Source organism: Protopterus annectens, chromosome 14.part0 (genome assembly GCF_019279795.1).
Source record: "Protopterus annectens isolate FY-2018-M chromosome 14.part0, PAN1.0, whole genome shotgun sequence".
NCBI classification, from domain to species: Eukaryota; Metazoa; Chordata; order Ceratodontiformes; family Protopteridae; genus Protopterus; species Protopterus annectens.
In genome coordinates this window covers 107,197,010-107,341,188 of record NC_056748.1, presented here as the reverse complement: position 1 = coordinate 107,341,188, position 144,179 = coordinate 107,197,010, and positions in this window count along the sequence as shown.

Sequence of the window (144,179 nt, the reverse complement as noted above, 5' to 3'; positions counted from 1 at the left end):
AGATACTGAATAGACAAAGTGCTTTATATATATATTAAATTTTAAAAACAGTAATCTGTAAAATAATCAAAAAAATTCAAGATACTTATATTTTGAGCTCAGTTGCGGTCAACAACTTCTCCAGTCTGCACTGTGTGTAAAGACAGAAACCCTATCAAAGTTAGGGCTTAAAAAACAGAACAGCTTCTTTTTTTTTACAAGAACACAAAAGAACCAGCCCCCACTAGCCAAAAGATAATTACACAGAGGAAATGTTTCAGTTTACACAATAGTCTACAGACAGCAAGCACTAGAGAGACAAATGAAAGTTTTTAAACAGATAAGGATTTGTGAAGATACTGAATAGACAAAGTGCTTTATATATATTAAATTTTAAAAACAGTAATCTGTAAAAATAATCAAAAAAATCAAGATACTTATATTTTGAGCTCAGTTGCGGTCAACAACTTCTCCAGTCTGCACTGTGTGTAGGTCATGTGAAGGGTGTGTTGAACTGTGCATTCTACCATATCAAGAAGGTTTATGTGCTGGGTCACACCACAGGTGATCTGTGATGTTGTCACAGCACATTGATTCTGTGTCAGAGACCTGGAGGAAGGTAAGACAGTCCTTACTGCCTATTGTGATCTGGCCTAGGGTTTTGACACCATCACACATGCAGGTATCATTGAGGAAAAAACCCAAGCCGGGGATTAAACCTTACATCAAGTGATAGGTAAACAACTGGCTCACTGACAGAACACATCATGTGACAGTTGGTGAATCAGCCTGTACCAGCAGAACTGCTACCATTGGCAAACCAAAGCAAGAAGGAAGGAAACCAAATCTAGGATGAATATAATTCCATTTAATAATCCATTCGTTCTGGTACCTCGGCAATTCGCCTTCAGTGGAACAATTTTTAAATGTACTACATCCTATATATAGTAACATCAATTAACTAATCAACACCAATTAACTATAATTGCATCTTCTTAAGGCACAAATACATTAAATATTTATTGCAATATAAAACAAGAAATTTTATCAAATTAATTGTTTAATCAAAACTAGCGAAAATCCAGAAAAGGTTACAGGAGCCTTTGAGCCAGAAGAATCCACAAAAGAATGACTTGAACGCAATTTTATTGACAATCCAAGTTTAATCAAAACTGATAAACTGTAAGCTGAAAAAACTGTAATAAACTTTATATATATGAAATGCTATTATATTAAAATACTATCCACATCTAAAGTGCTATTATATTTATTTATATGTTTATGTTAAATGTTTTTATATTAAATATTTAAAGTGCAAATTTTGCAAACTAGCTAAATAAATTAATGTAACTTTTAATTAATAAAAAACACAGACAAAAACAGACAAAAGCAGACAAAGGCAAGCAAAAACAAACAAAATAAACAAAAAAATATCAACCCATTCCACCATCTAAATTCATCTCTCTGGGGTGTAAAGTATGATAATTAAAGATTAACCTATTTAATTCATTTTTAAAATTTCCTCTAGATGAGTGGGGTCTAGCCAAAACACTGATGTTAAATCCATCAATTTCACCCTCATGTACTGTAACGAAATGGGAAGCTACAGGACTGTACATATTCTTCCTCCTAATGTCCCCTAAATGTTCCAGAATATGAACCTTAGCTCTTCTGGTTGTTTGTCCTATATACCACAAGGGTTACACACAGTTGCATCCCAAAATATAAACTATCCCTGAGGATGTACAATTGAATCTTTCAAAGGCTACATATTTTCTACCATTAATCTTCTTCCCATGCAGATTACTAACCTTATCACAAATAGAACATTGTCCACATCTAAACATTCCTACATTCCCATCACGTGAATGTACCAGCTTCCTATTCAAAAGCTCTTTTAAATTCTTATACCTACTATAAGAAAAGGTGATCCACCTTGGAAATAAATGTCCGATAGAAATGTCATCACAAATTACATGCCATAGCTGTTTTATAATATTTTCTATAGTCTTTGAAAATTCTGAATATTTAGAGACAAAGAAAATTTGCTCTTCTCCATTGGCATTACCTGAGCGTTCCCTGTTGCCAACTCCTACAGATTTCTTTCCTCTTCAGGTTAAGGGGACAGCTATGGGAGCAACTTTTGCTCCCAGTTATGCCATAATCTATATGGGTGAGTTTGAGAAAGATTTCATGTTTCAAACTACTTTTTTCATTAATAACATTGTGTTTTATAAATGTTATATTGATGGTTTGATTTTTGTTTGGAAAGGTGAAGTTTCCTCATTCAAAATATTCATGGATGATTTGAATAATAATTTGCATGGATTAAAGTTTACTTTTGAAATTTCAAAACGCAACATACCATTTTGGATGTTGAATTTTATGTAGGAAGGGATAATTTGGTTCAACATAAGGCCTTTAAGAAACCAACAGCGGTTAATAATTGTCTGCATGCAGGCAGTATGCATCCCCTTCATTTGATAAAGGCATTACCTGGAAGTGAGTTCAGGAGAATTCGTAGAAACACTTCTGACCCGACTTTATGGGATGAAATGTTGGGTGAAGTGTTTGAGAGACTGCTGCTTAGAGGTTATGATGAAAATTTACTTTGTAATATTTACAACAGTTTAATACAAAGAAAGAAATCTGTAGGAGTTGGCAACAGGAATCTTGGCAAATTTGCTTTTCTGTCTTCAGGGCAGATTTGAGCCTGGTGTCAACCCATTTTGCACATGTATAAATGATGGACTGACATCCATCTATAATAGGTCAGAATGGAGGATACAATAATCTTTTGTGGATCTTCAGTGTTCCAAACAAGACTGGTGTGATAGGGGCTGGCGTACTTGAATAATGAAAGGTATCTAAAGAAATTCTCACTTCAATAAATAAATAATTGAGAATTGCCCATATTTTATGATGGGACTGATTAAGTTGATTGAGATACTTATTCATAATTCACACTATTAAGTAACTTGTACATTTTGTTTAAGTATGCATGTCCATCAATAAATGCAATGCCCCTGCCCTTGTCCGGTTGCATAATCCTGACTTTCTGCATGTTCAAAAAAGAAATAAATTCCATTTCAGGCATGTCAGAATGAGCTGTAACATTGAATTTGTTATTACTATTAAATAATACCATAAAATGAATCTCGCAAACCTTCTCAAATAATACAAGTATATTGTGAATGGGTGGGTTAAAAATACTAGCCACCCTTTCATTATTATTCAACACAGAATTGTTACCAAACAACACAGATAGATTCAATTTCCACCCATAGAGTTTCAAATCACATAATAATTGAGGTAAATTAGACCTTAATGGTGGAACAAATTTCATACCCTGTGCTAGAAAATCCACAAATGACTGACCAATATTTATAGAACTAAAATTAAAAATGTTAAAGTCACCCTGAGAGCATTTAAGCACAGTTAATGGAGTCATACCAAATCCAGCTATCTCTTCCGCCGGTTATTCTTCCTGCATTGTTTTTCAGATAGTTGGTAGACGACATTTGAAAAGAATTAGGGTTATTGCAGTTATGGGCTCCTTGTGGTGCTCTATTATTATTGATATTGTTATTGAGCACTTCTCCTTGTCCATTTTGTTGATTATTTCATATCTGTTCACTCCTGCAAATGTTGTTCTCATTCACATTTGAAGCATCATCAGGGTACAACTTGTCAGCGTTGATTGCTTCCATGGAAACTTCTCTTAAGGCAGAGTGTGAAAGACTGTTATTGTTAACTGGTGGGTCAGGATATGCCACATGTTGTTCATAGTCACATTTATCATGTTGAAGTTTACGTTTTTTATTTTCCATAATTTTATTCAGAAGAGAATTTATACTAGAAAATATTCTCCAGTAATCTAATTCATACCTACTAAAGTCTGAATCCGATTTGATAGTGTTCTAAAGATTCTAAGTTAGATTTCATGTTAACCATTTGATTGTTGTAATTGGCAATGAGTAATTCCAAAAACATCTAAACCTTGTTTATTGAAAAAATCAATAAGTTGCAAGTGAAACTGAGATCCCTTTTCTAAGCCGACCAGATATTTCCATTGGAGAAGACCTTTAGGGACCAGTTTATGTTTGATACATTCTTTAAAATATAAAGTTTCCACTTGCAACTTTTTGTACTTTAAAAGTTTGTTGTCAAACTTTTTCAGATTAGATACGATCGTTCACTGCTCTTCGTGAAAAACACCACTATTTTCACAATGCAGCCCACCGAACTGCATCAGAGTACAAATGAAGCTGGTCAAGTTAGGTAAATCCAGGTGAATATCAGTGGCCAAACGCTGCTGTATGTCACCATTGGATAAAACAGCATGTAAATAACCATTGCTTTGACCTGCTTGTAAGGTGGAGTTGGATGTAGTTAAATTATGTACAGTACTTTCAGCAGCTCTAGAGTTAACAGCTGCCTGAATTGCAGGGGAAGAAGTTTGACTGGAAAGTTGTTGTGCTAAGGCATCCACACGGTTGGAGAGGCTTTCTATGAGTAATGTCAACGCTCCCACGGCATTCGCCTCTGATGAAGTAGGACCTTTACCATGTTGAGAATCCAAAAATAAAGACTGGGAAAGGGAGTAATTACCATTTGCCATCCAAACAAGCGAACTGGAACCAAACAAAAAAACTGTAGCATCCACAAAAGGCAAACCAAGGGTAAAAAAAACTTAATTTATTATCAAATAAGTTAGCGCTTTCATACAAATAGATAGATTGTACTTCCTCAGACAAAAAAGTCCAGTTTACAGATGGTATTTAAACAATTTTGGCACATTAGAACCAATGCATACCGTTCACCCGGTTTAAATACCATGTATTCCATCAAATGTCTCCTTAAATTAAAAGCTCTAGATAGATAAAATTTCAGGTTAGGCGATAAAGGGGAATTATTTGCTTAATATTCTTATTAGTATTTTTCTAGGATATTTAGTTTCATTGTATCTAATTGTGAATTGTGTCTGCAGGGTAATTTTAGTGCTTTTTAGCATCACATTTTAAATAACATGAACCAAATATACATTTTTAATTTCATATTAATCAATGTTGCTTTAAGAAAGTGGTGGGCTTTCTGGTGAATTAATGGAATAATTAATTGATTGTATGAGTTTAAATACTATCTGTAAACTGGGCTTTTTTGTCTGAGGAAGTACATTCTATCTATTTGTACGAAAGCGCTAACTTATTTGATAATAAACTGAGTTTTTTACCTTTGGTTTGCCTTTTGTTGATTCTACAGTTTTTTTGTTTGGTTCTCATTACAGCACTAATAGAGTATCATGATCTTTTTAACATGTACCTCACCAGACACATGTAGCAGCTGGAGAGACCACAGGGCAATATAACACAGGGCATATGCACAATGCCATGATATATGTGGCTATATTAAAAGCCATGTCACTGTAAACTTTATTGTATAAGATTAAATGACTTCTGTCTGGCCCCAGGACAGTCTCTTGAACCTACCCTGGTGTGGGAGTACTGCATATCCAAAATGTAATATAGCTGATATCATCAACAGTGTCTGTTGAGGACAAGATAACAGTGTCCCACATGCAGGTTTAAAATGCTCTTTATAATGTTAAGCTACAACTCACACACCTCACTTGATTGGAGTGAAAATAGACCCCCTACCTATCAAAACACACAGACTAGAGGCTACAGTACTTAACACAAGTACCACAGCTCAAGTCTGACTTGGAGTGTATAACACAACACATTATAGCTGATGACGTCAGCAGTGTCTGGTAAGAAGGATATGGTAATAGTGTAAAAGGCTGGCTGTAATGTCAAGGAACAGCTCACACACGTGACAAGTTGATTACAGTGGAAATAGAACCCCTCCCTATCTAAGTACACAAACTACAGAACACAATAATTTACACATGCAGCACGGCACAAGTCTTATGTACATCAGACTGCAAGTGAACTTATAGTAGATGACTTCAGCAGGCTGGTTGAGAGACCTGCAAGAAATGAATGTGTAGGCATGTGCAAGTATCAAAAATACTGGCAAATCCATGCATTGGAGAAGTAACTGTGGGATACAAACCTCTGCTCTTCAGTCCACATACACACACACACACACACACACACACACACACACACACACACACACACACTCTCTCTCTCACTCTCTCACTCTCACTCACACAATCACAATACCAATTTTCAAGTCGACAACAGAACAAATTACAATTAAGTGCAACATGTTCCTTGGAAGACAGGCCATTGGACACTTTTGTTGATGTTTATTGTGCATTTCTGGATGAACTTAGTCCTGATTCTGTGAATTCTCACAATGATTCAGGTGCACTCCTTTGTAAGCATTTTTGCATGGATGGCTTTCTCATTTATAATTTTACTGACTTGGATATTTTTTTTGATCATGTATCTCTGCTAAAAAAAGGTTTTACCTATGTACCGATATGATGTGTGGAGGTTACTTTTGCAACTAAAACTTTACACCAGACTTTTGAATTTGAAGGTATTTTTTTCTAACAATGTCAGCCCCACTGTTGATAATTTTTTGAGTTTTAAATGGAGCAGTACTTTTATTCCAGCTGGAAACCCCACTATCATTCTATTTGAACATTTATGTGAAACCCAGATCAGGAGATGTATTTATACTGACAAACATATTATGAAAAATGTATCTAGTGCTGAGAAATTTTGCATAAAACAACTTACTGAAACAAATGTGTATAGAATGATGAAAGCTGATAAAGGTTGGGGGGGGGGTCGTAATCATGAAGGATTATACATGTAAAATGGAGGAATTGTTGAATGACAGTGATACTTATGAAAGAGTTTCGAAATTTGATGTGTACAGTGCCTGTGCTAAAATAGTTTGGCAACTTTATGAGCATTTGTGTGAAGGATTATTTCTGAAGATGAGTACAAATTTCTTATGGTGGATACCTCTGTTATTTCTTGTATTTCTGGTATCCCCAAAATTCATAAAACTTAAATTCACCCCCATTTAGACCTATTGTTGCAGCTTGGGAGTCAAAAACTGAACCTATGACTTTGTTTATTGATATCTTGTGTAAAAAAAAACTTTAGTAGAAAAGACCCCATATATACTAGGAGATTCCTGCACTGTTTAGAAACTTAAATTTAAACTGCAATGAAGAATATTTATTTGTAACTGTTGATGTCATCAATCTTTTTTCTGTTATACCCCCATGACACAGGTTTCGAGTTTTTTGGCAACAGTTTGAGTTTAGTGAGTTGCACAATGTCCAAAGGGTACTTATAGTTGATTTGATGGAAACAGTGTCATTGAATAATGTCATTCTGTTTGATGAAGAGTTTTACAAGCAGATTAAGGGTGTAGCAATGGGTGCCAGATGCGCCCCAATATATGCAAACCTAGTGTTAGCAGAATGGGAGAGGCGATATGTGTTTAATCCTGAGTATGTGTATAAAATGATTATTTATTTACAATACCTGTATCATATACTAATTATATGGTTAGGCACAAAAGAGGAATCACTAGAATTTATTAATTATCTGGGGGATACCACTGGATTTTTAAAGTTCACTAGTCATACTAGTACAGATAGAATCAAGTTTTTGGACATCCTCTTGTATAAAGAAGATGAGGAAATATGTTCAAACATTTTTGTAAAAAAAAACTACAGCGATTCCTTTCTTCATTTTGAGAGATGTCACCCCCATACCCTTAAAAAATGTTGTGAAAGGACAAATGGTCCAGTTATCAAGGCTAGTCAGTCAGGATGAACCATTCAAAAAAGAAATGTCCAATTTAGTTGACATGTTTAGAAATAGGGATTGTCCAATGGATGTATTGATAAGTACACAAAAAAGAGATCCTTAAGAAAAGGAAGACTGTATTTCAGCCCATTCTCTTGGATGACACAAGAGATGGGATCAATTCTGTTGACCAAGGGGTTACTGAACACAACACATTTACAACGAGGGCAGTAATGATATCACAATATAATTATTTAGCACCCAGAATTAAGAGGATTATACAAACAACATGGACACAGTATTTACCGGTGCTCTGAGAGATACACTGGGCCCTTCACCCACTTTTCAATATAGTAGAGGGGTGAATTTGAAAGAATTGTTGGAAGGAGGCCCAGGGCCTCCCAACCACAATATTTCTTTGATGAGTAAATGTGGTATGTGCAGCACGTGTAAGTATATTAATGATGGTCCATATGTGTATATCAACAACCATAACAGATCTCTTAAATGTCCTGGATACTGCAACTGCATTACAGACATGGTCATTATTTAGCTACCTGCCCTAGCTGCCTGGCATTTTATGTGGCCAAAACTATACGCAAACTTAGGAAGCATATTTTAAAGCAAAACAGGGACACTAAAAATAATAAAAGGTCCAGTACCTTGTATGCCCACAGTGAGGTGTGTGTGAACTTTAAAAGGTTTTTATTCTTTGTGGTTGACAGGTTACCAAAGTCTGATGCTGGTGGCGATTTTAAAACTATGCTAGAAATGAAGGAATGTTCATAGCAACTTTGATTGGATGCACCTAAACTACCAAGCATCAATGACTGCATCTCTATTTCTAGTATCTTAAAATACAAATCACAGTTGGTATGGCGTTTTTATATTGCAGGTCATACATTTTCACTGTCAGTTTGTATCACATACTTTTTTAGTTTAGTTTTTAGCATCACTGAGCAGTAGTGAGCCTCTGTATGACTTATATGAATTATATGCATATTCTTCAATTTTATGTGTGCATTTTTAACAAGTTTTGTGAAGTTTTAAACTTTGTTTCAGTTTTAATTGTATATCAATTTTATACTATTTGCATTGTATATTTAAGCTGCATGTTCACTTTAAAGATGATGATATACCTAATTGATTGATTAATTAGGTAATTATTTGTTTTTATAAAAGTGCAGCTGTATAGGGTTAATTTTAATCTGAAGAAGCCCTATAGAATGAGGGGTGAAAGCACTGAGTCTGTTTGATGTTCTACAATAAACTTTGTGCTCTGGACAGTGTCGTGGATTTACCTTTACCTGCATAGGCACATAGCTTCATATGAGGCTACTAGTCTAATATCACTAGGGTATTTAGCCTAGCTATGTAAAAACACATGTACCCTAATTGAGCATAGTTGAATAGTAATTTTTAGCAGAGTGTGTGTGTGGCACCTGTCCATAAGGGACATAGATGCCAGCTCAGAGGCAACCACACAATCATTGAACCAGTAGTTAAGGTTGTGATTGAACAGGGCCATTGAGTAGTACTGCTTTGCATGCAGTGGGAGCCTATTATAGCTTCTGGGGTGGCACCTATGTCCCTCATAGAAAGCCCAGTTATTGCTGTTCACAAAATTACCCTGCTAGCAATGACCATCTAAATACGCTTAATAAGGGTACTTGTGTTTGTACAAAGCTAGGTTTCTGTTGCCTCATTTATAGTGATAACCATGTACTCCTAAAATGTACCAAAACAATATATGAGAGATGCAACTATACCATGAATCTAGAATAAATGCTCTGTCTCTCTCAGGTAACAATGAACCAGCTAATAAAACAAATTGTCAGCACACACACTTCACCTCCTCAACAAACCAAGTGCATAACATATAAACCCAAATACACAGAGCTTACCAAAGGAGCAGAGACCTCACAAATGCAAACCTTCTGCACTCATGACAGTCCCAATGGAACCCAATGCACACAAAAACAAATGTATCAGTGTCTCACCCATTAAGCCCTTAAGATAAAACACCTCAAAACCAATGTCTTGGTCATAGGCAAATCCATAATGAGACACACAGATGTTTCCCTCACCAGGTTGTACTAGGAGAAAGTTACTGTTAGCTGCCTGTCAGGTGCCAGGATCTGCAAAGTCACGCATGCAATCAAGTCTCTCAACAACCACAGTTAGAGCTCTGTCATATCCATGTTGGAGTAAATGACTTGAGACGTACCCCACTGGACTATATGAAGAGAGATACGATTGATCTCTCAAATTTTCTGTCCTAGACAGGTATGTCTGTAGCCCTAAGCAGCATTTTACTTTCACCTAGGATGATGTCTCAATGCAAACAAAAGAATTATCAACTTCAACAATTGTCTTAGCTACTGGTGTCACTCCAGGTGGATCCAATAGCTGTCACACTGGGATGATATGGTCAACAGACTATGTTGCTTTGCCAGGGATGCTCTTCATCTGTCACCTCTTGCCTTTTGGTTACAGGCCAAGGTACTTGCCTCCTCATAGTGACATTTTTAGGCAATGTCATAAGAACAAACTTCTTGACATAAAAATATCCTCAAAATACAAACACAAGGTTATGCTGCTTAATGTTAGGAGTCTAAATCAGAATCTACACTCAATTGAGACACTTCTTACTTGGGAGGATCTCAGTGCTTGTGCAGTCACAGAGACATGGTTTAGGGCCATAGAGAGTACTCTGGCCATGAAAGGCTATAATGCCTTCCACATGTTCAGGCCATGAAATGAATGTGAAAGAACCAAAACAGGAGGTGTATCCATCTTCATAATAGACAAGTAGACTTCAAGATTGGTTAAAGAGTGTGACTCCCCAGAGTTACAAGTCCAACTAACTGTAGGAGAAGCCCCCCTCCCCATCATTGTTAGCTGCAGGTCCGCCATCATGAACCAGGAAAACCCCACAGTGCCTTCCTGGACCTTTTTGGGTCACTCATACTACAGACAAACACCCTAGGCATGGGTAACTTTAACTTTTCTTCCATCAATTGGAATACATATATGAGCTCACTCATGCCAAAAAGTTCCTGCACTTTATAAGCATGAATTCTTGAAATATTCTGAACCCCACAAGGAACTCAAATCTCCTTGACCTAGTACACATCAACATGGGAGATTCCTGCACCAAACCATGTGTGATACCCTCCCTGGTAAGGTCTGGTCATAAATCAGTCACATTCAATGTAACAATAATACTGGACTACTCTCAGGATCATAAAAGTGGAAACAAATCTCTGCAAAGCAAACTGTAGCCTCCCAAGAAATGACATATATATAGTCTAAATCCTATTGCCACCACTGACAGTATATACTTCTATATGGAGGTGTACATAAATGCCCTGCACAAACACCTTTATAAGCATATAGACTTAGCTGTACCTGAACAGATCAAAACTTGTTTATGAAAAAAGCCACTATTGTGGTCATCTAGCATAAATAGATTAAACAACAAGAGAAAGAAAATAATGTCCAGGAATAAGAGGGAATAGTCTCAGCAGAAGAACACCCTCCATATCTTGAACAAGCAAATTATACATATTGTAGAGTCCTCTAAAGCTAAATATGAAGCTAAATTAGCATCCATAGCTAAGGATAATCTCAAGGCATTGTTTAGCTATGTCTGTTATGTAAAAGGGAAGGCCCCAGTTTGCACCAAATTCAGAGTGGATGGTACCACTCATACTGAACCTGAGGACATTGCCAACCTGATAGCAGACAGGCTTGGCAACAATTTCACACCCCTGTCTCCGCCAACCATACCACACAGCATACCTGTCAACAGTTAGCTGTCTATTATTCCCAAATAACCAGTCATAACCACACTCGTCAATGTCAAAAACACGGACTCTATGAGACAGAATAATATCCCAGGCTGCTTACTAAGCAGTCTAAAGCAAGAGTTAGCAGAACCACTGGATACTCTCTTCAGCCACAGTCTAATTACTGGTTTTGTCCCGGAAGAGGAGAAAACAGCAACCTTAATACGCTTGCAGAGAGGGGATTCCTCAACAGACCCAAGGAACTATACACCCATAAGCTTCACCAACCTTGTCTGTAAGGTCATGGAGAGAATAATCTTGGACCTTATCAACTAGGATATTGGTGACCTTCAAACTCTTCACCCGACCCACTTTGGCTTCATCAAGGGCAGATTAGATTGTGCCTGTTAACTCTAGTGGAATTCTTCGACAGTGTCATCAAAGCCCAGGATGAAGGCAAATCAGTACATACCACCTATCTTGACTTGCTCAAGGGCTATGATGCAATTCCCCGCTTCTGAGGCATCATTGCAGAAGTCACCCACCTGTGGATTTACAAATATGTCATTAGATGGGTAGCCAACTAGCTCACCAACAGAACGCATACAGTCATGGGGGGGGGGGGAATTTCACCTCTACCAGCATAATTTTTACCAGCAGTGTTATCTGTGCTCGGCCTCCTATTGTTTGGAATGTATTCCTCAGAAAACCAGGTGAAAAAAAGATGGCTTGTGGCTCGACAAGTTCACTAATGGCTGCAAACTGGGTGCAATCATTGGATTTCCAAATAACTGAATCAAATTATTTGCCAAAGAACCAGACTGAGTACTTCCTAAAAACTTTAATATGAAGCGCTTTTCGTCTTGCCTTTTAGCAAACTTCTTCAGATAACAGGTACTTTCAATACTACAAGTTATATACACATTAAATTAGTCACATGATCAATTTAAAAGCAATAAAGCACACACTTTTTCACTGCAACCCTCCCATAACATTCCATCTGGCATTTAACCCCTCAGCTCCCATTATACAAACTTTTTTACTCACTACATACAATGTAAAAAATTGTTATAATTTATATATGCATACTTATACTAGTTAATAACAAACTTACTTTCACACTTAATATACTTCATAATAAAATTATTTAAAAATTAGCACAAGTTAAACTTCATCTATTTAATCTTCTCAACTTTAGAATACAGAAAATGGAACACATTTCGGTCAGACCGGAGTAATGATATGCATCAGTACGGAACTGCCACGACAGTTCCGATCTTTCTAACAACAATGTTTCTGGGCCACCCCTTCCATCTGTTATGATGCAATCTATTGCTCGAAATTTAAAATGATGATGTGGGTATTATTTTATATGCCTTGCTAAGGCGTTCCCCAATTTTAATTTACTAATAGCATATTGATGTCCGTAGACTCGTTCTCTCAGTCTTCTCTCCGTTTTGCCTATATAGAAGGATGGGCAACTTTGGCACAGAGCTGCATACACCACTAGCTTAGATTGGCAATCTAGCTTGTGTTGTCTTATAACGTTGCCCCCGATAGTAAAATTCTGCTCTATATCTATATATTTACAAAAATTACACATAAGGTATTTAAACATTCCTGTCCTATGTGTAAGGAGATTCGGTTTCCTCTCCAAGATACTTTTCAGGTTGAGACCCCGCTTGAAGGTAATATGAAGGCGCTCTTGTAGTTTTTGTCTCACCATACAGACATTTTGAACTATATCTCAGTTTTTAATCAGAATAGTATCAATTTCTTGGGCATTCATGCTATACATCGTGACTAGATTGTGTGTACCATGGAATGACCTTGCTGAATTATTCATAGATTCAGTCAAATCACTATTCGGTGGAACTAATATTTCTCTCTGTGATAGAATGGGTTGATAGAAACCTGTCATTCTTTTATGTTGTACCTCCCATATCACTTCTGATACTAAATTCTGGGGGTATCCTCTTTTAGTAAACATGTCATGTAAATTTTTACATTCATAATCAGTCAATCTCTAAAGATGTCATGCGTGCTGCCCTTACAAATTGACCCTTGATTACTGACTTTTTCTGGTGAAAGGGTGACAGCAATCTGAAATGTAGTAATGAGTTAGAGTAAGTTTCTTTTCTAAAGATCTCAGCTATAAAGCATTTATTAATACTGTCTTTACTCAAATACACCTCTAAATAGGCAATCCTGTTGGCATCAAAATTGTAAGTAAGCATCAGAAACTGGGTAGTACAGTTAAAGTAAGTCACTAACTCTTCTGCTATAAATACATCACCTTTGAATAGAATACAAATGTCATCCAAAAATCTAGTATAATGACATATGTTTTCTTTTATTCCAGTTATTTTAAAGATATATCCCTGCTCCCAATAAGCCATATCTAGATTGGCGAAGCTGGCCCCACATGGGGAGCCCATAGCCACGCCAATTTTTTGCAGGAAATATCTCTTGTTAAAGGCAATGTAGTTATTGGACAAAATTAAGTCCAATAACTCTTCTACAAGATTCACCTCAGTTCTTGGGGCCCCTCTATTCTGTAGTAAACAACTTACCCACTCAATCCCCTCTAGATGAGGGATAGAAGAGTACAAATCTTTGACGTCTACTGTCATAAAATTAAGATCGGTCTTATATGTCAAGTTGTTAATGACCTTCAGAAAGGACCACAAGTCTTTACAAATATGTTTTTAGATCACTACATACTTTTTTAAAAATTGGTCAACAACCTTAACAGAAGCATATATAATGCTGTTCCTTGCATCAACGAGCGGCCTCATCGGTGGATCAAAAACACATTTATGTATTTTAGGTTGGCCAAACAAAATGGGAATCTTAGGGCAAGCATGGTTAAAAAAAATAAACAACTCTATATCAATAACCAAGATGTGCACAAGACCAGGAAATAACCAAACCAAAAACCAGGAAGTAAAGCAGCCAACAAATAATCGATAAAGCAAAATAATTTAATCCAGTTGAATAAGCCTTAAACTCTATATCAATGTTTGCTTTGATAAATAAATCATTAAGCAATATTTTAATTCTAGAATACACTATGTTCAGTTCATTTCTTGAAATGTCCACATATGTATTACTATCTAAGACCATATTCATTCTTCTGATATAGTCCACAGTGTTCAAAATCACAAGGCCTCCCCCTTTATCAGGTTGCATGATTCTCACATTTGCTTGTTTTAGGAACTCAAGTGCTTGTCTTTCACTGTTTGTTATGTTAGAGTTAAATCCATTATCCTTTTTTTGTAAATGACAGGCAGTTTCATATATCTAACTCACAAACTTGTTCAAACAACAATAGTGTCAGATGTAGTGGATGGTAATATTTACTAGCTACTCTAAAAGTATGCATTGGAAGTTCAATTTGTCCCAACAGCACTTGTAAATTTAACTTCCTTACAAACAACATTACATCCAACAGAGTATTGACTAAATCTGCTCTATATGCAGGCACAAATGTGTGTCCCTTTGCCAATAAATCAACAAGTTCAATGCTAATGTCTAATTCAGAAAAATGATAGACTTTAAAGTCATTTGTTGAACTCAAACTTATTTTACAGTCACTACTTGCAGAATGGTTGATAGCTTTTACCTGCCCTTCCTGTTCTTTTTTGGTCCCTGGTTGTTCCTCTGATATTTTGTCTTCTGAGGATTGTGATTGAAAGACCTGTTTTGAAAATGTTCTACCCTCACTGTGCCAGCTTGTTCTGTATAATCCATTCCCCTGTCTCTATTAGATGCCAGCCGTTCACTTCTCCGTATTTGTTGGGCAGCATTCTCCTCCATGTTGTCTGCACTCTGAGGGGGTGGGTCTTGGGCGCCGATTTCATCTGCCCTATCCAATCACACTTGACGTTTGAGATCCAGGAGGTTTCAGATAGGTGGAACCTGCGGCATAGGCTAAACAATCTCTTTTTAGCTTTTTAGTTTAGTTTCTTTAAGTTTATTGATGGACTGTTTACAAGTTTATATATTATAATCAAAATGATAGCACTGCAAATCATTGTTCATAATAATATAACTTTCCAAAGCACTGGCTTCACGTATAATATCTACTTGAAGCTGATAGTTCTTACACATCACTTCTAATAACTACAAGCCTTGTTTATTAAATAAAGCAGTTAGTTCTTTATGGAAAGCTGAGCCTTCCACCAAACCTGTTGGATAATGGTAAGTCCTTTAGGCACTATCTCTTCACTAATACACTGTCAGGAGTATGAAACTTCCAATTGTAGTTTCTTACATTTCACCATCATACTGTCCAGCTGTTGTATGGGATTTGATAAGCTTAAAGATCCTCCAGCCGGTTGCTCCCGCATTCCTGATGTATTAAGTATTGGTCCATCAGAGACACCCCTCATTCCAATGTAGTGTGTAAAAAAGTTGGGAGCTGAGGGGTTAAATGCCAGATAGAATGTTATGGGAGGGTTGTAGTGAAAAAGTGTGTGCTTTATTGCTTTTAAATTGATCATGTGACTAATTTAATATGTATATAACTTGTAGTATTGAAAGTATCTGTTATCTAAAGAAGTTTTGCTGAAAGGCAAGATGAAAAGTGCTTCATATTACAGTTTTTAGGAAGTACTCGGTCTGGTTCTTTGGCAAGTAATTTAATTCATTTGTTTATTTCATCAGTTTGTCTTCTTGTCTGGATTCCCAAATAATGTCAACATACTACAAAATGTGCTTACATTCATAAATTATTGTTGCCAAAGCCACAGACTTAAAGTTAACCCAAAGTAATGCACTATTATCCCTTTTGCAAACAAGAAGTCCATGCAATTTATACTATGAATAATATCTCCCTACGTTCTAATCCTATGGTGATAGATTTGAGAATGCAGCTTATGTTACGTATTGTGTTCTGTAGTCTGTGTACTTAGATATGTAGGAGACCTAGTCTCACTGCAGTCAACTGTGTGTGCATGTGTGCTCTTGCTTGACATTACAGAGAAAATTTTAATGCAGCATGTGGGATACTGTTATTACTATATTCTGAACAGACACTGCTGATGTCATCATCTGTATTAGATGTCTGGATATGCAGTAATCCCACCAGGCAGACATCACCTCATCCTATACCAGACAGGTGACAGTGACATGGCTTTTAATCTATCCACATACATAATGCCATGGTTTGTAAGGCCTGTGTTATTTCCCTGAGAAAGCCCTGTGATCTCTCCAGCTGCTGCATGTGTCTGTAGAGGTACATGCAAAAGATAGAATTATACTGTATTGCTGTTCTGATGAGGTTTGACTACAGTGCTGTCATACAATCCTAAAATCTGAATATGATGGTGTGACTTATGATGTGCACCATACACTTGTCCTGGAAGATCATTAAAGAGATAAGTTAGAAGGTAATGATATACATTACAGTTTCTGACATCAACAATCCTACAAGAGCATTCACTATAACACTGAGAATTGTTGATGTTATCAACAGTCTAACTTTCAAAGGCCAATATAAGTCAAAGGTACAATGGCAAGTTCAACAACACAAATGCAGATATACTAAGCACTAAGTTAGCTGTGCACCCTGAGCACCAAGCACATATTTTGTATCTCTGAATCCAAAATATAGAAAACAGGGATATGGCACAGTTGTAATCACTTGCACAGGGTGTTGTAGGGGCGCAGGAAGCCTAGGTTGACACAATAGGTCAGTGAGTGTGTGTGTGAGCAAGGAGATGGTAGACATTGGAATAAAACAATAAATGGCCAGAAAAACAAACTGAGCAACTGCTGTGTGTCTATAGGGGTTCTCCAGGTAAAATTCATGTGTGAGTATCTGCATGAACACAGTCAAGCTCTGTGCAAGCTCTGTATCTTGTCTGTTGGACGGGTGTGAGCCATGCATGGTAAAGGTGGCAGTTCATTGTTGTCATCCCTGACCATAAGAACAGGCTCTGCCAGGATTTGCACTGGCATGTCCACACCCAAGGTCAGAAGTAGTGCTGTTACCTGATCATGGCTGATGTCTTCTGGGTGAGATCCTTATACAATGACACCTAGGGACCATAACCCCATGGCTAGCCACATCTGGGTTGGACAGCAGACTCAGTGATGGAGCAGTGGAACTACTGCTACAATGGGACTGAGATTGGTCACTGCCATGTTGACTGACAACAGAAGATGTGGCTGAGCTATGCCCATGAGGATGTCATTCCCCTCCTAGCAGACATCCCATCACAGACACTGCTTGTTCCATGACAGACACCCCCTGGTCCATCAGAGATGTCCCTCATTCCAATGTTTCATTCATCTGATCCAATGAATTGGTGACACAGTGGAGTCATTCACACATGTCAGACTGTGCCGCATCCAAACAACCCTGAGTATTTGTCTGGAGCACCTATGGAAACATGCCTATGCCTCCATGATAGCACTAAGCATACATTGAGTGGCACTGGAGGTGACACCTGCACCAAGTGGGGATGGACAGCAAGCCCCCTTTGAGCACCCTCTCAATCCAACTGTGTGGTACCTCACTCACACTTTGGTTAAAGACAGACTCAGCAAGCACTGAAGCTGCAGTGGCCACACTTCCCTAATCAATGTCCTCGCCCTCCACCTGTCCAATATCTCTGGGCTCTGTGGACTGGGGAGATGTAGGCCTACTAGCTGTGTCTGATAGAAATTCAGGGATGGCTGTATGTCAACCTCTGTTTCAGATTCAACCTCTGCACCCCCTGACTGTGCCACAGTCATCATCAAAGTCTGCAGGCCTACTGACATCAGTTGCCACAGGGCCCACACTAACACTCAACTGGTCACATCACATTTGTACATGCGACAGACATCCTGTTCTTCTTGAACTTGTGTGTGTGTGTGTGTGTGTGTGTGTGTGTGTGTGTGTGTGTGTGTGTGTGTGTGTGTGTGTGTGTGTGTGTGTGTAAAATGTCCCAGTTTTACTCAATCTCAAACCCTGTACCTAAGGTACAAGGAACAAGAGCCTAAATTCTTTACCCATGCGCCACTTGTGATTCAAGTTGTTGAGTCCATAGCTCTCAACTGTCAAGATTTTCACAGAATGTCTGGAATGTTTGGCTCATACTTTTGGTCTGTTCCTCTTAAAACCTGTGTTTTGGCAAATCAGTGAGAACTGAATTCACTAAATAATGATAGACATTTAAGTTTCAGTCTTCCTATCTTTAAGAATACGCATGGTAACACAAAACATTTTATTTTAGCAACTTCTTAAGATTATACAAGCAATGTTTAAAATGTATTGCTGGCTTGGGGCCCTCCCCCCCCAATAAATTTTGGCTTTTTCCATTGTGCTGCAAAATTAAGAGATATAGTTGAGTGTCAAATGGATTTTACAGGGAGCCGAGAGCTTTTGGGGAAAAAAGTTTAGTTCTGCTTATGCAAACTCTACTTGCATTGTTAGTAGTGCAACAGGTAGTATACTTGTTTTTCATGCAGAAGGTTGTGGGTTCTACTCCTACAGTATATAGATGGACTGCTGATACAGTACTGTTGTACTTTAAAGGGGTGGATGCTGCGGGTCTATATTAGATCTTCAAACGCTTAGGTTGTTGAACTCCAAAACATCGACACCTAAATGTCGAAGTCTAATAAATGCGACAGGCCAATTCACTTGGCCGTCATCCGGGATTTGCTCTTTTCCACGATATAGAGCAATCTCAGAGGTGGTATATTTAGTTAGGGGGTTGTGGGGGGGGCACAGACCCCCACATCGGTGCATGTGGGGGTGGTCAAGCCCCCACTTAATTAGGGTTTTAGAGTTTTGTTTTTGTTGGCCATGGAAATTGTTTCATAATTGACCTGCTGCATTTATTAGACTTCAACTTTAAGATGTCGACGTTTTGGAGTTCGACAACCTAACTGTTCAAAGATCTAATATAGACCTGATGCTGCAGTCTGAAGAATGTCTTCCTTTGTAGGAGATACCTAGTTACTAGAAACCTATCAGTTTGCCATCCATTCCCTATTGCAATATCTTTACATTTCTAAAATAACATAGGCAATTTATTCTTCAAGGGCAGCAGGCACTTTATTTGTAGATGAAACAAGGAAATATAAAGTCGTTTGCTAGCAACAGCCTCTTTAGTTACAGATCTCTTTAATGTAGGATTATTTAGATGACTTTTACTAGTACCGAGATTGTGCATATTTGCTGATATTGGTGGATTTTAATGACAGAAGTTTGAGTAGACTTTTATGATGGAAATGTTCTGAATTGGACAGTTTTATCATTGTTGGTTCATGCATTTTGGGAAAATGTTTAAAACACCCTCTGACAGGTGTGCTGTATTATACAAGAAGTCCAATCAGGAAGGTGAGTCAAAGAACACATGTATGTTTGCGTGTTCCTAAGTATGTATGCAAGGAGCCTATGATTTGAAAACAGCCCAAAGGTAAACTTTATCCACCACTGGCCAGATGCATTTTCTTTGAATGTGGGTTTCAATGCTGTTTCAATGAATGTGAGTTTCAAGGGCAGAGGAGTTTTAATGCTAAGTCTGTTTTCATTGTGAGACTGTATTGCTTTGTTTAGCAGATGTATATCAGTGTTTGTGCTATAAAATTTTAAAATAAAACATTTAAATGAAATCCAAATAATCATTATAGAAGTAAAGCATAAAGCAGTATGCCCATTACAGTGTTTATAGTAAATGGGAAGAAACAGACAAGTAATGGGACACTGGAATGGCTGCAGGGGGGACGGCTGTGTATGGGGGGGCTCCATTTGACCATGATTTTGTGAGGGAAGGGTGGGTGGCAAACTCAAAGACAGCCCCTGGTGGCACAAACTCTAGATGCAACACTGCATGAACGAGGAATATATTAATACCTGCACTACTATAGTGCAATATATGTTAACAAACTAACAGTGCTGCCACCATTACAGACTGTGCATTAATACATACAATAGGCCTGAGACCAAACACACAAACCACAATTTTTTTATATTATTCAGCACTACTGACATAAAAATATTTGGCATACCATCTGCAAAAGTGTACTGTACTCCAGATAGTCCAGGAAGAAGTTAAGCATCATCATGATTAACAGTATCACAGGGGGTAATACATTTACCTCTGTATATGTGCATTAACTGTACTTTGAACAAGAATGTGGCTGACAATTCCAAAGTAAGCCAAAATAAAAATTATATATACCAAGGACCAAACATACCCGAGACAAAATAAAAAGTTTAATAAAAGGTAAGTGTTTTTGTCCTCAAAAACAAGCACTTCAACAGACAAAAATACATTCTAAAATGCAGCAAATAAATAATACAATCAACACCTAAATAGTTATACAATCAGTACGGTAGTTTACAATCTGTTAATAAAGGTTTTAAAGGTATATTACCATTCAGGCCATGAAACCTGTGTGCCTGCAAAACAATATATTATATAACCAATATGCTCCAGAAGACATTCCCTCTAAGACCTTAAGGTCTTCCCCACATAAAAACAACAACATTCATTACATAAAGCAAGATAAGCAAGATTACAAGTAGAGCAATCAGCATAAAATCTAAGATTAAAGATAAAGCCATTAGATGGATGAATAAATGTTTTACACTCCGAGATAAAAGGACATGCTGTACATCTATGACAAGCAAAAGTCCCCTTTCTTTCAGAGACCTGCAAAGGTTTCTTAGTATAGCCAAAACACAATTGTCTCTTAAGAGACAAGCTATTCTTAAAGCAAAACCTAGGTACAGTGCCAACAATTTCATTAATCTTATCATCAGATATAAGGATGGGCCAGTTTCTACGTATGATATCACATATATTACTAATATCACTGGTATAAGTTAGCACAGGTCTAATATTGTTATCCTTCACTACACTCTTCTTAAGATGCACATTAGATGGACCATTGGAAAAATAACGTCTAACACAATCATTTCTAGCTTCTATTATAGCATGATCTATAGAAATAAAGTCATGTTTAGAGTATCCTCAATCAAGTAACTTCTTCCTTATGCCATCAAAGGCTCAATGAAACTAAACATCATCAGTATTAAGCCTCAACATTCTATATGTTTGGCCCTTAACAATATTTCTAAATATGTATCCAGGGTGCATCCTGGTATGATACAGAAGTGTGTTCCTTCTGTGTGGCTTCCTGTATGCACATGTATCTAGCATACCCCTGTCACCTTTAAATAAATGGACATCTAAAAAATCAGTAGCATCCATGTCCATATGTTTAGTAAACCCAAGATAGCTGGTAGTACTCTCAAGGTATAAAATAAACTGATCTAACTCATGTGTGGGACCATCCCATAACAGCAATATTTCATCCACAAATCTCTTAAAATACTTTAAATAATGTGAATAAGCAGGTTCACTTAGAACAAACTCTTCCTCCTAACTACCCATAACAAGGTTGGCGTAGCTATTTACGCACAAGTTGCCCATAGCTACACTAACCTTCTGTAAATAAATACAATCATTGAACATAATGCATTATTCTCCAATACAAGGTCCAACAATGAACAAATCAAAAAATCATGTCACTAGAATAGCTACTGTGCTTATGCAAAAACAACCTCACTGCTTCCACACCTTCCATATTAGGAATCACAGTTAACAGAGTATTAAAATCGAGAGTTACAAGAACATATTTAGATACATCATGATTAGAATTAAACGCAAACAAACCCTCAAGGAAACACTGGGTGTCCCTCAGGATGGAAGGAACATCATTCACTACCACTCTAACTTTATGCTCAATGAAAATGGATGGAGGCTCTGTCAGCCAACCATTTCCAGAAACAAATGGCCAAAGTGGAGGATTCAGAGCATCTTTATGCACCTTTGGTAAGCCATGAATCATAGGTAGCAAGGGATGCTCAACAGTAAAATATTCATATAACTCTAAGTCAATCAATCTAGTCATCATAAAATTATATAGTTTATCTTTAACATGTTGAACCAACCTCTATGTACTGATAAGGGTGTAATGTTCAAATAAATTTCACTATCAGACAACATTTCAAACATGTTTTTATCATACTTACATTTATCAAAAACAACGATGGCTCCACCCTTATTGGTGGGACAAACTTGTATATTTTCATTATTCTTAAGACGGTTCAAAGCTTCCACTTTTTCTCTAGTCATGTTAACAAAAAAGTTAGAGCCATCACCAGCTCTCATATCAAACAAGTCATGTTCACATTTATTCAAGAATAGCTCAACTGATGCAGTCAAAGACGGACAAAAAGTACTAGGTTATTATTAGAAAAAACTGTCCGAAGCATAACCTTTCTAGCAAAAAGTCTCAGCTGTAAGATAACATCACTGACCTGCACTCAACATGCTGGTATAAATGTGAGGCCATGATTAAGAACATTAAGCTGTGCCTCAGTAAGCTCAAAGAGAGGAAAATTAAAAATCAACATATCATTAACTGTTTCCACATGGGTCTCTTCACAGTCACTGCCTCTGTTGATAGTTCTCTCGTCCTCTGATTGCTTTATATTTCTGTAGCCCCGGAAAAGGGATCCATTGTTGTGAAGCATCAGGCATATCTTTATTTCTCACTCCTAACTGTTCATTCAAATCACGTACATAAGCATGCTCAATACTGGATGGCATTGACACACTGATCTCATCGGTCATCAAAGGAGCATGGCAACCATCAACCGCATGTTGAATATTTATGTCAGGATCCACACAAGCTGTATTACCATTGACAGAATTAACATTATGTTCACCAACATTATCTGGTATAGAATCCTTAGTTGTGTGCCATACAAAAATATGTCCCTTACTAAAGTCAGTAAAGTCAAAATTAAGTTTCTTGCTCTTCTGTTTTAATTTGTTCTCATAGACAGCAACAATAGAGAAAACCTCCTTCAAATGTATTAAATAAACGTCAGCACTAGTTTTCAAATGTATATCCTTAAGGAAGTTATCAACTTCATGACAAAGTTCATTCTCCAATGGTTTAAATGAATCTCTGAGCAAATGCGTATAATTAAAGCTTAATTCTAGATTAAGCTCCTACCACTTACATAGTAGTTCTGGATATGTAGTACTATGTGTTGGCATCTTCAATATACAAAGCCCTCTGGGAACCACCATAAAATGTAGGCAGGCTTCTAGGTGAAGTTGTTGCCATTGATAACGTTTCAAGCTATACAGTTTATTCTCAATATACTTTAGCTTAGAGTTAAAAAACTCAGTCTACCACAGTCACGTCATGTTGAGAAAAGTTCTTACCCATCTTCAGAGAAAAAAGAGGATTCTCCTTAACATATATCAAGTAATGCAGTCAGCCAGTAGAAATATTCAAGTCTGAGCCAGCAGCTACATAATCAAGCTTTAGATCCAATTCTTCAGCCATGTCCACCCAAAATTAGTCAAAAACAAAATCCAGAATAAACAGAAACTGACAAAATGGGCAGTAAAGGTCTGGTAATATGGAGAAACAAAAAACTGTAGAGATGTGAAATACTAACAACAGGCAGGATGCAGAAACAAGAAGAGTGACAAGGGCAACATATCCTTGTTTGTGCCACAGCAGTATACCTTTGCTCCCCCCAGAAGAACAGTCTATTCTTGCTTGTGCCATAAAACTAACTCATCCTTACCACCCAGAAAAGAACAGGCAAATGTCCCATTGTGCTAACACCTCTTTGAAATGCTAAAAGTGCTATCAAAGAACCTACCCCAACACATTTGTACATATTTATCAAACAACATTCCATTTTCATGTATTGTCAATCATATGTGCCTCTGAAATGGCTTGACAAACATGGCATCAGTGCACTTCTAATTAATGCATACAGATAAAAGTGTAAAAACCTTTGCTTCACAGCATTCTTAAATACATTCCAGCATATGCAGTATGTAGGTGACAAAATGGGAACATACCTGCTGAAGTTCAATACTCTATACAGATATATCCTAAAGGAAAACAAATAGCAGTCCTCCGAACATATACTACTCTCCTCACAACTCTCCTCACCATTAGTGTGGCTAGTTACTGTGTTTCATTGATGCAAATTACAACATAAGCAGCTGAATTGCATGATAATCAACCAATCCAACCTACATAATGTGGAAATTGTAGAGCACTACAGGGTAGACAGGGGCACACTACAGGAATGCTGTGATCTCTGCCACCTTCAACTCACAGCCAGAGCCAACAGAGTGGAACCCATCCCAGTGCAAACTAAGGTATGTGCAGCCCTTAGAATATTAGCTGCAGGTACCTTTCAGAGACCAACATGGGACATGCTGGGGGTGTCAGTCATCAGCATCCTGGATCCCCCACCAATTCCAGGATGCTATGGTCAAACATTTTCTCCATAGTTCTGAGGAGCGGGCCAGCAATATGCAACAGTTCTACCAGGTAGTGCACTACCCTGCAGTACTGGGTGCCACAGATTGCACTCATGCAGAAATGAAGGCACCACCTGGGAAACGGTGTCGGCTCTACATTAACAAAAAGGGCTACCACTCTATCAACTGCCAAGTCATGTGTAATGCCAAGGGAATTCCTCATGAGCATGTGTTCTGGCAACCCTGGCAGTTACCACAACGATATCTCACAGGTCATCTACTGGGGGATGTAGGCTATGCACTGGGACCATGGCTGATGACACCCATCAGAAATTCACACACACCTATGGATGAATGCCATAATGAGGTACAGGGTCAGACCAGAAATTTCATAGAGCATGTGTTCTGTTGTGGCTAAGAGATAACACACAGCACACTCACCACCTAGGGGCCTAAAACCTTCCTCCCTCTCAAATACATATAGTACCATTGATGCCAGACATATGACATATCCTTGTATTTCATCACTTGTTACAGTAAGCAAGTATAAGGTGGGAGATTTGTACAAACATTACTGTAATATGTCACAGCAGAGGCATATTTGATTTATATGTGGCAATTAGTAAGCAGTAGGCCTAAGGCATCAAAGTTTCATACAGTCATACCTCTCAAAATTATTGATAATCACTGAACAGAAGAGGGTCCACTGTGCGCGTTTTTTATTGGCTTGTATAGCAGTATATGAGCCAATCAAAAAGCAGAGCTCTGTTCAATGTGGAACAGCTTGATGTTCTGCATTGAACAAAAGAGCGTCTGCTGTGCGCGTTTTTGATTGGCTCGTATACTTGTATACGAGCCAATCTAAAAGCAGAGCTCTCTTCAATGCGGAACTGCTTGATGTTCCCCACTGAACAGAAGAGGGTCCACTGTGCGAGATTTTGATTGGCTCATATACCAGCATATGGGCCAATCAAAAATCCCCAAACACGGACTTTTTTTTTTTGCTCTTCAACCTAAGAGGGGAGCAAAAAAATATAGCCCTACAAGAATAAACACTTTTTTTTTTTTTTTTTGCTCTTCAGCCCTAACAGGATGAAATAATATGTGCTGGTAGCAGCACATATTTTTTCGTCCTCTTTTGCATGCAAACAAATATGGTAACCCTAGTTTAGCACCATACATTTATAACAGAAAATCAGTGAAGATAGAAATTAGAAAGTAACAACACACATTGCAGTTTCCGACTTCACAACCCTCACAAGATCATACAACAGGCAGCATGCAAAACAAGGAAAGTAACAACCCCAACATATCCTTGTTTGTGGCAAAACAGAAACTCACCTTTGCCCCCCCACAAAAGAACAGTCCATTCTTGTTTGTGCCATAAGAGTAACTCACCTTTGCTGTCCCCTAAAGAATAGTCTATGCTTGTATGTGCCATAACAGTAACTCCTCTTTGTCCCCCCATTCAGAACAGTCTTAAACTTGTATATGCCATAACAGTAACCCTTTGCTACCCCCTTCAAAGTGCAGTCTGTGCTTATTTGTGCCATCCAACCTGCAGTTCCATTGTTGGCAAATGCATATCATATTATTGTCAGTTAATATCCTCACACATTTTAAGCCCAGTGATATAGTGTGGCTTACAGACTGCATGTCTCAGAGAAATGGTCAGAAAACTGATGGATGACCAGGAAACACAGAAAGGTAAGACAGACCCTGTATAGTTGCAAGTAATAATCATAACAGGTTGTGTAATCACTAAGTCCAAATATAATAAACAGGTTTATACATGAGCATTAGGCTAACTGCCCATGTGGGCCATTTTAAGGCTAACTAATTAACCCATAAGAGAATCAAACTCTGCACTTTGGATCTGTTAGGCAAATATCTTAACTATTACACCAACTTCCCTCAGGGAGTTTATGGATCGATATCAGTATACATTATGTTGCAGTTGGTTGTGTGATGAATGGCTTCAGTTCTTTGCTGCAAAGCTATTTGTGTGACAGAGAGGGATAAGGCACCCATCCGGTTTTCTGAAGGTGCATTGGAGTGAGAGTTGAAACTCAGACCTATGTAGACACATTTCATGCGTACTAACATTTTCTACTGTATTTGTCATAAATTGCTTTTCCTCCTTTCAACTATTTTTCCCTTGCTTTTCTTTTATACTTAATACTAAAAACCTGACAGACAAAACACAATTTGCAAACAAATGAAAGAGGAGGTTGGATGTTAATGAAACAGAACCAGTGAATTGTGCACTGCTTACTTGCATTTCCAACCTTGACAAACCTACATGTAATACTTTGTACATGTACCCTGACACACCCACCTGATGATGTCAGGACTCAAAGTTGCCATCCCATAAACACAAACACCAAGGGAGTGCCTGCACAATGTGAACATCCTTACATGGATCCAGCCTTTTGGGATGCAGTAATTCTATGAGTTCAGTCCTCATCTGCATCTTCACTATCCTGACAGCCCTGAATCTACACTGTTAGCAATTGTGTAGCTAGGGAAACTGAATGGGAGCCGAATGTTGAACACAGAAGGGAGGGTATTACATTTAAAAAGTGTTCCCCTTTGTCCACTATTTTAAGCTTATCGAAATACCTTGATCGCCTCTTAACTGTACAGATTTTTGCAGAATGTCTAGTTTTTACCTCATATTTTTGGTCTGTTCCTGATAAAAATTTTTTTTTTTGCTAAATCACTGCAATGACCTAAAGATTAAAGTCGCTAAATAATGGCATGCCATTTGAGTTTCAGACTTTGCAACCTTTAGAAAATGCATGCTAACACGAAATCTGTTATTCTAGCAATTTTCTGTGTTAATAAGAGTAATATTTAAAATGTGTCCTTATTTCATCCATATTTCTTGGGCTAAAAGGCTGAGAGGTAAGTGTAAGAGGTCGAGAGTTAACTGCTGCTGCCTGCAAACCTGTTGTTCTTTCAATTTTCTAAGTTTTGTAAGAGCAACATTTAAAAATTGTCCCAATTTTTGTGCTTTTTTCCCACCATATTTATGGCTTTGTCCAGATGTATTGTGCTAAGAGGTTAAGTGGTATAGTCTGCATTACTGCACTGTTCATTTGGGGGCGGGGCAGCAAAGCTGCATTTTCATATCAGTTGTTCTATTAATTTTAAGTCTGTAAGATCAAGATTTAAAAAAGTATCCCTATTTCGGCACTTTCCCCCCATTATTTATCAGTTTGTCCAGATGTCTTTCCTTAAGAGGTTGATAGGTATGGTCTGCATTATTGTACTGTTCATTTGGGGACGAGGCAGCAAAGCTCTGTTACTTTATCAGCTTTCTATGTTAATAAGAGCAATATTTAAAATCTGTCCCTATTTTGGACCTTTGTCCCCTGATTATTGATGGCTATGTCCAGATTTCTTGCTGTAACAGGTTGAGAGATATGCCGTGTAAACTCTTTTCCGTGGCTGTATTTAAAAAGTTTTCTAATACAGATGGCACAGCAGCATGGAGTCTATATGGTTAATTTCTCCCTTGTTGAATCACTATGTGGGGTCTCCTGGGTTGATTAGCACACTATTTAGCTGTTTGTGCAGCTGATTGGCATACCACAGTGTTTAACTCCTTTGTGCAGGAGTGAGCAGTTCTTATATGGTGCTTACTGAATTCAAATCTTCCCGTGGCATGGAGTCTACACAGTTGCTTCTGACCTTGTTGAATTGTTCCACAGTGCTTCCCGGTTTCATTAGCATCTTATCTGGCTATTTATGTAGCTGATTAGTATACCACTTTGCTTAACTATTTTACATAAGGGTGTGCACCTCTACACAGTGCTTACTGAATTGAAATCTTCCAGTAGCCGTGTTCACATTGTGCCGCAATGTGAACATGATGAAAACCACAGTTTAGGCTTTACTGAATTATGTCCTAAATCTCTACCCAATTTAAAATCACATTTAACATCATCTGGAAGGTTCTGAGAATAAAGCCATGCAAACCTCCTTAAAACAATACAAGTGGCCATAGCCCTGGAAGAACTATTAACAGAGTAATATATACACTGCAAACAATGAGTAGTGACCTTTTGCAAAAGAAGAACTTAAGTTATTTAAAGCACATTTTTTCACAGAAAGAATAAACTGCAGATAAAACATTCCTCACACTTTCACATTTTGCCAGAACAAACTTTAACATATGAGAACCTTACAATTCAAAATTCTGAAAATCAAAGTGGCAGAAGTATACATTTTCCCATACCTATCAGTAATTTTCCCATCCATATCAGAAAGATTAGGACTGGACTTAAAGTGCTTAGCAGCAATGGGATGGATCAGTTTTGGGAATAGTGTATAAAAATGTAAAAGACAATCTGTCTTTTTAGGGGCAGTTGGCTGACTAACATGAAAATTGCAGGCAGTAATACACACACTTCCTCTAAAGCTGACAGAACAGGAAGAATGGGTGTAGGTTTTTTAATACTTTTGTAACAACTCATAGTATTTCTGAGGGACTGAGAGACCTCAGTGTTCTCACACTGAAAACACTGGCATTTACAAGCAGTAATCCTCACAGTAAGATGTTATCCTGTTCGATTCTCAGCTAAAGCGTCTTCTGTGTGGAGACATGAGTGAATGGGTGTACCTACGTTGAAGGTTGTACGGCAGGGCTGGCAACTCGGTATGTAAAAATCTACTGCCAATCATTAGCAGACCGGAGTTCCACTGTGGCGACCCCTAACCGGGAAAAGCCGAAAGATGCAACAAGTCTCAGAGAAAAAGAACCCCCCACAGAGAAAATCAAAAATTGAGGTCTCCTCTGAGTCTGAATCAGAAATCTGAGGAAAAAAAATCCATCCTTCCATCTTCTGTTCAGATAAAGGATATTGAATCTCCTCAGGAAAAAAAGGAATCCTTATTTCTTTTACCAGAAACAACTTTACAAGAAAATCAGTAGCCTGAATTATATGCTGAGGTAGACCCAGTGAACTACTCCTGTCTAAAGAAAGAATAGCTATATGCTTAGTTTTCTGTTTCTTTTTGACTGGAAAAAAGTATTATTGTCAGAAGCTGATTACCCAGGGAAGGACACAGCATGGAAGGACACAGCATTCTGGTACAACAGAGGAAACCTTCCTGGTTCCCTCTTCCAGGACCGACAAGAGTGGCTCTCCCTTGCCCACTGAGGGGACTCCAACAGCCATAGTGGATGTGGCTAACCTCTGGTCCATAGAGTAAAAAATGAGTGGTCTGAGATACAACAAATGGCTGCAGCAGAGTCACCCACTTGCAGCTGAGGCAAATCACTAACCTGCTGTGCTGCAGTGGCAAAAATTGTTTGCTTAACTTTTTCCTCATGTGGCTGGAAGAAGGACTAACCAGGGGACTGGTAGTCTCTACTATAGTCAGGATGAAAATGGTACCTTTTTTTTTTAACAGAATAAACACAGTAAAATGTACTTTCACTGTGCCAGCCCATCATGGAAAACTAAACATGATTTTTTCATAGAAATATGTTTTCAGTTGATTTTTTCTGTCAGTTCAAAAGTAATATTAATTAAGTGCTCTGTTTAAAAGGTACAGCACAGTCTTCAGACAGTCCATTAAAACTCAACACTCCTTGATTTAAATAATTTTCCTGAGGAGGAAAATAATGAAATATCATTAAATTTAAGAAAATGGACTTTTGTTTACCAAATGAAAGCACACTTCACAACCCTCACAAGATCATACAACAGGCAGCATGCAAAACAAGGAAAGTAACAACCCCAACATATCCTTGTTTGTGGCAAAACAGAAACTCACCTTTGCCCCCCCACAAAAGAACAGTCCATTCTTGTTTGTGCCATAAGAGTAACTCACCTTTGCTGTCCCCTAAAGAATAGTCTATGCTTGTATGTGCCATAACAGTAACTCCTCTTTGTCCCCCCATTCAGAACAGTCTTAAACTTGTATATGCCATAACAGTAACCCTTTGCTACCCCCTTCAAAGTGCAGTCTGTGCTTATTTGTGCCATCCAACCTGCAGTTCCATTGTTGGCAAATGCATATCATATTATTGTCAGTTAATATCCTCACACATTTTAAGCCCAGTGATATAGTGTGGCTTACAGACTGCATGTCTCAGAGAAATGGTCAGAAAACTGATGGATGACCAGGAAACACAGAAAGGTAAGACAGACCCTGTATAGTTGCAAGTAATAATCATAACAGGTTGTGTAATCACTAAGTCCAAATATAATAAACAGGTTTATACATGAGCATTAGGCTAACTGCCCATGTGGGCCATTTTAAGGCTAACTAATTAACCCATAAGAGAATCCAACTCTGCACTTTGGGTCTATTAGGCAAATATCTTAACTATTACACCAACTTCCCTCAGTGAGTTTATGGACTGATATCAGTATACATTATGTTGCAGTTGGTTGTGTGATGAATGGCTTCAGTTCTTTGCTGCAAAGCTATTTGTGTGACAGAGAGGGATAAGGCACCCATCCGGTTTTCTGAAGGTGCATTGGAGTGAGAGTTGAAACTCAGACCTATGTAGACACATTTCATGCGTACTAACATTTTCTACTGTATTTGTCATAAATTGCTTTTCCTCCTTTCAACTATTTTTCCCTTGCTTTTCTTTTATACTTAATACTATAAACCTGACAGACAAAACACAATTTGCAAACAAATGAAGAGGAGGTTGGATGTTAATGAAACAGAACCAGTGAATTGTGCACTGCTTACTTCCATTTCCAACCTTGACAAACCTACATGTAATACTTTGTACGTTTAACCTGACACACCCACCTGATGATGTCAGGACTCAAAGTTGCCATCCCATAAACACAAACACTAAGGGAGTGCCTGCACAATGTGAACATCCTTACATGGATCCAACCTTTTGGGATGCAGTAATTCTATGAGTTCAGTCCTCATCTGCATCTTCACTATCCTGACAGCCCTGAATCTACACCGTTAGCAATCTTGTAGCTTGGGAAACTGAATGGGAGCCAAATGTTGAACACAGAAGGGAGGGTATTACATTTAAAAAGTGTTCCCCTTTGTCCCCTATTTTAAGCTTATCGAGATACCTTGATCGCCTCTTAACTGTACAGATTTTTGCAGAATGTCTAGTTTTTACCTCATATTTTTGGTCTGTTCCTAATAAAAATGTTTTTTTGCTAAATCACTGCAATGACCTAAAGATTAAAGTCGCTAAATAATGACATGCCATTTGAGTTTCAGACTTTGCAACCTTTAGAAAATGCATGCTAACACGAAATCTGTTATTCTAGCAACTTTCTGTGTTAATAAGAGTAATATTTAAAATGTGTCCTTATTTCATCCATATTTCTTGGGCTAAAAGGCTGAGAGGTAAGTGTAAGAGGTCGAGAGGTACGCAAAGTGGTTAACTGCTGCTGCCTGCAAACCTGTTGTTCTTTCAATTTTCTAAGTTTTCTAAGAGCAACATTTAAAAATTGTCCCGATTCTTGGGCCTTTTTCCCACCATATTTATGGCTTTGTCCAGATGTATTGAGCTAAAAGGTTAAGTGGTATAGTCTGCATTACTGCACTGTTCATTTGGGGGCGGGGCAGCAAAGCTGCATTTTCATATCTGTTGTTCTACTAAGTTTAAGTCTGTAAGATCAAGATTTAAAAAAAGTGTCCCTATTTCGGCACTTTCCCCCCATTATTTATCAGTTTGTCCAGATGTCTTTCCTTAAGAGGTTGATAGGTATGGTCTGCATTCTTGTACTGTTCATTTGGGGATGAGGCAGCAAAGCTCTGTTACTTTATCAGCTTTCTGTGTTAATAAGAGCAATATTTAAAATCTGTCCCTATTTTGGACCTTTGTCCCCCGATTATTGATGGCTATGTCCAGATTTCTTGCTGTAACAGGTTGAGAGATACGCCGTGTAATCTCTTTTCCGTGGCTGTATTTGAAAAGTTTTCTAATACAGATGGCACAGCAGCATGGAGTCTATATGGTTAATTTCTCCCTTGTTGAATCACTATGTGGGGTCTCCTGGGTTGATTAGCATGCTATTTAGCTGTTTGTGTAGCTGATCGGCATACCACAGTGTTTAACTCCTTTATGCAGGAGTGTGCAGTTCTTATATGGTGCTTACTGAATTCAAATCTTCCCGTGGCATGGAGTCTACACAGTTGCTTCTGACCTTGTTGAATTGCTCCACAGTGCTTCCTGGTTTCATTAGCATCATATCTGGCTATTTATGTAGCTGATTAGTATGCCACTTTGCTTAACTATTTTACATAAGGGTGTGCACCTCTACACAGTGCTTACTGAATTCAAATCTTCCAGTAGCTGTGTTCACATTGTACCGCAATGTGAACATGATGAAAACCACAGTTTAGGCTTTACTGAATTATTTCCTAAATCTCTACCCAATTTAAAATCACATTTAACATCATCTGGAAGGTTCTCAGAATAAAGCCATGCAAACCTCCTTAAAACAATACAAGTGGCCATAGCCCTGGAAGAACTATTAACAGAGTAATATATACACTGCAAACAATGAGTAGTGGCCTTTTGCAAAAGAAGAACTTAAGTTATTTAAAGTACATTTTTTCACGGAAAGAATAAACTGCAGATAAAACATTCCTCACACTTTCACATTTTGCCAGAACAAACTTTAACATATGAGAACCTTACAATTCAAAATTCTGAAAATCAAAGTGGCAGAAGTATACATTTTCCCATACCTATCAGTAATTTTCCCATCCATATCAGAAAGATTAGAACTGAACTTAACTAAGTGCTTAGCAGCAATGGGATGGATCAGTTTTGGGAATAATGTATAAAAATGTAAAAGACGATCTGTCTTTTTAGGGGAAGTTGGCTGACTAACATGAAAATTGCAGGCAGTAATACACACACTTCTTCTAAAGCTGACAGAACAGGAAGAATGGGTGTAGGTTTTTTAATACTTTTGTAACAACTCATAGTATTTCTGAGGGACTGAGAGACCTCAGTGTTCTCACACTAAAAACACTGGCATTTCCAAGCAGTAGTCCTCACAGTAAGACGTTATCCTGTTCGATTCTCAGCTAAAGCGTCTTCTGTTTGGAGACATGAGTGAATGGACGTAGCTTCATTGAAGGTTGTACGTCAGGGCTGGCAACTTGGTACATAAAAATCTACTGCCAATCATTAGCAGACCGGAGTTCCACTGTGGCGACCCCTAACCGGGAAAAGCCGAAAGATGCAACAAGTCTCAGAGAAAAAGAACCCCCCACAGAGAAAATCAAAAATTGAGGTCTCCTCTGAGTCTGAATCAGAAATCTGAGGAAAAAAAATCCATCCTTCCATCTTCTGTTCAGATAAAGGATATTGAATCTCCTCAGGAAAAAAAGGAATCCTTATTTCTTTTACCAGAAACAACTTTACAAGAAAATCAGTAGCCTGAATTATATGCTGAGGTAGACCCAGTGAACTACTCCTGTCTAAAGAAAGAATAGCTATATGCTTAGTTTTCTGTTTCTTTTTGACTGGAAAAAAAGGGCCAGCTGTGGTATTATTGTCAGAAGCTGATTACCCAGGGAAGGACACAGCATGGAAGGACACAGCATTCTGGTACAACAGAGGAAACCTTCCCTGTTCCCTCTTCCAGGACCAACAAGAGTGGCTCTCCCTTGCCCACTGAGGGGACTCCAACAGCCATAGTGGATGTGGCTAACCTCTGGTCCGTAGAGTAAAAAATGTGTGGTCTGAGATACACCAAATGGCTGCAGCAGAGTCACCCACTTGCAGCTGAGGCAAATCACTAACCTGCTGTGCTGCAGTGGCAAAAATTGTTTGCTTAACTTTTTCTTCATGTGGCTAGAAGACGGACTAACCAGGGGACCGGTAGTCTCTACTATAGTCAAGATGAAAATGGTACCTCTTTTTTTTTTTAACATAAAAAAACACAGTAAAATGTACTTTCACTGTGCCAGCCCATCATGGAAAACTAAACATGATTTTTTCATAGAAAATATGTTTTCAGTTGATTTTTTCTGTCGGTTCAAAAGTAGTATTAATTAAGTGTTCTGTTCAAAAGGTACAACACAGTCTTGAGACAGTCCATTAAAACTCAACACTCCTTGATTTAAGTAATTTTCCTGAGGGGGAAAACAATGAAATATCATTAAATTTAAGAAAATGGACTTTTGATTACCAAATGAAAGCACACTTTGACTGCCAATACCCTTAGAAGAGTGTAGTCTTCGGTGGCAGTAAAGCTCAAAAGAACTTTGCTGCCAAACTTGTCTTTTAGTCAGTTCAGTTCATGCTGCTTGATAATTTGGGCATGTGGGATGTGCCCTGAGACTTTGGAGCTGCCTGGCTATTATATTCTTGGCAGATATAAGCCACAAAGCTAAGGCTACTTCAGTGACCAGTATGATGAACATCTACTTTCATTATTACAGAAATACTTTATGCTATTTCTGAGACAGAGAATATATTTGAACTTTTGTGACCTTGAGTTACATGTCTCAGATAATACAATCTGTATCTGAATTCAGAGAGATTCTCTGCCTGTGATAATTGGCCAATACACATTTGTCAGTTAGTATGTGCTGAGAATCTTTGATTCAGAGATAAGTTAATATTTCAAAGCAGAACACCTTAATAGCAGCTAATTAGCATGTCGCTTATTCAAACACTACTCTAACAGACCTGACCACACTTGTATTCTCTCAATTGACTGATACATTGTGGTAGCAAAAATACACACACACACACACACACACACACATATACACACACACCTTCATTCATGCCTCATTAGAGTCATGTACACACATGTCTACAGAAATACACACAGAGATACTTTCAAAGAAGGACAGCTCTACCATAGCTCACTGCAGTCACAGTTCAAAGCATGACCATTCCACAGAGGTGAATAGGTCCAAATTTTTGCTTCTTATTTTTGGTCTTTTCCTGATAAAAATGTGTGGTTTTCTGGCAAATCACTGAGGATTGAAGTCACTAAATAATGACATACATTAGAGTTTGACTGCATATCCTTCAGAAACTGTATGCTAATACAAACCCTGCTATTCTATCAACCTTTTAAGTTTAAAAGAGCAATATTTAAAATCTGTTCCCATTTTTGGGCCTTTGTCCCCTCAATTATTTTAGGCTTTGTCAAGATTTCTTGTGCTAAGAAGTTGAGAGGTATGGCTGTGTGTAATTACTTTATATATGTGGTTTCTGAACTTATACTTGAATTTTATGTTTTCATACTTAAATAAATGGGACACTGTGCATATTTTACTTATTTTGTATATCACTTTATTTTCCTTTCATTCTAAATATTCATTGTGGGCTGTTTTTGACTGGTTAAGGTAATTCAGAGTTGTGGATATGTTTGCATGTTATGCATAGTGTGTTAACTTTTAATGTACTTTTTAGTGAGTACAGTAAATATGAAGATTTGCAGTGAATACTTACAGCTTTGATAAGCTGCCAACATTGCAGATACATTTATGATAATGCAGTAAGATTGTAAACAAACTTTTAATGACAAACCATACACATATACAAAAAATATCTGCATGGCGTAACACACATGAATGTTTTGCACTCTTTGTTGAGAAACAGGAGTCTAAAATGACATTCAATGGGCACATGGCAGAAAGACAAAAAAAATATCTCTACTGTGAGTTTTACCCTCACATAAAGACTCACAAATAGCACAATTTCAATAAATAATTACAAGACATGCCAATTAGTTTACATGATTTGACTGCCTGCAACCCTATAACTAGCTCTGCTTCTAACCCTACACATTACATGACTAAAAACCCTTTCCCTAACAGTACCACTACATTGGACTAAAAGACACAGAACACAAAACATCAAACAGTCGCAACACTATTCCCGTACCTAACCTTAGCTATAACCCTAACCTGTGAGCACTCACACATCCACGCTCACTATTTGCTATAATGCAATCTTGCATATTTTTACAACCACGACCTTTTCAGTCAAACATCCATTTTTCCAGCACACTCCTACATGCCTACACTGTATAAAATTAGTTCAACCAAATGTGATTCACAACAGATGTGCAATCACTCATTTGTGATACCTCATTTTTACACCATCACAAACCTTTTAGCTAAATGAGTTCTTAATTATATTTCCGTTTCATTGCATTGAAAAACCACATCATGTAATGGCAAAATTTCAGTCCTGAAATGCTGAAACCCAAATGACCAAAGATAACATTAAAAGAAAATTGTCCAGATTCAATCAACTCCATGTAGGTCCCACGCAGAGCCTACACAGAGTGTTTTTGTGTATATGATACTGCTCATTGTGCGTCATCGTGCCAAAAATACTAATGATGTGCAGCGCACATAAGCAAGGTTTCATGGTTTGCACCTGTGTTATTGGCAGTGAAACCTGTAGTCTGAATGTGAATTGTACCACCCAGAATTTTAGTACAGGAAATCTGGACAAACACTAAATTAATGGGTGGACAAAGGACCACAAATATAAAGATTTATTATATTGTAGTACTTATGACCAAGGCATTTATTTTTGAAGTGTTTTGCCTTGGGGACTTATTGGCTGACACACTGTTGTGTGTATTATATGTGTAGTGGATTCTTTTGGGTCTGTAGAGTGTGAAGTAGGTTTGCACTTGGGAGGTATCTGATCTTTAGGGAGGCTTCTAGTGAGTACCACCTCATATGTGGGTTTATGTGTTGAGCTTGTTATGTGCAAGAGGTGAAGTGTGTACTGACAACATGTCTGATATCTGGTTTGTTATGTGAGAGAACTGATTCCATATTCATATTATAGATACATCTCTCACATGTTGTATTAGTTTATTTTAGAAGTAACTGGTTGTTAGTATACATGAGGCAATTTCTACATTGCCTCAGGATGCCCAAGTCAATCAGACTACTTAGACAAGTGGTGGAAAACTGTCCACCCATTGTGGAAGGACTATACTGTAGTAACTAGTGGAAAGTGGGCTAGATTAACCAGGTTTTGCTGTAAGACTAACAAAACATGTGTATTCAGTTGAGGGCTAGGAGTAGAAACATGTGTCAGTGCTTCACAGTGCACAACTGAGTAGCTCGCAGGGCAGCAGTGCAAACTCTGAGCAGCTCTGGTAACCTCAGTGCAAACCCAGCCAAACACAGTGCTGAAATACAAGTGAAGTTAAATGGTTTTAAAAAAGTAAACAAAAGGAAAGGCTAAGGCTTAATCTTATTCCAGAAATCCTCAACTCACAATGGATTCTTGGCTGCACACTTCTGCCAAAAGGGTACGAAGGGGAGGGCCTTCTTTATGTAAGATGGCTGGTTTTAGTGCTCAAATGATATAAAACAGTGTAGAATTAGAAATTCTGAATCTAGCCTATGCTGTAAAATGCAGACATACTAGAAATTCAAAGTGTAGAAAATTGCAATCACAACAGCAAAAATAACTGTTTAAATAAAGCAGCAATTCAGTAGAATACTCCAACAAGAGTCGTAGACAACAATCTTTCCTAGTGTGAAGTAAGTGGTCTGGAACCAAAGTGCTTAAACCAGAACTAAGACACTTTCAGAATAACAGACACAATAAGCCTTCAACCAGCAGTTCCCAGCTTAGAAGGGTATAGGCTATCGTCTCCTGCCACATGAGTCAAGATCACAAACCTTCCTAGTGTAAAATAATTGGTATGGAGGCTACATGGTTATACCAGAGCAAAACACTTAGGACAACAGGCACAATAAGAATTTAACCAGCAATTCCCAGCTTAGAAGGGCAGAGGCTGCTGTCTCCTCCCACAAGAGTGTAGACTACAAATCTTCTTAATATAAGACAACTGGCCTGAAGCCCAAGTGCTTAAACCAAAAGTAAGAGGCTTAAAATAGTTACAATTTAATGCAATAACAGACAGATGACAGTGACATGTATTTTAATCTACCCACATAAATCATGTCATGGTTAATAGGCCCTGTGTTATCTTGATGAGAAAACACTGTGGTCTGTCCATCCAGCTGCTGCATGTGTCTGGTGAGGTTCATGCAGAAGAGAGCATTATACTGTATTACTGTTGTAATGAGTTTGACAACAGTGCTGTCATACAATCCTGAGATCTGAATGTGATGGCATATCTTATGATGTGTACCATGTGTATGTACTGGAAAACATTAAAGAGAAAAGTTAGAAAGTAATGAGACACTTTGCAGTTCCTGACTTCATAACCCTTACAAGGGAACACACTAGAAAATAGTAACATGATGATGCTATCCACTGTATAACTTGCCAAGGCAAATATAAGTGACAGGTACAATTATCAGTTCAAAACACGAATCCAGATATACCAGGCACTAATGTAGCTATGCACTGCATACATCAGACATAAAGTTTTCATATCCCTGAATCCAAAAGAGAAAAAAAACAGGATATGGCACAGTTATCACCTGCACAAGGTGTGTGTGTGTGTGTGTGTGTGTGTGTGTGTGTGTGTGTGTGTGTGTGTGTGTGTGTGTGTGTGTGTGTGTGTGTGTGTGTGGAGGGGGGGGCAGGATGCCTAGGCTGACGCACAAGATCAGCAATTGTGTGTGAGTGATAAAGGGAAGCATGCAGGCTGAACCATGTAACTATTGTGTGTGTGTCTATAGGTATCCTTTATAGGAAAGGGGTGTGTGAAAGTCTGCAGGAACACAGACAAGCTCAGTGCTAGCTTTTCATCTTGATATGCAAGACAAGTGTGAGCTATGCATGGTAGAGGTGGCAGATCATCTTTGTTACTCCTGACCATGAGAATTGGCTCTGCCAGAAGTCACACTGGCATGTCTATGCTCAAATTCAGATGCAGTGCTGCTATGTGAACATGACTGATGTCTCCTGAACATGCTCCCTTTGCGGGAATGCCACAGATCATGACCCTATGGCCTTCCATGTCTGGGTGTGGACAGCACACTGACTGATGAACCAGTGAATATACTGCCAGTACGAGAGTGTGATTGGGCATGGCTGCATTGGCTATCAGCAGATGCTATGGCAGGCTTACAACCATGAGGTTGTTGTTCCCCTCCCAGCAGACACTTCATCACAGCCACTGCTCATTCTATGATAGACACCCCTCATTCTAGTGTGTCATTCATTCAATCTAGTGAATCGGCAACATGGTGGAGACAGTCATGCATGTCAGTATGTGCCACATCCATAACACAGAGCTTTTGTCTGGATTGCCTTTCTGAATGTGCCTGTGCCTCCATGATGGCACTAAACATACATTTAGTGACATAGAAAGAGACAGGAGGCACAGCAGGCCCCCTCCAATCAACTCTTTCAACCTTTATGCATCGTACCTCACCAACACTTTGGTTACGACCAGACTCAACAGACACTGAAGCTGCAGTAGCCACACTTCCCTGCTCAATATCCTTGCCCTCCACCTGTCCAATATTTGTGGGCTCAGTTGACTGTGTAGACATAGGCCTACTGACTGTTTCCAAGGAAAAAGAAGGGGGTAGCTGGATGTCAACCTCTGCACCCCCAGCTGTGCCTCAGTTTCACCACCATCATCATCAGTGTCTGATGAGACACTGCCATCAGGTGGCACAATGTCCACACACTCACTGTTGTGATCACCTGTGATAAAAATTGAGAAACAAAGGAATACATTAATACCTGCAGGAACAGTGCTGCTACTATTACAGACAGAAAAGCAATACACAGAATAGGCCTAAAATTACACATTATGATATTTCTCTAGGTTGATCTGCAGTACTGAAATAAATGTATTTGTCTTACCATCTGCAGGAGGTATACGCCGCTGGATCCCTGACAGTCCTGAAATAAATTAAGCAAGACTTAAGGGCAACATCATCACATTTAACAGTAAGACAGAGGGTACTACATGTACTCTTCAATATCTGCATTAAGTGTACGTTCAAAAAGAATGTGGTAACAACTCCAAACTGAGCTTATCACTTTATCAATCTTCAACCCTCCCAAGAAAAGAAATGTGACACAGAAGTAACTTTTATTTAAATTGTTTTACTATATAACAGCATACAAATGGTCATATAACAAAGCCTACCTGGAAGCTCCTACTGGGACTCAGAAAGAGTGGAGCATACATCAATGACATGTTGTGGTCCACTCTGCTGTGAGTTGTCCTGTTGGATGATATTAGTACTAACCTATGAATATTTACCAGGAGTTCTTCATTGGGAGTGAGATGTGGTTCTGCAGCAGACCCACTCCTAGTTACCCTCTGATCTTGGGCAACAGCAGCTGCACTCCTCCGTGCAGAGGTAATCATGTCAGTGGCCCTGTGGCACACCTGCTCATATGTCTGGCAGTGAAGACCCCTTCCCAGAAGAAAAGCCCCATGTTGATGGAGCGCATCAACAATGATATTATTTTCAGCTTCATTGAAGGGGGGGTCTCTGCCTGAATGACATTTTGTCTCCTAAAAGACAACAGAATGATACTACACATAAGTATCACATAGGTACAAAATAACTGTTACCAGATAAAACAGTAAAGGTTGGCAGTCAGTAGTACTCACTGGAAAAAACATGAAATGGTCTACAGATGTGAAATACTAGTGATAGGCAGGATGCAAAACAAGGAGAGTAGCAAGAGCAACATATCCTTGTATGTGCCATAGCAGTACCTCAACTGTTCTCCCCCCGAAAAGAACAGTCCATTCTAGTTTGTGACATGAGAGTAACTTTTCTTTGCTCCCTCTATCCACAAAAGAGCAGGCACATGAACCATTTTGCTAATAAAACATATTTGAAATGCTAAATGTGCTTTCACAGGACCTGCCCCTGAAACATTTGTACATATGTATCACACAGTTTTCTATTTTCTTGTATTGTCAATCATTTTTACCTCTGAAATGCACTGACAAACATGACCATGCCATCAGTGCACTTCTAACACATACAAATAGGGTAAAATACTTTGCTTCACATTATTCATTAATATATTTCAGCATATGCGTTATGTAGGTAACAAAATGGGAGCATACTTCTGGAGTTTATTCCTTCTCTGCAAAAATATCTTTGTAAATATTTTTTGTTTTTTCAAAGTCCTGCAAACATGTACAAGTGTCCTTACCATCAGTTTTGCTAGCATTTTTATAATGAAGTAGATTATTAATGGCTTTCATCCGTCTTAGCCTCTGTTTCAGTGATGCTAATTACAGCATAAGCAGCTGAACTGCATGTTAATAAGCCAATCTGGTGGAGCTATTCAACAAATTATAAAGCAACCAAGCAGATTCCATGCTGGTTTTTCCTCTGGATTTTAAAATTAATGGAGTACAGACATGGAAAAGTCTACACAGACAGAATGTTAGGAGCTGCTGCTGCTTAACTTCATTTGCAGGTGCTAAAGACTGCAGGCAATGCTGCTGCTACTGCCAACAGGCCTTGGCCAAGACAGAAAAGAGTTTTCAATCCACATTTAAGTTAACACAACATACACAACATGGACATTGTAAAGTGCTACAGGGTGGACAGGCACACAGAACAGGAACTCTTCAACCTCTGCCAGCCTCAACTCAGAGCCAGTGCCTTTACCTCCCCATGTATTGACTGTGTACTGCTTGCATCATAGTTAGTCTTGAACTAACACTGTGTAACTGCTGCATTTACAAGGTAAACTCTGAATATGTACTGTATTGAATAATAATATTATGCCATGTCCTTGCATTTCATCACTTGGTACAGTAAGCAAGTAAAAGGTGAGAGATTTGTATACAAATTAATGTAACACATGACACCAGAGATTTATTTGACTTGCATGTGTCTGTTAGCAGTTAGTATACCTCAGGCCTCAAAGATTCAAAGATTGATACCTCCCTAAAGTACTGATGATCACTGCATGCACTCAATTTAGCACCACTCATTTGTAATGGAAAATCATAACAGAAAGAAGTTAGAAAGTAATGAGACACATTGCAGTTTCTGACTTCACAACCCTCCCAAGGTCAAATGGGCAGGATGCAAACAAAGGAGCGTAACAAGAGCAACATGTCCTTGTTTGTGCCATAACAGTAGCTCAGCCTGTGTCCACCCTCCTCAGAAGAACAGTGCACCCTTGCATGTGCTGAAAGAGGAACCCACCTTTGCTCCTCCCCCCAAAATAGCAGTCTATGCTTGTTTCTGCCATCCACCCTGCCTTTCATTTGATGGTAATTGCATATCATAGTTTTCCCAGTTAATGTTCCTACACATTTTAATGTAAATTATATAGACTGGCTTACACACTGCATGTCTCTGAGTACTGGTCAGTTAACTGATGGATGACCAAGAAACACAGAAAGGTGAGAAAGAGCTGCATATTTATAAGGAATATTCATAATAGGTTATCTGATAACTAAGTGCACTACATCCAACTATATTAAATATAATACATTTACAATAACAGGTTATGCCTTGATGTCAATGTACATTGAGACAGCGACAAGCATATACCAGATGCATGCAATTAATACTACTGATCATCACACAAAATATTTTGGCAGTGAGCACCCTTGTGCACCATGTTTGCACAATGGTAAGTGATGTGCAGCATATTCAAATATTGCAAAACAAAAAAGTGTGTACTCTTAATAAGGGTAACACCTGCAATTGACAGAAAAACAACATTCTACATTGGTCTTAATCCATGATATGCATGGCAGGTGTTTGTGGGTGTTTTGAGTTTCCATGCTCAAACATGCGGTGTCCAGTAGTCCAAAGAGTTTGTTGGACTCCTAGTGAATGGGCCCAGGCTTTTGCAGAGGGACTATCATGGCTTAGATTACAAGGCAGAGGCATGCAATAGTCTGGTCCAGGGTCTGACCAATGCTACCAGTATCCCTCGGACCAGTGAACAATGTAGGACTCACTATAGAGACCTCAGGATGAAGAGAGGTATAGCCACAACCATCGGATCAAGGAATGTAGGACTAGGGGGCACCCAACAGATGTGTAAGTATCACTTATAGAGATTACTTGCAAAAGTTAAAAGCTGGATACAGTCAGGACTGGTATTCATAATAGTATCCAGTTCAGTTCTATTTTTTCTGCAGCCATCACAGACTGAGAACTGAATCATGAACCCATGCAACTGGATTGGGATGGATGCAAGCAGCACATGGTATGTATGCATCAGAACAGTATTGTTATTTTAGCATTAAACATAATGACACCTTTATTGGTTTATTATACAGTTGTATCAAATTGAGCATTCATCTGTCAACTGTAACAATAAAGTATGTATGCATTAGTCTGGAGGCCTAAACAACAGTTTACTATTAGAGAGTAGTTAGAGGTTGTGGGTTCAAAACCCCACTTCCCAAATATACAATGCAGTTAAGCTTTAATTGATATTGCAATGTAACATCAGACCTCTAAAGCAGTGGCACCAAAGGGCAGCTGTAAACTGTAATCAGTATTCTTGGAACACGCATATATACAATGTATGCAGATATCAAGAATTGCTTGCTGTAATCTGCACGATATTGTGGATCTGTTAGGAGCTGATAGTCTTAACAGTAAATAAGGTATTTGTTAGGAGTTGGTAGTCTTAAAAACAAAGATAACAGAATAGAGTCAAATAATTGTATCAATGCTTTGTATGTCACATATGAAGTTATAAATGTTCTCCCTATTTTTTCTCTCACCCCAACTCTTTTCCCTTGTTTTTTTATTTTTTTATTATTTTTTTCTCTTTTCCACAGCACAGGGGGTAGGCCTTGCAGGATAGGCTAGTGGTTCCCTCTGGCAGCAGTGGCAGAGGTGGTGAATTTATCACCCACAATGAACTGCCAGGGTTGGTGTGCAGGAATGTGTGCCACACAGTTGGTGCATGCCTATGTCAGATTAAAACACTGCTCTCCATCATTGTATTGAATAACACAAGGAGACTCAGACATCAGACCCTGCAGCCACTGGCACAGTGAGGTGACAGTGATGACAGTCCAGTTGATGATGACTCAATTCTCACTGTCACCCAGCTTGATGTCCATGGGTTCGCAATGTCCCCACCCTAACCCCAGTTATGGTGTTCACCCACCTCTTGTATCCTTCACCATCCATGTCTCTTGTCTGTCTGCAATTGCTTCCTCACTTGCCCAACATACCTCACCCAGACATTCCTACATCCACTCCCTAACATTAATCCAAAAAAAAAAAAAAACATGGCCACCTGTCCCCGAAAAAAAATGTCCATTACATAGCTCTGTATTTCACACGTGTCTTCATCACACAGTTGATTTGGTCCATCTGGCTATACAACATGACTGTTTTGTGGTTACCCCTCTCTCTGGAGGTGACAGTCCAAATTCAGCTAATATTTTGTATATATGATCAAGTTTTATTCTTGAAGAAATTGATAGCTATGGATCTGTCCTACATCCCTCATGCACCTTATTGTCCTACTTTCACTTTATTCTTCCCCTGCTTGCTCCACATTTTACCACTTTCCTATCTTTCACATTTCTTTTCTTTAAAGCATAATTGCATGATGCTGTGCATCGCACTATAATGCACAGCTCCAGCAAAAAAACAGTTGTTATTGTTATATACAGTTTTATTTCAAATCAGTACCATCTAGCCTTATTTTACAAGCTCCTTACCAACTATCACACTTCAGAATTTGGACTTCCACATAAAACTTTTTGACACTGTTGTATGCACATGGATTCAAACCCAGTACCATCTGAATACAAAAATGGATGCATCACTGCATTATCAGATGGTGCTACAAACTCATTTGAGTAGCAGGTGTATTTTAGAGATGGACTAGCAAATGGCAGACTTAACTGCTGTTGTATACACCTGCTACTTAACTGAATCTGTGGTTGCATGAATTAATGCACTTAATGCAGTGATAAGTTCCTTTTTGGGGCCAAATGGTACTGATTGCCGTTGCTTATTGATGCTGTGCATTTCGCACCATTGCGCACCACTGAGTACTACTGCTGTACAAAACTAAATAAGTATTGTACAACAACGATTTATAAAAGACTATGGGGATTGTCCAATGCTGTTTCATACAAAATTAGTGGAAAAGATGCAACATTGGTGATATGGGGAACAAGCACGGGGGAGTACAAAGGGATATTCTTGCTAAACTGCGTCAGTTACTATTGCTTATATAAAATACATCTGCTGTCTGACTCTGTGGCAGCATGTCTTAATGCACTGTTGCTGGAGGCAGATGTTACTGGGTTCAAATATGGATATAAGTATTAATTTTAGAAGTGTGTATGATACTTTAAATATATCTACTTATATAGCTGCTGTTTACTGTTGCTTTGTGTTGGTGCACCACACCACTATCCAATAATTTAAAGAAAAGAAATGCAGGAAACAGGAAAGTGGTGAAATAGGGAGCTAGCAGGGGGGGAGAACAAAGTGAAAGGAGGGCAGGATGTAAGAAAGAACCATAACTATCTATTTCTTCAAGAACAAAACATGATCAGAAATGCAACATATTCACTGAATTTGGGCTGTCACCACCAGAGAGAAGGGCAGCCACAATACAATCATGTAAAGCTAACTGGACCAAATCAAGTGTGTCACAAAGACACATATAGGAAATGGAGAGCTAAATATGGCACAATTTTTTTTGTGGGATAGGTGGCCATTTTTTTTTTCTGAGAGAAAAAGAGGAATGTTGGGGAAGGGATGTAGGAATGTCTGGATGAGGTAAGTTGGACAGGTAAGGAGGCAATTGCAGACAGACAAGACAAACAAGACATGAGACAGGGACAGTTAAGGATACAAGAGGTGAGTGAAGACCATGGTTGGGAAGAGGGAGGGAAATCCAGGTCGCATGCACATCAAGCTGGTTGACAGTGATAATCTAATCCTTACCCAGTGGACTGCCATCAATGTCACCTCACTGTGCCATTGAGTGCAGTGCCTGATGTCTGCACCTCCTATGTGTACTCTGAAAGAGGATGGAGAGCAGGATCTCCATCCAGCACAGTAGTGCACCCACAATGCAGCACATAATCCTGTGCACCATCTCTGGCAGTTCCTGTCGGGTGATAAACTCACCACCTCCAGCACGCTCTTGGTGGGAGATGCAGGCCTATCCTCTTGGGCAGAACTATAAGAGGACCTGGGTAGTACAGGGGCAACAGAAGGGGTGCCACCAGGTTGTGCACCAGATGTGCTGGGCAGCAGTGTTGTAGCCAGTGGAATGGGGATAGGAGTATCCCATGGGACAGGCCTAGCCTGCTGTGCCGAGGGAAAAAAACAAAAAATAAAACATATAAACAAAAAAGAGAGAGAAGAGGGCTGGGGTGAGAGAAAACAAGGACATCATTAGTAACTTCATATGTGACATACAAAGCATTGATAAAATTATTTGACTCTATTCTGTTACCTTTGCTTTTAACACTACAAACTCCTAACAAATTTCTTCATTATTTTTAAGACTACCCATTTCATAACAGAGGCACACTATAGTACAGATTACAGCCACCAATCTTTGATGCATGCATATATTGCACATATAAGTGTTCCAATTATACTCATTACAGTTTACAGAAGGCCATTTGTGCCACTGGTATAGAGGTATAAGGTTACACTGCAATAATGTCGAAAACCTAACATTTGGGAAGTGTGGTTTTTGAACCCACAACCGATGACAACAATCTAATACTGTACTGTTATTTTGTCCTACAGACTACTGCATGCATACTTTCCTTTTACATTTTAGAGATTGATGTTCACTGTTATTTGAAAATATGGTACCATTGCTTTGTCTTACAGACTAAGAAATGCATAGTTTCTTTTACAGTTAAGATAGCCATGCTGAAATTGATACAACTGTGTACCACGTAAGCAGCCCTTAACTTTTAATGCTATTAAATTACTATACAAATAATTATTATTATTAACTGCTATTTGGAACAGTACTGTTCTGATGCACAGATACCACATGCTTCTTTCATCCTTAACAAACGTGTGGCATGGGACCTGCCATTTGAGGGTTGCTCCACAGCAGCTATAGAAAAAACAGAACAGAATACCATTATGAATATCAGTCTTGACTATATTCAGCAATTATGTCTAACAATTACTCACTGAAATTGATACTTGCACATCTATGGGGGGTGTCCTCTGTACTAAGTTCCCCAATCCAATGGTCAAGGGTATCCCACTTCCTCCTCTGGATGTCATCAAAGTCAAAGTGATATCTGCATTGCTCACCAGTGCGGGGGATACCTGTAGCACTGGTCATAGCCCTGTTAATACTATTCCAGGCTTCAGACTTGTATTCTGAACCTGTATAGTCCCATTGCAGCAATCGGGGCCCATGCTCCTTAACTAGGAGTCCAACAAAAACTTTGGACTCTTGGACATCCCACCTCTGCACCCAAAAGTGCACTCCATCACAAGCAGCTCCAGACATGCCTGCCATAGTTCAAGCTCAATGTAGAATGACGATTTTCCACTAGCTGTACTTTAGGGTCTACCTCACCCTGTCGAAGGCCGACAATATCAAAGCTGATATTATCAGCACCAGTGTCGAAAGTGAAATTCATTTTGCGTGTGAACAGAAATCTCCGTAAGGGGAGATTTCTTTTTGTTGCAATGTAGTGCGATCTCGGAGTTGGTATATTTAAGTAGCGGGAGTGTGGGGGGTGCAGTGAAGAGCAATTTGTGTTGTGATTGGGTGTTTCTTTTTTTTTGTGTGTGTTCGATGTTTGGGGGTTTCAACATTCTCGTATCAATTATTACGCTGTCGACAGTTTGAGTTTTCTACAGCGTAATATAAACGCATTTTATATCCTGATGTTTTTCCACCAATTGTTTGTCTCGCGCTTATTGAGAGTGCACACATTTTGGTTTTGCAACATTTGAAAATGTTGCGCATTACTTACTATTGCATAAACATGGTAGGCAAAGGTGCGCACTACCGGGCACTGTGTTTACTTGATATTAAGCAATGAGCAACAGTGACAAGCACTGCAATTTCAAGATTATTTGGTATAGAAGCACATGTGTAAATGTGCTAGTCAAATGGACCATGTCTACAGTTCTACTACACTTACAACTATTACCACAGGAAGGTTGAGAAAGCAGTTGCGTTTGTTGCCCTTCATTGCTATAATCCGCAATCTCACAACAAAAAAGCAAAATTTGTGCACCCTGTACTGTCTGCACTCCACACCTGCACCTAACACAAAGTTCTTACTGTTAATCATAGCGCAACACCACTTACAGTGCTTGCGTGATAGCCAATAGTATTACTTGAATGCATCCTGTTTATGTTTGTGGCTGTCTGGGGCCTGTCTGGAGCCTGGGTGGTCCGTTCCTCTAGTTTGTGTGCTGTTGCACTTCATGCAAACCAGGTGAGTAGAGCCAGACATGTTTGTGTTAAACAGCTCATCGTGTAAACACTGGCCTCAAAAAAAAAAAAGAAAAAAATGCATCATATTTTTGGCGGTTCCTTAAAAAATGTAAGTTTTTCTAGAAAATCATTAAAAATTGAAGTCGATACATAATTATTTATTTTATTTTATTTATTTTACATTTGCTTACTTGGAAAGTCTGACTGAGCAGGCTGGCCATTTTCAGCAAAGGCCCAGGGAGAAAAGCTTCATTATTAACAATTCAAGTTTATAACAATAGGAAGAATGTATAAGAGTTAGGTGTACAATAGAACACTTATCTTAATACATTTTAAAATTGTTTTCATACACAGTTTGCAGTGGTTACATTTAGTGCTAGCATATATAATAATATATAGCACAGTATACAGTAGACCAAGATACATACAAATATACAAGTGACTGTGGTAACACTTTAAGAGAAAAAAGAATGCGAACACTTTGAGATAAGAAAGAATAAAAGAATGGAAATAAGCTGAGTATGTTATTTTTAGGTAGCATAGTTTAGTTTTTAAACAAGGTATGTGACCACAATAAGTGTTTCACTGAATACATTATAGATTGATGTCCTATACATTTACAGGATTTTATTTTAGGGTAGTAAAATATAATTAGAGAGTGTACACACTACAGTGAAAAAAAGATACTATTATTAGACACAAGTGATAGTGTTAGCCTTATGTGGATAACATCCTAGGTATGCTTTTCTGTGTAGTGCACGTGTTGCAAAAATGCCTGCATATATTGTATAAGTAATTTAGCCCAGGTCGGAAAAGGTGCACATCCCTAATAACATACATATCAGTTTTGTATTTCATATCCTTCAGAAAATGCATGCTAACACAGATCCTATTATTCTACCTACTTTGTACAGTTTTTAGAACAATATAGTAAATCTGTCCCTATTTTTGGCCCTTTGACCCCCATTAGTTTAGTGTTTGTTCAGATTTTTTCTAAACGGTTGGGTGGTACAATCTCCATTCAGACTACATGTTTCATGGTCAGTAACACTGGTACGAGCTGCAAAACCTTGCTTATGTGCACCATGCATCATTAATATTCACGGCATGATGCCACGCAATGCCACACAATGAGCAGTATCATGTATGTGAAGACAGTCCATGTAGTTTATTGAATCTAGACCTCAGAGTATATTAAACAATGCACTAAAAATATCGGGTTGATATAAATTTAGTTTACACAAATATCTTTGTACAGTTAATAATAGTTTTCATTTTGATCTAAAATGAGAGCTGAAGTGGGGCTTAGTGGGTAGCTACCTCAGGTGCTAGTCACATGATTAGCAAATCCATTTTTTCTTTACCTTTTTTTTTTGCTCTTTACATAAATGTAAGAGTAGAACAGTAGAGCGTGAGTGAATTAGGACATGTTGCTCCTTCTAAGAGAGAAAGAAGGAGAGGCATATCAGAGAAGGGATTTTTTTTTTTCTTTTGCTCCTCAGCCTAATGTTGAAGGGGACTAAACAGGGAAGTAGCACCAGGCACCAAATTAGCCAGCTATGGGACCTTGTCATTATAGACAAAAAAGGGGCTTACCACAAATTTCACAGCACAAATACCTATCTACATTCAGTAAGCATACAGTAACATATTGCAGCTGAGTTACAGCAAGGCATTTGTACAGTTTGAGACAACTAAGAATTATTCAAGGAGATATAAAAAACTGTAGTACAGTTGATTTCTACAATATTGTATTTGTATTAAATGAGACAACTAGCTGTTGCCTTGCTAACAACTGCATGTAGATTCTGCCTAGATATTTTCTTTTAAAGCATCCTTAGATTATTTAATGTTTTAGTGTTTTTTTTTAACAATGGTGGGCAAGTAATTCAAGGTAGCTGGTTCTACTCTTGAGAAGGCCTTTGTCACATGCCATAGTTTGGCGGTTGAGGCAGACATAGACCTCTGGCTTGAGAGTTTCTGAGGTCATAATGTTGTATTGATACTGTTTGTTTTAATGCAGGGCAACAACCTCATTTAATATTGTAGAGATGAGAGAACTTACAGATATAATACCCTGCTAGGAGCAGACAGTCATTTAGCATTCTCAACTAACTTGCAGAGGGGAAACATAGGGTCTTCTAAAAGAGCAAATGTACAGATTTTGTTTTCTGCAGTCCGTATTCTGTTACTATTGTGGACTAAATGGAACACAAGACATGGGAGGTCACTTTCAGAATTAGAATATCTTTAGCAATGTTTAGATGAGTGACTGGAGGCAGATGAGTGAGCTTGTAATAAAGTTTAAATTGTTCTGGGACCTTATTTATAATATTGTCTTTATGTTTAGAAAAGGCAAGACGAGGGCTGGGTGCAAAGCCAAGATATCTTTATTCAGTAAGAGTGGGGATGATATTCCCTTTGTGATCCAATAGTCAAATTGGAGGAATAGTAGCCACTATGCTATAAGATTATTACATTAGTTTTCTTGTGTTTTATTAGTAGTTTGTTAGATGAGGTCCAGTTACATGGCTGAGTAAAGTTACTTTATAATTTGTTTTGTAGGTCAGAGTGATATGAGTAATAGAATATCATCAGCGTACATAATCATTTTATGTTTTGGTCCTGTTCGATTCTCAGCTAAAGCGTCTTCTGTGTGGAGACATGCATGAATGGGCGTACCTTCATTACCATTGAAGAGTCAGGGCTGCAGGGCTGGCAATAACATGCAAAACTACAAATAATCATTAACCGCTGAGCTTGGCTGTGGCGACTAAAGAAAGAAAGTCGAGAAATACACAGTTCTAGAGGGAGATCAATACAAATAGGGAAAATAGAAGTGGGGCTAGCACAGATCCCTGAGCTACTCCTGCGCTAAGTGTATCAGTATTGGAAAATTGGTAAAAGAATCATAACATTACATTTGTACTGTTCTGTTTGTCAACTAGCTCTGAAACCAGAGAATTGCTTTATCACTGAAGTGGAACGCTCTGAATTTATTGATAAACAGCCTGTGATTAACTATTTAAATGTCCTAGTTATATCTACAAAGACTGCTACTGTGATTAGAACTGATGATTTAGGGTACAGTAAGAGGTACTAGTGGCCAGGATAAGGTAGTAAATGTACTTAAGCCATTACAAAATCCATAACTATTGGTGTAGGTAGTATCTATTTGTAGAACAGTTTTTCAAAAAAATGGGACTGGCAGAGGTTTGAAATAGGTCTGTAATCATGTAGACCTTTAGGTGCAATAAGATGAATGATATATACCTGTTGCTCAGGCTGCTGCAGAGAGACTGACCTACTGCCAGCTATGACATTGAGAAAAGATAAATGTTTATTCTCATTTTTTGTCTGCATTTTGATTTAGCATCTCTGTAATCTGTACAACTGTACTTCTTCTTCTTGTGTGTTATAGCTGTATATCTTAGTGTTGACTTCAGTTGTAGTGAAATCCTTTGTCTGGAGGCCTTGTTTGTTTTCTTAGTGGCAGTAAGTTTTCAGAACTAGTTTCATCCAGCCAAAGTATTCCTGCATCTGTATTGTTTGGTTTCTGTCCTGTGTTTTAAAGCAGATATACCTGTTGCTCAGGCTACTGCAGAGAGATTGACCTACTGCCAGCTGTGATATTGAGAAAAGATAAGTGTTCATTCTCATTTTTGTCTGCATTTTGATTTAATATCTCTGTAATCTGTACAACTGTACTTATTCTTTTTCTAGTTTGTCGTCACCCACCCTCCATGTTCTTGCTTTGGTGTTAGTGTTGGTGGCTCTGGAATTGCCCGCCCCTCCTGTAAGTCTGTATTTGAACACTCCTCCAGAGTCCATCTCATTTGCTCACTTAATCGAATACAGTGAGATCATATTCTGAGTCTAGTGTTCACTCTACATAATAAGAGAGAAGATTTGAGAAGGCCAACCCACTTAGGTTCTTCCTTCCTCTCTCCTTGCACTTTACTAACAAAAAAAAAAAATCATCCGCTTTTACTGTATTTGTGTTTCTTCCTACTTTATTTTGCTTTTGCCTCCTCTTAAAAGTACTCAATTTTATTTATTCCGCTGCACTTATTGCTGCTTGGTAGTAGCCTGATTAAATTGTAACTGTTATTCTAAGTCTTTTGGTTTAAGCACTTGGGCTTCATACCAGTTGTTTCACATTAAGAAGGTTTGTGGTCTGCACTGTTGTGGCAGGACAGGTAGTTTACATCCTTCTAAGCTGGGAATTGCTGATTGAAAGCTCAGTGTCTACAGTTCTAAAAGTGTATTAGTTCTGGTTTAAGCACTTGGGGTTCAGGCCAGTTATTCTACATTAAGAAGGTTTGTGGTCTGCACTCTTGTGGGAGGAGAGGCTGCATTCTGCCCTTCAGAGCTGGGAATTTCTGGTCACAGGCTTATTGTGCATGCTTATTCGAACTGTTTCTTTCTGAAATTGGTGCACCTTGTTGCTGCAGCATAGGACTAGATTCAGGCCTGCTGAATCTAGCTTTGTTTGTATAACTTCAGCACTGATCCAGGCCATCTTTTTTGGAGAAGGTTCCCCTGCACCCTAGTAGTGGGAGTGTGCAGTTAGAACTTGTCTGATTGAAGACTGCTGGAACAGGGCTCAGTTTTGAGTTTTTTCTGGTTAATTGGGTAACTTGTTTAAATTAGATTGTTCGTTTTCTATTGTTTTATATATATATAAAAAAAATTGCACTTTATTCATCCGCTTTTACTATATTTGTGTTTCTTCCTACTTTATTAATAGGGGCATTGACTACAACGGTGAACTGAGATATATAACAATAAACATCTTTTTATGCACATTTAAAGTGTTTTTTGATTGTATCTGCTTTATTTTCTGAAAAAAATATATATGTACTTGTTTCCTGCCTTTCAAAGCTAGTATAGTCCAGTTTTCAGATTAGTGCTGAATTCAGGGCTGTTACAAATCTCTGTGTTTGCCCATATCTTACTTGGATAGAAGTAAGTTTCTCTGTTCATCTGTGAAAGAGGGGAGCTTTGAGCAGCCTATCTGTCCCTGGAGGAGTGGTTTCAGCCCAGAAAGTAGTAGTAATTTCTCTCTCTTTCATTTCCCTGCTATAAAAACCACATTTGCCTGGTTTTGCACGCCGGGCAGCTAGGGTATAACTATTCCCGGCTCCACAAAGTCTCCTCTTCAATTTTTCCCTTGTAACTAGACAAACTTTCAACTTAAGCACTCAAGCCATTCATTTCTCAGACCAGCACTTGCTCAAAACTCATAGCAAGCACTTATAAGCCCTAGCACTACAGAAGGACAAGGCTGTCTATTCGACCTTACCAGCCATTCAGTAAAACAGTTTACTGTACCTATCCAGGCATGTCCAAAGGGCAGTTTCAGGTGTACTCTCCAGTCCAACTGGTGTATCTGGGCATTTTGAGGCAATGTTACAACTGCCTCATGTACACAGACAACCCTCTTCTCCTTCCACCAAATACTAATACATGCAAGAGATGCAATTATACAGCCAAACTGGAGGCTAAGCTCTCTCAACCCAAGACTGGATCAGGCAGTCAGGAGGAGAAGGGAAATACTGGCATCACACCATCAGTCTCACATAGACTCATTAAACCAGCACTGGCAAAAAACACACGTAAATACAGGAAAACATACTCGGATGCTCTAAATAAAAATCAGCAAAAGAAACAGAGCCCTCCAAAGCAGACATCCAAGCAACCTCCACCCCCCCCCCCCAATGCAAACCATGAAACACATACTTCACAAAACCAGTGTGCCATGCAATCACAGCCCTCAAGGCAAAATAACATACCCAGCATACTAGTAATAGGTGACTCTATAGTCAGGCACACTGATGTCCCACTCACTAGGCTGAATAAGGAGAAGGTTACTGTTAGCTGCCTGTTGGGTGCCAGGATCTGCCACATAACAAAAACACTCAGGTCACTCCAGAACAAATACAAATATGACTCTGTCATTGTCCATGCTGGTGTCAATGACCTGAGCCATACCTCCCTGGACTACATGAATGAGCTCTCTGATCACATAGCCCAGGCCTGTATGACCCTGACCCTGAGTAGCATCCTGCCCTCACCAAGAATGTTACCACGGTATAAAGAAATAATTATCAATTTCAACAATTGGCTAAGTTTCTGGTGTCATTCAAAGGGGATCCAGTGTCTGTCTGCCTGGGATGACATGCTTGACAAGCCACACTGCTTTGCTAGAGACAGCTTGCACCTGTTGCCCTTAGGCTTTCGAATACTGGCCAAGGCTCTTGCCACCCCCATAGTGCCTTTTTTTAGGCAAGGCTCAAAAGTGAAACCCACCACCGTAAATAGCACAAGTAACAAAAATCTGAGGGTAATACGACTCAATGCCAGAAGTCTAAACCTCAAAATGCACGCACTCGAGGCACTCCTCAGTATGGAGAAAATTGATATATGTGCAGTAACAGAAACCTGGTTTAAGGCTCCAGAGAGCACCCCAGCACTACCAGGCTACAACTCATACCATACATTTTGGCCACAGAACCCGGACCAAAATACAAAAGGCGGGGGAGTATCCATATTCATCAAGGATACCCACACCTCCAGATTAGTGGCACAGCACGATGCTTCAGAGATTATCCACGTGCAACTAACAATGGGCAAAACTGCAATTCAAACTGTAGCTTGCTACAGATCACCCACCATGTCCCAGGACCCCCCATTCCGCATTTCTGGAAACACTGGGTAACATAAAGGTCCTACCAAACACCCTAATATTGGGTGATTTCAACTATCCATACATTAACTGGGAGAACTACTGAAGTACTAATTCCCTTGCCCAACATTTCCTAGAATTTATAAACTCAAACACCCTGGAACAACTGGTCAACACTCCCACATGAGGTGACAACATATTGGACCTGGTCATCACCAAAAGCAAACTTCACATTACTTAAGACGAAGGTGGAAAGTTTCAAAGCCCCCATGCTAAAGGATAATGTTGTCCAAGCTGCAAAATCCTTTACTAATGCATTCTACTGGCACCTACAAGAATACATGGATCATGCTATCCCAAGCAAAACCAAGACTCACTCCTCCAAGAAAAGGAAACCAGTCTGGTGGACCCCTGCCATAAACAAGATATACAATAGAAAGGGGGAAACTAGTACAGAAAAGAGTAAAATCCCAAGAAGGGAAGACATCCCGGATTAGTATCAGCAAGAAACTACGATCCCTCATAAAATCGTCCAAGGTGAGCTTTGAAAGATAATTTGCCAAGGACTCCAAAGATAACCACAAGGCATTCTTTAGCTATGTCAAGAATCTAAGTGGCAATGCTCAGATCTGCTCGGAGTTAATGCAGAATGGCACAAAATACACTGAATCAACCGATATTGCCAACATCCTGGCAGACAGGTTCAGTGCAAACTTCAGCTCCTTCTCACCCCCAAAAGGGCCCATAACCATACCAGAAGAATGTAGAGCCCCTGAAATCACAGACACTCAGGTTAAAACAGCCCTCTCCAATGCCAAAAACACAGCATCAATGGGACTGGACAGTGACCCAGGCTGCGTCCTACACGAGTTCAAAGATGAACTAACCCCTCACCTAAACACACTGTTCAAACTCAGCCTCTCCACAGGCTACATACCCATAGAGTGGTGCACAGCAATGGTTATTCCACTCCACAAAGGTGGAGCTACAACAGACCCCGGGAACTATCGCCCTATAAGCCTGACTAGCTTGGTCTGCAAGGCTATGGAGCACATTATCATGGAACTCATTAACAAAGATATTGGGAATCTCCAAACACTGGACCCTACCCAGTTCGGCTTTGTTAAGGGCAGATCATGCCTCCTAAACCTGGTGGACTTCTTTGAGACAGTTACCAAGGCTATAGATGAGGGGAAGGTGGTACACGCAGCCTACCTAGACCTCGTAAAGGCTTTCAACGTCATTCCCCATTCTGGTATTATAGACAAGCTCACCAGCCTGAACATAAACCCCTATGTCACAAGATGGGTTGCCAGTTGACTCATGGACAGAACCCACATGGTGAGAGTTGTGGGAGCTAGGTCTGACTCTAAAGTGGTTACAAGTGGCATTCCCCAGGGCTCAGTCCTAGGACCCCTCCTGTTTGGTATATACGTCTCAGAAGTACAGACAAGTACAGGAGGACTATGGCTGACCAAGTTTGCAGACAACTGCAAACTAGGGGCTATAATTGACTCACCAACTGACACAGACATCTTCCAAAAGGGTCTCACTGAGACAGATACCTGGTGTCAAAATCATGGCCTCAAGCTAAATGCCAAAACGTGCATAGTTATTACCTTTGAAAATAACAAAGTACCTACAAATTACCACATAGGTGGTAGTCCCCTAAATACAGAAAATGTAATAAGGGATCTGGGGACCCAAGTAGATAGTAATCTCTCCTTTGATAATCACATTGCCAAAGTGGTTAGAAAATTCTTCTATGTGGCCCACCTAACCACAAAAGGGATGGCATCCAGATCAAAAGAGGTCATTGTGCCCCTCTACTCATCAGACCCATCATAGAGTACAATGCCCCATTTGGGATGTAACTTACAAGACACCTGCAACAGCTGGAAGGACCACAGAAGTACCTCACCAAGAAGATCACTGGCCTCAAACAGATGCCCTATGCAGCTTGACTGAAAAAACTCCAGCTGTACTCGGTTGCATACCGCCTGCTCAGAGGTGATCTCTGCCTGACATACAAGGCCATGTCCAACCCAGAATTGATGGACATGCTCCACCTAAAGAATACCTTATCCCCTTGAGCCACATGCTCTAGGGATCTAAACCTCACCACAACAATAAATAGAATGTGCTAGAGGGATAGATTCCTGTCCCAGAGACTTCCCATGCTTTGGAATAAGATTCCAATCTACATTAGGCAGAGCCCCTCACTAACACTCTTCAATAGAAACCTTGATGAGTGGATGAGAAACAGGAAGTTTACCCCGGGGATCACTTCAGTGGCTCTGCTCGACAGAGGCACAGGGAACTAATCTAAGGGTGCTGCGAAAGCCAACAAATTCTGGCTAGGCTTATAAATGCCTTCGGGCAGATAGCCTAGTACCTAGCTATGACCCTATAACTGAGTGTTTAAAAGCAGGTGGTACAGTAGCAGAAGTGAGTGATGGGTTATTGATATGGGTAAGGGATTTTTGCTATTTTTTTCTACAGCTAGCTTTATGGATTTTGGGTGCAGTTTGCTATATCTGGCACCTGACTTGTTGAGTTTAAGAAGTGCTTTTGTTTCTTTAATAGTTATTTTGAAGAAGCAGAAGGTTTTTACAAAAGAGGCTAGTTGATATAGTAGGAGTGAGGAAATATATTCCTGTGTTGACATGAAGGACTGGCTGAATGCAAAATTATTTGTTATGTTTGATATAGTAGTCTGTAGATAGCATAGTCATTTGAAAAAGTAAAAAAAAAGTTTTTGTTCTTTTCCAGATGATTAGTGAATGCCTGATACCTCTCAGCTTTCCATAATTTTTCATAATGCCCAGATTTTTGCCTCATATTTTCAGTTTTTTATTCATAACATTTGTGGTTTTCTGCCAAATTATTGAGGATAGAATTCACTAAATAATGACAGATGTTTGAGTTTCAGGATTCATATACTTCAAAAAATGCAAACATTTGCAAAAGTAGTTACTCTAGTAACTTTCTAAGGTTATAAGAGTAATATTTAAAATCCGTCCCTATTTTGGGCTATTTTCCCCTCCCCCATTATTTTTGCCTATGTCCAGATTTTTTATCCTAAGAGGTAGAGTTATGAATGCTTTTGTCAGGTTCTTTATTTTTTTCCAGAATTGATTAAATTGTCACCAGTTTATTTCATATTTTTTTCTTAGGAACATTGCTTTTAATGTATTGGTAGCAATTCTGGTTGTTTTTTTTTTATAGATATTAGAAATTTAATATAGCTGATTATTAAGAAGTTCCATTTTCCAAGCCCTCTATGTGTAATCATTTGATTGGATTTTGTTCTTCAGTTCAGTGGTCAGCCATGGGCATGTGTGCTCTAAGTTCTCTTTTGGAGATGGGTATACTGTGTTTTGAATTGTGACAAGTGTATCTGTGAAATGATCTAATGCTGTATGTAGTATAGTCTGTCATAGCATAAAGTGAGGACTACTGGTCTATACTGCTATGGAGAAAATTAAAGGCTGGACTTGTCCTTTTAGGAAAGATCTACCTTTAACTACCCAAGGAGGGTTTTTTGTGTTCTAAATTATTGAACTGATTTAATTGATGGATAATCACTTTAAGTATTAGGTAATATACCTATTAAGAGACGTGTGTATGGGATATTGATTAGAATTTAGTTGAATATGGAGTTGTTACCAGTGTTTATATTAAGCCTGGCAGGAGATTGTATTAATTGTTTAAGACTAAATTGCTGCAATATCTTACAGGAGAGAAGAAACTCATTACTTTGACATTGAAGTCTCCTAGTATGATTGAATTATAATGCACTAAATTTGGGAAAATTCTTTGTATGGTATTTTACATAATAACGTACTTTCCTAACAGTTTTTTTTTCTTTAACAGTCAAGTTCTGCAAGGTATGCTCTTTATCATTCAATGACCACAGCATAACATAACGTTTTTTTCTTATTTATGAGCTGATAAATAATAAGACAAGTTCAACAAAGTTCTTGCATTGCTTTCTTCTCGTCTTTCCTGTTAAACTTTTCAAGAGCTTATTCAGCCAGTGGCTAGTTCAACAGTTCTTCTGGCAGCATGCAGCTGCATTCAAATGTCTTCTCATGTGTCTATGATGCTCTTTATGTATTTTCATCATTTCCAGCATTCTAAGCCAGTGATTGTCCTCTGTCACCTGTCCCTATTTATCTTGAAATTTTTGTTATAGTCCCTCACAGAGTTCTAGTAATTGTTCCAGATGAATGCAGCCTTCTCCCTCTTCAAATCTATTACAAATGAAATCCTACTACTTCCCATATTTTGTATTATCTTTTGTTTTATAAAGCACTAAATAATGAATCATTCTCTGTGCAAACTAAGCACTAATACTGAAATATGCAACTCAACCATTTACTTACATCGGCATTAAAATCCCTGCAGTGTGCTGCTATGGTCCTTTGATTTGCTAAGCCAAGGATTTTCTATTAATTAACAAAGCCTTGGCACAGACACTGACCATTAGGTCCACACAGCAATCTTCCTACCTTTGGTCACATAATAGCCAGCCTACATCTAGCAGACATGATATTCTTTGCAATTTATTGCTGATAGTTAATAAAAAGCAAGAGTATAGCAGGAACTTGTTCTCTGTCATCAGACCCCTAAAATAGGCAAAAGCCAAACAACAAGAATATAATCTTTTCACTTTTTTTAAACTTGGCTAAATGTTCAGATACCTAGACCACCATTATATCTTTGGCCTACTGACCTCTTTATTCAGGAATGCATGTTTCCATGTACTGTCTTTGATAAATCTTCTTCACAAGGGAGAAATCTGGCACCTTATTAGTTCCTTTCCTTGCTCTAAAAGACATTTTTTTCCTTAGTAGTACAACTTAATGTCCCTTCTTCTGCTTCCTGTTCTAATTTTTTTCCTCCATTTTAATTTACTTTTCCACTTCCCTTCTATCGCCAGACACCACTATTGCTAAATGTGCACTTTCTAATAATGTCTTCTTATCTCTTTTTTTTTTTTTTTTTACACAGATGAGAGAAATACATTTAATAGTCAAATATTCATCTGTTTCAGTGTACTTCATCCCTGCCCAATTCCTTTTACATACCTTTTGCTGAGAGTCTTTCCTCCAAGTTCTGCTCATGGTTAGTTGCTTGACCATTTTATCTACCTCATTTTTTTATCAATCTATTTTTACATGTTCTCCTGCCATGACTCTATTGTTGCTTGAAATTCGCTACTGGAAAACTGAATGTATTATTATGCCTTTATCAGTGACTCATCTCCCATTTGTGACTGTGTATCAACAACTTCTATGCCCATTGCAGAAACACATAAAAATGCAATCTTTCATGGAGTCTCACTTACATTAATTGTTCTCCTATTTCCCGTTATTTCCTAACACATTAAAGCATTATAACTGATTTATCTCCTGATCTGCTGTCTTTTATTAATCAATTAGGCTAATAGCTATCTAGCTAGCTAGATAGATAGATGACACACAGATGGACTGTGGTAAATTGTTTATTTGCAGAAAAAATGTGAATAGGCATGAAACAAAAACATATTTTCATTAGGCAGAGTTTTTTTTTCTCCTGATAAACAAAAGTCACCGAACTTTCTGCTATCCCATCTGCTGCTTAGTTCACACTCTCTGACATGAATTCATAATCTGTGTGTGTGTGTGTGTGTGTGTGTGTGTGTGTGTGTGTGTGTGTGTGTGTGTGTATGAGCATACATATACTACCTGGATTTCAGCCATCATCTTAGATTTTCAGAGTCAGATTCACATTTAACAAGCTTAACCCTTTCAGGTTCAGCACCAGATGGATAGCTGAAATACTTCCAGTGCCTCCTGCAGTACTTACATTATCATACAACCCCCCCTCCCCCAATACACAAACAGGTGTGAAAGGGATTGCAGCTAGAGAATGAAGTCTGTGCCTCACCAGTGCTCCAGTGTAGCTTCTATTATCAATGATTGTACGTCATTTGTGTACCCCACATCTCTCCAGTTCCCATTGTCCATCATTGCCACTAGGGGAATCTGAATCATTTCTACTGTGTATGGTGTCTCTATTTTAAAGAACTACCCTTTATGGACACATTGGCTTTTCCTGACTTCCATTTATAATCTGTGTCCTGCATGCAGTATATAAGACCACAATATAGTATCCATCTTTCATAGCCCTCCTTTTTGATTGATTGCTTGATTAGTTATGTATTTATTTGGCCGATATAGTCCAGTTAGGAAAGAAAAGCCTCTTGGTGGTGATCTAGGAGAGAAAAAGCTCCAAACAAGATGAATATCAATACATATAGCAATGTTCTAATGTAGAAAGCTCTTGTAAGGAAAACAGCATTATAAAGTAAATGCAACAGACAATGATGGCTTAATATGCAGGGTTCTAATGAAACCACATCAATACAATAAGAACACAAGTAACATAAATAATGCTCTACCATAGCTATATATATATATATATATATATATATATATATATATATATATATATATATATATTGGTCTACTGCAGAACATTGAAATTTCATAACGTTGAATTTCATAACTTTGAGATCATAACATCGAAAATTCAAAACATTGAAAACTCAGGATATCGAACGTGTGCTTCCTGGGGCGTGGCCAAGGATGAACACAGGATAGCAACAGATTTCTTCAGCTCCACCAATTTCATTACACTGACAGGAATTAATTACTTAAAAAATTAATTCTTGAAGTAATTTTCTTTCTAAATATGTTTGTTTTATAAAGTTCTTGAACTATATCTAAAAAAGAAAGGAAATCTTAACAATATTCCTGTCAGAAATCACTTTGGAAATTTTCCTGTCAGTTTATCAGTCTGAAATGAGTTCCAGTAAGACAAATTCTCAAGACTCCAGCATCAAGAAAGAACTTCAGTCTCTGATAACTATAATCCAGCAACTTACTGCTAAGATGGATAAAATGGATACTAAAATAGACACCTTCATAGAAAAAACTACAAAACAAATAGACTTGTTACATATAGACCTGCAACAACAGAAGATCCAGATGACAGGCATAGAAGAAGCTGTGAATGACATGGAAAATAGAATCCAAGAAGAGGAAATCAACATTGAGTTTCTGCTGAAACAAAATACACATTTACAAACAAAGCTGGATGACCTGGAAAATAGATCTAGGCGCAATAACATTAGGATTTTTGGACTGCCAGAAAATATTGAAGGTAACAATATTACTTCTTTTTAACAACATGGCTCCTAAAACTTTAGACTTACCAGAAGCATTCTCTTTTGGTATCGAAAGAGCACATAGATCTATAGCTAATACTAACTCTAACAAAAATATCCTAGATCAGTTATAGTTAGATTTCTATCATCTTTTGATAAAGAGATGGTTCTTAAATCTGCTTGGGCTAAAGCTCCTGTTAAGATTAATGAGACAACTGTGCATTTTGACAATGACTATTCTTCCATGGTAATAGCTAAAAGAAAAGTTTTTCTGCCACTAATAAGGGAGCTTAAAAAAGCACAGTTTAAAACATACCTTCTGTTTCCTGCCAAGCTTAAAATCTTCCTTCCTGATGGTCCTAAAATTTTCGATGACTTAGACTCTGCTTTACTGTTTATCAAAAAAAAATAAGATTTTGGATAAAATAGAGGAAATGGAATGGGCTAGTCCTTCATTAAAGAGACTGGCAACTGAAACTTCGTGGAAGACTTCAGAGAAGAAGAAGAGACTAAAAAACAAATGATTTGTTTTATGTTTTTTTTTTTTTCTCTCTCATCATTTTATTTCATTATTAATCTTTTTAAATATAGTTCCTGCATTTCCAGAAAGCCACAGATATTTTGAAAAAGATTTAATCAAAGTTATTATTTGTGTGCAAAGAAATGTTTTGTTTCATAACCAGTCAAAATATCTGAAGATTTAATGGCAAGCTATGATTCAATTTGTTTCTCTTTCTGAAAAAGAGAAGTAAGGTCAGTAATTTGATACATTTTTTTTCTTTATCAATTTTTTTCTTCTCCTTTTCTTCTTTTCTTTGTTTAAACAATGACATTCTATTTAGATTATGTAGTGGGTAAAGGGTGGGGGAGGGCAGGGAGAGAAGAGTAATGAAAATATGATTAATAGAATAATAACATATTTATTCCTTGTAAAAAGTTTATATGTTCTTCAAATGCTATTCCTAATTATACTTTCTTGATTATACTGCTTATGCTTGTTTGTAAATAATCTGTCATGCTTTAACTAATAATAATTAGAACTAAATAATAGTAAATAATATGTTTTATTTTTAACTCTATTAATATAAACAGTAAGCAATATTCCATTGTATATACTTCTTATAGCTTTCTCTTACATTTTTTTATTTCTGCCTTACACCCTTTTAATTTCTACTCTCTTTTTCTTTTCTTTATTAATATATAGAAATGCTTTTGATCATATAGACACAGTAAATAATAAGATTTGCATAAAAATTGAGTTGGGACAAAAATATTGAGTTTTATTACTTATTAATAATTTTGGGCTTAATTTCACTTACATAGAGGCTGTAATAACCTGTAAAATACATTGTGAAGGTTTTGTCATGTTTAGATGCATTTACACTGCTAAATGAATGTTTGTCACTAGTTTTTAACAAGTTTCCCACCAAAATGTTAAGGGAGACAATCTGGGATGTGGGCTGTCTCATGCACAGTGTCCATGAGCTACTTCAAAAGCTTCAACTCTCAGAATTCTCACAGAGAAGCTGAAAGTAGTTAGTCTAACCTTTGACCTAGATATCACACTGGCACATCACAGATTCAGGAAGAATTCTCTACCAGGAAATAGAAATGATGCAAATGCGACTATGTGAAGGAAAATGAACTCTTTAACATCTAAATGTGAGTTATTTTATATAATTACTTAAATATCTATGTTATAATTCATAAAATATGTCAGTTATAATGAGTTTAAATGATGCAGTTTCTTGTAGTAAGTAAATGTCTTATTTTAGAAGGCATAGAAAATGAAACATTTATTCAAGTGTTTTTGAAAATCTACTTAACAGCAGCATAATAATCTGTGTTAAAGACTTATGTTCCAAACATATACATTACTATAACTCATTTAATTCATCTGATTGACAAGCATAAATAATTTTATAACTCTATTCTGGAAGAAATTGTCATGTGATATATTTTAAAGCAGTAGTATAGCATGGTTGTAAAATCTGGTTACTAAAATGTGTTTTCTGTGCATTATTTTGTATAAAGCAGACAGATTTATTGTAGGGACAGCAAGTAGGATAGTGCTCAGCAAGGACACAACTCAGTGAGATCAGATATATATTTATATATATATATATATATATATATATATATATATATATATATATATATATATATATATATATATATGTGTGTGTGTGTGTGTGTGTGTGTGTGATGGCTTCTTTTTTTTTTTTTTTTTTTTACAATAATGCAAGTGTTTCTGAGAATCTGCATAACTATGCAGTATGATTTATAACAATTTCTATGAATACAATATTTTATTCTATTGACAATAATGAGTTTGAGTAAATGCTCATATACAAGCAATTCAATGTTTTTTTGGAAGCTGTTAATTGCATTTACATGACAGAAAATAGATGCATCTTAATATATGTAATGTCTGAATCATATTAGCCAAAGTTTTTGATTTAAATGAATGTTAGAACTTATTTTTCTCTCCTCTTGATTTGTAACATCAAGATTATTTGAATGCTATTTGAATACAAGTGTTTTATATTACATAGATGTATATAGTAGTATGAACAGTTTTTTTAAAAAAAAAAGATTATTTTAGTTTATATGATGCTGTTTTACCAAATGTGTAGTCTTGTCTTGCTAGATAATTGAATTGAAAACTGTTAACCTCAGTTAAATATAACTAGTATTAAATTGATAAGGTGGTAGCTGAGGTACTGCTGCTTAGGGTAGGGGGTTAACTTGAGTGGTAAATACTACTCTAAGTTGGAGTTTATAACTCCAGGCTGGATGCAAGGTTTAATCCTTACATTATTTTCACTTGTTCATTGTTATTTGTATATAGTTTTGACATCCACAATATATTTTGTACACTCATTGTCACTGCAAACAAAATTGAATCCTATACAAAATCCCATAAGAGATTCAATAAATACAGCTATATTTAAAGGTACACCTAAAGGAGGAGATGTAACATTATTTATCTTGTTATTTGTTATTTTGATCATAAGATTTTTGAGTTTTAAAAATGCCAAATGACATCTTTAAAAGGAATTTCTTTAAACATTAATGGATTGAATAATCCGTGTAAAAGGGCAAGCCTAATAAGATACATTAATTTACATAAGGCCAACTTAGTCTTCCTGCAAGAAACCCATCTCTTGAAAAAAAGATATTGATAAACTAGCCACAAACAAATATACAGTATTGGTTAGTTCAGAGCACACTCAGAAAAAAAGAGGAGTGGCTATTTTATGGAATAAAAGTATGCCCATTCCTAAAACCATTAAGTCTTATCAGGATGACAAAGGAATGTTTTGTATGGTTACAATACAAATTAATGGGAAGACTTACACTTTAATTAATGTATATTGGATACCTGGAATTGGTATTAATACAGTGAAACATCATCTAGATAAGATCATATCATTCTCTATAGGAGATATTATTTTAGCTGGTGATTTAATTGTATACTACATGAAAGTGATACTACCACTATAGGGAAAAGAAGAATTACATCTAATGCAAAACATTTAAATGATTTTGCTAATTCTTATCATTTGAATGATATTAATCAGATAGATTCAAAATCATTACCATACACCTTTTTTTCTAACAGATACAAAACTTATTCAAAAATAGATAGGGTCTTTATTTCTAACCAGATGGTAACAGATTTAATTAATTCCAAAATCATTTCATGTCCTATATCTGATCATAATTCAATTGTTTTTGAATTCATGATAAAAATACTCATAATGTTCAGATCAAAAGGATGCCAGCATACTTAACTCAACTAAAAGACTATAAAGAATATATACTTTCAGAAGTAAAACATTTTTAGACATAAATAATACTCCTGAAGTCTCCATTGTTTATGTTTGGGATGCCTTAAAATCATATCTATATGGACAAAGTATCAGATGGTATAATAATAAAAGGAAATCTTGGGATAAGGAATTGTTAGATATTCAAAGTAAATTAGACTCTTATAAACATAATAATAAAGAAAATATTATGGACAAGAAAGTTATTGAAGAAATAAACAAACTAAATGAGAAATACAAAGAAATTTTAACTCATAAAGTTAAAATAACTTTAGAGAAATACAAGTTTTTGTCTTATTCAATAAGCTCCAAATACTTACATAGACTTAAAAATAAAACAAAAAGGTTGAATAAACAAAACCATATCAAAGAAATCTTTTCTCTAAGGAAAAAGAAGAATGTTTCTAGTATACCAGAAATATTAGATGAATTTAGAAATCACTTTCACAAAATTAACCATAATAACATTAACATGGAACCTAAACCACAAACATGAATAAAAAGCTTAATAAACAACAGATTAAACTATTGGACAAGAGTATTTCATATACAGAAGTTATTACACAAATAAATAAGCTTAAATCAAACAAAGCACCGGGTAATGATGGTATTATACCAGAGATATATAAAATCCTTTCTAAAAGTACATATTCATTAATACATAAGGTTTTTATTTTGGCCCAAACTGAGTTAATAACCCCCCATCTTGGCAATATACATTTATTTTGCCAATTTTAAAATCTAATAAAGATCCAACTAGATGTTCTTCATATCGGCCCATCTCATTACTTAATGTTGATTATAAAATGTTTATGAGTATTTTTGCTGATAGATTGAAGACAATCATTCCCGGCATTATAGATATAGATCAGACAGGCTTCATTGTAAATAGAAATACTTTTGATAATATAGGAAGAACTTTAACATTAATTGATTTTGCAAATAGGAAAAAGAAAGATTTAACACTTATTAGTCTTGATATAAGTTCAGCATTTGATTCAGTAAGTTGGGACTATCTGTTTACCTTACTGAAGTTCACAAACTTCTCAGATGCATTTGTAAATCTAATTGAGCATTTATACAAAGGAACGTTGGCTTATATTAAGGTAGGAACATATGTTTCACAAAGAATACCCATTCTTAAAGGTACAAAACAAGGATGTCCACTTTCTCCACTATTATTCACTTTAGTAATGGAGCCTTGGGCTAATTTGATCAGAAACAGTACTGACATAGAGGGTTTTGAAATAGATGAAAATACAACATCCAAAATTCAACTTTTGCAGATGATGTTCTAATTACATCAGCAGGATCTAATTCTTCTATGCAGTCTCTATTTGATAAAATGATGAATTTTAAAAGTATTTCTGGTTTAATATTCAATGAAGAAAAAACTAAAATACTACCTATATATACACGAAAAAATATTCTCATTAGTGATTTTACTAAATATGTACCCAATTCAGGTCAGATAACTTATTTAGGTATAATACTATCTAAAGATATTAAATCTATTATATATAATAATTATAATACCTGTTTTCTTAATATACAAAATCTTTTTAATACCTGGAATAATATGTTTTTTACTATGGTGGAGAGACTTACAATTATTAAAATGATAATATTCCTCAAGATTTTATACTTAATGCAATCAATAATACTTCCACCTACAAAAATAATTATCAAGAAACTGAATACACTAATGTTAAATTTCCTATGGGCACCTAATAGACCTAGGATTGCATTAAAGAAACATACTAATAGCTGGTCTCAAGGGGGTATTTCTTTTCCAGACTTTAATTTATATACTATCTCTTCTATTGTAAAAGTTATTACTTTATTAATAGATCAGTCATATGTCGCAAAATGGAAAGATTATTGGGAGCTAATTAGTATGCACTTCATGAAAATCTCCTTAACACATAAAAATATGATTGTAAATAACTCCATGTTATGGTTACTAAAGGAATTTTGTACTTCACCTATTACACCTAAACATATGGTTTGTTACTCATTAAATATTATTATTAGCTATCGTAACTTTATATTCATGCACCCTAAGTATAGGGAATGGAATTTTATTGTATTCCTATAATGTATACTCAGGGTATGCTTTTGTCATCTACTTCTGAAGGAACTCATTTAGCTATAGATAATGATCTAAAGTACTGGTATCAGTTGATATCTGATAATAAAGTTAAAAATCTAGATTTCTTAAAACAAGAATTTGATCTAAGAGAAACTTGCTGGTTAGAGGTTCAGACCTTTAGACAACATCTCATTAATAAAATAGATCTAATGTCTATAACAGTTAAAGAATCTATTCCAACACTGATTGATTACTTGATATTAAATTTACAACATAAAGTTTCTGATAAAGGTAAACTTTCATACATACATAAAATTATCAGACAAGAAACTTTTTACAGTGTAGATTCAGACTGGAATTATTTCACTTCTATTAATGGGGACCCACCAAATCAACAAGATAAACAATATATATTGGAATCTGCTTATAGAACTACGTCTTCCATTGTCTGGAGACTTTATACATGGAAATTTTTACATAGATCTTTTATATGCCTTTGATGATGAATAAAATAAATAATAAAGATAATTTATGTAAGAGATGTAATGTAGAAATTAATGCTGACTGGGCTCATATGTTTTATGACTATAAAATTGAAAGAATACTGGAAGTCAATTAATGAATTTTTGCAGGCTCTTTTTACAGATAATTTCATTATTTCTAAATCTCTTATATTATTCAACACACCTGTACCTCAAAGTGTTAAAAAGGTTAAGCTTCCCTTGTTATGGTCTATTCTAGCAGTGGCTAGGAAAATAATAACTAGAAATTGGATTTCAGATACACCTCCTTTGTTCAATGAATTTAAAAATGTTATGAATATAATGTGCTATATGGAAATAAACACAATTAGGACAAGAACAACTAGAAAAAATATCTTATTATATTGTATGGGATAATTTACAAAATTTGTTAAAAAAAATCTAATTTCAATAGCACGGTATTTTAGTTTAATTAATTGATCTGATTGTAGTGGATGTCTTTGTAAATACTTTAGTTGTTTTGTTGAATATTATAACAATACCTATTTTTAATTACTTGTATAAAATTGTTATGATATTTCTCTTATATGTTAAAACAATAAACCTGTTTTGAAAAAAAGAAAGTGTGCTTCTTAACATTGAAAATTACATTGCACAAGTAAATAATATCACTTCCACCTACAACACCACCTAACTAACAAACACACTTTTTACTATGTTTCTGCATGGGGGGGGCAAGCCCCCCTGCCCCCTCCACGTGGGGGGGCTCTGCCCCCCACACACCCCCGTAAATTAAATATACCAACTCCAAGATCGTACTACAGAAGAAAAAAGTTAATTTCCTAACTGCAGAAACTTAATAGAAAGTATATTTGTTAGGTGGTGGCATAGGTGAAGAGGATGTTATTTGCATATGCATTATAGTTGTCAATGTAATGAAGCACACTTTCAGTCTCCTGAGTTTTCAATGTTTTGGGTATTCAAGGATTTGGGATTTAGATATTTTGGTCTCAGTGTTATGAAATTCAATGTTATGAAATTTCAGTGTTACGAAGTAAACCCATATATATAGGTCTACTTTGGAAGCTTGAAGTTTAAAATGTCAAACTTCAGGTTTCGACCATATGAAGTTTTGAAACTTCAAATGGTTTAAATGAGATCATCATACAGTGCGGAATGGAAAATTTACCATTCTCTTTGCTGTAGTGCATTGTTGGAGTTGGGATAATTAATTAGCAGGGGGTGTAAGGATTGCAGGGGGCCTTGCTCCCCTACATAAATGTAAAACACAAAAAAGAAAAAAAAAATAGTTTTATTTTTTTATTGAATTATCAAACGTTCAAAACTTCGATATTATGGCCTCGACCATATGAAGTTCGAAGTTTTGAAAGTTTAAGCTTCCGAAGTAGATCCTATATCTATATCTATATATATATATATATATATATATATTTATATCTATGTATATATCTATATATATATCTATGTATATACAGGGGCGGCTCGTGGCATAGGGCTGCCGGACTGCAGCCCCCTCAAAAATAAAAAAGAAAAAAGAAAAACAAATGAAAAATAAAAAATATTTTTTTAATTTAGGACTTCATGATGCATAGACCGAGTCCCGACTTATCGGTCTATGCGCATGCTCAAGGCAGCCCGGCCGTCCCCATAGAGGGACACAAGGAGACGTCTGTGCACTTTTACAGTGCACAGACCCGCCAGGAGTATAGGACGCGTCCGGACTGCAAGAGGAGCAGCAGGGACGCGGGACAGAGCCGTCGCCGGAAGGAGCATTGGGATCTCGCTGGTCTTCAGTATGCGTGGAAGGATGTATGTACGGACGTTCTGGATGTATTCATTCAGGTAAGGTGCCTTTTATTTTATTGAGTTTGTGCTTTTAATTTACAATGTGTGTGTATGGTGCTTGTGCTTTACTGGAGTTTGTGTATGGTGCTTGTGCTTTACTGGAGTTTGTGTATGGTGCTTGTGCTTTACTGGAGTGTGTGTGTGTGTGTGTGTGTGTGTGTGTGTGTGTGTGTGTGTGTGTGTGTGTGTGTGTGTGTGTGTGTGTGTGTGTGTTTGCACATGCACATTTGCACCATGCACTCATGTGGGTTTACCTTTTCATGTAGACATACAAAATGACAAAACAAAATAAACTACTACATGAGAAATATATTTGCCTTGGGGAAATAGGCAGTCTAAAACAATATCTTAAGTCAGAAGACTTTATCACAATGTGTGCTGCTGCATTCTGTGTTATTGTTTTATGTTTCTATGGTACAGAGTTTGTGTTTTAGTTTTAAATAATGTTGCGTTTGGCTTTCTGGTTTGGAAAATACTGTGGTTCTATATTCTGTGTTTTAAACTGCAAGATACTATTACTTCAACACTAGCATATGACTGGCACTTTGCAAGCATAGCTCTGATGAGCACTTTAAAGGTTACATGCCTTGTTTGAAAACCCGTATTCCTCTAAAATCCCTTCCTTCCCCTTGACCACGTTACCAGTAAAACAGTTGAAATCGAATGATTGCTTGGTCGTTGTATAACACTTGTTACACATCAGAATTTGAATGATACCCTAGAATGTCTTTGGTGGGGCCATCGATGATGTATGGAAATGTGGCATGCACTGAAGGCTCTTAACACAACAATGTGGACAAAAGGTTCAGCAGCTGTGACCTGGTTTAATTTATGTCCCAGAAAAAATAATTGTGAAATTGAAATGTAAGATGATCTTTTTTTCAAAAAAATCAGCTTGACTTATTCTCCTGCCCCAACCCACTGTATTTTTCCTCCATGGAAAGATGATTCATGCCAGACTAACATGTGTTAAAAAACTGTGTACTAAGTCAATGTGTTTCAGTTTCATTGGTAGCTTCATCAAATTGTACGTTCGGCACATAATTCTTCCAGAGATTTCATGCTGTTAAGACACGCACATTTAAAACATATACATTAGTTATGTGCTATCCCAGGATACATCATATTATGTGTGGTGCAAGGTGTTCCAACCATTTCACAAAAGGCAGCAAGCTGTGTGGCAAAACCATGACATAAACACATTCAAAGTGTGGAGTGTAGTTATCTAACTCATTTGTCTCTAGTGCTTTGACTACTAAACTGAACAGCCTTTATACTTTCTCTGGTTCATATACATGCATTTTACATAACATGCAAATTCATTTTCGTCTCTGAATGAGGCAGACAGTTACACATCATTTTGTCTACTTTCTGCTTTCTTTTTTTCTACCCTTGGTTGCTACATTCCTGTTTCATTCACAGTACTGAATTCTGATTCAGTCTCTACAGCTCCTCTCCCAAATTACCACCCCTGAGTGATCTTCAGTAACAGGGTGTGTGTGAAAATGCCCCAGGTGCTTATGGTGGTGTGGTAGGGAATGCCTCAGGCTTGAACCCTGTACCCTGTATGCAGGTGTTAAAGACTTGAGTTCCCTACCCACCACCATTTGTAAAAAAAATTCAGATTTTTACCTCATATTCGATCTGATCTGTTCCTCATAATATCTGTGGTTTGTAAATGTTGCAATGCTTGATATTTGATGGTGTAGTAGTAGCATTGTTGCCTCACAGCTGCAGGTTCTTGGGTTTGATTCTTGGCTGGGGTTCCTTCTTTGTGGGGTCTGTATCTTCTCCCTGTGTTTGTGTGGGTTTGCTTTTGTGCCCTCCCATGTTACAAAGACATGTCTGCATTATTTCTTCCTGGGCCTCTGCTGAAAATTGTTTATTTGTTCCAAGTCAGACTGTCCTGATTAAAAAATGTTAAATTAAATTGATAGGCATTTGAATTTCAGACTAAAGGGTTTCTGAATGTTTAATTCCTTGCGTATTTGATGGTGCAGTGGTAGTATTGTTGCCTCACAGCTATAGGTTTTCTGGTTTGATTCTTGGTTGGGGTGGCTTCTGTGGAGTCTGCATCTCCTCCATGTGTTTGTGTGGATTTGCTCTGGTGCCCTGCCATTTTACAAAGACGTGTCTGCAGTTTTAATCCCTGCTGAAAATTGGTTTTGTTCTGTCCGCAGTAAAATTGACAGGCATTTGAATTTCAGACTTCAGGTTTCTGAATGTTTAATTCCTTGCATAATTGATGGTGCGGTGGTAGTATTGTTGCCTCACAGCTATAGGTTTTCTGGTTTGATTCTTGGTTGGGGTGGCTTCTGTTTGGAGTCTGCATCTCCTGCCTGTGTTTGTGTGGATTTGCTCTGGTGCCCTGCCATTTTACAAAGACGTGTCTGCAGTATTAATCCCTGCATCTCTGCTGAAAATTGTTTTTGTTCTGTCCGCAGTAAAATTGACAGGCATTTGAATTTCAGACTTCAGGTTTCTGAATGTTTAATTCCTTGTATAATTGATGGTGCAGTGATAGTATTGTTACCTCACAACTATAGGTTTTCTGGTTTGATTCTTGGTTGGGGTGGCTTCTGTCTGCATCTCCTCCCTTTATTTGTGTGGATTTGCTCTGGTGCCCTGCCATTTTACAAAGACGTGTCTGCAGTATTAATCCCTGCATCTCTGCTGAAAATTGTTTTTGTTCTGTCCAGTAAAATTGACAGGCATTTGAATTTCAGACTTCAGGTTTCTGAATGTTTAATTCCTTGCAGATTTGATGGTGCAGTGGTAGTATTGTTGCCTCACAGCTATAGGTTTTCTGGTTTGATTCTTGGTTGGGGTGGCTTCTGTGTGGAGTCTGCATCTCCTCTCTGTGTTTGTGTGGATTTGCTCTGATGCCCTGCCATTTTACAAAGACGTGTCTGCAGTATTAATCCCTGCCTCTGCTGAAAATTGTTTTTGTTCTGTCCGCAGTAAAATTGACCGGCATTTGAATTTCAAACTTCATGTTCTTCAGAATACATAGTAGCACAACCTTTTTTCTAGCAATTTTCTAAGTTTATAAGATGAATATTTTAAATTTGTCCCTATTTTTGGGACTGTATTCCCCATTATTGGCTTCGTCCAGGTTTTTGTGCTAAGGTTGACAGCTATGGCAAGAACTGAATTCACTAAATATGGACTGTAGAATTGTGCATATTTACTGATAAAGGTGCACTGTAGAATTGTGCATATTTACTGATAATGGTGGACTGTAGAATTGTGCATATTTACTAATAATGGTGGACTGTGGAATTGTGCATATTTACTAATAATGGTGGACTGTAGAATTGTGTATATTTACTAATAATGGTGGACTGTGGAAGTCTGAGTAGACTTTTTATGATAAATGTTCTCAACTGGGCAGTTTTGCCATTATGGGTGCATATGTTTTGTTTCATTGCTTACTGGAAAAATGTTCAAAACAAATTTAAAACACCCTCTAACAAGTGTACTGTATTGTACAAGGAATATAATTTTAGTACAATGAGGAAGGTGTATCAGAGAGCACATGTATGTTTCATATGCAAGGGGCCTATGATTCGAAAACAGCCCAAAATTAATCTTTATCTGCCACTGGCAAAATGTATTTTCTTTGAATGTGGGTTTCAATGCTGTTTCAATGAATGTGAGTTTCAAGGGCAGAGAAGTTTTAATGCTAAGTTTTCATTGTGAGACTGCATTGCTTTGTTTAACAGATGACTTAATGTTTGTGCTGTAAAATACAAAATAAAACTTTCAAATGAAGTCCAATCATTGAAGTAAAGCAGTATGCACATTAGTGTTTATGGTAAATGGAGTGAAATAGCCAAGTAATGGTTAATTGGAATGGCTGCAGAGGCTCCAGTTCAACCATTATTTTGTCAGGGGGGGGGAGGGGCAGCAAACTCAGACAGGCCCAGCTGAACTATACCTCCCAACTGTCCAGATTTTCAAAGAATGAATAGATTTTTGCTTCTTATTTTTGGTTTGTTGTTCATAAAATTTGTAGTTTTAATTCCTAAATGATTTGCCAGAAGTCACTAAATAATAAGTTTCAGACTTCATAACCTTCATAAAAATACATGTTAAAGTAAGAGCCGTTCTATCAACTGTCTCAATTTATACAAGAGCAATTTTTAGTACTGTTTATATGTGCCCCAATATATTTGGCCTTGTTCAGATTTACTGCATTAACAGGTTGAGAGGTACATGCAAATAAATTGCTTTATAGAATTAGGCATAGCCAACCTCTCAACTGTCCCCAATTTTTGGCTCAAAATGTTGCTCTTCCCCTAATAATCCCTCCATAAAATAGCAATTTTGGAAGAAAACATGGAGGGTTTACAATTAAGAAATAACTGTAATAATCAAAGTTATAGATTACTTGAAATGCATGTAGATTCTTTTATTTTGTCAGCTGCTCAAGGTAGCAGTACTAATATTAAAGTGTCCCTTCTTTGACAGGTAGAAGCTGTATTGTGTGTCTATTTTATATTTTGCATCACATTTTGGTCCATTTTTCATAAAATTGTGTTTTTGGCAAATTAGTGACAAATCACTAAAGACTGAAGTTAGAAAATGACAGACATTTGAGTTTCAGATTTTATACCCTTCAGAAAATTCATACTAATGCAAGACCTATTCTATTATCTTTCTAAGTTTATTAGAGCAATATTTAAAAATTGTCCTTATTGTTGTGCCTTTGTCCCACTTCTGTGTATGGCTTTGTCCAGATTTCTTGCTCTTGAAGTTGAGAGGTATGACAAATGTGTCAGGGCCATCACAGTCAGCCAGAGAGATTTCAAATTGTGACATGCTTGTTGCACCCCACTCCCCATGTAGTGACTCTGGATGTGTCCAAGCAAGGCAAGGAGTAGTTGTATCTACCTTGGATGGGGAGGACACACTGCATAAGTACTACAGTGGCTTTTCATCTGTCCTTGATTTTGCAGAATGGTCTGGTTTCTGTCATATTTTGTACTGTTGATTTATGCTTATTACTCAAAGTGCCTGTTGCTCTGTGTTTAAGTAGCAATGCTTTAATGACCATAAGGTAAGCTTGTCTGACATCGTAAGATGCAAGTAAGCTTTAATAAGCATACTGTTAAAGAATTGCCAACATTGAAAGCCTTTCTGTTGTTGCCATGCAGAGAATACTTGACTAGATAATGTATAAGCCTTGGGTATTAAGGACAGGATTCCATTATTTTAAAAAGCTCATTACACTTGTTGGAGACTTCCAGTCATCTCTACAGGCTTTACCCGTAAACTAAACAGAATGCCAATCATGTGTGGTCCATAACCTGTACAGTAATCCTTTAAGCAATGTATCTTGAGCTTGTTTCTTGTTTGCTTTTCATTTTTACTTTTATCATGTTTTCCCCATGAAACAAGTTGTCAGGCAGCAGGTCTTTTTGGATAAGAAACATTTTACAAGTGGGGGCATCACATAGATTTCTACTTTCAGCATGTTGCTTGGTACTTTAATAAAGCTGAATATATTATAATTAGAACTGCAGTGCAAGGAGAAGTGGTTTGAGTTGAGTGCTTCTGGTTTTTCTTATACTTGATTTTGACTGGCATTCCAGTAATGTATTTAAAAAGTAATTTATTTTTCATGCCTCACAACCTTTTGTTTCCATCTAGATATTAAGTAAGCTGTCATGCAGCCAATGCATTGAAATATTTTATTCTTCTACACTTATTTTTGTCTTGATTGGACTTTCATAATGATGGTTTGCCACCCAGGGCAGCGTATTTAATTAAAGTTAGTTTTTTTGTGGTTTTGTGCATAGCTCCTCCCCTTTATGGTTGACCACACCCCTTCCCTTTGACCCCGCCCATTCAGCGTCTCCTGCAGCCCCCCTGTGATTTGAAGTCACCAGCCGCCACTGTGTATATATATATATATATATATATATATATATATATATGTTTATATATTTATCTCTCTCTCTTTATATATATGTTTATATATTTATCTCTCTCTCTTTACATATATATATATATATATATATATATATATATATATATATATGTATGTATATAGTAACTATTTTTCCTGTATAGATATATATATATATATAGAGAGAGAGAGAGAGATCTTATTATGTCTTCTGCTCTATACTGTATTTTAACATATTGTTTGAAAATTCTCTGTATACTGTATTTTAACATACTGTATCTGTATACTGTATTTTAACATGCTGTATAAAGTTTAGTTACTGTGGAGCTTTTCTCCCCAGGCCTCTGCTGAAAATGGACCTTTGTCCAGTCGGACCATCCCATTTAACAAATATAAAATAAATATATACATATAAAGCGATAGATATAGATATATATATATATATATATATATATAGATATATATTTAAAGAAAATGGATAAAAATCTTTAGAAGTGGTAGTTTATCCAGCATGAAAACAATGTAACCTGTATATTACAGAAAGGAAAAAAGTGGTAGATTAAGATGAAATAGTAGGGAAGTGAGAAGAGAATGTGGGATAGATAAGAAGGGCAGCTGGAATTTAGGGAAACCGAAGAAAAAGGAGACATTTGTGGCTAAATTAAGGTAAGGCTGTACAACTGGGCGAGTGACTTGTGGTTTGTGCTTCAGATTGTCGATAAGCCAGGTGTCTTATAGACATGATAGTGACTTGAAAGTTCCACATCAGCCTGGTCAGGTACAGAAACACAAAAGGAGTCTGTCAGCTGTTATTTAATATGGATTTGAAGCTTTTTACTTTATTTTGTTTGATGGAAGGGGTAACTTGTTTTAAAGTTTGGTAACATAACTGGAATAAAGTGCAATCTCCTGCAGCATTCTTGGACTTGGTAGTCATTTAAAGATTTTCACTGCAGCCTCTCTGCATGGTGAATACTGCCAAAGGATGTTTTTATGGGAGGGGCAGTTATCAGTTGTAGATAAAATTATGGGCCTTGAGTAGCTGGGTAAGTGTTGTGGTAGTTCTAACCACTGTAGTTATTTTAATGCAAAACTGTGGTGATTCCTATATGATGGGTTTATAGCAAATTTGACTACTTTGTTGTGGCATGTCTCTGACATTGTTTATGTGGTTTGCAAGTTTGTAGCTGATGCTTAAAGACGTGTGGAATGGAGGTAGGAATGCATAATTGCTTTCCTTGTTGCATCAGTTAGGTATGTGTTTGGTAGAGAAGTTCCATTTTTGGTATTTCTTTCTTTTTTTCTTTTTTTATGACATGATGCATGCTGATTTCAGATTTTTGTTTTTGTTTTATCTTACACCTAGTAGTTTTGTGTAAATTACCTTTTCTGTGATAGTTTTATTGGCCGATGCAGTATTAAATGAGAGTTTGAGAATAGAGAATTATTTGAATGTGGATAATATTATTTTTTTTTTATAGTTTGAGCAAGATTGCATCAGTCATCCAGGATTCAACAGAGGAAAAGGATGCTTGGATGATTGGTTGCAGTGCAGAGCAAGGTGGAGACATTAGTGTACTGCATGACAGTAACTTGCTTGGTAGTTGAGTGGAACTTGTTTCTAAGCATATTAAATAAAAGGAGATCAGGAATAAAGACTTTGGGACACCTACAGGGACTAGATAACCAGCTGAGAAGGTATATTGACATCCAATAGTCTCCTGACTGTTGCTATGTTAACTATTGAACCAGGATATAATAAATTTGGAGAAGGCTAGCGAGGAAATTTTCTGACTTTATTAAATAGCATGATAAAGTATTTCTTCTGGAGGGTTAGCCCTTGGCTCTCTATAATAGAATAGTACAGATTCATAGAGACTGAGTAGGCCAGTGAGTTTGCTAACATTTTGATGTATTTACCTGGGAGGTTATCTGCATACTTGTGGCTTTTAGAGTTGGGAGATTTTTTCAATGTTGAGGTATGGTCAGATTTTAAGGAGAATGATGGTGAGTTGTTTAGATGAGTAGGGGAATAGGGGAGTAGAGGAGGAATTATCTTTGATAAGAAATAGAGCTGTTTGGATGAAGTCTTTATTAAACTTGGTGACAATGTTAGTGTTATTATCAGTTGATGATGCCGTTGTTTGATTAGGGTGGAGAAGAGTTTTCAGTGATGCCCAGAAGAGCTTTAGGGCATGTTGAGGGGTTTCCTGCAAGTTGGTTTAGAAGTTTTTTGTCTGATTTAATATGGAATTTGGTACATAGGTGGGCCGTCATAGTGCAGCAGTTAGCATTGCCACCTCACAGCAAGAAGTTCTCCGGTTCGAACTTCAGCTGGGGTGCCTTCTGTTTAGAGTCTGCATGTCCTCTTTGTGGTCACGTGGGTTTCCTCTGGGTGTCTAGTTTCCTCCCACATACCAAAGACATGCTGCAGGTGGAGTGGACACTCTAAATTGGAGCTAGGTGTGAGTGCATGTGTGTTTATGCCTTCTGTGGAAGGTGAGGTGCCAGGCTGGCAACTCGATATGGTAAAACTCCTCTGTAAATTGTGAGCAGACAGGTGATCCACTGTGGTGACCTCTAACTGGGAAAAATCTGAAAGAAGTAGTAGAAGAATATGGAATTTGGTACAGTTTCCTGAAGTGTTTAAGGTATTGCCATTTGCTTTGATATTCTTTTTGCAATTGTTTCCAAGCTTGGTCCTTGATGTGCCAAAGTTACTTGGTTTCTTTTGTTAACAAAGGTAGTGGGTTAGATTTTATCCTGTTTGCTTTGATAACAACCAGTTCATTTACTATATTTAGAAATATTCTGTTAAATTGTGAGGCTGCTTCATTTAGAGGCCTTTTTTTATTCCATTTACCTAGCTGACAGATGAAAATGGAAAGTTTGCACTTGGAATTTGCTGTGGTTGCCTATGAACAATATTTTTCTGCCTTAGAACAAAGGTAGAAGATGGTGTCTGGAAAGCAATCACTGATGGTAATTTTGTTTAGAGATGAGTTGAAAATCCAATCACCTGTAGAGTCTCTGTTGGTCTTTTTCTCAAGTCTGTTTGGAGCATTGATAAGTTGAGTGCAATTATATAGGTCTGCTGTGTATGTTGTGGTATTGGAACATATTAGCTGACAGTCATATTGAAGTCTCTCACTATGATTGTTTCATGGCTTTTGTTGGTGGATATCCAGAAAAGGGTTCCTTCAGCATTATTAATATTATTACTGTTACACAAATGCTGTTTTTAATTTTTAGCTTTAGTCGAGAGATGAGAATTTCTGTGTTGTTAAACTGGGAAATGGGTAGGGTGGGAAGTCATTTTAAGGGAATTTCTATACAAAAGGGCTACACATGCAGCCTTTTTTCTGTGCATTCAAGCGATGTTGCAGTCTGTTGGGAGAACTTTGCATCTTTAATAGTTGTTTTGGCCAAGTTTCTGTAATGACTAACATACCTGGCAAGCTTAGGGCAATGTTTGCTTGCCTATAGTGACTAACATACCTGGCAAGCTCAGGGCAATGTTTGCTTGACTATATTTTATTTATTTATTTTTATTTTACATTTGTTGACCGGGCTAGTCTAGCTGGATATATTTCCATTTTCAGTAGAGGCCCGGGGAGAAAAGCTCCACATAGAACATAACAATGAGACATATTAATGATAAGCACATATAAAAAAGTAAGACAACATGAGTAATAAAACAAATTAAATTGGTAATAAAAACTTGGTGATAAAATTAAAATTAACAAAAATTAAGGCACATCATAATAGAAGTCCTGACTAGAGATAGGACAGTTTCCAGGCTTTTTACTAATTTCAAACAGGCTATGCCATAAGGCTCCTACTACAATAAGAAAAAAAAATGCAAGTGGGTGGAGAAAAAGGAGGAAAAAAAGCAAAGTAAGAAGAGAGGGAAGAGACAGAAGTCAAGAAATGAGAGAAAAAGAATGACAAACAAGAGGATATGGGAGAGGATTAGAGAAATGGGTCAGAGCATAGAGTGATTTCAAGGGAATGGAAGAGGAAAAGGAAGGTATTAGGCACAAGGTAGGGTTAAAGGTCAGAAGAGGGGCGAGAGAAGTTAGTCAGGTGTACTACATGAGCAAAGCCAGTGATTTTGGAAGTAGAGTTTGATTTGTTGTTTGAAGAGGGGTAGGGATGTGATTTGAGTTATATCCCTGGGTAGTAAATTCCATACTCGGCCTACGGTAATAAAGAGTCACCAGCTAGGTTGTGAGCATTTATGGGTTTGGTCAAGAGTTTAGAAGAGGAGCAAAGGGAGGTAAGATTGTTATAAGGGGGTAAAAGCTGTGATAGAATAGGGGTGTTATCAGGTTGGTACAAAGTTTTGTGGGCAATAATAAGTTGTGTGAGTGTAAGAAAGTTTTGTAGTTCTAGCCAGCCTAGATGTTTCAAATTAAGGCAGTGATGGGTTCTGAAGGGGTTGCCAGTGGCGAAGCGGGCAATGTTATTATAACAAGTTGCTAGTTTGTTTAGGTTAGATTTCTTGAGGTTAGTGAAGATAGGAGAGGCATAAAAGAGAGTTGATATAAGATGGGAGTGGGCAATAGTAGCTCTAGCAGAAGGGGTGAGAAATGGTTTGATCCGGTATAAGGATCCCATCTTTCTGTTTACAGATTTGATGGTGGTGTTGATGTGTTGATCAAAAGAGAGATTGTTATCAATGGTTATGCCTATAATGACTAACATACCTGGCAAGCTTAGGACAATGTTTGCTTGAGTATAATGACTAACATACCTGGCAAGCTTAGGGCAGTGTTTGCTTGACTATAATGACTAACATACCTGTCAAGCTTAGGACAATGTTTGTTTGACTATAATGACTAACATACCTGGCAATCTTAGGACAATGTTTGCTTGAGTATAATGACTAATGTACCTGGCAAGCTTAGGGCAGTGTTTGCTTGACTATAATGACTAACATACCTGTCAAGCTTAGGGCAATGTTTGCTTGACTATAATGACTAACATACCTGGCAAGCTTAGGGCAATGTTTGCTTGAGTATAATGACTAACATACCTGGCAAGCTTAGGGCAGTGTTTGCTTGACTATAATGACTTACCTGGCAAGCCTAGGGCAATGTTTGCTTGAGTATAATGACTAACATACCTGGCAAGCTTAGGACAATGTTTGCTTGACTATAATGACTAACATACCTGGCAAGCTTAGGGCAATGTTTGCTTGAGTATAATGACGTAACATACCTGGCAAGTTTAGGGCAATGTTTGCTTGAGTATAATGACTAACATAACTGGCAAGCTTAGGGCAGTGTTTGCTTGATTATAATGACTAACATACCTGGCAAGCTTAGGGCAATGTTTGCTTGACTATAATGACTAAAATACCTGGCAAGTTTAGGGCAGTGTTTGCTTGACTAGACAGTATTTTGTTGTTTATGCTTCTAAGGTTCATATTCAGGAATAATAAGCCTGTTTGTACCTTTTGGATAGAGAATGTAAATGCATGTCCCTTTTTGTAGGACAGGTGAGTCCTGTGTGTATGGTAGGCCTTGGATTTAGGTAGAGGTCACCACTTAGTTTCTCTTTTGCTGTGCAGTACAGTGTTTGTTGAGAGGGAGACATTTATATTTAAACTTATGTTTGTAGTATTAAGTGGTAAAGAATGACCATAGTGGCAGAGACTTTTGTGTTCGGTGTCATCCCCTGATGTGGATGGTGCACCCATGGTGACTACCTCCATATGAACAAAAGAAATGAGCAAATGGATGTATGTCTGTGAGAAGACTGGAGGAAATGTAAACAAATTTGTAAGAGGGGAGGATTTTTAGAGATTCTGAGATATGTTACATTTAGTATGCTGCACGTTTTGTGTTGAGTGAGAATTTGGTACAAAATGGGTTATGTGAGTATGGTGGCAGTTGTGTTTGTTTCTGAATGTGATAGGATGAGGGGTAGGATAGATGAATAAAAGAAAGCAGAATAACTGTGGGACATCCAAATGGTGGCAGGAGTACTATGTGGCAACACGTATGAGTAGTTCTGTCTGGGTATATTAAGGAAGGAAGAGCATGCTTCAGAGGAAGGTAGAAAAACATTTGTTTGTATTAGTCTCTGTAAATGATGCAAGGAAAGAAATGAGATCTAATACAAATCTACTAAAAGGGAGAGGTGTACTTGAAAAATATGAAGAAAGTTGTCTGGCTCATGCTAGTTCGGGTAGAGCATGGTGTTAGGAAATTATTTGTGCTGATGGGTGGGGGAAGGGATTGCTTGATGCATAACGAATGAGTAGTAGGCAGGAAGTTTTGTGTAAGAAGTGAGGAGGAATGATGTGTAAGGAAGAAAGCAGACACTAATCTAAAAGAAATGAAGAGAAAACAGGAAGTGATGTGTATGAAGTGAGAGGAAAAATGATGTATTAGCAACAAATAAAGGCAAGAAGTGATGAATAAGACATGGGAAGAGATATAAAATAGATAATTCAGTATTAAATTGTGTTCAGAAAGTAGAAATACTAAGATGTGTCTGTGACGGGTTCGTGTTTTGAGTCATTAAGTATCAATTTAGTATAATTGGGTGTCAGTGATGCAAAGGTGTCAAGTGACTTTCCCACGAGACAGTTCTGAAGAAAATAATATCTTTTATTGCAAAGAATGATGCTTAATAAGAGACCAAGTAAATCAGAAACCTGTCTTCCCGAATTACAAAAGTCCACACCCTTTATACTTTTTTTTGATTAGTAGCAATATTACTGTAACAATTATAAGAATGCCATGACCTGGATTCCAAGATGGTGGACGATCAGTAAGCACCCTCTCCACAAAGCTCCATACAAAAATTAAACTATCCTGAATAAAGCCAAACACCCAACAACAAAAGCAGGAAAACTCGCTAATGAGGAATCTACAAACTTCCAACTAATATACTGGGCTCTTATAAAAATCTTGGAAGAAAAGATAATAATCTACTGGCTGAATTTCTCCAAGAAGGTATCCATGTGTATTCCTAGGCCTAAACACAGCATTGAATCCACAAAACTTGCTCCAGTTTGTAGGAAACCACAAGATGTCAAAAGAGAAATAAACAGACACAATGGAGATGCAAACCACAAAAACAAAACATTTTGCCATTGTATCTCCTGAAAAAGAAATAATATCCAAAATGCAAAAAAAAAAAACAACTAAACAGCATGAAATGTCTAAGCAGAAGCCTGAAACCAGCTTCCACATGGATGATCTTAAACAAGCTTTACTTCCACTACAAACTGCTGTACAGAACTTCTCTGAGCAACTCTCTAACTTTGGCAAGACAATGAACCATATAGCGGATCGCATGAACATTATTGAATCCAAAATGCAAGACAATGAATTCCAAATAAGCAAATTGAAAGCAGAACTTGGCTGCAAAACCACTACAATAATGAAAATGCAACAGAGACTAGTGAATTTCAAAGTTAGAAGCCGACATAATATTATAGTCAGAGGATTGCCTGAAAAGTATGAGCACAATCAGCTACCACTAGTAATAAAGCAAATCTTTGAAAGTATACTGCCAGCAGAAAATAAAACCAGTGGGATAACAGAGTACATCGGTCTCTACATAAAAGCAGGACACAGATATACTGAGACAAATATATGTCAAACTCCTTAATTAATCAAGGCACACAAAATATCTTGTTGGCAGCCAAAAAGCAAAAAAGTGTGGTCTGGAATGGTATTAAACTAATGCTATTGCAGGACCTTCCACTAGAGATAAAGAAAAACCACCAGGGCCTTACACCATACTGTGCCAATTTATTCAGAAGAAAAAATGAAATTTCAGATGCGATACCCCAACACTCTCATTTACTAACATAACAATGTTAAATACATGGCAGACTCACCTAAGTAGGCAAAAATATCATTTTTAAAGAATTTTGACAGTGCTCCGGAGCCCTAAATCCATCCAGCCACAATAAATACCCAGAACTCACAGCGTGTTCTTTGTATCTTCTCTGAAACTCTCCTAGAAGCTGCTATTTGACCTCAGAGGTATATACCAGGTAAATTAATTTCTGGAAACTTGAAATATATACATATGCCACCTTGAGCTACGGAAGACTGAAGTAGGTGTTTCCAGAGGAATCACTTCATGTAACACCATAATCAGCAACCACCCATCTTGCACGCACCCCTCATGTAATGGAGCAGAAATGGATAATGAACACCGGTTAATTCAAACTGGAGTTGTGGAAGAAAAGCGGACTATACGGAACACAGTAAGACTCCTTACTTTCTTTTTTATAAGCGGATAATGCCAACCAAAACAACTTACGACAGGAATACTTATACATTGAAATCAGATGTCTAGACTGTCACACCAACCCCTCAGCCCTGTATACTATGTAAATACTTCATTATAGTGGTGAGTTACTCAAAATTTAAATTCCATAACTTTATTATTGAAGATACACCTTGCTGCCACTGTTTAGAAAGGTAGTGAGATTTTTTTTTTATCTGCCTCTTAGAACATTACCTTATAAATGTTTTGTAAATAATGGATTACAGGCTCTAGGTCATGTAGTATAACCGCATAAACCCAACAATCTAATACTGATACGTGGGTCTACAGCTAATAATAGATACAACACCTCTGTATACCTATTTATATTCCTGCTGTTAAAGCCTGTCTGAAAAGCACACTACTGAACTTTGTATTCATTCATTATAGATGCAGCCCTGCCTGCTTTTCAATGTAATATCACTAAAACAATTTTGTTAGTGACTATAACTGTTATGCCTATGAATAACCTAACAGGAGACAAGACTATTAACAGTTGCATTGGAAATCCCTAGATTGAACTGTTAATTTGTTGTCAGCAACAACAATATGCCAAACACATCTCTTAAATGATGCTTTTTTCTTATAATACTGGTTGAAGTTTCTGATGATGTTATTAGTTTGCTAAGTTTGTAGGACTGGAAACTGGTTCCTCCTTTCTCCCGGTTTTTTATATACATTTGTTGTTAATTATATGGATTTGAAGTGCTAGATTTAACTGCGTGAGCACAGATGACAAGATCTAAATGCTCTCTAAATATATCAGAGCTGCAAAACTAGCTACACTACAAATCAGTAGAGATGAAACTGAAATATTTTTAAAAAACCTTGAATTCCCCAAAATCAACACTAACCAAGCAAATCTTCTATCAGCCCCACTCAAACAACAATAAATAATTGAGGTCATCAAGAACCTAAAATCAGGCAAGGCACTAGGTTAAGATGGATACACACCAGAATTTTATAAGACATTTAATTTGAGGTTCTCCTCTATACTTCTAAAAGTTTTAACTACATTAGAACTAATGGGATAATGGATATCCATATGAACAGCTCCAAAACAATACTGAGCCCAAAAAATAATGACGACTGAGATAATCCCAACAGCTATAGACCGATTGCCCTGATGAATGTGGATATCAAAATTCTAGGTCCCTCCTTGCAGAAAGACTGAAGAAGATAATGCCATCATCTCTCCTGAACAATCTGGATTTATGGCTAATAGGCATACATGGGACAACAACTTAACCTTAAATTCTATGATTCAGCTTATCAGGATGGACAGAAATCCTAGATATGCCTTAGTCTTAGATGCTTGCAAAGCATTTGATGGAGTTAGCTGGAACTTTCTATTCATATCCTTGTCCCACTTTTATATCCCAAAAGACTATTAACCTGATAGAAACCTTATATTATAACTCCCACACATACCTATATGTTAATAAAACCATATGAAGCCCCATCAAAATAAAAAACAAAACAAGGCAAGGATGCCCTCTCTTGCCACTTTTATTTAACCTCTGTATAGAACCTCTATTCCTCCTCATCTCACAAAAAAACTTTCCATACAATCCCCAGAATATTAAACTCCAAAATAATGCTAACTGCATTTGCGGACAACCTAAACATCTACTTTGAATGCCGGAATACAGCTCTTAAGAAAATTGTGTCATCCATAAATGAATATTCAGAAGTCTCAAACTACCAGATTAATCAAAGAAAATCACATATATTTCCCATCAATCCCTTAATCCACAAGAAAGGATAATTTCCAGAGTCCCCATTTAAAACAGTATACTCTATTAAATATCTTAGACTAACTTACGAACATTACCACCTATCCATGCTGGAAAATAATGCTTTTAAATCATGGACTAATATTGCACAAGATTTAAATAGATGGAAACTGTTAAAAACTATCTAAGATCTCAAAAGGAGCAATTATTAGAATGAATGTCTTAACAAAATTACTATTTCACTTTAAAGCTACAATGGCAGTGATCCCAAACCATTTCTTTTGCAAAATAAATAAGGAATTGGCCAAATTCATGTGATATCCAAATTCAGTACAAATTAACTATACAAAATAAATACATCCCAAAGAAAAAGGGGGACTAAACCTACCTGATTTTCAGCTCTATTATAAAATTATCAATGCGAATAGACTTACTCTAATCTCAAACTTCTCGAAGCACAATGACCATCGGTCTCTGATATGGGTCAAGGTCTGGCATCAACACGTACTTTGCAATAAAGTTAACCCCAAAGCCATACCTACATAACACCAGTAAATATTAGAAACTTTAAACTGAATGTCATTTAAAAAAATAGTATCAAACATTTTCAGGAATGGATGAAAACTTTAAAACTCAACAAGGTCCTACCCCTTCTTCAACCTATCCACCTAAATCCCAACATTAAAATGAATAACAAGATGTTAAACCTATTGGAATATCCACTAATTAAGGAATGTATGGTATGAGACATTTATAGGCATAAAGAAAGAACACCACAAGAACTACGTGAAGTTTAAAGGTAAATAAAAAATATATAACATCATTCTAAGACAAATTAAGGAAATTCTTTCAACAATGATTAAAGATTTCCCTGTCAATAAGAAAAAATTAAAGCGGCTAATAGACATGGAAAGTCTAGCCAGTAAGAAGAAAGCAATCCAATCTCAAACACCTATATGCTAGTTCGCACTAGTACATATGAAGATTCATTAATTTACTCCAATTACTGGGATAACAAAGGTAATACAATCACAAAAGAAGAGAAACTTAAAGCTATCAACCTTTACCATTAACTTCTCTCCATTTAAAAAATTAATTTACATACAGCTAATGATTAACAATAACGTATACTACATCCCAGTGATTCCAAATAAATTTAACTCCAAATCCTCACCATCATGTGTAATGCTGCTCTTACCCCCAAGCAGATTTCCTACACATCTTATGGTTTTGCAAATACTCACAAAACGTATGGGGCTCTCTCAAGATAAGGGTGGAAAAGATGGGATACCATAAGTCAACCCTATGTTGGGAGCTAGCAATTCTCCACATTACAGATCTGAGTCTTACCAAATTGCAAATGCATACCCTAATCATTATATGTGCACTCGCCAAACTACATTTCCAAAAACTGGCTAGATCCCACCAAACTCTCATGGAAGGGTTTCCAGTCTATGGCCACAGCATATATATCCTCTCAAAGGTTAATTATAATGAATGTCAAGAACTGTACCTACTACCAAAACCTTTGGAAGATGCTATTTGAAAATATATTATCCAACTAACAACTGTTTAACTCTGTTGTATCTTATCTAGTGTATAATGATTAAACTAATAAAATCCTCTCATCATTACAGATACGGACCTAACGCAGTAAGACTATCATATCCTAGAATGATAAATCAGAACTGAAATGTATGGTTGATACTCAGTTTCGTACACTTTTCTTAGTAGCATAGCTGTATATAACGTATATAGTTGTAGTAGTAGAACAGTGATGTATAGTAACGTGTAATGGAAATATTTGTAAACCTTGGAAACCAACATTGTACTGCATCTCATATGTGTTTTGTTATGATTCTAAGTTAATAAAAAATAATTTAAAAACAAAAAAAAAAGACTGCCATGACCTATTAGAAATGAACACAACAGTATTAAGTCTGCCAATATCACATGATTAGCTGTTGACCACATTCTTTTAAAACATATGTAATAGAACAATCTACATGTAGCAAATGTGCATTTACTAAGCCCCTTCTGTTTGGAACAAATATGATACTTTTCTAACCTTGTCAGCACTTGCTAATATATATGCAGGAAGCAAGGTAACAGATGCACACTGAAGGACTTTCTGAATATTTCAATCTACTGTGAAAGCACATTAGAAATGAAACATACATACTAGCATGTTTATTTTCTTTTCTCTATACTTCTCAGTCTTCACAACAGGAACTGACGGTATGGTAGGGAAGCAAAGTTAGCACATCTTGATTTGTTTGATTCATCCGTGACGCTCATGATTTCTTTGACACATGCCCATAACTCTTTGTTTTGTTCATGCCTGCAACTTGTTACCATCCCTTTTTATGTGTACAGGATATCGAGCCAAAGGATCATTGTGGTAACTTGCTGGTACAGGGCTATCCTTCTTCTTATAGTAACTCTTGAATGAGAAGACCTTATTTTACAATATATCCATTCATGCCTTTCCTTACCAGTTCCCACTTTCTACACATTACACATCTCCTTATTTATAGAGTTATAAAACTTTTACAATAGTAGCAAGCACAGGCAGTAGTAATTCTCACTTAATCACATTATATTGCATAAGAAAAAACAGTAAGTGCCTAGGTTGACAGCAGTTAACAGCACTGTAGTCTATTCAGCCCATAAATAGTCCCCCTGTGCAGTCATTAAATAACAGTTCAGCTCCAATTTTACCAAAAAGCAAATCCTTATTGGTCTTTCAGGCAGGGTTTACCTGGCTGGCCTTTTCCTGACATATTAGACAATGCCCCAACTGCCACTACACATCCTTAAGTCATTCCAATATGTTTCTGACACACTGACGTACATGTCTTAGTAATTTGGTGAGGGGATATAATTGCAAATCTATTTGACCAGCTGCATGAACTTGTTTAAACTCATGATGTGCAAGAATGGATTTGCCTTGGGGGACAAGCAAATCTTTTAGCAGAAAGTCCATCCTTCCCCATCTTGGTTTGTTTGACTCATGCCTGTAACTCATTGTCTTTCTCTCAATTTAATTATAGAGATTGTTTTTTACAGTTTTGTATAATATTCTCACTAGCTTCCTGCAAATCAGAAGTATGCTTAAGTTTCCTTCTCATTTTTTTTCTTTTTTTGGTTTAACAACTTTGAATAAGTAATTCTTCTTGGCGCAGTGGTGCAGCAGTAGCATTGTCACCTCACAGAAAGAGATTATCCAGTTTGATTCTAATCTGGGGTGCCTTCTGTGTGGAGTCTGCATGTCCTCCCTGCATTTGTGGGGGTTTTCTCCAAGTTTCCTCCCATGGAACAAATGACATGAGGCTGGAGTTTTTCTCCCCAGGCGTTCGCTGAAAATTGGCTTTGTTCCAAGTCGGACTTTCCTGGTAAACAAATGTTAGATAAATTCTTTCTCCTGCTTAGAAAGATCATGTTTTCTGAACTAAATGAGAATATGACAGCATTTCTTTATAGTCATTAACTTTATCCTTCCCTTCTTAAAATAATATTGACAACAAACCCTTAGAATTGATCCAGTAGACAGGGACTTAGCAACACACATATATAGTAATCTAGCCTTTGATCATCACTTGTCTACAGTGGTGAGGAAATCATTTTATATTGCACAACTTATAAACAAATGTATGGCAAAGTCCAAAGAAGTAATTGTTTCACTGTATTCAGCATTCATCAGACCTATCATTGAGTACAATGCCCCCTTTGGTATGTACCTGACAAGGTATACCTAACAACTGGAATGTCTACAGAGGTTCCTCACTAAAAGAATACAGGGTATAAGTAATATGTCCTATGCAGACCACCTCAAGGCCCTATCCCTGTATTCTGTCTCCTACAAGCTTTTAAGGGGAGATCTATGCCTGGCATACAGGGCATTGTCAGACCCCACTCTGATGGACCTCCGGCATATCCACAAAACAAAATGTACCAGAATTACCCATTCCAAAGACTTAAACCTTGCCTGTGATATAAATATGACCTGCTCAAGAGATAGGTATGTAGCCCAGAGATTACTCCATCCAAGGAACAGGCTCCCCATCCATGTGAAGCAGAGCTCCTCAAATTCTCATTTTCTGTTTATCTGGCCCTGGAATCTTTTCCCAGTCTTATCATCCCAGTCTTATCATCTCTGGTCATCATAGTGGGTACTGTCAAATGAAACTGGGAAAACCCTCCACTTAGAATGTTAGCATACTTTGAAGTTGCCTTAAAGTGTGTGTGTGTGTGTGTGTGTGTGTGTGTGTGTGTGTGTGTGTGTGTGTGTGTGTGTGGGTGTGTGTGTTCCTTATTTCCTTTGAATTGCCTCTGGTACATATTCACTTTTGGCTAACTAAAATATGTTTTTACATTTAGAAGAATTGGACTATAAGTTTAGTGGCAACTGAAAGGTATCCAGGTGTGCCTTAGTTGGGATACAGGTAAGCTTAAATGGTCAAACAAAAAATCCAGGACAAAGCACCTCAAACACCACAAATCTTCAGCTATTCAGCTCTTAAAATTAGTAATAAAAGATGGACAAACCACAGTACCACACTGTAAAGTTAAACACTTTTTGTCTGGTTCTATGACAAGACTTCTTCAGACAAAAACAGCACTTCCCTCCACCCCCTAATTAAACAATTTAATGAATCAAACAAATGCAGTCCCTAACTTATAAACTTCATCCATTTAAACCAACTATTACAGCATTATTATTAAATAACTGCACCTACTAAAAGTGTAATAAATGGTTGATACACCAACATTTTAAACATAAAGAATAAAAAATACTTATATCTATCTATCTATCTATCTATCTATCTATCTATCTATCTATCTATCTATCTATCTATCTATATATTTTTTTCCACACATAATTTCAGTAAATTAAAATACTCCAAAATACATAATTTTTAAAATATTTTTAATGTATATGTCACCTTATACCAAATTCTACATTCACTGTGGAATTTTGGACCTAGCTCTGAGAAATTGTAAATATACTACTTTTACATCAACCCCCACTATCAAACTAAGAAATAATAATAGTAATAAGACAATGGGTTTGCTACTACATACAGTATACTACTTAAAAAACAGTCCCTTAACATATTGCAGAAGTTGCTAGTTGGTAGTAGCTAACCTATTGTCTTATTGCTATTATTACTTCTTAGTTATTTAATAATAATGTTGTAATAGTTGATTTAAAGGAATGTAGTTTATAAGTTAGGGACTGTGTTTGATTCATTAATTAATTGCTTAATTAGGGGGTGGAGGGAAGTGCAAGTTAGTATAAAGACTGCTTTTGTACCTGCTGTTTTTGTCTCAAGAAGTCTGGTCATAGAACCAGATGAAAAGCGCTTAACTTTACAGTGTGCTACTGTGGTCTGTCCATCTTTTATTATCAATTTTAATAAAGAGCTGAATAGCTGAAGATTCGTGGTGTTTGAGGTGCTTTGTCCTGCATTTTTCATTTTTCAACAGTTTGTGGTGTTAAACATTTTGTTGTATAAGCTTAAATGGTCATCAATTCTTGTAGCTAGTTGTTTGATTTGTTTCTGGTACCTTTTCACTTTTGGCAAGCTAAAGCATATTTTTACATTAAGAAGATTTGGACAGCAATTCTATTTGGACTAGAAAAGCAGCATGGTCTGTTTGAGTTGGAAGACACATAGTAAAGCTTAAAGTGACAATTACCTGTTGTAGCTAGTTATTTGATTTGTTTCTGATACCTTTTCATTTTGGCTAACTGAAGTATGTTTTTACATTGGGAAGAGTGGGCTTTAAATTCCTCTGGCAGTAGAAGGGTAACCTGGTCTGTCTGTGTTGGGAAACACACATTGGGGCTTAAAGTGATAATTCTTTGTTGTAGCTAGTTTGTAACTTTTCACTTTTGGCTAACCAAAGTGTGTTTTCACATTAATAAAACTGTGACTCCAATTCTAGCGGCAGTAGAAAGGTAGCCTGTCCAAGTTGAGAAATACACAGGAAGGCTTAAATTGAGTATGTTTCATCAGACAGACAGCCCTTTAGGAACTTAGTTGTTTTAAGTGTTAATCTGCTCTTGAGGGCTACTTTTGCAGTTCCTTTACATTAAGAAATCCCAGGATAATCCAGCTTGTGCCAGAAGGTGTTTACCTGGTCTCTCTGAGTTGGAAAGCACTCCAGGTAGCTCAAAGTGTAGTTGTTTATTGGTTAGAGGGCCATGGAAACAGTTTTCAGCATTCTTTTCTGTCTGCTATGAATTATACATGTTTGCAACAGAGGTTAGCAGTGCCCTGTATGGTAGCAAATGCTGAGGTTGCAAGCTTTACCTAAAAAGCTTGGACTGTAACCTATAACACAGAAAGGCTTTTCACGAATCTAAGCTTAGGACTGTTTGTTATCATTTCAGTCTGCACTACTACCTGATCATGCCACTATCTAACATCTAGCATTAACCCTTGACACCACTCAGATGACCCCAGTAAAACCAAGCCCCTAAACTATAATAGTCAAACCCTAATGCAAGTTTTGACAACATGCATATGAAATTTTCTAATGTCTCTGAGGCCAGCTTGGTAGATATTGGCATCCTAAGACAATGTAGCAATTGCCTTATGTGCTCATAAAATCTTTTACTCCTTAAAGACACTTATACATTATGTAAGAGATGCACATATACATCTGTTTTGGAGGCAGAAATATTGCTTACAAACAAGGTTGTCAAGAACACACACACACACACACACACACACACACACACACACACACACACTACATCCTTCATATGTTCCACACACACACACACACACACACACACACACACACACACACACACACACACACACACACACACACACACACACACACACACAGTTCTTACACCGAGGCACTTAAAAAACCTCCCCCAAACTTGGAAGACCTTTTAAGCCCTTGTGTGGCATACCTATCTTAATCAACCATTAAAGCACACACCAAAAGCAAAACCTAATATCACATTCACAAAGCTACACTCAGTGATCCCCCAAGAACAAAGCCTGTATGACAAGCAAACACTTTAACTAGTACTCTTCTCATACGGGATTTTATTTTATGACACACAAATGCTCCTCTCATCAGGCTGTACAAGGGGAAGATAATGGTTAATTGTCTATATGGAGCTAGGATCCAGAACATGATACACACACTCAAGTCACTACACAACAGGTACCAATATAATTCTATTGTAGTCTGTGTGGGTGCAAATGAGCTGTAAAATACCTCATTGTACTATATGGAATGAGATACAATAGCTCTCTCTGGATATGTGTCCCAGACAGATATGTGCCTTGCACTGCATTGCCAAAGCAAGAACAGAAAATTATTGATTTTAATAATAACTGGCTTAGTTTCTGGTGTCACACCAAGGCAATCCAATATCTATCAGCATTGGAGGACAAGTTCAACAGACCACATTGCTTTGCTAAGGATGGTCTTCACTTGTCTCCTCCTGGGCTTTTGAATATTGGCTAAAATTTTATCCACTCCCTTAGAACCTCTTTTAGTCAATGTCAAAATGACAAAACTACCAACATAACAAAAACTCTAAAAGCAACCTTATGGTGTTACTGCTCAATGCTGGGAGCCTAAACAAGAAACTTCATACTCGATAAGTTCTCTTCACTCTGGCAGATGTGGGCAACTGTGCTGTTATAGAGACTTTTTTTAAAGCCCCAAAAGTACAGTGCCTTCCACATATTTAGGCCAACAGCAGCACAGATGGAGCTATAGGTGGTGGTGTCTTAATCTACATTAGCAACAAATACAACTCCAGCCTGGTTAAACAGGATGATGCCCTGGAGTTTATCCATATCCACGTCTTCCTCAACAAGGTTCCTTATTATGTTCTGGCCAGCTACTGGTCACCCTCTATGACCCATAAAGCTCACAATTCTTACCTTGACCTACTGGAGGTGCTCACCATCCAACCAAATACCCTATTCATGGGAGACTTTAACTACCCCTCTAAAGAATGAGAAGTGTACACTGCTTCTAACTCACAAGCATAACTTTTCCTGGACTTAACACCCTGGACCATATAGTGTGTACTCCAACCAGATTATCAAACATACTGGAGCTAGTATTCCCCAACTTGGGAGAGCATTGCACCCTTCCCTGTCTTACAGCTTCATTGGTGAGGTTGGACCACAGTGCTGTTTTCTTTGAAATAAGAATCAACCCAGAAACACCAACCAAGGCTGTAACTGTTAGAAACTGTTCTAAAACAAACTACATCCTATCAAGTGATAATTTGCCAAAATTCAGGGTTTCCAGAATCCCGGGAACAGAACCACCTAAGCTGCATTATTCAAAGAGACTCTACAGACATGTAAATTCCTGCATTGATGGTGTTATATCTACCAGTAGAAAGCCCAAATTAACATCAGAAACACACATTGATGGTGGCATCCTTATCTTAACATGGTATATAACAAAAAAAATGCATAGCCAAAATCAGAAAAAGGAACTCTCATAGAGACAAGAGCTCTCTAATTAAAAAAAAAACAAACAAAAAAAAAACTAAGAGGTCTAATAAAATCCAATAAGGCCAATAACAAGGTCAGGATAACCTCCCAGGCTAAGGGAAATCACAAGGCCATGTTCAGCTATGTCAGTAAAGTTAAAGGTGACACTCAGTAGTGTGAAGAACTGGCACAACCTTCAGTGATCAGGATGCCATAGCAAATGTAATGGATAATAATTTTTTGCTCTAACTTTCCCCATCCCACTCTCCCACATTAGCCCTGCGATATTCCCTTCTAGCATATCCCTTCAACTATCAAAAGGGAGCAGGTGCTGCTGGCGCTCACTAAGGAAAAACTTACTGCTTCATTGGACACCAACAATATCCATGGTTGCCTCTTTAAATAGTCTAAAACATGACTTATTAGGACCACTTAAGGCACTTTTCAACTACAGCCTGAAAACTGGTTACATGCCAGGTGAATGGAGGGCTGGAATGACCATCCCTCTTCATAAAGGTGGACTATCAACTGACCCTAGGAACTACAGAACCATCAGTCTGACAAGTCTAATATGCAAAATCATGGAATGAATTATCATGGAAATGATCAAGAAAGACATTAGCAACCTACAGATAGTGTACCCTTCCTAGTTTGGCTTTGCTAAGGGAAGGTCTTCTTGAGAGTCTCCAAGGCTATGGATGAGGGGAAAATGATGCATACTGCCTACCCTGACCTGGCCAAGGTGTTTTATGCAATATCACACTCCAGTATTATAGACAAACCATCTGATTTGGGCATAAATCCCTACACAACTCATTGGATTACTGGCTGGCTCACAGACAGGACCAATGAAGTCAGGATTATAGGTTCATAGGTAGGTACTAGGCTATCTGCCCGAAGGCATTTATAAGCCTAGCTGGAATGTGTTGGCTTTCGCAACCCCCTTAGATTAGTTCCCTGTGCCTCTGCCCAGCAGAGCCATTGAAGTGATCCCTGGGGTAAACTTTCTATTTCCCATCCACTCATCAAGGTTTCTCTTGAAGAGGGTTAGCAAAGGAGCTCTGCCTAATGTAGATTGGAATCTTGTTCCAGAGCATGGGAAGTCTCTGGGACAGGAATCTATCCCTCCAGCACATCCTATTTATTGTTGTGGTGAGGTTTAGATCCCTGGAGCGTGTGGCTCGAGGGGATATGGTTTTCTTTAGGTGGAGCATGTCCATCAATTCTGGGTTGGACATGATGTTGTATGTCAGGCAGAGATCACCTCTGAGTAGGCAGTATGCAACCAAGTACAGCTGGAGTTTCTTCAGTCGAGCTGCATAGGGAATCTGCTTCAGGCCAGTGATACTCTTGGTGAGATACTTCTGTGGTGTTTCCAGTTGTTGCAGGTGTCTTGTAAGGTACATCCCAAATGGGACATTGTACTCTATGATGGGTCTGATGAGTGATGCATAGAGGGGCCCAATGACCTCTTTCGATCTGGATGCAAATCTTTTTGTGATTAGGTGGGCCACATAGAAGGATTTTCTAACCACTTTGGCAATGTGATTATCAAGGAGAGGTTACTATCTACTTGGGTCCCCAGATCCCTTATTACGTCTTCCATATTTAGGGGGCTACCACCTAAGTGGCAGTTTGTGGGATTTTGTTTTTTTCCAAAGGGGATGACTATGCACTTTTTGGTATTTAGCTTGAGGCCATGGTTTTGACACCAGGTATCTATCTCAGTGAGACCCTTTTGGAGGATGTCTGTGTCAGCTGGAGAGTCAGTTATAGCCCCTAGTTTGCAGTTGTCTGAGAACATGGTCAGCTATAGTCCTCCTGTGCTTGCCTGTACCTCTGAGAAGTATATGCCGAGCAGGAGGGGTCCTAGGACTGAGCCCTGGGTAATGCCACTTGTAACCAGTTTAGAGTCAGACCTAGCTCCTGCAACTCTTACCATGTGGGTTCTGTCCGTTAGCCAGTTGCAACCCATCTCATGATGTAGGGGTTTATGTTCAGGCTGGTGAGCTTGTCTATAGTACCTGAGTGGGGAATGGTGTTAAAGGCCTTTGCAAGGTCTATGTAGGCTGTGTGGACCACCTTTCCCTCATCTATAGTTTTGGTAACTGTCTCAAAGAAGTCTACCAGATTTAGAAGGCATGATCTTCCCTTAACAAAGCCAAACTGGGTAGGGTCCAGTGTTTGAAGGTTTCCAGTGTCTCTGTTAATGAGATCCATGATGATGTGCTCCATAGCTTTGCAGACCAAGCTAGTCAGGCTTATAGGCGATAGTTGAAACAAAGTACTAAGAAACAGCAACTAAACACACCAAAACTTTATGTAGCAAAGCTTTTGGGAATACACCCTTCATCGGTACACATTAAGCAGTTAATTTACAAAACTTTAAATAGAGGAATCGATTAATCACATGATGTAGCCAGCCTAGTTATTTAAAAAGATACAACTTGTTACAAAAATAAAACACACTACATAAACATTTCTAAATAACATACATTAACTTGAAATACATTACTACATATCTTAACTTAAAACCATTATCCAAATAAATATACTCTATCAGAATATAGATATTGTTTAAAAATATCAAAGTCTTTCTCTTTGGTTTTTCAATAAGACTGGTTTAAGGCTAACAGCATTATTTAAGCCTGGTTTCACATCTGCCTGTAACCTGATTATCCACTCATATTCTTTTAATTCCAACATATTATTCATATCACCCTTCCCGGGGTCCATTGTGGCTCCACCTTTGTGGAGTGGAATAACCGTTGCTGTGTTCCACTCTGTGGACACATAGCCTGTGGAGAGGCTGAATTTAAACAGTGTACTTAGGTGAGGGGTTAGTTCATCTTTGAGTTTGTGTAGGACACAGCCTGGGACACTGTCTGGTCCCATTGATGCTGTGTTTTTGGCTTTGGAGAGGGCTGTTTTAACCTGAGTTTCTGTGATTTCAGGGGCACTACATTCTTCTGGTATAGTTATGGGCCCTTTTGGGGGTGAGAAGGGGGTTGAAATTTGCACTAAACCTGTCTGCCAGGATGTTGGCTATATCGGTCAGTTCAGTGTATTTTGTGCCATTTTGCACTAATTCTGAGCAGATCTGAGAACTGCCACTTAGATTCTTGACATAGCTAAAGAATGCCTTGTAAGCATCTTTGGAGTCCATGGCGATTTTTCTTTTGAAGCTAGCCTTGGACGATTTTATGAGGGAAAGTAGTTTCTTGCTGTTACTGATCAGGGATGTCTTCCCTTCTTGGGATTTTACTATTTTCTGTACTAGTTTCCTCCTTCTATTGTATAGCTTGTTTATGGCAGGGGTCCACCAGACTGGTTTCCTTTTCTAGGAGGAGTGAGTCTTGGTTTTTTTTGGGATAGCACAATCTATGCATTCTTGTAGGTGCTCATAGAGTGCATTAGTAAAGGATTTTGCAGCTTGGACAGTGTTATCCTTTAACATGGGGGCTTTGAATATTCCCACCTCGGTCTTAAGTAATGTGAAGTTTGCTTTTGAAAAGTTTTTCACAGTGGCTTCTTTGACCAGGGGTGGTGGCAGAATGTGGATATCCAGAGTGATTAGTTTATGGTCAGATCTAACCAGCGAGGGGTTGACCTCTGGTTTGGAACACCGGTCGCCCATGTTGGTGATGACCAGGTCCAATATGTTGTCAACTCTGGTGGGGGTGTTGACCAGTTGATCCAGGTCATTTGAGTTTATAAATTCTAGGAAATGTTGGGCAAGGGAGTTTGTACTTGAGTAGTTCTCCCAGTTAATGTTTGGGTAATTGAAATCACCCAATATCAGGGTGTTTGGTAGGACCTTTATGTTTCCCAGTGTTTCACGGAATGCGGAGTGGGGGTCCTGGGACATGGTGGGTGATCTGAGCAAACTATAATTTGAATAGCAGTTTTGCCCATTGTGAGTTGCACGTAGATGATCTCTGAAGCATCGTGCTGTGCCACTAACCTGGAGGTGTGGGTATCCTTGATGAATATGGATACTCCCCCGCCTTTTGTATTTCGGTCCGGGTTTTGTGGCCAAAACGTATGGTACAAGTTATAGCCTGGTAGTGCTGGGGTGCTCTCTGGAGCCTTAAACCAGGTTTCTGTTACTGCACATATATCGATTTTCTCCATACTGAGGAGTGCCTCGAGTGCATGCATTTTGAGATTTAGACATTAAGTAGCATTACCCTCAGTTTTTTGTTACTTGTGCTATTTACAGTGGTGGGTTTGTCTTTTGAGCCTTGCCTAAAAAAGGCATTATGGGGGTGGCAAGAGCCTTGGCCAGTATTTGAAAGCCTAAGGGTGACAGGTGCAAGCCATCTCTAGAGAAGCAGCATGGCTTGTCAAGCATGTCATCCCAGGCTGACAGACACTGGTTCCCCTTTGAATGACACCAGAAGCTAAGCCAATTGTTGAAATTGATAATTTTTTCTCTATACCATGGTATCATTCTTGGTGAGGGCAGGATACTACTCAGGGTCAGGGTCACACCGGCCTGGGCTATGTGATTAGAGAGCTCCTCCATGTCTCTTTTCATGTAGTCCAGGGAGGTACGGCTCAGGTCATTCACATGAACATGGACAATGACAGAGTCATATTTGTACTTGTTCTAGAGTGACCTGAGTGCTTGTGTTATGTGGCGGATCCTGGCACCCGACAGACATCTAACAGTAACCTTCTCTTTGTTCATCCTAGTGAGTGGGACGTCAGTGTACCTGACTATAGAGTCACCTATTACTAGTGTGTTGGGTATGTTATTTTGCCTTAAGGGCTGTGATTGTGTGGCACACTGGTTTTGTGAAGTATGTGTTTCATGGTTTGTGTTGGGGGGTGGAGGATGCTTGGATGTCTGCTTTGGAGGCCTCTGTTGCTTCTGCAGATTTTTATTTAGAGCCTTTGAATATGCTTTTGTGTATTTACGTGTGTTTTTTGCCAGTGCTGGTTTCATAGGTCTATGTGAGACTGGTAGTGTGATGCAAGTAATTCCCTTCTCTTGATTGCCTGGTCCAGTCTTGGGTTGAGAGATCTTGGCCTCCAGTTTGCCTGTATAATTGCTTCTCTCACATGTATTAGTGTTTTGTGGAAGGGGGAGAGAGTTGTCTGTGTACGAGGCAATTGTAACATTGCCTCAAAATGCCCAGATTCACCAGTTGGACCGGAGAGTACACCTGAAACTGCCCTTTGGACATGCCTGGATGGGTACAGTGAACTGTTTTACTGATTGGCTGGTAAAGTCAAATAGAAAGCCTTGTCCTTCTCTACAGTAAAGGGGGGAGGTCTAGTGCTAAGGTTTATTAGTGCTTGCTATGAGTTTTGAGCAAGTGCCGGTATGAGAAGCGAATGGTTTGATTGCTTAAGTTGAAAGTTTGTCTAGTTCCAAGGGAAAAATTGAACAGTAGACTTTGTGAAGCTGGGAATCGTTATACCCTTGCTAACTGGGGCTGTCCGGCATGCAAAACCACGCAAATGCGGGTTTTATAACAGGGAAATGAAAGATTGAAAAATTAGCCCAAAATGGCCAATAAACTACTAATTTCTGGGCTGAAACCATTCGTCCAGGGACAGATAGGCTGCTCAAAGCTTCCTCTCTCACAGTGAACAGAGAAACTTCCTTCTATCCAAGTAAGGTATGGGCAAACACAGAAAATTGTAACACAGCCCTGAATTCAGCACTAACCTGAAAACTGGACTATACTTGTTTAGAAAGGTGGTAAAACAAGTATTTTTTTGTTTTTTTCAGAAAAATAAAGCAGATACAATCAAAAAACACTTTAAATGCACAGAAATGGTGTAGCCTACAACAGTTAAACAGGTAATTTAAACACAAAAATGACTTTGTTAAAGTGCAGGCAGTAAAATAAGTACAATATGTAGCTGAAACAAGCTTTTTAAATCACAGAAACTCTAGAAAATTGGCATTTAGGCGGAATTAGCTAAAGGCAGCAAGAAAATGCATAAAAATGATACTTAATCACTCCAAAGTCTCTCTTTTATCTCTCTGCTGCTGTAGAACTCTGCAGGGCACCAGGCAGGAGCTTGCTGACCTGTATACTAGGATTGATGAATCCACCTCCACCAGGAGATCAGTCATGAGTGGAGTACCCCAGGGCTGTGTGCTGGTGATGCTACTGTTTGACATATGCTTCCTGTAAGTCAAGGCTAATTTCAAAAGTCCTAGCAACCAAGTTCACAAATGACTGTAAATTGGGAGCTATCATACATTCACCCTCATGACACAGACATCCTACAAGAGAGTCTAATGTAAATAAATGACTGGTGAGAAAGCTATAGATCCTTTGGAAAATCATCCACCCAAGCTAATTACTCCATTGATAAAACACCTTTAAGATTTGACATGGTAGTTACAGATATGGGAACATATGTTCTTCTGGCCTTCATCCAACACATAGCAAAAAAATCATTCTATGTCACCCGATGGAATCCAGGTGCAAGGACCACCAAGTACCACTCTACTTAGCCTTTATCAGACCTATCATTGAGTACAATGCTCCCTTTGACATGTACCAATCCAAGCACTCGCATCAGTTGGAATGACCTTAAAGATTCCCCACCAGGAGAATCCAGGGTATGAATATCCTGTCCTAGACAGATAGCCTTAAGGCACTATCTCTGTACTCAGTCTCCTACAGGTTATTGATAGGCCATCTATGCCTTGGCATATAACGCATCTTCAGATCCAACTCTGATGGATCTTTTGCACATTCACAAAACTGGCAGCACCAGAAACACTAGATCTAAGGGCTTGTATTTTGTCTGCAGCAAAATAGAACATGCTGGAGAGACCAATATCTGTCTCAAAGGATCACTGTATTATAAAATAAGCTTCCCATTCACACGAAGAAAAGTTCATCCCTGATCCTACTCAATCAAAACCTTAATAATTGGATAGGGAATTGCAAATGTATCCCTGGTCTTACCCCCATGTCTCTGATGGACAGAAATTGACAGTAAGTACATTAACTTCTTACTAACATAGGGTTCCTCTTACAAGACTGAAGACACATTCTTTCAAATGCATCTTGGTCGAACTGAAAAGGCAAAATATAGAAGCAGCTTTTAAGTGAATTCTATCCCTGAGGAAGAATTCGCTTGGCCGCTTCGTTACTTTGCCGCTGTCCTGGAGTTGGTATATTTAAGTAGGGGGGGGTGTAATGTTTAAAGTGTTTTCTTTTTTTTTTTGGAACAGCAATTTTTTTTCCTTGTAAAAAAATCTCTGTTCTGACAGTTCGACATTGTCTGCTTTCGTTTACATAGGGTTGATTAATCACAGTTTGCTTTTTTAAGTGTTTGGTGATGTAATATAGACCCCTAACATACCCACCACACATATATAACTCTCCTTGCTAACATACCCCCACCATATAGGCATTCAAGGTACTCATGGACAAAACTGGATTGGGTTATACTGTTTATAAACACCTCAGTGCCTAGTATAAACCTATGAAGCTGTGAACCTGTGAAAAACATAAACAATAATGTGAGTTCACAGATGCTGAAAGTCTGTTTGCAAAGTTGGGATTCACGCAACTGTTTAAATGTATTTCTAAATGAATTAATTATGTATAATTTACGTATATTTGCTGAGGTATGTCATGTTTTGCGGACTGCCAAACAACCACCAAAGAAAAATGAATGGTTGCTTTTGTTGTTTTTATGATGCAAAGAGATTTACTGGTATACTTTATTTTTTTCAAACTTACTAAGCCTTGATCACTTTATAAGTGACTGGCTCTGACATGAATAAATGTAAAGTCATATATAGCATTGCACTTGTTTATTTTACAAGTTGATAAAAAGGGCCGTGTTTTCAGACATAAACTAAAATCATATGAAAAGTTCATGAACAATCAGTCAAACCTCTTTACTTTAAATACTTTTTGTTAATAGTAGGTCTCGCCACACTATTTACTAATTTATTTAGGAAGCTGATGTGCAGGCTAGAATTCATTCATTCATTTATTTGTTCTTTCATTCATCTATTAATCTGGTAGATTGACTGACCTCTAGAGATCCAAATAAGTTATGAACTGAACCTTTATGCTCAAATGGAACACATTATAATCATGCCGATCTACATATGAAAATAAATGTAGAATGTTTTCAGTCATATGCAGGTATAATCAACAGATAATACATTAATTCGGTAGCAAGGCTAATACATGCTGCACTTTGATTATTTATGTAAGAGATAAATGACTAACTGTAGTCTAAATATAGTTAAGTTGGTAACATGTTCCACATCTAAAACTATTTTATTACACATACCAGACTTATATATAATCCTGGACCTCTCTGAATAGTTAAATTGATTTTAGAACTCTACAGTAAGTAAAACAATTAGTGGGCAAGCTGATTAACCATGATAATGTAGGAATAATTTATTTGAAGGAACACAAGATAATGAAGAAACAGAAATTTGTATGTTAGAAAGGGAATAGAAAAATTAATTTAATGAGTAGTCAATTGTTTGTGCTATTCATTGGTAAAGTAACAATTAAACTGCAATAAGTATACATTCAGTTATTCATAATTTATTTAAAATTGGATTTGCAATGAACGTGCCTTTTTACACATACCCAAGCAACACATTAAGCATTACACAAATGTATTTAATGACATGTAATTGTGCAGTGACTTTTAAAAAACATACAAACCTTGGCTCTAGATTATTGTCATCGTTGAAGTAACACTCCAAGCACATGTGCAAAAATGGGAAAAAGGAGTTGTGGATGGATGTATTTAATGACACATGAAAAGTAATCCTTTAGATGTCAGAATTAATCTATCTATAACAGATTTGGAGATGTTTATTTTGTTGCACTTATTATTAACTGTTGAACATAAAAAGACTAATTTCATTAACTTTCTTTTGTAAGAACTAAAATGCTATAAAATATTATTTGGTAACATGCTAAGAAATATCATTTGAGTACTCAAACCTTTATAGTGCATTCATTTCCAATGAAGAGTCTTTAGGAAATTTATAAACATCAGAATCAGCTACAGAGAAGCAACACTATGCATAAAGCATATTACTGAATTATATAAACGACTTAATTTTAATAAAAGCTTTCTTAATACATCCTGCAGAATACATTAAGTAATAATCAGGTCTGGACAATAGCAGTGGCTTTCCTAAGCGATGTCTAAACTCATCTGTTAAATACCTCTGTGTGGAATAAAGGTCTACAGGCTGTTAGCTCATTTATCTTTACTTCTAGTAGTGATGGAATGTCACATCTCCAGCAGCCTGCACATATTCTTTGACTCCTACACATTTTTAAAAGAATTAAGCTAAACAAGAAACATTAACCTAATATAAATATCATGTGAACAGTAAATGTTGTTAAAAAGGAACAAATAGAAATGCAATATCCAAGCAGTCTTCTTAACAATAATCAAAGTGCAAGACCCTTTCCATGAAATGTTTTGAAGAAGTTCTTATTGGAATGAAAGCACTCATCAGAACTAACAAAGATAGCTACAGTCTAAAACTGGATAATCTGACTGGCTGAAAGAATTTCTAAGACTGTGTTGTACTTTTTCTACATCTTTGGTGTTTTTAGTTATATCTTTTGACTTTATCAGCAAGATCTGCCTGGAAGAGAGGCAACGATACAGGTCACTTCATTCACAGTCTTTACAACAATGCTGTAATATAACACAATACAGAAAAATCTAGAGTTATATTTTTCTTTAAATTTTCACAAGCAACTTATATGTTTTGAAATTGGTACAGTCTAGAAATGGGCCCATGTACTTAGGAATCTAGGCCACAGATGTATGAATTTAACTTGCCCATTATTCTCAGTCCCCGCGATTCATGAAGCTCGGTGCAAGAACGGCGTTAGGCTTGCCCCGACTGTGCGGCGTACAGATGGCACAGTAGCACCATGTGCATATTAATGGAGTGCTGCCACCACATCCACGTGCATAGGAAATGTGCGCGAGTGCATGGAGCGTGTCCAAGCGCCGCACGGAGGCGGGGACATGTCTGCTGTTTACGTGCAACCTAAAATGCTGAATAGTGCAGCCTGTATCTAATAGTAATCACACCTGTCAGTGTCCATGGATACTGAAACGTATGCAAAGCATGCAAGATAGTTTTGCGAACACAAAAATAAGAAGCAAACACAAATGCAGATAGCTGAATATTGAGTCCCCATCCCTCGAACAAATGACATTTAAAACCCCATGCCCGTATTCTATTGTAGTGTCGATAGTTATACCAAGTGGAAGTGAAATGCATCGTGTTAGCACGCCGTCAATAGCTAAGTCTAGCCCAATGGTCAGGGTTACCACCTGTCCCACATTGTGAGGGACAGTCCCCCTTTGGGCAGTTGTGTCCATACCAAAACCATTATAAAAGTAAAATATCCTGCGATTGTAGGACATAATTATGTCCCACATCTTATGTAATAGTCACATACAATAGTTATTTCCGTATGTAAAATACCTACATGTTACAAGAAACAGAATAAGCAAGTAAACAAAACAGAAGGAGCAGCTAAACTGCTACAACAATAAGCTTACATTTAGGCATAAAACAAAAGTACTATCTGTTGTACTGACCGTGGGTATGTGTTGCCCTGAAAAATCTGGTGTGTCCCGAATAGATCCTGTCCTGCCCATATGAAAAGGTGGCAACCCTACCAATGGTCAGAGCATTCACACAATAACTGGCCAGCCTCTTAATCCCCCCTAAAACCAGTGACCTTTTGAGGAAAGGTGGTGAATTACACTGAATGAATAATGACAATAATTAAGAGTAATAGACGTCTTTTACTAAAGAAAATAAGTATTAATACATATGCTCTGATTCTGTCAAGGTTTCACGTTAATAGTACTAATAATTTAAAAGTGTCCATGATTGTCCCTGATTTGTCCTTGACTTGTCCCTGTTACTGTTGAAATTAGTACCTGAGTGGTTGAGAGGTCTGTACACATATGTACACCAACCAACTGTCACATTTGTTGCCACTACTGTTGAATACCTGTAGTGAAGTCATATATCCTAGCTACCATCCATGTGGAATGTACCATGGATGGTGTAGTGGTCAAACTGGTGACTAAGGTGCGTCTGTTTCTGGGTCCAAGCCATGCAAGGGTCGCTAATTTTATATGATGGCCAGAATAATGTCTGTCGGATATAGGGAGTTAAAGCCAGCGGGGATGCGCGGCGGACATTCAACAGTATGGGAAATGTAAATATGTATGTAGGTGTATATGTATGTGTATGTACAGACAGATACATACATATATATATATATATATATATATATATATAAACATGGTCATAATAAAGCAGTCATAACAAATGTGAAGGGAAACACCAGTGGAATCCCCCCCACCCCGTATTATGTAGTGCCGACATATCAAGCCGGTCAAAGGTGGGCAAATCCCTGCATCTGTAAACACAGGTAGAATGGTAACATCGGGACTAACTCTGTCCACATGCTAATTCTGTCTTTCAAATGGGTACAGGGCTGATCTGGTCTCCAGTCGGACAAACCTAAACCCAAATGACCACATGAAAACCCTGACATTCAAACACACGTATGTGCCTGGACTATAAACTTTGGAGTTCTGAATATCCTCGGAGTGAGTATACATGCAGTATGGGTCCAGAGCAGTAGGGAATAGGGAATGGTGCATGTGTAGTACTGCAGTTTTCCTAGCAGGAGAATGGATGCCTGCTGTGTGAAGTGTTGAGGCATGTGTTCGGGTAACTATGAACCATGGGTATACATATAAATGAAGCAGAACACCAATAGTGTAGTGGTTAGAGCATCCGCCTAACGTAAAGGCATTCCCAGTTCAAGTTCGGCTATAGCACATATAATTTTCCTTGTGGAATGAATGCCGCTGTGCTGTAAAGCCAACATTTAAGCATGTAAAGGTGAACGTGTGTTTCCCATGGGGCCATTAACAGGATTCCTTCAATCAAAGTGGTACTGTCATAATGAATAAGGCACACGTAAGCACAAATAAGCAGCAGTAAACATGCTCCTGCACGGGTGTAAGCAGCTCCCAGCATAGGAAACGTATGTTTTTATGTACATATGTAATATATATATATATATATGTATATATAATGTGTGTGTGTGTGTGTGTGTATAGATATATATATATATATATCCACAGACATGTAATATATATATATATATATATATATATATATATAAAACAAATATATATATATATATTTGAAGAATGAATGCCATAAGAATAAAGCATACACAAGGGTTGTGAAGGGAATCAAGAGCAACTAAGGTATTATATAGTGCTTGCAGCGTATGTCAGATAAAGCTGCCCAAGAGTGAGCAGAGCACTGCTATTCACACCAGAGGCAGGGTTCTACTAGTGGGCATAACATCATTGAACTGCTACATCTACATTACACACAGATGGAATGTAGTCCATGTTGGGACCACCTACACTTGTAAACCGCAAATGGCCGTAATCCATAACACCAGGAAAGGCACGTATGTGCAAATATAAATGGAGGGAGACCCTGTGAATACTCGAGGTGGTACAAAATGTGTGTAGGGCCCCAATGCTCTGGAGAGGGTAATGTGTAAAGGTGTGTCATGGCTGCGATATCAAGTGAATAATGTATATCTATATATATATATATATATATATATATATATATATATATATATATATATATATATATATATATATATATATACACATACATATACACACACACACACACACAGAGGAAAAAAATATATATATATATGTGTGTGTGTGTATATATATATATATATATATATATATATATATATATATATATATATATATGTTATTGTAAATATACACATGTACATACCTAGGTTACGTTACAGCAATTATGGGTAACATATGGTCAGACTGGGCATATGTTAGTGGGAGGTCCAATAAACAAACGTCTACCTCCCACATCCTCCAGCTATGCCGGTGAGACATACAGACACGCAATAAAGGTAAATACACCGCTGCTTTCCAGGCCACTGGCAGGAAACTACCAGTGGGAGAGATCTGCAAGGTCTACACTTTAAACATGGCTCATGGGGTCCCTTGTGGGACATCAAAAATTTGCTTTGTAGGCGAACCTGTGATGATTGACGTGACCAGGATGTAGCTGTACACGGAACAGTAGGTTGTGCAAGTCTGATAACACATGGGTTGACAAAACGTATGAGATGTATCCCGACACGGGGAGAGTGGGCAGTATGTAGGGGTGTGTTCATACCCCAGCTGTACTCACAGTAAGGATGAGTGCTGTAGAGGGGTGTCAGATAGGGGAATCATGGGTATACAATAATGGGCCTAAGTGTGCAGGTGTTGGTTGGCAGAGATGTATTACGCCCGCCCCATAGAAGTAATTAATATTCCTATGTGGGTATAGCAGATGCCCATACCTCCCAAACCTTAAGGGCACATCTACTGAATAGTCCATAAACCATTGGTGGAACACATAGGGACTATATCAGTGAACTGTACCCGATTATCATGGACGTCCATGATTACGAATCAGAATCTAACACAGTCCCAACTAAACCCTTCCAGAACTAGCAATATTAGGTGGACAGGTGGCGGAATACATATAATGAATAATGACAACATGTATGAGTCATAAACAGCATGTACCTTGACAAATGTGTATGAATACATATGCTCTGGGACTGTCAATGTGTCAGGTTAATAGTACCAATCATCTAAATGTGTCCCTGAGGGTGTTATGCAGTATCACTGATTTCAGTGTTCATTCTCCCCCATTAGTATGTGAGGTCTGCTAGTGACGGAAAGAGCTTATTCCGCCGACTACCTTAGGTAGATGATAGCATAATAGATTGGGGTTACCACCTGTTCACCTTTGCGAGGGACACTCCCCTTTGGGCAGTTGTGTCCTGCAAAATAAATGTTGTTATGACACATGGCCTGTGATTTAGGGCAAAGAATCCATATATTGTCTGTAGTGGTTGCATAAAATGATTGTTTTATCTGAAACACCTAGATGTTATAGGAAACAGTATTAGCAACTATAATGCTACAAGAATAACCTTTTATTTAGGCAAAATGGGGAAGTAGTCTATTTTCTACTGGCTGTGGGTATGTGTTGCCTTGCCAAATCTGACATCTCTACATATAGGTCCTATAGGGCTGCCACCTTTCCAAATGACCAAAGTGGGACCTGCTCTGTAGAAATGTCAGATGTACCAGGTCAGAATATACCTACAGCCGTCTATAGTACAGAACTATACGTATTTGCACAAATAAAAGCTTAGTCTAGTAGCAGTCCAGTTACTTATGCTACTTCACATAACATATAGAAGTGTCATATATACATTAAATGTTACATGCAACTATTACAGAAATGTAGAATATAATATTGTCCTGTAATCAGGACATTTGCTATCTACTGATAATTTTCACATGACACATATGCCTAAGGAGGGACTGTCCCACGCAAAGTGGGACAGGTGTTAATCCTAAAGTCCCACCTCTGGCAATTTAAAAGGTGGCAAACCTACAATAGGTATGCGGTAGCATGACCCGGCAGACGGATGTGGGTCCCAAAACACATTTACTTGTCTGCATTGCAGAGTATCAGTTCCCATGTATCAGCCAGATGGGAGCAGATTGTATGAGGAACACCCATATAATATGATTAATTCACTGGACAGGCCACCGATTCCGTACAGTCAAACGCCATGCCGTCGCCTAATGGTCAGCCATACCCAATACTTTAGTCATGTAGTCCGATGTAATAGGCATCACAAGGGATCATTCCCACCCAGCGTGAGTGACACATGCAAGCACCAATGTCGGTGCATGTGCAAGTGAGGGAGCGAGTGGGTGTAAGCGTGTTTGGCTACCAGTATTCGAGTATTGCACTGGTAAAGAAATGTGGAGGCTAATCAAGTGCAAGAAGCTGTAACCAGAGGTCAGCAGTGCTTAACACCACGCAAACCCATGCACAACCACTCCCAACTGCTTCAATGTGCCTTACTTCCTCCGTATCCAATGGGCTTGTTCTGGCCGCAAACAAATAACCGTCCTTTGCAAGTGTTAGTAGCAACACCCTGCGCACACAGCTAATGTGAATTACCAATACACCATGGCAAATATACAGACAATAGACAGTACCACACACATACCATACAGCACAGTCATCCAACAGTATAGCAATGTACCAGCAGATATGTCCGGACCACTGGTGTTTGCAGACCTGGCCGTCTTGTGTTTACATGTGTGAGCATGCCCAGTATGACCATTCCGCATGTTGTCGACTGACATTGCCATCATACCTTCATGTGTTTGAGCATGCCCAGTATGGCCAACTATATCACATGTGTGTGTTACATGTCTAGGTAGTCAGTACTGTAGTGCCAACCTCTGCGTTGTACACTGACAGGTGGCATGCTGTGTTTGCAGGGTATCCATCGGTCATGTGGCATTGACTGTTGCTACATTTTTGTACAGCGTGAGGGGACATCCAACTGTATCCACATTCCTACACAGCACCGGGGGGGGGGGGTGCACCTGACTGTTGCTATATGTGTACTTTGGAAGGGGGGGCACATCTGACACTTTTTGCTACTACTGTACTGGTATGTCAGGTACTCCATTTCAGTGCGTAGACCTACATATTGTGCTGGCTAGAGGCATACCAGTGTACTCCAGATCTTAGCTTTATTTACCAACATATTAGTTTCAGACGTCCTAGCCTTCACAACCTACATCCAACCACCTGGCCTGCTGTAGTCTGTCTGTATGGCTCTGTGGGGGGGGGGGGGTCATCCATTGGGCATATTCAGAGGCCATAGTACAGCATTTGTCTGTGTTGCTCTACACCTGTCCAGCTGGTTGAGACTTGTGTGAGCTGTATGGAAACACATGATGCTCAGCCCATTACCTGCAGTGGGTTATGACACCCTGTGTACTACTGGCTACTATGCTGACCCCCATATGTGCTACACATGTCATGGTGCCACTATGGACGTCTACTGTATGCTGCATTAATATTCAGCTGCCAAATTCCCTTGCATGCTCACATCCATAGCATAGCTACAGGTAACAACACATTCTAATACAACTGCCAATTGGTAGGTTGATTGACTTACCTTGAGGGTGTGCCAGACCTGAGGATGGTGCTGGAGGGCTGCCTATGTCACATAGTGCACTTCCTATGCATGGCTGAGCACAGGTAGTGTCATGTTTGGCATCCCTTTTACTGTCTGTGTGAGTCAGAGAGGGCGACATTGCCTGGGTCCCTACTGTGTCAGTGAATATGCTATGCGTTGCCTCTTTGCTAAGGCCAGGTCATACTGGGCACACCTCCTTCGCCTACTGGGTCTGGCTCAGGTTGTTCCTCCTCCGAGTCACTCTGTGCCTGTACAGGCCTTGGCATTGGTGGGGGGCTCTGTGGCCATGTCCCATGCTGTTCCTGCTGCAGCTGTTTCCGCAGGATCATATTGTGTAGCATAGCACATACCATAACAATTTGGGTGCATGTAGCTGGTGAATAATGCATGGCTCCACCAGATGTGTCCAGAAACCGTGACCTGAGCATCCCAAACACATGCTCTGTTATATGTCTGGCCTGTGCTTGTACCTCATTATGGTATTGTTGTTCAGTTGTGTGTGCATTTCTGATGGGTGTCATCAGCCACGGCTCCAGTGGGTACCCAACATCCTCCCACTAGGTGACCACAGGGATGTCCATATCGGCAAAACTGTGGTACAGCTGCATCAGATGCCATATATCGGAATCATCATAGCTTCCAGGGCAGCCAGCACATAGATTCAGTATAATGCCCTGGGCATTGCATACGACCTGGCAGTTGATGGAGGGGATGCTCCTGCGGTTAATGTAGGGCCCTACCCTGCTCACCAGGTGGTGCTTTGATGCATATGTGCATGCAGGCTATAGCACCCACTACCCCAGGGTAGTCTGTTATTTGGTGGAACAGACGCATATTGCTGGCCAACACCTCACGTGTGTTGAGGAAATGTACATGCTCACTGGCATGTGGTGACATGGCATCCAGGAACTGGTGGAATACTCTGGATGCAGATGCCTGTGAGATCCCCATGATATCCCCAGTTGTGCTTTGGGAGGTACCTGTGGCTAGTATACCTAGGCTAACACATACCTTGGTATCCACTGGGATGGGTTCCCCTCGACTTGTTTGATGTGTCAGGTGTGGCCAGCACAGCTCAACAATCTGCTGTAGGAGGTCTTTGTCCAACCCATAGCGTTCCTCTATCTCCAGCTCATATAGCCCCTGGTAGGTTACCCTGGGCCTGTACAGTCTTCTCTGTCTCCTCACTTGAGGGTTGTTCGGCAGCATTCACCTTCTCACCACCCTCAGCCTCCTGCACATGTTGGTCTATGTTGCCTGCTGCAGCCCTTCTCATTTCGTAGGATTGTTTGTTAAAATTTCCCCGCATGTATACACCGGTGGTGTAGAGTGTGGAAAAACCTGAGGGGATGGTGCTTGCTCACTTTATTGTAGTGTTCTGGGTCAGGCTGGTCTGCTGGGCCTGTAATCTGCTGATTATGATAAATATCATCTGTTTGCCCAGCTTGTTCACCTTGACTACTCTCCTACTGCTGTTGTCCCTCCCAATTGCACTAGGCAGGTATAGACACACCCCAAGCTTAGGCGTGCTAAGCTAGGAGCAATCCCGAGACACAGGGCTCCAATCTACGTACAGTATGCCTGACACCCCCCCCATGCTTTCACCTATATTCGAGTCCTGCACGAGCTATCTATACACATACACTCTTGGGACCTGCAACACACCCTGGAGATAAACGGGATTCACTATTTTCCACCTCGTTTGCATAGTATTGTCTTATAATGCATAGTTACATGACCCATACTGAGCCTCCCCAAAAGTAACCACTGCTTACTGTCGTGCAGACCCACACACAACTGGTTAAAAACACCTTACTATCACTGTATTCATTGTCCCTTGTTCTTCCCAGCGACAAAATAACCAGCCTCTGCACGGCTCAAAACCGGGACCCTGCACACCACAGTTGATGTGCTTTACCACTAAGCCATGGCAGATATACATACATCTGAGGTTATCACATACGGATCATCCAGCACAGGCATTCAACAGTATAGGACATGTATTCCATCATGTACATTTATGTGTGCTAATGTCCACACACACACACACACACACACACATATATATATATATATATATATATATATATATATATATATGTGTGTGTGTGTGTGTGTGTCTGTGTGGACATTAGCATACATAAATGTACATGAAGGAATACATGTCCTATACTGTTGAATGCCTGTGCATATTCATATACACACATATATGTAGATATAGAATATATATTTTAACAGCAGACCATGTGACACCAAGCATTAGGCAAGAATGAAAAGGAAACCACATGCGCCTCCTGCATTATGTACTGGTGTTAATATCAAGGCAAGTGTGTTTCTGTGCATCACACGGGTTCAGACTGTATTAAGGATAAGATTAGGGCTGCTGACATTACTCACTAGACCTATTGCCGAATGTATGTGTATGTCTAGCCAACCTAGTCTCTTGGCCGATTGTGACATTTATGCCCACTATATAGGAAAACAACAAAACATGCTCCTCAACACATCCAGTAACTAGCCACTCACAGACACCAACAAATAGGATATGACTGCCAAACACACACACCTGTCATACCTTGGAATAGAACATCTACCTGTCTATTCTATCACACTACAGCATTACACAGTTACAGAAAGCGCTACTGAGATTACTGGGACACATCACTCCCAAAGGTGTACTTCTAGGTGGGTGACATCATCAGCAATGGCAAAGTCGGTGATAGGGATTGTAGGGAAGTGTGAGCAGTCTAAAAGTATTATTCTGTCCCCAGGCAAATGGAGACACACACACACACACACACACACACACACACACACACACACACACACACACACACACACAGACACACACACACTGGCTAGGATTAGAACACCGACCTAACTACCTTATCACACTACAGCATTACGCAGTTACAGAATGCATTACCGAGATTACTGGGACACAGCACTCCCAGAGGTGTATTTCTAGAAGGGTGACATCATCGGCCTTGCTAACGGTGGGTATAAGAAATGTATGGAGTGTGAGCAGTATAAAGGTCCTCAGGCAAATGGGGAGAGACACACACATACACACACACACACACACCAAGTGTGGAAGTAGAACACCGCCCTAACTACTTTATTACACTACAGCATTACGCAGTTACAGAATGTGCTACTGAAATTACTGGGACGCAGCCCTCCCAGAGGTGTATTTGTAGATGGGTGACATCATCGGCCTTGCTAACAGTGGGTATAAGAAATGTATGGAGTGTAGCCAGTCTAAAAGCAATTTATAGTCCACCGGCAAATGGGGACAGACAGACACACACACACGCCAGTGTTGGGTACGGAACACCTGCCTATTTACAGATTACTATTACAATACTACATATATAAGAATCGTGCCACACAGACTACACATGTCAAGGCTGTCATTATGACCATCTGGGAATGCGGATATCAACAGAGATGCTGGCAGTTAAGATGTGCATACCTGTGAACCTGTGTGTTTAAAGTATGAATCCATCCTGACCTGGAGTATGCCCATCTGTGGAATGGATGACTACTACCACTATACAGGGTTACAATGGCCATGCCCATACACAGAGGCACATAACCAACACAAGGTGTCACTGGGCATGCTCACACACTTAGTAGCACAAGGCGTTTCGGAATGCACTGTGTCCATCTACACAAGGTTATACTGGGCATGCTCATACACTTAGTAGCAAAGGGCTGTTTGGAATGCACTGTGTATCCATCTACACAAGGATATACCGGGCATGCTCATACACTTAGTAGCACAGAGGGCATGCCCACACACTTAGTAGCGAAGGATATACTGGGCACGCTAATACTCCTAGTATCACATGGATGACTGGGATGCACTCTGATGCTAAACACGGAGGGCCACAGTGGCCATGCTATTACAGGTAGACATAAATAACACATTGTAATGGGCTCTGGTGTTGGTATTTGTCATTGTTAGTGGGAACGCTGCTCTACATATATTTGACACCAGTCTTTAACAAATCAGCTGTCATTCTGGGATGACATGACTGACAGTAGGCAGGCCTTTGACACATATCACATGCATCCATGATACAAGGGAGTGTGGATATTACCCAAGTCTCGTCTGCCCATACAGTGCCATTCCAAGGCAAATGTCCTAAACACAGGTTAACTCCCATACACCTACAGGACAACTGCATTGTTTTCTTATGCTAACCAGTGCTAGATGTGTGGTGTCCATATTCACAGCTGACCACTGTAGATCCAACAATGGGGAGTACTGACATCTGTGCAGTGAGGAACGCCTGGCTGATGTCTCTGTAGTGCACAATAGCACTACCACCATATACCTCAGAACCTAGCACTACTACCATATACCTCAGAACCAGACTTGTGGGCCATAACACAGGTACGGACTGCTCCAGGTGGTGTACCCACATACATAAAGGCCACTCACATGTACTGACCGGTCCCCCCATGAAAGGCATCACAGATGAGCCATGTGCAGGACACAGTGTCACATGCTGCATTCTAGGATGTAAACTGCAGACACCACCATGCCCTCGGCCCACCACCATGCAACCATACATGTTGCATGACAGACTAGTATGCCACCATGTGACCCTTGACCTGTGTACTGCACTAAGCTCTACATCAACTGTAGACAGTACACATGTACTGACACAGTTGCATCATGTGTTATGCAATGCAATGATACCACTGTCTGTGAACAGGTCAGCTGCAGATGTACCAAAGACCCTCAGTACTGTCCACCATTAGCAGATGTCTTTTGCTGTACACCAGTACACACCCTCATGTATGGATATGACATACATGTACCTGCCCTGGGTATGTACATGCCACACATACAACAATACCTGTAAATAGCATAGCTGTTGTAGTTCTTTGTGCAAACAGGTGGCTACAGCCATTACACACATGCACATGGAATGTAGGTCCATGCCTACTGAATGCTAACAGTACATAAGGTGTGATATCAATGTTGACAGAGGTAACATCCCCTCTGTACTGGTCACCATTATATCATACAACAGTCTGTGTGTCATTTATGTTATTACACATATCAGCCAATTGTAATGCCTACAAACATGACCAAATGTCAGGATTGTAGGACCTACACTCCTGTACATGTAGTGTTGTGCATTCAGATAACATGCGTGTGCAGTTGCTGATGTATGCAGGTGGCATGTATCCTAGTACATCATGCAGCTGCAATGCAGCCTCAACATTGCCAACTGTATATGGTGATATGCTGAATGTACAGAAACATGTACCACAGGTATAGACAGATGTGTTGAAATAACTAAGTGGTGGGGCATCTTTGCAGATGGATGTTTACTGTGGACAGCTCACAGGTGTGTCACAAGCGGTCCTACAATAACCCTGTGTAACCGGTAAGCAATGGTTTCGTTAATTGAAATACATAACACACAACTTAGACAGCGGTCAGGGTGATAGGGAAGGTAAATCACATGCCATCTGTTAATAGATATGATATCCCTAGTGCATATATCAGCACTGTTGGCACAAGAAGCATCAGTACAGTTTGTAACGCGTGCAATACTGCTGTACATCTGACATACATAACATGAGCTAGGCAGGTCTGAGATTCACAGTACTGGCATGTGTGGTTGCGTGTGTGTCCATATTTGTCACATATTGTGGGGAATACATCTCAGTTGTTACTCACTCTCCTGTACACTAGTGTACACATCTGTACAGACTGCAATGTATAAAGCAGGACATAGGCAGGGGCGTGTATCTCACACATGTGAGGTATCTGTATGTGCATGACATAGGTGTATTAATTACTGAATGCCACAGTGTGTGTATGTAGGGCTGACTGGTCCCTGGGGTGAGGATGTATGTTACCATACTGAACTGATAGGACCCCTCCCACCATCCAGGCGATTCATTCAACTATCCATGTTGATGTCCCCGATCTTAGGCCATACTGACTACCTGTACATGTGTATTCTCTGTGGTGCATCATGTAGGTGCACAGTACTGTAATGATGATTTGCACATAGGGAGGGGTCCTCACCTCAACAGTAGCAACTGTGTGCGAGTGTATGTTACTGTGTCGGTGAAGCCGTGAATGTGTGTGTGTGTGTTAGTGTCACTGAATACATGTGTGTCAATACCGGAGTGTGTGGGTGCAGTTGTGTATTGGCATCCTGTCATGGGAACATGTATTACTGATTCCCACTGAGGCATCACACTTCCCACTGGCCTCTACCCTTGTAATCAGCTAGACCACTCTCTTACGTCACCACTCCATGTAACTGTACCTGTGATGTCACCCTTTCTGGATGTCACGTCTGTGTCCACAGTAGCTTAATACACAGATATCATGCTCTTAGAACAGTAGATGTGTTTGTAACGTGGGACATTCTCACTGGTATGTGGCAGCTGCACTGTGCATGCTGGTATATTCATACATACTTGTGAGTAGTCCACACTGACGTATGGGACACTTAACTGCAAACACTGACATTATGCATGTGCAATAAGACCTCAAGAAAGACAGCAGAACAACATGACCAACATGCATTTACAGTTGTTACACAAGACATATACTGTTAACAGTATTGTACACCTGTAATACATGGTATATCTGCTGTCAACAGTCCTCAACATTTGTAAACTACACATATCATCCTAGTCTGTTCACCCTGTGCATCAGACCATATGAACATGTCCCTGCACCAATGGTGTGGATGTCAGGGATGCGGCACAGGCATCATATGCACAGGGTGTTAATGTTTGCCGGAGGCCTAGGCTGCACTGTTGTTAGACAAGACACATACTGTTAACAGTATTGTACACCTGTACTACATGGTATATCTGCTCACTGTCAACAGTCGTCAACATTTGTAAACTACACATATCATCCTAGTCTGTTCACCCTGTGCATCAGACCATATGAGCATGGACCTGCACTGATGGTGTGGATGTCAGGGATACGGCACAGGGTGTTGTTTGCCAGAGGCCTAGGCTGCACGATTGGATAACATCATGTGTGAAGATTTGGGCCTTTGATCTAATTGGGCGTGTGTGGATGTTATGCCTGTGTGAGTTGCGGTTTCCTACATATGTGTCCAGTGTGCACGTGTATGTCTGCACACTGTTCTTCCATGTGTCTGGCCTACACAGGGGTATTATTGACAGCTGCAGGCTGTACAGGTGAGGTTTTACAGTTCACGGTGTCTAACCATGGACATGTGACCTGTGCCTGCCAGGGGTTGCACGGGCACTACCAGGCAGAGGTATAGATTGAGTACTGTCTGATGTCACTAGTCCACTGGAACCGTGTTTCTGTTGGGACTGTCCTGGGCCACGTGCACATGGCCTGCTGTGTCGTGGTGTGGACAGCACAGCACCAGATGCACTGCTGCTGCTACCGCCACTATGGGAGTGGGCATGTGAGGTAGCTCGTACACGTAGACCTGACACAGGTGATGTAGCAGGCCTACATCCATGTGCCCGATGCCTCCCTCCTACCAGATGTTCCAACACAGACAGCTCACTCTCACAGATTGTCATGCCATGGTCAAGGACTCCAACCATGTCACCCAACCATCTATCCAAAGCATCAGCAATCTGCTGTTGAGCATTTACCATTGTCTGGATGCTGTTGTTTAAAGAACGGACAGCAGCCCTCTGTAGCCTCTGATCTTCTCTGTTGCACCATTCAGCACATGCCTGTACCTCCATTACATGCATCTGGTGACACCAGCTGCTGTGATCTGTCGTGCAGGAGCATGTTGGCCAAAGGTCCTCCTATGAGCAGCACTGGCCATGTGCCTGTGTGGGGCACCACCAGTAGTTTGGCTGACACGATGATGTGCAGGCACACCTTCCATAGCCCCCACACTTTCCTGTTCCTATCTACCATGAGTCAACTGTCCTTCCTCTATGGCCACTGGTGATGGGGTATGTGCAGGTATGGGATCTGTGTGCGGGGATGAGGTGGAAATAGATGTAATGGCAACCAATGGCACAGTTTCAGCCCCTGACAACTCTGCCTGTGACCCAATCATATGTTCATAATCACTGCTAGAGTCTGTTGGGACACTAACATCTGATGGTACCGCAGGAGGGCAATGCACCTACATCATCTGTGAGGGCAGACAAGAACTGTACATTACAATCTATACAATAGACACACACACACGCATGTGATATGACAGAAGGCATGCAACATGCATGTGATACTGCAGACGGCATGCAGCGCAGACAATAATAGTGGTAGTTATCATACATCCCTAGGTTGCGCACAGCATGCATGTGTGATAGCAGACGGCATGCAAATTACAAAATCATAGTAGTGGTTAGCATACATCCCTGTGTTACACCATATGGACCAGCACAGGTTAACAGTACACCTGCCTGATGTGTGGCATATGTCCTTGATAATCACATGTAGTACAACATATGATCTGCTGACGTGTTGAATGACATGCATACATGCTGTCCTGTCGAATATACAGTGGGGCAGTAGTGTACCAATTCAATGTTGTCTGTCCACCTTACAGATATACTGCAAATTTAGCTGATGTGCATGGCCATTGCATGGAATCATGAGGAGTCTCTAGTGCTATACAGTGTGAGTTACAGACAGGGTTCATAGCCATGTCTGTGTTCAGATACGATACATATATCCTGTGGAATGTGACCCACACCACTGAGGTGTATACACACTAAACCATGATGTGGAAGTTGTGACAGAGGTCACTGATGGGTATACAGATGACACCCCTGCACATCTGCAACCATATTGATGCAGCCTGGCAACTATGGGCAGACATGGTGAACATGTCGGTACACCATGTCCCACATGAGATCTGTGTACCACACACACACATACACACACACACACACATGAGTAGCTAGTATGGCATTTATGTCCATCACCAGCAACAGGAATGTACTGTATCTGTGGCCTGATGTAGATACTGTACAATTAACTGCTGTCATGTTGCAACACCCTCAAGATGTTCAACATATCCTATGTGGTGGATCGATGTTACACCTACACAAGATGTGCACAGGCCTGTAGGATGTCTAGTGTTCCACATCTACATTATGACCATTATATAAAGACCATGGCCGAACCATGTGTTGCCATTGTACGACATGGTGTACACACAAGCACAACACTTTTAGTGTGTGTGTTGCTCCATGTCTCTGGCCATCATCCATGGCCATGTGTGTACATGTGTTGTCCAAATTATAGTGATGGGCATCTATTTCACATGTCTGTGTTGTCCCATATGACATATAAGCTCCACTGACAACAGGGTTATGCAGATAAAGGGTGGTATGTGGGATATGTTTTCAGGTTAGGTAGACAGTGTAGCAGCCAGGCCAATAGATGTCATGGACATGTCAAGATAGCACATCACATTGTGTGACATTCATAGCAGGACTATGATCCACACTGGTGAAACCTGTGTGCTGGCCATACTCCAGCCCACTGTGTAGTACTGTTTGTATTCACCACATGTGTAGATCAGATTTGTTGCACGTTCCTAAAGTGAACAGCACCTCCACCATTGTATGCACAGCTGTCAACACATCTGGCAATAACGTTTGTGAAGATTCATGTAGGTGAGATGGTTCACATAGTTTGCAAGTGTGGCACATGGCTAGTCATTGTGATGCATTGCAAGTCTGACCTGTATATTGTGACAGGCCATACATTGTGTACATGTTGTGAATGGCCACATGGCAGATAGATTTGTGCATTACGGTTCCTGATAAATAATAACACGCTCACCTGCAACGGGCTGCTGTCGCCGTGGAATGCCAGAGGTACCTAAATAGGAGTAACAGCAGTATGAGTATAATCCACCCCTGTATAAAGGCTACAGGGAGCAATGTGCATAGCACATACACCAGTACATTAGACTATACACAGAGTAGCATACTATAGTATGTGGCAGATGTGTATACATGCCTTGCATATGATGTTACATTACATATTGTACAGTGACACATGCAGCTATGTGGAATATAGTTGTTATAGGTGCAGTACTGACTTAACAGGCAACTCCAAGCTCAGTAGTTGAGAGACACCCACCTCCACAATATCGGCTAAGGCTTGTGGATGTGGTTCTGCAGGTGTCCCCATGTTGGGCAATAGCTCCTCGGTACGTGTGAGTGGGGGCTGGGTTGGTGGTCCACCACCTGTTCCACCTTGTTCCCTGGCAATTGCATTCGCATGGTCTGTACAGTGTCTGCGCACCTGCTGGTGTGTGTGGTTGTGGCCACCCACATCATTAACCCTCCTGCAAAGTTCCATCCACAGGGCATCCCACTGCTGTGCATCCTGTGGCGCACGGCTGAACAGGATGTTGTGATTATCAAGTAGGTATGGGATGAGGGCCTCATCCTCCAAGCGTGTAAAAGGGGGAAACCTTGTACGTGGCATACCTGGAAGACATAATGATGGAGACAGGTCACAGTACCTCAGAGACATACAGTGCTACAGCTGAACATACATGTGTATCACATTACTTCAGTTTAAATAGTTGTATTTGCAAACCTACATGACACTGATTTGTTTGTGTCACACACATGTGACACTCAATGTTGAGTGGATATTATCACCATATATGTGTGTGTGTGTGTGTGTGTGTGTCACCTCATTACATTGCTCATACTCCGTGTGGTTGCTGTCTTGATGTGGGCATGTCTGTTTGCTTTTACTGGTGTTCCTATCTATCAGCACATGGCTGGATATGTCCACATTAACTCATTCCCTCCAGTACAGCTCTTTTGAGTGTGTACCTTTAACTCCCAGTGGGCGTGGCTTGAGACTTTAAAAAATAAAGTTATTGCCTTACAGTTCTAACAAATACTCATTGACATAGGTCAAATATCAATAAAACTGTGTTTGCCATCATGTATGCTTCAATATAAAATATTCAGATTCCTTGTATGTAGCATGGTTTTGGAAGTATGCAAATATGAACAAGCAATATTTGATGCATAGAGGAGCAGTAGGAGGTAACTGCAGATGCACCTGGAGTCGTCACTCGGACGTAATGAGTTAATGCAGTCGACCTTGATGCAGTGTATATGTCACATATAAGGACTTACACTGCCTTAACAGACATCACCTGTGACCCTGCAGACATACTCATATAAGGTTTTACATGTATGTGTTCTGCCATATGCATCTACACAGCACTGTACAGCGATTCAACATCCTGACATGTATCACCTGTGTTGCACATGTGATACACATGGGACACTGGCTAGCCAGATGGTATTTGCAGGGATGGATGTCAACTATGAAATGTACAGTCAAAGTCAACTAGTGGGCTATATGCCATGGGCTATGTATGCATCTAGGATGAAAGGTTACCTGGCAGTAGCTGACAGGTGGGTCTGTGGGGCCAGGTGGAGCAGTGCCACATTACTGATCCACAGGGTTAATGATACATATACCATGCGTTACCATACGGTCATCACACCATGTCTGAGAGGGGAGCGATGTGCAGCTTTGACAGACAGGAATGCATAGTATGGCAGGACTATGTCAAGTGTATGGGACAAGGATCTGTCCAGCATGTAATAGGTGGATGTCCATGAAGTATGTGTTCGAGATAAGGATGAGTACATGTAGCATGTCTGACATCACTGGGTTGGACATGGATTTATTCAGGGTATACATCATCTTACATAGTGGAGATGGGGAATGGGAAGACTGGTGTAGGCCATCTGCACCTGGCCAATACCCCTTAAAGGAAATATGTGATCTGATATGGGTCACTTGAGTGGTCTGTATGACTGGACAATGATCTCTATATTCATGAATGGCACTCTGTTATTATTAGGGTTGCCACATATGACTCCCTGATGGATGTGGTGACGTAGCTATCACAGGAAAGACAACTGCCCAGCTGCATCCCTCACACACGTGTCCATTATGATGACAGCTACCTAGGTGGTAGTTCATGGGTACATGGTTATTAAAGGGTGACAATGCGAGTCAGCTATTGCTACAATGAGGGGGAATAGAATTCATTAATCCTGACATACTGTAGCTGCCACTTGTGTGATGATCACGTATTATTCAGACAACTTCTGTAGTGTTGTTTCTGCCAGCAGTCCTGTTGCTAAACACTTCTGTGACATAAGAATGTACATCTAGTATACCGAGTGTAGGTGGTACACAGTATGGGTGATGATGTCCTATGACCTGGCAAGGTTATGATATGCAGTGTGACATCAACCATACTGTCATCTACATTTGTACTGCTGACATCACTTAAGTGATCAAGGTTCATGGCCTTCCAGACCAGACTCAGCAGGGTAGTAGTGCAGTACTTCCCATTATCAGTGGTGTCTCCCCCTTTGTTGGGTTGTGATATCTGTTGGTGTGCACCATTCAGTGTGTACACAACCTGACATGGAGCTATGTTTTACATGATGTGTACGTGGAGAGCATCTTATTTTGCCATATGTGTATGATACAACCTGTGATGTGGGCAGGTCCCATGCAGACTGAGTGCAGCTTGTACTTGCATAGTTGTGGGTACAGGGGTCCTGTGGTGTACATGGATATATGCTTGTGTACCTGTTGGGGGGACGGGGCCATGTGTTTATATTATCCAAGACCCTATTTGGATTGCTTATTCATGCTGAGCACTTGTTCAGGACTTGTAAACAGTACGTAAGCTAATGATTACTATAGCACTCAATCTTCCACATCACCTACAGGTAAGGGTGAACAGATTTTGTACATACTTTTCTCACTTGCATAGAGTAATGTAGCTGTTGTACTCACTTTCCTCACTTATCTAGGTGAATATAGTTCTATATTCAGGCATGTCCAAGAGTCAACTGCCAGTGTTCTCACCTGTCTATCTGATGAATCTGGACAAATTGAGGAAATGTACACATTGCCTCATGTACACAGACCAGCCTCTCCGCCTACCACCCAACACTACAAACTGTGAGAGATGCACTCATCTAGCCAAACTGGAGGTAAAGGTCTCTCCAACCAAGCCTGAGCCTGACTGTCATGTGGAGAAGGTACACAGTCGCACAACACCACACTCATCACATAAGCCTCACTGTATCTACCCCACCATTAACTGGGAAAAATATGCGTGTACCAACACATTAGCTCAACGGTTTCTAGAATTCATAAACACCAATGCCCTGACTCAACATATCCACACACCCACCAGGGGCAACAATATCCTACACCTAGTCATTACCAACATGAGTGACAGGTGCTCCACACGTGAAGCCAACTCCTCATTGGTCTGATTAGACCATGTGCTGAACACCATTGATATCCACATCCTGCACCCTACCTCCCATTAAGCGAACCACAGTATAAGTCTACAAGGCCAACTACATGCTTCTTAAGGCAGACGTGGTGGACGTCATGACACCCATGCAGATGGACAGTACTGTTATAACTGCTGAATCCTACACAAATGCACTCTATAAGCACTTACAGGAGTGCATGGCTTGTGCTATCCCAAACAGAACAAGGACGCTATACTCATAATTAACTAAACCAATCTGGTGGTCCCCTGCCATAAGCATATTGTACTACAGGAAGAAGACACTTTTGCAAACGAGAGTACAATACCATGTGTGGAAGAGATCCCTGGCCAGCCTCAGTAAGAAGGTGAGATCCGTTATACGATCCTCCAAAGCTAGCTACAAAAACGTTAACACAACTAATACCAACAACAACCACAGAGCCTCAATGTCAACAACCAGATCTGCTCTGAGTTACAGCACAAAGGCGCAAACATTACAGAAACGATGGATATTGGCAACATCCTGGCAGATCCCTCTCAAAGCTGCACACTCTGAAGGCAATATCACAGCATCCATGGAGCTGGACAATATCCCAGGCTGCGTTTTACATGAATTTCGGATCGTACTGTCTCCTCACCTACGCACCATGTTCAATTATAGCCACACATTGGGCATAGTGCCCCCTAAATGGCACACAGCAACAGTTATCCCACTCCACAAAGGTGGCACCACAACAGCCCACGGGACCTATTTCCCTATAGGCCTGACTAGCCTGGTCTGCAAGGCTATGGTGCACATCATGGATCACTGTCAGAGACATTAGGTACCTCCCAACCTTTGACCCCTCCCTGTTTGGCATTGTTAAGGCCAGACCATGCCTCTTAAACCTGGTGGTGACCTCAAAAAACTAACCTATGCAGCCCAACCTACGAAACTCCAGCTGTACTCAATTGCATACCGCATACTCACAGGTGATCTCTGCTTGACATACAAGGCCCATGTCCAACCCTGTATTGCTGGATATGCCCCACCAAAACAGAAGCCCCTGAGAGCCACATGTTCTAGGGATATACACCTAACCACAACGATGAGTAGGATATGCTGAACGGATAGATTCCTGACCCAGACACTCCCTGTGCTTTGGAACATGATTCCAATGTAAATCAGGCAGGGCCCCTCACGAGCACTCTTCAAGGGGAAATGTTGCCGTGTGGATGGGAGACAGACATGTACCCGGGGATCACTGCAGTGGCTGTGCTGGACAGAGGCACAGGGAACTATTGGCTCTGCCGTTCAGAGGCACAGGGAACCAACCTATGGGGGTGGCAAAAGACAACACAAGCTAGCTAGACTTACAGATACCCTTGGTAAGACAGCCTAGTACCTACCTTTGCACATATTACATGTCTTATGTGCATGGATAGTTAAATAGCTCTTCCATTTTACTTTGCTATCATGCAGATAAACTGTCGGCTCACTAAAAGACATATGTATCCTGTTATTGTGTATTGTAAATGCCGATTGACATAACTAATGTTTGCCTACCATTTCAGTAATGCTATGTAGCTTGTAATACATATCTGCCTACAAATGTACATTACACAATATCCCACAATGCAAAACATACTTGCACAGTGGCCCAACCTTCCACATATTATTCTCTGTATAACACCCATACATATGGCTACAGTTACAATATATCAACATATACTATCCCCTGTTATAGCACATACTTGTTGGACCAACCCTGCCACTGACGTCAGCTGCTGAGGAATATTACTGTTCAAATCCCTTATATAGCATCCCTTGTGGTGTATGTGGTGTTTGCCTTGTGACTTACAGCAGTACACACAAATACTGCAAGCGTGACTATGCTCAACAATACATCACTACAAGATAACTGCTTCCACTATATGGATTGCATGCACTTTAAATACTACAGAATAGTACTACATACAGACATACTGACTGTTCTACATACCTTATTAGTAACCCGACATATCGTTAACAGTTGATTCAATCCTTTTCAGTTTGTGTTTCAATGTTATTTGTAATGTTCCGCTGGTATATACGGATGGTTTGAATGTGTGATGACACATCCTCTTCTAGTTTCATATCGGTAACATGTGGTATCCTGTCCACCAATTGCTGTTCCAAAGTAGTTCAATTGGATGCACATCAGCTGTGCAGCTACTCTATTAGCCGATATCATGGCAACAGTGGTGTATAAGTGAGTACTCCTTTTAGGGGTTGTCCGTTTGCCTTACTTTCGAGGGAGATGGCCTAGATGTGTTATTGCGATATATTTCAACAGCTATATGGAGACACACAGAGATATATTAGCTTCATGACTCCCGTGGACTGTCTGTAATGGCACATCCCGGTGTACACACAACCCTCTGAAATGGGATTAGTGCAAACAAACCCTATTAAATCAGCAGCTGTTCCATTGTATAACAGCCACTATTTCACTTAGGGCCATGTTAGTGTGTCTCTGACAAGGTATGTTAAGGCTTTTGCAGATGTCGTAGAGTGTGTGAATGATTTGTGATGTTATTACAGTTTGTATTGTAATATATTTGTGTGTGGGGGTGATGTTAGTGGGTGTGCATAGAAAATGCAGGTGTGTAGGAACTGCTTTTATACATAATCGCTATGTGCATGAGGGTTCCTTCCCTATATGAACACCTATCCTTTTGTGGACTACTACAAAAGTATTTGCAGGCTGATTCATTTAGGCACTGTTATGTGGTTCCTGTATAGCATGCAGGTGATGTTAGTCCTTGAATCCCTTTGGTAATACATCTGAATGTAATAACGTGTTGCTACATGATAGCTGTGAATTTCTGTCATAGGAATTTGCAGTCATCATAGTTGTGTTGGTGACTGACCCTCTTTGGCTAGGGTTGCCACCTTTTCATATGTCCATAGTGGGTCCTTTTCGGGACACACATCTGATTTTACAGGCCGACACAAACCCACGGTCAGTACAAGGGATAGAACTTTCCTTTCTTGCCTAATTATAAGCTTATTCTTGTAGCAGTTTAGTAGCTTATCCTGTTTCTTGTACCATGTAGGTACTTTAGATACAGAAATAACTATTGTATGCAACTATTACAGTACGTATTGGACATAATTATGTCCTACAATCCCAGGACATTTGCCACGTTTAATATATTTGGTCAGGACACAACCGCCCAAAGAGGGAGTGTCCCTCGCAAAGTGGAACAGGTGGCAACACTATCATTGGCTCATGTCCATATCACATATTTGTAATGGTATATAGGCATATACTCTCCATATCCTTTGTTCATAAAGGTTGGTAGTGGCAGAATGTGTGATTGCTATGGTCTATGTTATACACATATGTGAACACTTCAACCGCTGTATATGGGAGACCTACGGAATTCCAAAACCACAGTGTTCCAATGCACACAGTCTCGGGAACAGACTCCCATACCCCACATTACCGACATCGACAGTAACTAGCGAAGGTAACATGAACATGGAACACACACACATGTACACACAGACACACTGCTACCCAACACATCCAAACAAACCATCCTACACTACATATGAGCAGGTGGCCAAGCCCCCCTACACACCCCATGTAGGTGTCTGCACCCCACACACCACCCACTACTTTAATATTCTACATCCTAGGTTGTGCAAACAGATGCACAAAGCTAACCCACAACCACACATTACAGTCCCCCAACAACACACACCACACAAAGAACACACACTACAGCCCTAAGAAATACACGTACACACAGTAACCTACCCAAACCGCAACACCAGAAGCACTGACTAACTATCCATTAACATCGTGAGATTACACCTCGCGCATCTGGTGTTTCAGTACTGTGTTCTTTTGGACCTTAAGCCTCGGGATTACGTGCGTTGGTATGTAAAGCAGTCAGTATGTGGTAGGTATCCCATTTTTATGTACCTCCATGGTTATGTAGATGTTGTTAACCTATCTATATATCTACATATATATATATATATATATATATATATATATATATATATATATATATATATATATATATATCCCCATATATCGACATATCTCTCTCTCTCACTCTCTGTATATCTCTCTCGCTCTCACTCTCTGTATATGATTGTGTGTATATATATATATATATATATATATATATATATATGTATATATATATATATATATATATATATATATATATATATATATATATATACATAAATATATATATATAACATACACCTTTCATTGTGTACATGCCCGTTTGTCCTATTTCAACACATTCCTACCTTTTGTGTTTTAACCTGTCAGTATACACGGCTGCCATTGGTACATCTCAGGTAGCTTATTGGTATGTTATTGTGATGAATGTGTACATGGTTGCGTGTTCTAATCCTGGCAGGGATATCTTACCTTTCAGAGCAGGCACTGGTAGTGCAAGGGTGATGAGCGCACATTTCAGCGGTTGTGTGTTCCACATGTTTATTATTCTGTGGAGAACTACCTATATATGCAAGCTGTGTTTAAGGTATACTATGTAACATGTACACATCTGTGAAGATTCCTGTCAGGGATACTCCCCATTATTTGGAAACACATCCCTGATTACATTATACAAAACCCTCACTAACACTCCGGGGAATCTTTGCAGAATGGGTGGTGAACAGTATCTACACCCCTGGGATCCCACAAATGGCTCTGCTCCACAAAGGGACAGCTAGTTGATCAATGGGGTGGCGACAGCAGACACATTTTGCCTATGCTTATGAGTGGCCTCGGCGGTTGGCCATGTACCTACCTATGTATCTATGAACCTTTACATACAGTATGGACACGTGCTGATAGTTAATATACTGTTCAGGTATTGACTTACCTTGTGCCAGTGGCAGTTGTGTGTACAATAGTTGAAGGCTGCCTATGTAGGATACACACAGTAGACCACCTATACATAAAAATTTACAGGTGGTCATGTGTGTGTGCCATCCATGTTTGCTGTGTGTGCAGGTGGAGAAGGGTGTCAGTCCATGAGTGCCTACACTGCTAGTGTGTGTGCTATGTGTTCCCTCTTTGCCAAGATATGGAGATACTGGGCACACCTCCATCTGCCTATTGGGGCTAGCACAGGATGTTTGTGGTCTGAGCCCCCCTGTGCCTGTGGGTCCCTTGGCAATGGTGGTGGGCTGCGAGGGCCTTCACCATCCTGTCCCTGCTGCAGCTGTTTCTGCAGGATCATATTGTGTAGCATGGCACATACTATGAAGATGTGGGCACACATTCCTGGAGAGTACTGCAAGGTTCCACCAGATATGTCCAAGCAATGGAACTGTGATTTCAGCATCCCAAATACACACTCTATGATGATTCTGGTTTCTGTGTGTGCCTCATTATGGCGTTCTTGCGTGGCTGTGTGTGCATTTCTGATGGGTGTCATCATCCACGGTTCCAGTGCATAGCCAGCATACCCCATCAGGTGGCCATATGGGATGTCCCCCCTGGCAAATACCTGATACAGCTGTGAGGCATGCCAGATGTGGGAATCATGATAGCTTCCAGGACTGCCGGCACACACATCCATGATAATGCCCTGGGCATTGCACATGACCTGGCAGTTGATGGAGGGTAATCCCTTGCAATTTATGTAGCACCTACCCTGCTCACCGGGTGGTGACTTGATGTGTATGTGCGTGCAGTCTATTGCACCCAGTACCTATGGGTAGTCCGCCACACAGTGGAAGATACATATATTGCTGGCCAACTCCTCCTGTGTTCAGGGGAAGTGTATGTGCTCATTGGCATATGCTAACATGGCATTCAGGAACTGGTGGAGTACCCTGGATGCTGATGCCTGTGAGATCCTCATGATATCCCCAGTTGGCCTTTGAAAGGTACCTGTGGCTAGTATTCTCAAGCTTACACATACATTCGTGTCCACTGGGATGGGTTCCCCTCTGTTACTTCTGACTCTGAGGCATGGCCGACACAGCTCAACAAGTTGCTGTATGATGTCCTTGTCCACCCTGCAATGCTCTACCTGCTCCAGATCATGTAGCCCCTGGTAGGTTACCCTGGGTCTGAAGACTCATCTCCTCCTCCGGTGCCTGAGATGGTTGTCAGCATCATCCTCCACACCACTGTCAGTCTCCAACACATGCTGGTAAATCAAAGCTATGGCAGCCCCTAACATATACATATTAAAAGTTCCCCATCTGTATACACCAGTGGTGCAGAGTGTCTGGGAATACACAAGTGTGTGTGTGTGGGGCTTTCATAACTTATACTACCGTGCAATGGATGATGCTGGTGTAATTGGGTGTGTTTGTGCTATTCCAGCTGCAGGGTATCTTAATTATTGGTTTTAAAGCAGGTACTGCTATTGTGGGGCCTTTGGTGTTGACTTACGCTTGTCTGCCATGATTCATCTATTGCCCTTTACTTCTATTTTCAACCAGATTCACCTCCCATTGTCAGGTATGCATCCAGCTACTGCCTTTCTTGTCTTGTGCTTCCACAACCCAGGATTGTGTTGGAAAATGTGTTATGTAGCTGATCTACAGCAAGTTTGCTTTGTTCTGCTGTGACAGTTCTCTTTTCTTTGCTGTACGGCACCTCCCCTTTCCTGTTCTGCAGGTAGCTGCTAGCAGCCTTGTTAGCTGTTGTCTATGGCCCACTGTGAGTTTCTAGGTGTTAATTACTCATTTGTACTCCAATTACCATGCTGCAGCATTTCCTTATTGTCTTCCCGTAACCTTCCTTTTTCACTTAAGTTGCACACCACGCATGCTCGTTTTCCGGATTTTGAGCGCGTTTTCATCCACGTTAACATGCACTTTCAGTCACCTTGTGTGCTCTCAGCTAAGCATAGCTATGGCTAGGTACACACCCCTATCCTGCGGCTTTGCTTAGCAACAGGCAACCCGGATTACCAATGCTCCTATGTGCTTACAGCTATGGCGGTGCACATCTCTCATGAGGTCATGTTTACCTCCAGGCCACTCCTCAGTGTTGTACCGCTGCACCATGTGGTTACATCCTTACACCGGTGGGATGTTTGCGATTCAGTATTACTTGACCCATTTGCATGGCATTGACTACTAATTCCTAGTTACCGCGTGGAACACTGTCACAGACCCTTAGCAACCCTTGCACCTTGGTTGTGGTGTAGCATGCATACCATTGACTATTATGGCGAAATCATGATTTGTCACATTGCAGTTTTATGACATCTAAATATATTTTCCTTGTGTGCCCGTTTGCCCCCCCATGCACTGTGGTTGTACTTTGCATTAGTGTGGCCATGACTTTAAATGTTATTTTTTATGTGTTGTGCATGTTTTTTTATACCATTGGCTGTATATTTAGCCATTAGCATGTGTTAACATTGTAATACGTAAGTTTGGTCTGCTTTCATTGCTCCGATGTTCTTTTAGAAAAAAATGTAAACCGTTTTTTTGGTTTACATTTCTGCATGCTTACACTATGCCTGCACCACTTCATGAATCGCTATATACCTTCATTTGCATGCTACACTGCTGTACATGGGGTAATTAGCATACAAGCGCCGGGAACTGCGCAGCTCTGGCATACGCTGGTAGTGCACGTGGAAACAGCTCTTACCTGAATCGCTAAACAGCCATATTTGGCACTAGATCACCGACGCTACTCTGGCGCATGGTGCAAGCTTCATGAATCCCGGGGAGTGTGTAGATTCATGCCCCTGGGGACATACAGAAATAACCACAATAACTTGAATATCACACAAAAGTTTCTGTCATGCAGTAACATCCCAGACATTTCTATGTTTTCAACAAAGCTTGTGTGTCAGCATGTATTCCAATGAGCAATTGTTACAGTAGGAGTGTGCCAGCATGTATTCCAATGAGCAATTGTTACAGTAGGACCAGAGAGTGCATGCAGATGTGTTGCTGTATGGACTGTACAGCTGTATGTTAGAAGCATTGTTGTACTGTGTCTCTAGTAGACAGAGGCAGCCTGTATATGTTTGATATACATGCCCAAACCTTCATATATCCCTTAGAACAACCCCCTAGGTATCAAAATGTGGTAGATGCATTTCAGAAACATAGATATTCTTAAAAAGGCCACCTAGGGTCATTAGCCTAGTAATAACATATGAACCTGTATTGAGCACTCATAGTGCTCTTCCACCTGTAGTTCATGATGATCTCTTATCTGACCTTGACAGCATTTGCTGTATGGAAACAAGAACAAAAACAGAAGTTGGGTGTATTAAGAAGTTAAAAAGGAAAATCTAGGTCTTTGCTCCCAGTTCTAGAACCCAGGGTTCTAGATTTGTTGACTACTACAATTTGGGAAAATATAAAAGGGATATTTTTGTTCTGCTGAATAGAGGTGAAACACAAATAGTCTCTAGAAAAAGTGATTAGATAAAGAAGCAGATGTTATCTGTTTTATATTGTATGAGTAATGATACATTCCTTTATATCCACTGTATTCTTCATGAAGGGTTTTGCCTTAACTGAGCTGTTTGAAGTTCCTCAGTTAAAGTACAGACCTATAATATACTCTTCTTCCTCATTTCTGAGGTGCACTAACCTTGGAATAAGTAATAAAGTAATGTGGAGGCTGTAATTCCCTTACAGAATCAGCAAAAAGGCATGCCCTCTACAAAAATGCTTGTTTCTGTTTCATTTGCTTGTACTATAATTTGCTCAAATATAGACACTGTGAATATGTATGCAGGTGAGATCGTCATGCATAAGCTTTTGTTACCGAGCTTTACTGATGCAAGATTCAATGCATAGAATAACTGTAGTGGATCAGAGATGAGCAAATGATTCCATAAAGCTTGGGCATAATCAAAATGACCAGCATGCACTGTGAGAATTAAGCAACTGTTGTTACTTTTTATTGTTTTTAAATATTTTTACTGAAAAAATTGAAGATACATAACAGAAAGATAACATGTACAATATTATTAGCAGAGCACTTAAGTATGAATAATATCAATTTGCTAGATTCAAATCACAATGGTTACAATTAAAATACTTTAAACTAATTTTTATCATATCACTTCACATCAGTATGACATACCAGAAAGTTAGAAAATTTTTTCAGTATTGACTCAATTCTTGTTCACTTCTAGATGTAGGATGCTTTATGACTCTTTGAAACAATTTCAAAGTCCCAGCTTTCATACAGGTGAATGCCTTGCTTGACTTTCCTTCCCATTCAGCAAGCTCTGCATGGTATGCAGGAATAGTGCAAGAGCTGTTATACTCAATATGGCCGACGAGCGATCTAGGAATGAGCTCCCGGGACATGCTCGAGCGCTCCTACACTATTCCTGCACGGACACTGCTGCTCTATGCTAATTACCCCATTTGAAGATGAAAACCATGCAAATGAGGTAAATTAGCAATCCAGAAAGCAGGCAGGCATCTGCGCAGGAATAGTGTAACCTGCAGAAATGTACTTGGTTACTAACCGAATACACTTCTGCAAAATACAAAACGGAGGCATGACAGCTCCAAATAAAGCATGTATTCAAATATAAATTAAAATAATTAAATAATAAAATAAAATAAATATGTGGCCATTGGCATGATAAATTGTTGCAAAATTATAAAAAATAACTTTTATTTTTTTTTTTGGCTGATTTTGGCTGCTTAAGCATAGGGCAGTGGTGAGCAAAGAGGATTGGGCCAAAAATAAGAAAAAAAGTTGGAAATAAGCTTTTATACCCAAATAAATATGTTGCCTTGATAGTCAATGGCATGCATAAGAGAACAATACCAGGGAGTAGTAGTTGCTAAGGGGTAAGGCTGAGTGTGGTAACTATGAATTAGCATTCTGTTTTATGCAAATGAGGGAACTGATACTGAATCGCAGATTTCCTCTCGGTGTTAGTTTTCACCCAACCGTGTAGGTGCAGCAATACAACAGTGCAAGTCTAAGAGCTGAATGATGTCATAAGGGTATGTGTCATGCTTGCTGTAAGCTCATTGGAGCTCTCTGGCTCGTGTTTGCCCTTAGCTAAGCACAGCTAAGGAATAAGGTGTGTCAGATGTTCCTGAGTACTGTGTACATAGCCTAAATGGGTGTGTGCACCACGCACCAGGTTTTAAACAAAAAAAAAAAAACAAACAAAACAAAATAGGAAATAGCAGCTCTGTTCACATCTGAGCACTGGGGATGCACGGTGCACCTCAGGGTTTAAACAGGAAGCCAATGGAAAGGCAAAACAGTGGTAGGAAGGCAATCAAGGAGAACTAGCATAGCTGGCAAGTGAAATGTATCAGAATCAGGCAATTACACATGGAACAGCCTAGCACACTATTATAAACTATGCAAACACCTTCCAGTCTGGTTTTTCCCACAGATTCTACACCGCCGATGTACACAGATGGGGAATTTTACCTGACAAAACTAACAAAATGTTAGGGGCTGCTGTCACTCTCATACAGCAATATGTGCAAGAGGATGAGGGTGGTGAGAATCTGAATGCTGATGACCAACCCACAATGAGTATTGGGAGAAGAGTGCACAGACCCAGGGTAACCTACCAAGGGCTACATGAGCTGGAGATAGTGGAGCGCTATAGGGTGTTTAGGGACATTCTACAGCAAATTGTTGAGCTGTGCCAGCCACACCTCACACACAGAACCAAAGCTGGGAACCCATGCCAGTGGATACCAAGGTATGTGTAGGCTTAAGAATACTAGCCACAGGTACCTTCCAAATGTCAACTGGGGATATAGGGATCTCACAGACATCATCATCCAGAATACTCCACCAGTTCTTGGATGCCATGTCAGCACATGCCGGTGAGCACATATATTTCCTCAACACCTGTCTGGCATTGACCAGCAATATGCATCTCTTCCACCAAATAGCAGAATACCCTAAGGTAATGGGTGCTATAGACTGCATGCACATACACATTAAAGCATCACTTGGAGAGTGGGGTAGGGTCTACATAAACCACAAGGGCTTCCCCTCTATCAACTGCCAGGTCATATGCAATGCCCAGGGCATTATCTTGAATGTGTGTGCTGGCAGCCCTGGAAGCTATTATGACTTCCACATATGGCATATGACACAGCTGCACCAGTCATTTGAAAGTGGGGACATCCCATATGGCCACCTAGTGGAGGATGCTGGTTACACACTAGAGCTGTCGCTAATCACACCCCTCAGAAATGCACACACACCCAAACAAGAACTCAATAATGAGGCACAATCACAAACCAGAATCATAATAGAGCATGAGTTTGGGATGCTCAAGTCACGGTTCCACTGCCTGGACATATTCGGTGGAGCCTTGCAGTTCTCTCCAGCTACATGTACACAAATGTTCATAGTATGTGCCATGCTACACAATATGATCCTGCAGAAACAGCTGCAGCAGGAACAGCATGGGGCAAAGCCACACAGCCCCCCACCATTGCCAAGGCCATCACAGACACAGGGTGACTCTGAGGAGGAACTACCTGAGCCTGCCCATGTAGGCAGAAGGAGGCAAAGAGACAACGCATAGCACATACACTGACACAGTAGGGACTCAGAGAATGACACCTCTCTCTGACTCGCACATACAGTAAAAGGGATGCCAAACATGACACTACCTGTGCTTTACCATGTATAGGGAGTGTACTATGTGCATCCAACATAGTCAGCCCTCCAGCACCATCCTCAATACTGGCACAGCCACAATAAGTCAGTCTTACTATCAATTGCTGAATGCCGTAGTATGTTCTGATAGTTGCATCTATGGTATGGATGTCAGCATGCAAGGGAATCAGGTGGCTGAATGGGATGGCAGCAGATACTGGACACCTATATAGGCAGCAGGAAATCCATAACAAATACTGCTGTCAACATACTAGGCAGTACTAGACAAGGTGACAAATCCCACTGCAGTACATGTGGTGGCCCAAATATGTGTCCATAGGACACACACATGCTTTTCAGTGCAGCTCACATACCCACTACCAGCCTCAGCCAGCAGGACAGGTGTCGTTGACCATAACGAAAGGCTGGTGTAAGGTCTCCAGTTGATGGCAATGGTTAATAGCCCCCCTTCAGACCTACACAGAGAGAATACAACAGGTCTGGCAGTTGTATGACAGTTATGAAGGGTAAGAAATCTGAAACTGAAATATAGGTCAATAAAACCTAAGGTCTCTATACTACTGATATGTCTCCAGTCTGCATGATAGGTCAAAATACAAAATGAAATGGAAGACAACAGAGTACCTGCAATACCAGTACAGTCATAGGAAATGTTTAAAGTGGTCAGGTGTGCCTCCCCCCCCAATCCCATGTAGAAATGCAGTAACATGTAAGTGTGAGGTATAATAACAGTGGAGAACAGATTATCCGAGCTGGCCCAGTCTCCATGACAGATTGTTGCATGTGTAGAACATGCAGGGGTCCATGTATTAGGTTGTCATGTGTTCAATATTGTGTGGCAGTGGTCAGCTTGTAGGCATGGAGGGCTGTGTCTTGGTGGCCTATGGACAGTACTGTGGATGACAGGGCCATATTCTGGCAACTGCAGAGCCAACCACAATGCTTCTCAGCAATACCCATGTCAGCAGTCATCCATACTCACTATCCAGATATCAATATCTGTTACTGTCTGAAAGATGGACATGCCATGAATGTGGGCCCATACATATACACAGTACACTGGTGGAAGTACCCTAGACAGAGTGCATAAAATTTAACTGTGAACTGCACACACCTTTGGAATTGTACATACAGGTTAGCAGCACATTAGTTGTCTGTATAGTATGGAATACTGATGTAGTCTGGCCAATCACTGACAGACCACAAAAGGCACAGTTATGAAGTAATGAGAGACTGCCTATGTGTCTGCACAAGGCAGCATAAGGGGAATGTCCCAGGCATATCTGTGAGTCAGCCGCAAGTAGCTTCCATATCACACATGCACTCAGCTCACCCCAACATCAGCTGCAGGTTTATCACAGGTCATATCCTTTCTGTTTTGAATGAGTACAGTATGATCCCACTTCTGTATGGGAATACCCACAGAATGCAGCATGCTGAAGAGATGTCTTATGCAGGTGTGTCCCTAGCTGTAAGCAGCACCCTGCATGCATCCAGACCAATGGGTCAATATGTACAGGAACTATTGCCATTAACACCTCAAACACTTACCCTGTCACCTCAGTGAAATCCACTGGCTCGCAGCCTGGGAATGTAGGAGTGACAGAATGCACTGGCCTGCTATAGATGGCCTGCATTACTACCAAATGGCCTACAGTCCTCTGTCAAAGGCCTGTGCCTCACCCGTAGTGCCAATGTATGGTATCTCATGGGAAACCAAATAAACTAACACAGTCAACAGAACACAAATCCAAGGCCACATTGACAAATCCCAGTAGCATGCCCCCCATGTCCAACTGCATGAACTGGTGTCCAATCCAAAAATACTGCTGGGATGAAGGACCAGTTATAGGGATACTTCCCAGATATCACTTGCATAATGTTAGGACAAGAATAGAATAACAGATTAGTGGGTGTAGATGCATGAACGTCATGCAGTGTGTGAAGTCTGAAACTCTGATGTGTGCCCATACTACCCCTGACTGCAAACCCAGTAATGGGTGGCTGCAAACCTGCTCATAAACCACAATGTGAAGGGGAACTGACCAGATATATGAGCCCTGCCTCTGGGTAACCTGGGTGAATCTGTACAGCTGAGAGGTATGGCCACAGCTGGATATGGCCATTCTGTTTAGTTGATATATGTACAATAAGGGGATCCTCAGCCACCATACTGCCAAGGTGCTGGACCATTTACACAGATCCATCAAGTGTCTGCAGCTACCCCTCCAGAATGACAGGAGTGTGCCAGAATGTGTAGGCTGTGGACCACAATACTGGAATCAGCTTCATTCATCTAGCATTTCCCAGTAAATAACTGTGAGCAAATAATTATATTTGTCAGTAGTCAATGACATAATGCATCACAGTGTAAGACAGTACATATGTCTGAATATCTCTGCTAACACCAACTATGTAACACAAGCAACACAGACAGCAATAGTTACAGTATCCCCCTAACTGTCCCCCATTGTGACTCCATATTGTCAACCTATCTACAGATATCCTGCAGAAACAGGTTGCTATCTGTAGGTTGAGAACACTAAACCCTGAACTGGAGTACAACCCTATCTGGAATGGATTCACACACTCAATACAGAAGGTCATACTGGGCATTCTCCTACACTTAGAGAAATGAAGCCCATGTCTGACAGCACAGTAGGCTATACATATCTGTCATTTGCAAATGCATGTGCACACACAAAATTGTACACCATTTATTCTTCACACACACATTGGATAGAAATATTCACACATATCCAAGGCCAACACACTATAATATGTCAAACATACACACACAGAGATGTGGGGAAGAGAGAGAGATGGACAGTGACAGATAAATTTCCATTATAAGGCCTGTCCTACCCACTACACATCCAATTGGCCCATATCACATGATGTGCAGATGTCAATCACTGTAGACATTCCTTTTGGTAGCCTTCAGCCCTGTAGTGTCTGTGGTGCTTGTGATAACTGTGTAACACAATAATAAAAACCAGTATTCATGTAACATTTGTATACTCAGTCCTGTCAAATGTAAGGTTGTGTGTGTGTGTGTGTGTGTGTGTGTGTTTCCAGAGGAATGATTTATGGCCCAATCACACACACTGCACTTCCCATTGCTCATGTTACCACTCCTGCTGTCAGTCACCTTGAAATAACCCTTTGGCCAAGCCTCAGTCCTCTAAGCTCCGTGGTGTTTGCAATAAGTGCATAATACCATAGTTTAGCAAATTTGTTAGGTAGGAGTTCTAATCCTGCTTCTGGCAACTGTGAAAATATATATGTTTATGTGTGAGTCAGTGTTGACACCTGCTGTTGTGGTCATTCACACTTACTGCACTTCCTTCACCCCTCCTTTAGCACTCCAGCTAATGTCACTCACCTTCAAAGATACCTTTGGACAGCTCTCCAACATATAACTGCCGTTGGCACTTGTGATAACTGGATAATGCCATAGTGTAGTAAACTAGTTAGGTAGGAGTTCTAATCCTGGTCCTGGCAGCTGTGAAAAATGTGTGAGAGTGTATGAGTCTTTGTTGACTCCTGCTTTTGTGGTCATTCACACTTACTCCACTTCCCTCGCCCCTCCATTAGCACTGCAGCTGATGTCACTCACCTTCAAATATACCTTTAGATAGGTCTCCAACGTATAACTGCTGTGGCGCTTGTGATAACTATGTAATACCATAGTGTAGTAAACTAGTTAGGTAGGAGTTCTAATCCTGGTTCTGACAGCTGTGAAAATGCGTGAGTCTCCTTGTTGACACCTTCTTTTGTGGTCATTCATACTTACTGCACTTCCATCACCCCTCATTTAGCACTGCAGCTGAAGTCACTCACCTTCAAAGATACCTTTGGACAGCTTTCCAACATATAACTGCAGTGGCATTTGCGATAAGTATGTAATATCATAGTATAGCAAACTAGTTAGGTAGGAGTTCTAATCCTGGTCCTGGCAACTGTGAGAGTGTGTGAATCTTTGTTGATACCTGCTTTTGTGGTCACTCACACTTACTACACTTCCCTCACCACTCCTTTAGCACTGCAGCTGATGTCACTCACCTTCAAAAATACCTTTGAACAGCTCTCCAACATATAACAACCATGGCACTTGTGATAACTGTGTAACACTGTAGTACCAATATATAGCTAGATAGGGGTTTCAAACTCAGTACTGGCAAGTGGGTGTTTGGGTCATCAGTGCCCTGTGTGGGTGTTGGTGTGATTGTGTAAATAACAGGATCCATTGCAGCGTGGGTTTTGCTACATTTTCATATTGAGGACCCATATGTCCCAATGTCACATTACAAGGTCAACAGTTGTCAAACACCATAGAGGTTGTTGGAGACAATACACAGCCATACATTTATATATAGGCAACCATTATAATACCCATATACCTCTCTCTACCCACAGATCATACACAAACACACCTGGCTCTATCTCTTCCTGTCTTTCTTTCCCTCTGTCTCTTTCTCACCCCCTCTCTGGTACACGTGGAAAAATCCATCTGTTTTGCATAGGCAGCAGCTTGACTTTGATAAGTAATGCTCATGATCAGCTGATGGCCTGTGCACGAATTGGAGTTGTCTACTTGCTAATTGCATGTGGAACATCTGTGGTATCATTCCTATAGCCAATTGCATGGAAGCACACCCCTATAAGTAAGCAGTGCAAGTGGGTGTTGACCCTTCTCCCTCACTGTGAGCAGGACTTCATGTGGGTGTGTGACAAACAGCATCACAGAGGGTATCTAGAAATACCTCTTACAACAAACACTGTCGAGACAGGCCAAAAACCTGGAGGGGGATGTTCCAGACATGGGGACAGAATGTAAGTAGTGCTGTTCAGCATTTGAAGAATTGTTGGTTTAACAGGGTTTGTGTGGATATTGCTGTAATGCATGATTTAAATCTGGCAGGACAGTGTTATGTGGTTGAGAAAACTCTCACATGTAGGGCTGTCTGCAGACAGGCCAGTGTTTGGAGCCTGAGATTTGGTGTGTTACTCACACATTTTCTGTCTTCATAAATGCAGTACCATACTCTGATTATTGTACTCAGGAAATTGTAACATCCAGGTGTGTTACTGACTTCATATCCCTCAGAAGAGATATGTCACAACAAACCCTGTTACACCAGCAATGTTCTCAGTTTATAACTGCAATATGTCAATATTGGCCCTGTGTTTGTGCCTTTGTACCCCAGGTCTGTCACCCTTTGTTCATATGTCATGCAGTAAGAGGTGGATATGTACAGTATACCATTATTTAATGACATAATTCCTGATATCAAGCCAGTGATATATCAGATTGCCAGACATGTCATGTAAAGGAGGCCTAACAGCTGTGGACAAAACTTGGATATTCTGTGGTAGTCTGTAAGTAGTGAGGTTTGTGTACTTATGGTGATTGTTGACAGAGTATCTGTATTATGTAGCAGTGTATTGTGATCATGTTATTTGGCCTGTGTACAGACTGTGATAGATGTCAGTGTTCTTGGTCCTGTTCTATCTGACAGTGCATGCTGCTCCAGTTTCTGATACCCTATCAGTCTATATGTTTGTAGGGCCAGACTAAGACATGTTGCATACCACAGTCAGGCATCAGACTGCACTATGAATTGGGCCAGTATGTGTAGGGTTAGTGTGTGAGTGACAAACATGATAATGACTTATATTCACAAAGGCCATTGACTGTACTATTACTTAGGCTTACCATTATGTGACTGTGAGTGTGTTGAGATCGGTTGTGGGTATGCACTTTCACACTAGTGTCTTTTACCCCATGCTGTTACATGCCTGTAGTGCCTGCTATATTTGCAATTACATGTGTAGTCCACCATTGGTAAATTGGGTTAGTGTTGTGGCAGTCTGTCTGCAGTGTAGACAGTACTTGGTGACATGCCTAGAGTGTATTTACCCTAGTGTGATGTTATGTCCAGATAATTGTCAGATGTACTGTTGCCTGGCCACCATACATGTTGTGTATGTCTGACAAAGCAGTGGACTGGTGTGAAGATGTATGTCACTAACTGCTGTGAAGTATGTGGCTTGGGATCTCTGTTCCTTTAGTTAATATGTGTTAGGAGAGACAGGAGGGTATGAATGCATGAATTGTGTGAGCTTATCTAGTCCAGTATTTCTGATATATCCTCATATTCATGGCTCTAAACATCCCCTTTGTCAGGCTTGTTCCACATTTCTTGCACTAAGGCATTCTGTGTATACCTCCTGACTGACTAGATTGTTTCAGACTGTCCATGTTTGTTGCTCATATTGCTTCTGTATTCCATAGGATCATTACTGTTATTTGTGTGGTACTTCACTATGATGATTATATGATGTCTGTCAGTAATTGATGGTATGCATGTCAGTTTCAGAAGAGCCTTCCTTCACAACATGTATGTTGACACAACCTCTGTCACTGCAGCAACATTCTACATTTATAACTGCAATATATACATTACATTCTCTTGCACTAACAGGTTGAGAGTTATGGTGCTGCAGTACAACTCCACTACATGTCATGGGCCTAGGTTTATATATATATATATATATATATATATATATATATATAGATAGATATATGGGTCTACTTCATTTGATCGAAACCCATTTGATCGAAATTTCATTTGGTCGAAAACCAGTATTCAAGTCACAATAACTGGGATTTGTCCCCCTCCCAAATGTCATGCGACCCTGGAGTTGGTATATAAAGTTACGGGGTGTGTGGGGGGGGCAAAGCCCCCGACCTATTTTCATTTAAAATGTGTAATTTTTGTTTTATTTCCTTTTAAAGGACACTAGGTGGGGCTTCCCCACACACTATATATATATATATATATATATATATATATATATATATATATATATATATACCAACACCAGGGTCTCACATTGAGAGGGGACAAATCCCAGTTTTATGCCTTGAATACTGGTTTTCGACCAAATTACATTTCAATCAAATGGGTTTTGATCAAATGGTCTGTAGATCAAATGAAGTAGACCCATATATATATATATATATATATATATATATATATATATATATATATATATATATATATATATATATATCCACACACACACACATATATTCATACACATATATATATATATATATATATATATATATATATATATATATATATATATATATACATATACTATAGATAGAGAGAGAGAGAGAACTATATAATATATATATATATATATATATATATATATATATATATATATATATATATATATATATATATAGACAGATACATGTGTGTATGAATATGTATATACATATATATATATATATATATATATATATATATATATATAT